Below are 144,179 nucleotides of genomic sequence, written 5' to 3' on the forward strand. Positions count from 1 at the left end.
GCCGTTCCTCATTTATCCGTGTTCCATTTATTGACCAAGTAACACAGTAGAGCAATGAAATTTGATTATCAAAATATTTTTTTACTTAAATCTCAACAGTTTTATATATATAGTACATCAAAAATATACATTGAACCATTAGAGGGTGGAGTGGGGGCAACGTACTGGCCAAGTCCCTACAATGGTTTGAATATCCTTTCTTTTTCTTTAAGGATCAAACATTGTTGCACGTCACTCCTTGGTTGTCATATTTACATTGTGGGGGCACACACACTACCAAGAGTTATGGCCTAGGTGCCCTACCTACTACCTGGAGTACATTATATGCTATGTTCAAAGGCATTAATGCTTTGGATACAAAGGAAAAGGGCGATTGAAGACAGCGTCCGCATTTGTGTTCCTAAAGCAGCTTCTTGCTATATTATTATTAGCAGAAGGAATGGCTTTCAAGGGGTTAAAGTGCCGAGTGTATCGAAACACCAGCGTGGCAAGAGTCTTATGGCTTCACACAGCGGTGAGACAGCAAAACAAAGCCGCAGGCGGCACCCTCAGGGTTCCAAAGGGCACCCAACGCTTTGCATATGACCCCCCAACATTCCCCACAGCCAACAAAGGGCGGAGGCAGGAGAGGGATATAGAGAGGGAGAGTGGTGGAAGGGTTTCCAGTGGGAGGGAAGGGAAACACCACAGTCCTAGGGACCTGTTGGCAAACCTAGAAATGTGCAGAATGGGAGGCACAGTGATGGGCCATTGGAGGAGAACCTGAAATCAGGAGGAATGGAAGCACAGTGATAGGCCAAGGATTGGAGAACCTCAAAAAGTACAGAAAGGCAAGCCCAGATGTCAGGCCTCTACCAGGGAACCGGGAACACTCCCAGAGAGAAAAGGGGGAAGAGCAACCATTTCAATTCCAGACCAGGGATTTCTGGCTCACAGCAACTGTATCTGCAATATCTTACTCAATTTTTATTACCAGTAGAGTAAAAAATGTGTGTGTGTGTTTTTTTTGGAAACTAGCATCACAAATGGCCCCTTATCAGCCATGCCAATTTTCCTTTCGTTTTATAAATAACTCTTTACAAGGGAGGCAAGTGTTTTAATTCATTGGTAAACCTGTATGCTTTTGCTGGTAACCTGCCTAGTGAGGAATTCTTTGAAAAACAAAAATGGCATATTCTTACGGCAAACTGAAGGACCTTCCTGTGGACGGCAGGACCAGATATGGTGAGAACCAAAAGGTAATTTGGGCTTCCGGCTCTAGGTACATCTAGCATGCAAACTTTCAGAACACATTTGTCATGTGTGTAATTTGGCTGTTTTAACGCCTGTAACGTGTTTAATGTGTGTACATTACAAATGTAAAGTGATGTGACCATATGTTGGTCCAGTACCATGTTGCCAACTTTTTCTCTTCAGAAGGGGAAGCACAGTGATGCGCCATTGGAGTCTTAAATGGCAAGCACAGTGAGTAGGCCAGAGAGCAAAATGGTAGAGATTTGCACAGGAAGGGAACCACACAAGATGACACACCCATCTTGGAAGAATGCTGAACTGAAAAGAAAATAGGAGGAAAGCACAATGACGAGTCGTACAGTTCCTAACACTGCCTAGGAGATTTGGGGGTCAGTGCTTGAAAGGATGGAGTTTGAAGAGGACATGATGTCACTTTCAAGTGACACTCTAGAAATTTCCCCTAATTTCTATGGTAATGTTCATAATGACTAGGAGAAATTCCTAGAGCATCATGGAGGCCACTCCCACTCCCCTCCCTCCCAGAGGGAGGGAGGCAGGCTGGAGCTGGGGGGGGGGCATTCTCTGCTGGGCCTGGACAATTAGGAAGCTTAACTGGCCAGTGGGTTGGCAAGCAACAGAACCATAAAGGAAAGGGGCTATCAGGTAAATCAAGATCCTTGGATTGCCCATTTAACTTCCTGGTGTACCACTGGTAGCCAGGAGCAAGCAGAACCAAGCCCCAGCTGGCCCTGCCACCAATCTGCAGAAGTCACTTGGCTCAGGCCCTTCAGTACCAACCATGACCCATATCGGCTTACCAGCTGCCTTGTCCTGCTCCATCCCAGAGGCACTAGGTAAGCTAACGTCCATTGGGATTGGGTGTGAGCGGAGTGGCATCTGTACACTGGCTTGCAGCACCGAATGGGCTGCTCAGCTTGGCTCGTTCCTGGGCCATCTGAGCTATGTAGTGTGTCCCGGTTCAGGAAACATACAAACAGGCCATCACAAGGGAATCCAGAGTTGCAGAAGAGAGGCTTCAACAGCATCTGCTAGAAAAATGAAGTTGGCAGGAAACCAAGACCAGCTGCAGTGCCTGGGGTGAGGAACCACAGCCAATCTTTTTTGAGAAGGGGATGCTAGTCGGCTCTTATTTACAAGCATCTTCCCACTTTAAGGAGGGAGACCCTCTTTTTTCACAGGTGAGCTTCCCTCTCCCAGATGAAGCCAGACCCCAAGGCAATGACAGCTCTCTTGGTGTTACACAAAAGAAGCAACAAACCAGAATGAAGGCAAACTTTCAGAGGCACAATTTTCTTGTAGGTTTTGCAATGTCTGCCCCCAATCTTTGCCAGGCGAGACGTTCCTTTTTCTGGAAATAAAAAATATTTTTCAAAACACAGAAATAAAGGGCTCTAGAAATGGCTGTGGAAAAAACAGACAAAGACCCAGGCAGCTTCTGGAGACCTTGCAGGTGAGGTGCACCTGTTCCTGTTTCTATGGGCAACTCCATCACTACCATGGTCACTTGACCACCAGCCCTCATTGTTCCCAATCTAATGGATCTGGTTCTTCTTGCAAAAAGGCCAACCAGAAGCAACAGTCCAGAATAACAAGCATAGAGTCTCAAACCGCCAACAAATACAGCCAATGTTGCAGCTTCCTGGATCTTGAGTCTCCCAGCCCTGAGAGTGTGGGGTTTGTTTGTCTGTTTGCTAAATTACAGAATCGCTTAGCTGTTTGTTTCCATCTGTGCCCCACTCCACTCCTCCTCCTCCTTCCTGCCCTGGTTTTATTCTCTTGAGCAGGATCTAGCACATTCCCAGTGGCATCTGAAGCAGAATTAGGCCCTCTAAGTCCATTGAAGTCAGTGGGCTTATTAGAAGGGTATAACTTGGCTTTGGATGGCATTATGGCTCAGCTACCAAATGGAAGCTCCCCTTGTTTCTGGGCAGGTGCTGCATAAGCAACCTGTTGTCCAATTTTACCCAGTTTAGCTGGGGGGAAATCCGGAAATCCTCTCTTGGTAGTTGTACTTTTCCCTCAGCTTGTATGCTGTAGAACCCTTTGCAGTGTCATGAGAGATGCTGGGCGGCACCTTCTGAAAATCATACCGCGCAGGGGGTGCCGGATGCAGCAGAGCTTCATGGAATGCCCCTTGGATTGCCCACTACTGTTGCGAATATGCAGAAGTCAACAGTTGCACCCCTGAGTTATCTTCATGTACCTTGCAAATAAGTCTGCAAAAGCGGGTAGTCCACAACAGAATTACCAGCTCACACACATGCATTTGTGCCCCACTCTGATGACACGGGGGGGGGGGGAACCTCAACAGATCTAATTTACAGACGTTTGCTTCCTAGTCACTTGGAGGCGATTCTTATTCTCTGTAGGTGAGCAGCTAGTTACCAAACTGCATCAAGCCTGGCATGAAAGTTTATTTCACCCGGAGTGTAGAGACAGGGCACAGATTTGCACAGCAGCTGCCTCATCCATTAAGTCATGTCAAAGTTAAATGTTCATATCATGCTTCATAAGAGACAATGCTTATGTTTTTATTCTAAACAGAGAAGACATCCCTGTATAAGGAAACATGACATGCATGTTCGGAACAGCCCCAAGGCTCCATGAAACTGGGGACCGCCTAGCCTGCAGCAACTTAAGATACTGCAGAATATTGGCCTGTTGGGTCTTGGAATGAATCCATCAAACACGCTACAGGGCTGTACATTTGGTTAAGCTTAGCACCCTGCTAGTGCTGGTTTTACTGCAATCTTCTAGAATGTCAAGGGTTCCTAACCAAACTCCAAGAAGTCTTAACTAAGTCTTCTTGAAACTAATAACAACACATTAACCATGACTAACTTAAGTCCTGTAACTTTCAGTGGTCCTTACAGCCTGATCCTACACATGTTCATTCAGAAGAACATCACAGTATATTCAATGGATCTTACTATCCAATGTATATTGGATAGCAGCCTTAATCACATGACTAACTTGGGTTGGATCGGGGCTACTGAGTCAAGAAAGATTTCATAGCAGACATGCATTGCAGAGAGCCTTTTAAACTGCTGCTGTAGATTCCTAAGAAGTGGAGTTTTCCTAAATTAAAAACCAAAAAGGTCCTATCCCTCATGGCCCTAATGGAAAAAAAAGAGCTTAGAAAGTCGCCAATGAAATTTGGATAATTCCATGCTTCTCTGCCCCCATCCTGCCAAGGTCTGCTGTTTTCCTTCCCCTCCATCTGTGACAAAATATCAATACCACAAAAACAAACTCCTACACTCTCCAAATTAAAAACTGACAGAAATTGTGCCACTCAAAACAAACAAGTTAAGAAAATGAGTGTGCTCTTGGCATAACTTGATTCTAGCAGCAGAACGGGGGTTGTGATTTGAGGATTTGGACTATTTCCACACAGAAAAGCAGGAATTCTTCTGCTCTTGTTTCCAAATGGGATCACTTGTGACATCATGCTTTGATGGTCCTCTCCCTATCCATAGCAATCTGTTTCCCAAACTTGGTTGCCATGATCTGTCTACACTGGCACTATTTACCTACTCTCAGCCCTTTCTGACAGCTATTTTCCTTACCATGCCACTAGAGACCTTTTAAAATTTAAAACAGATAATTGCTATAGCACCTTAAGGTGGTGTGGCAGAAAAACCAATCAATTAAAATGGTGGCCATGAAGTGCAGAAGGAGGGAAGGGCACAGAAAACTCCCATGTGGAAGCTTCACTGCCAATGTACATGCCTCTGCATTCACAGTAGCAATGAAGGGATTACAGAGAAATCTTACTGTATGGAAGCCACCTTTGTTGCAAGCAGGGCTTTTTTTCAGCTGGAACGCGGTGGAACGGAGTTCCGGCACCTCTTGAAAATGGTCACATGGCTGGTGGCCCCGCCCCCTGATCTCCAGACAGAGGGGAGTTGAGATCTAAACTTTCCCCTGTCTGGAGATCATGGGCGGGACCACCAGCCATGTGACCATTTTTGCTGAGGGTGATTCAAACTTTTAAAAACTTCCCCCTTGTTACAGCTTACCCAAAGTGACGTCATTGGCCCTGGGAGCATGCGTGTATTTTGCACGCGCACGTGGTACCAGGGGCACCACCTCCCGCCAAGAGTTGCCCCCTGTGCTGGCAACTCACTGAGTTCCACCACCTATTTTCCCAGGAAAAAAGCCCTGGTTGCAAGCAAAGAAAGGAAATTAGTTTTTTAAAAATTCCCCTCGTGATTCCAGCAATATCAAGAGCCTAATTCTGACCCACAGAAGACTGCTCCATGAGCAATACAAACAATTCAGCACAATGCGATGTGACATTCACGGCATCTTCTAGAAAGCACATCCAAGGGTCATCACGGAGGAATCAGCAAAGAAGTTCTAAGAGGCTGGAGGGCTGGTGTGGGAAGGGGCTATTGCTCTATTGCTATTTCGCAGGATCTCTATGGACCTCTGTTCTCCAGCCCTTCCACCTGAACACAAAGATAACGTGAACAAGCAGAGATTCACAAAAACACTCTTAAGAATTATGGTAGATGTTCAACTGAATACAGATGTTTTCAAAAGAGATCATGTTAGATCTCCTTACTTAGTGAATATCACATCCCAAAATCTCAGAAAATCATTTACCTCCCTGCGCTTTCAAACCATGCCGACAGCTTTACTTACAGGAAGATACCATCAAACCCCAATGGCTCTCCGTCTCTGCATATGCGGTGCCTCAGTTCCTGAGGATCTTCTACATTACACTTTATTTTGTCCCATGTGTGCAGAGGTTAGAGCTAAATTTCTTGCTAACTTGTTAGTGTTGTGTAACTTTACCTCTGATATTGACAAATTAGTTTTTTTGTTATCTGATACTGATTCATTTGTCACTAGCAGAGTATCCCTGTTTGCCTCAGCTGCAAAAAAGGTTAGGGCCAAGATTGTTTCCTCAGAAACCTAACTTTTTTCATAACTATCTGGTATTTATTAAGGTCCCATTTTAATTGTATTCTATTTTTTATTATTTTAATAACTGTATTTTATGCTTGTAAGATAGATTTCTATTTTTACTGTTCTTAACTTTGTATTGTGACGGCCTTTGGCCATATACAATTAAACCTACTACACTACACTACAGATGTTTTCTCAGCAATGATGTGAGCTTCTGCACGGTTTTGCAGTCTGTACAACATACATCCCATCAAATCGCACACTCTCCCATTGTCAGCATTGCTTGTCCCTTTACACATCTGCCTTAAATTTTTAAATTTAAAGCTCTCTCTGCATGTTTACTTTTGCACTTATTTACTTTTGCTTTATTTAAAAAAAATTAAAACAGGCTGCCGATCTGCTCTAAAGATTGGGGATGGGGGACGCCGTGCTGGTGTCAGAGGCGCTATCCACCCAGCAAGATCCATAGGTGGCTTTTGCTGCAGGTTCCTCACAGTTCAGCCCTGGAGAGGAAAACATCTTTTCTTCTTGAATGCCGTGTGTGTGTGTGTTTTTTTTAAATCAGACCCTTTGCTCTGCAAATGCCTCACAACAGCTCTTTCTCATTCTGGAAACTGGAGAGGCTTCCCTGAACTTCTCGTAACTCAGGACAAGGAGAAGCAAATTACAACAAATTGCTCATTCTTGCAAGACTGCAGCGTTGCCCTGTCAGCTTGAATAAATGCTGATTTGGGGCAGTACTAAAAGCCTAGATCTGATGAGCACGCAAACTATTCTGCATGCACCCTCTGAGGGGAAACACTCTGAGGTCTTCAATATGCTAGCCATAATTCTATTTGGATTCGCAAATGGAATTACATTTGGGAGAAATAGTCTCAAAATCCATTATTCCTTGAGCAGCTGGGCAGATTTAACATTTCTGACTGTGTGCATGATAAAAAGAGTCAGTGTCCTGGGACAGGAAGCAAGTGTCTCAGATCTGCAGCAAGAATATTGCCTTATATATACACATTTTCCTGCCTTGGCCTCGGCTTCTTGTCACCTGGGGCAAACAAACGTAGCACGGGGAATCAGAAACAGGCATGGGAATGAAGGAGGACAGAACCACTCCACCAGTATTTTGCATAGATTGGAACAGTTTGTCACTCCATCATGGCCAACAACCTTGCCTATCTGATTCCAGCTGCTGAGTTCAGGTATGCATCCTGGGATGCTCTGCTATGAGCCTGTAATTCTCAAAACACAGGACAGAAATCTATCATGGCCGAGCCCACAAAATTACCTTTGTGCTGAGTGACATAGTACAGTGGATTCCTACAAAATGCTTTTTGCTTTCTCCAGGGACCAGGTCAACTCTCTCTAATCTTTATGTTTAAGAGGAGAACATGAAGATCATGGCTATCCCGTTATTTGCCCAGTCTCCGGTGCCCTGGCAGTGATCTGGAGGATATTTGGAGCCTAAAGCACTTTCCAGAAGAGCAGCTAGACTGATCAATACTTGGGGAGCTTGTGAGCACTTGCCTGGGCACTGAGGCAGAAACTTAGGTGAGAGTGCTGGGTAACAAGGTTCTCATTGTCAGTCCTTGCTACCTCTAGAGATAGGAGCCGAAGTAAGAGTTGTAGGAAAGACATCTGCTCAACACTTTGGAGACAGCAGAAGTAATTGTGGCTGAGTCTGAATGGGGAAGAGGCTTGCTAAGGTTGCCAACACCAGATTGGGAAATCCTTGGAGACCTGGGGGTGGAGCCTGGGGTGGGTGGGGCTTGGGGAGGGGAGGGATCCCAGCGGGCTAGAATACCATAGAATCCACCCTCTAAAAGCAGCCATTTTTCTCAGGGCAACTGACGGTTGTAGTTTGGAGCTCAGTTGTGATTCCAGGAGATCACAAGGACACATCTGGAGGTTGTCAGATTTAAGGTTTGCTCACAGCAGGCGCAGGAGGTGATGAGTTGACTTTGCTTGGGGGTTCCAAAGGACCTTGAACCAGCTGGTTACTAAGGGGAACTTCCATATTCAGAAGTAGGGAAGCGCTGAATAACCATGCCAGGAGGCAACCTTGGGAGAATGCCTTGGTCTCTATGGCCTGGGGTTGGCCCTCCATGATAATTGGTTAGCCAGGATTGGTTTTAGTTTAGTCCAGGGTGCTTCTCATGTTCTTATGAGGGGATACAGAGGTCTACCAGGTCTACAGGACTGTGCCACAGGTAGGTGCCTGTGGGTCGAGTCTTGAAGCAGAACCTGTGCATGCACGCGCATGCACGCATGCACGCACACACGCATAACTGAATCACAGAAGCTGGGAAGATACAAGACTGCCCTTGGAACAGCAGTGCTGTTCACAGTGCACTACTGGATTCTTAGAGAGAGACAGCAGGACCTCTAGAGCCTGTCAGGGTGCAGAGTGCCTCTGCTCAGACTATGCATTTAAAATAAATAAAGGGAAAGAACCAAACATTTCTATTTGCTTGTTTGTACGCTTTCAGGGCACTTTCTCTTTCTCATGTGATTGTCTGGCTAATGGAAAGGGTGGCCTGCTCTAACTTTTCATAGGGGAAGCAGTGTGGTGACCATTTACCAAGGGGCAACTCACCATAATGCCCATGAAATCACTTGGTAAGCCAGTCAGCTGTATTGTCCTGCCAAATAGCAAGAAAATCTCCCAATTCCCCTCCTAATTCCCAGATTTTTTGATCAAGTGCAGAACTGCAGTAAGAGTCTCTTCTCCAGTTGGCAGTACAGTACAAACATCCAGTTTACCAAGCAGTCACATGCACAACAAGGGGTAGTCCCCACCAGGGGCAGATTGGGCCATTGAAATAAGCCAGGGGCAAGCCATGTCATAGGTACAGTGTCAGAAGTACGACACTCACCGTCTCCTCCTCCAATCCATCCCCTTTCACTACTTTGTAAACAGTTACCAGACATTCCAAAAGCATGTTTGGGAAGGACATTTTCCACCCCCAGAATATGTGAAAAGTCTTGAAAGCAAGCTTAGGAGAGGGGGAACCCCACATCATCTCTTCCAACCACAAAACTGTGTAGGCAGATAAGAACGAGCTAGGGCTGGTTGCAACATAATGTTTTGCTTCTTTTCGGAGCAAGGCATGCAGCCCAAAGGATTCCCCATGCAAATCTTCCCCATTCCCCCGCAGTGGTAAGGTATATTGCAGTTAGACATTGGCTGCCAAACCTTCCTTCAAGGACAACTCAGAAGACTCAGCAGCGGACTGGGTTTGCTCATGCTCTGCACTGTACTCGGCTGGCTGGCTGCCTGGTTTCATTCAAGCCCAATTAACCAACAAGCCTGTTGGGGTCTTTTCTTTGCTTTCCTGTTTTGCAGACACCTGATCTCCATTCACAGCATGCTGTGATATTGGGCACTGAAGTCCAGTCTTGGGAGGGGGACTTGAGATCTCATGATCCTCTCCTGCTCCAAGGCCAGTTTCTCCTGCCAAAGCCACCCAAGTGACTGCTTAGAGCAGCATAATGAGGATGGTGCCAATGCTCCCCAAGAGCATTGGCAGACCTCTATAGAGGTGGCGCCATACTTTCTTCTCCCTTTTGCTGTTGCTGCTAGTCCACAGTATAGTGTTTTGTGTGGTGAGCACTAATTATAAAGAGGAAAACAAGGTTGCCAATTTCCAGGTGGGACCTGAAGATCTTCTGGAATTACAACTGATTTCCAGACCACAGAGATCAGTTCCTCTGGAGAAAATGGCTGCTCTGGAGTGTGGACTCTATGACATTATACTCCACTGAGGCCCCTCCCTTCTACAGGCTCCACTGCCAAATCTCCAGGAATTTCCCAACCTAGGAAATCTGAATGTTCAAACCTTAAGAAAGCATGGTGGATCCACAACAATTGCCATCCCCTTCATACTCTATTACAGAAACAGTGCTGTATTTATGGCAAACCCAAAAGTCACCTAAAGTATAAAAAATCCTCAGACCCATATAAGCCCTAGGAGTGGGGACCCCCTCTTTGCATCCAAGCTCCAGTCTCTTTCCAAGACTAGAGATAAAAAGAATTTTTGAAAAAGACAACACTTTCTGAGTTCCACCTTCCCTTCATAAGCCATGCAGTATCTTTTCACACAGACAGGTAGACATGCACTCCTCATCCAGAAGGAGAACAGACTCTGGGCTTCCCAGTTTTTTAAACTGAAAATCAGTTGGTCATTTGGAAAATTAAAAGTTTTAGATTTCTGCCAATGGGCTTTCATTTTGGGATCAAACATTAAGGCTTGAGAGAACAGGGTGCAAATTATACTATTTTTCTGTGGGCATAATTTTGTTGGAACTAGAGAGATTCCCCTGCGTATCACGCTTAGTGGCAATTCTTCCCCCTTGTCTGGAAAAACAGTTCAGTTTCTTGGCTAGCACAGGGATATCATGGTGCCTTCTCTTAAAAGGGGGGAATCATTGAATCTTACAATACCACCCAGAGACGAGAACTTTGTTATTCATTTAACAATCTCACATATGATTCCTGGATCATGGCAACTCAGTATAAAATGGCACTTCCAGTTGTCCAGACTTCTAATTAACCAATATGTTCTGAAATCTGGAACATTCCTCCAGCTCCCCCCCACCCCACCCCTACCCCTGAATAAGTACAATTGTGCTTGTGTATTGCTGGCCAATGCCAAAAGATCGGTGCGTTATGGGATTGTCAGAATTTAATGGGGAGGAGTATTTGGGAAGGAGCCTAACTCCTTACTCCAAAGCATGAACCAACTGATGCAGGCAGAAACTCCTACAAGCAAAGCAATTCCTGATAAAAATCCAAGAAAGTTTCCAATTTGCCTTTGCCTGAAAAATAGCCTTGATCTACTGCCCCCCATTTTCTCTGCATTGGTTCCCCTTGCTTTCCCTAATGCCAGTTAACCTGACTGAACCAAAAAGGTGCTGAGGTTCTCTAGTAGGGGGCAAAGACAATGGGGCCCGTAGCTGCCCTCACAGGGCCTGGCGGGGTTCGGAAAAGCGCTGGTCCAAACAGGGGAGCTTGGAAGAGGGTAGCAGCAGCTGGTCGCAGCGTTAGCGGGCTGGGCAGAGTGCACACGGTGGCTGGAGCGAAGGGACTTGGCAGGAACCGTGCAGCCAGGGTCTTTGTGAGGTGCTTCTGCAGAGCCAGCTTGGACTGTGGAGGTAAGAAGGGGGTGGATGGGAAACACAGAGACACACACAACCATATGAGCCAATCAAATGCTGAAAGCCCCAGCTCCGTCCCAAATACACAAATTAACAAGACAAGGATGTCCTTGAGCATGTGTAGAGGATACTTCTGTTACAGTGAGAAACCATAGTCATACACTACCAGGTGTAGGGGTTTTTCGTCTGAAGTTTCAGCTTTCCTCTCTTTAGAGAGAAAGTACCTCAAGTCCCAGTAAGAAACCAACAACTGGGGCCTAGATTCACATTATAGTCAGTGTTCCTGTTGACATTTACTTATTCCACACACGTCTCAGCCCCATATCCCAGTACATATGGACAAAATCTGTCTTTTCTGAGTTTCAATTTGAAATTTAAAAGCCTATAGAACAGCAAAATCAGTGAATCTCAGGCTCTACCTACATGATTTCATGGAAATCACATGCCTAGAGCTCCCAATGTTTTTTAAAACTTACTCCTGAGGTGTGCACAGGCCCACTTCTTAACTTCTGTCCTGGTAATCCAGCACCATATACTTTTCCTTTCCCAGTGGGGCAAACAGCTGCTCCCCAAGGTGTTTCTAGTTCAAGAAAATGGTACAGGGGAAAGACCTAACACCCTCCCTCCATTCAAGCCATGCTCCCCCATCCGAACTGGGCTCCTGCATACCTGCTGTTTTTTTAAAAAAACAAAACAAAGCTAGACACACAACTCTAACTGTATCCTCGGCTTAAACCCTCAAACATCTGATGGTTGGCACAATTTTCTGGAATGAAAGTTGGAGACAGACTTCTCTTATACTTGAAAAGTTTTACTTTTGGGGTATTTAAGAGTAACTTCTTCCCCTGCCCCCATATTACTATATAAGCTAAAGTTTGGGGCTTGTGTCAAGACTGGAAAAGAGCAAGCACAGCATAGTGATGTATGCAGAGTTGCAAACAGATATCCTCCATTGAATGCAGATAATTTGGCTAAGTCTGGAATGATTGCATGATCCCTACACAGAAGCAGAAGAACCCTCAGTGCTGAGTACACACACCTGGTGGAGGTTCCCTGGAAGGAGACAACACTGCCAGAGCAGTGAATCTTCCTCTCTGGGTGCGTACTCTGGGCAGACGGGATCTGATTTCTTGCATATTATTGGTGTATGACTTCACCCACAACTTTGAGGTGCAGCGATCATAAGAACCTGATAAATTGTGTTGCTGAATCAGACTTAGGGCCTGTTAAGAGTGACCTTCCACCTCCCAAATCTGCATGGTCAGATGTGCTAGAGGGGATTTCAAGCAGGTGCAACTTTCCTCGCCCTTGGGGAAAAAGCTTGCTCTGGCTGGGATTTCATTCTTCTGCCTATCCAAGTCAATCTATCTAATCACACACCTGGCAAAGAAGGACTCAGTGGAGATACCCAGTGTGTGTGGTTGTTAGTGTATGCTCTCTGAACATGGGGGCCTGTTGGTGGTACCTATCACTGACAGAGTGATCCTTCACTAACGATCTGCATTCGCACCGGACACAACATCTCACGGCAATTAATGCCACTATGCTGATAACTCAGCGCACAATGATTGACACACAGAAAAAGGAGGCACCTGAATTTATAACCCTCTCATCCACTAGTGAAATGGTGGTGTCCCCAGACACATACCTATCACCCTCTCATTTCCACATTGCTGGCAACAACATCCACTACTCTGCTGTAGGAGAAAGCTGTGCAGCCTTCGTAATTCTCCATGGACTAGCAGGGCGATGGGAAATGGCCTTCCCCAGAATAAACCAGCATCCATGGGAAACACCCACCAACCCCTCCAAACGTTGCCTTGAGGCTGAGTAGTCAGTTTGTGCATTCAGTGACAAATACCTTCAAAATACTCACTGCCAGGGCTGCATTCTTCTGCAGCTTGCTATATGGGTTGTATTTGGGCTTTGGGGGCTTTCCTGCCAACCTGTCCTTGTGCCGCCTGCTGCTCATGTGCTGTGGGCAGAGAAACAAGAATGCTCTCAGAGCTGTGCATTGAAAGAGAAGGAGGACCTGCAAGATCTCCCCAAAGAAGCATTTAAGGTCATAGGTGGGCAGACAGATCCCGTAATAGGTGACTCATTGGCCAATAATTTAGCCATTAGCCAATAACCAGCAGACAGCTGAGGGCTTCTGTGTTTGTTTTAAACCATTTTATTTTAAACCATTTTTCCTTCCCTGCAAATGCAGCCCCCAGGACTGTTTTATCAAAGAGGAGATCATTGCATGTGTGTAAGTTTGAGGAGTGGGTGATAAAGAGGGAAGCTTTAACCCTTTCCTCCCCAGCTATTTTGTTGCTGAAAAGATCAAACCTCCCCAAAGCTGCATTTATACCTGTTGGGGAATATTTCTGTCCCCCAACCCTCAGAAATAAAAGCATCTGAGTGTGGCTTTTCTTTTGTGTGAGAGTGTAAGAAAGAAAGAAAGAAAGAAAGAAAGAAAGAAAGAAAGAAAGAAAGAAAGAAAGAAAGAAAGAAAGAAAGAAAGAAAGAAAGAAAGAAAGAAAGAAAGAAAGAAAGAAAGAAAGAAAGAGTACCAGCAAATGGAATCACAATGGATCCTGCCTCTCATCTTTCAGGAAGCCTGCACATTTTATCAATTTTTACAAGTGCTATATGGCTTGTTGTTGTTGTTCTTACACATTCATGGAGGGTGGAAGTAAGGTCAGGTACCCCAATGCCCCCAGCACTGCTTTTCAGCTTGCTCTTCTGGAAGCAGCTTTTTCTTGATGGCTACATGTTATCTGAGCACAGCTTGCTTTTAATTCAAATTCATATAATTTCTGCTTGTAGAGATATTTCAATTCATCATTAAACTCATAGCAACTTTGTAACTAGGACTAAACTGGAATAGGGAGAGGATTTCCCCCCCCCAAATGTTTTCTGCAGTGGCACCCTCCCCCATTCCCTTGGTGATTTTTCCAGGTCAGCTTGTAAAAGGAGCCAAAGCTCACACCCATTTAGAGCAAGGACCATCAAATCCAAAAAACAGTGCCCTCACTCTGAACTGGTATGATTTATTCTCAGTGACATCATCATCTGGCCAAATCTGATTGGGGAGGGGCTGTGGCTAAATGGCAGAGCACTTGCTTGGCATGCAGAATGTCCCAGGGTCAATCTCCAGCATCACCAGTTAAAAAAGATCAGGGAGTAGGTGATATGAAAGAACTGAAATGCCAGAGATCAGCTGCCAGTGAGAGCCAAACTAAAAGTGACGTCTTACACAGGTTGGACACTAGTCGGCTTCCCTCAAGTTTTGATGGGAAATGTAGGCATCCTGGTCTTGCAGCTATAATGGAGAGCCAAGCTGTAAAACCAGGGCGCCTACATTTCCCATCAAAACTTGAGGGAAGCCGACTAGTGTCCAACCTGTGTACGACGTCACTTGTAGTTTGGCTCTCAGTTTTTCCACAAGGATTATGTCCCCCAAGTTCAATGCTGTTGGAAGTGTTTTTTTTCCTGCTTCCCCAAAGCATCCTGGTGCATTCTTGCAACTCCTGGGGTTTCCCTAGCTTTTATACACTCTTTCTCAAACCTGCTTTACTCCAAAGTTTTGGGAAAGATCACAGCAAATGCTTGGGTGGCTGCCATGTAGATGGAAAAGTCTGTATTTTCCTGGTCTGCATACACAGCAGGGATTTTCCTCATGGCAGCCATTTCCTCTCCCTACTGCAGAGGGTTCTTAAAAATCAGCAATTGAATAGCACTATAATGATATACAATTAACCAAAATATGCATCAGGTTCTCTGAATTCCCAGCTTTCATTTTAAAAAAATCTCTAGCCCCTTTTCTTGCTGATATATATGGAGGAAAGCTATTTCCACAAAGCTAGTGATTTACATTTTTTTAAATGGACACTGGAAACTTGATGCAGAATTTAGTATAATACTATAATGCTGTTAAATTACCAATTTGAAAACAACCTCCAGGGAAGCCTGCCATGAGGAAGTTCCATGGCTACTGTGCTCTATTACCAGCCACAGAAGCAACAAGGAAACTACACAAGCTTGTCCCTGCGTGGAAAAGGTGAGTGACAGGAGACAAGACTAACCTGGATAGACCAAGGCTCTGACTTAATAGAAGACAGCTTCATGAGATTATATAGGACTGTGACATCAGTGGTCTCTGAATGGCTGGGATCTCTCCAAGGATAAGCCATAAAAATGGTACAAAGAGGGGCATTAAGAGCTGTGAACAGCTAAGAATCCCAATGAAGAAATATTTAAAGCTACCCCCCCCTGCAGGAAACCATTGGGCCCACCCTGTAAAATCAAGACAAGCGAACATTCAGCACCTTTCTAATCATAACACTGCAGCCCGCCTGAGTAGCCCTTTCCAGCCTAGACTGTTTACTGACCTGTTTGAGCTGGGTTTCCGAGTTGACATAAATCTCGCATGCCTGGCATTGGAAGGCCTTGTTTTGGATGCCTTTGCTGCCGATGCGCTTGGGCTTGTGCCCCACTCGCGAGAGGACCTTCGCCCTGCCTCGTCTTGGCAAAACTGCCTGCCCTTCCAGCATTGACTTGTGCTTTGCTCCTAGGAAACAAAGAGAAAACTCATTTGATAAAACAACTCAATTCTTCTTGCATGCCGTACAGTGGCAAAAAATCGAAAACAGAGTGAGGATCCAAAGATATCAAAATGAAGGTGACAAGAAAGCGATATAAAGTCCTCTTTCCCCTGAGTTGTTTTTCATTCTATTTCCACATGCAAAGGGTTTTGGGAAGGGGAAGAGACAGACAGAGAGACAGACAGCCCAACCAACCAACCAACCATGTGCATGAATCTGGTCTTTTTCTATTTCTATGAGAAGCTCTGCAGGATTCTCCAGGTCCCCCTCTGACCCCCGTTCAGTCAATCTCTGGCTAGAAGTTATTAACCAACAAGGAGGTTTCTTGCTCTCTCTACTGCAAAGTCCCTTCCAATCAGAGCAAAGGATGAGACCGACTGGAACTTGAGCCAGAGTCTTTCGAATTGTGACCCCATTGAATTAACAACCCTCTGAGACCCAACCTTGTCCACCATGGGCCAGACAGTACAAACATTCTACTTATGCTTGCTTTTCTAAAGCATTAAAGTGTCGCTTATTTGTTATACACATAAGAAGAGGGAAGATCAGTGGGGCATACACAGGTTGCCACATGAACTTTGAAAAGGGGGCAATTCAGCATGTGCCACTGAAGGAGGAGGAGAGGATGTGAAGGACCACATTTTAAACATCAAAACGGGCTTTGGATCAGTGGCATGCCAAGCTTAGAAGATGGTTTTTTACTTTTTTTTTTGGGAAGGTCTTGTTTTCTGTGCATATTACTAGTTTTCTTTCTTACAGTAAGATCCTTCTGTTTCACATTGGTGGTCCAATCTTGAATGAAAACTTTCTTTTTTAGGGCTTTCCATTCCTCCTGTCTATTGGGCCAAAGGGTGCTTAGACAGAGCACTGGCGGCATTAGACACCCTTTGTAGGGTTCAGAGTATATGATCTATGTTGGTTTTTTGGTGTTAGCTCCCCCCCTTTATTCTTCCATCTTATTTTCATCAGCTGACTGTGCCCAAACATCAGAGGGCTTTTCATTTGGCTAGGTGAAATGCTTTTCTCCCTCCACTCTTTTGGCAGGTAGAGTCCAAGGATTACTCTACTTGATAGACTGTGTGTTTGTGGGTCTGGGCGACTGAAACTTTACCTCATTTTTTCCTTTGATTGTGTGTTGGTCACCCTCTGAGAGATCTTTGAATGCAGCCAGTAATAGTTTCTGAGGTTTCTCTTGGTTCTATTATGTCTTCCCTGCTATCTGATACCAATCCTGGTATTACTTTGGCTGCGGCAGCAGGGGCTTTATGCGGGGGTGGAAATAGAGGGTGGCATTTGTGAGACTCATTCTGCTCAAACTGCTGGGGCATCTGATTGTTAACTATATATACATCCATACATAAAATTTTTAAAAATTGGGGTTCTTTGAGTTACTAATGTGTGAAACTGGGAAAAGCACAAGGGATTTGATCAACCTGAGAAACCCTCTGAGATTTCAAGCAACCTCTAGGGGTCACCCTTGCACTATCTTCCTTCGCTAATATTGAAATGGAAGAGAAGGATCCAGAAAGCAAAGCTAAACAAATTGGCTTTTGTTTATTCTATACACTCATTATTTTGATTTCTTCTCTTCTTCCAACACTTAAGACAGCAAAATGACAGTCCTAGGAATAAAGGGAGCCAGCGACATTATTTATTCATTTACTTCATTTAGACCACACCTTCCTCCCCAGCGAGAACTCAAAGCAGCTCACATTGTCCGCCTATCCTCCATTTGTCCTCACAACAATCCTGTGAGGTAGGTTAGGTGGAGGCGGTGTGACTGGCCCAACATAACCTAGAGAGGTTCTACAGCAGAGTGCAGATTGGAACCTGGGTCTCCTAGATCATAGTCCAACACTCTAACCATTCTCTCACACTGGTTTCTTTTATTTCACCAACAGTGAAATCTATACAAAATTTACAAGCAACTGTAGCATTATACTTTTAACAAGACAACAAAATTGGCTGTATTTCTTTACTTCATTTATACTCCCTCCTTTCTCCCCAAGGAGGACTCAAAGCGGCCTCCACTGTTCTCTCGTCCATTTTATCCTCACAACACCCCTGTGAAGAAAGTTAGGCTGAGAGCATGTGACTAGCCCAAGGTCACTCAGCAAACTTCCCTGGTGGACTAAGGATTTGAACCTGGGCCTCCCCAATCCTAATCTGACACTCTAACCACTACACTGGCTCTCTAATACATCAACCCCAAGGGAGCAAGCTTTCTTTCAAGTTCATCAGGACTCTGTATCAGGCTGAATAGTAGGGGGAGCTGTTTCGGCTGCCAGCTGGTTAGGGGAAAACATCCTGTCCCTTGAATGAAGGTTCAATATGCAGAAATGGGCAGCTGAAGTTTTTCATGGCATGGAGCTAAACAACATCACCTGGTAATTGCTACAGATGAAATGGATTATTACAGGGACCAGTCTGAAAAGCTGGTAACCTTAGCAGCCGTTGCCAGGCATGATACAAAACTGAAATCTGATACCTGTGGAAGCATGAGATGGAACAGGAGAGGGTGTGATGCAGACTTAGTTAGGTTACACCCTGATTTCTGCAAAGACTGAAACGCAGAGACGTGTTTCCTTTGAAGATATGGAAATAATAATATAATAATAATAACATTCGATTTATATACCACCCTTCAGGACAACTTAATGCCCACTCAGAGTGGTTTACAAAGTATGTTATTATTATCCCCACAACAATCACCCTGTAAGGTGGGTAGAGCTGAGAAAGCTCTGGAAGAGCTATGACTAACCCACAGGCACCCAGCTTGCTTCAAGTGGAGGAACGGGGAATCAAACCCCCAGATCAGAGTCCGGCTGCTCTTAACCACTACACCAAACTGGCTCTCCAACATATTGGACCAAGTAGAGTGCAATGTGCAGCATGAAAGACATAGCCCTTTTTCTGGTGCGATTTTGCACAAGAAGACACTGTCTTCCAGGTGTTTTGCGTGATGTTCCAGCGGCAGGTAAGACGTGTGAAAATGGTCATGGTCTCCTGGAAGCAATTCTTACTTTTCACTGATAATCAGGCAAATGTTTTTGGAAGGGACTGGCAGACAGCAGCATCCGCAAGACACTCCCGGGCTCAAGGCAGGGATTTTCTGTGTCCCATCCTATCCTCTTGGCTTCCCAGTTACGTCTTCCACTCCTTGTACAGCTTAATGCTCACTGACTTTCCTGCAGATCACCTCAGATTGGCTCCAAAATTCCAAACCAGTGGTTAAAACTTTTTAGGGACTAAATGGAACTCTGAAACAGTGCTGAAACTTAAATTCAGGTCCTGAACAGAGCTTGCATATCTATTCAATATGAGACATTAACTGGAAATCTTCAAGCCCAAAACTGGGGGCTGCTTTGGTACAATATGTGGCAGGTACATTTTTTAAAAGGAGAAAAAAAATCAGAAAAGACGAGGAGACAAAGGCTAAGTCTACAGCTCTGTCACAGCATTAGCTCTGATACAATATCATGAGTTGGATGATTCTACGGCTATAACAAGGAAAGAGAAAATCCCAGAGTTGGCAGCCCTACATGCAAGCCATGGGAATAATGACTTGGAATGGACAGCTTCTGGTCTAATCCAGTGGTCTTCACTTTAGATTTGGGTCCCTCAGGCTGGGTTGCCCATGGGCCTCCAGGTAGATCTGCACTATTTTTTGTGTGTGCTGATTTTTGGCAGGGACTGTTGTTAGAGTGCATGCTTAGAAGACCAACTTTTTAAAAAGTTGCCACCCTGTTTTAGTGAGTTATTCTTTATGTTATGGGCTATCTCCACTAGGCTCCAACCATCAGTCCCATCCCTTGCAACAATCACACTCATCTCTTGCAATGTCCACCCATCCCCGAACCAGTGAAGGGCTGCTTACCAGAGTTATGAGCTTCCAGCTGGGAGGCAGAGTTGACAGTCACCTTGCAAGTGGGACAGAACAAGTGTTGCTTGGTTTTCTTCCCTTCTTTCTCCCCCTCCGGCCCTGAGCTGATGGTGCTGCCTGATTCAGTGGCTGGAGTCTCTGCTCCAGGGGCCGCCGATGAGGAGGCCATGCTTGCAGTGTCCGGTGCTCCCTCTGAGGGCTCTGAAATGGGTGGGGAGACCAGGGGCAGGACGTTACTCGTGAGCTCGGCAGGGGACTCCTCTAGTGGGGGCATCAGCACCAGGCTGTACTGCTCTGCCGTCGGCTGCTTCAATCCCATCAGGCCATTGGGTTGTGCTAACAAAGGAGAAAAAAGACACATGCGGTTGAAAGATGCTTCAAGAAGGCCTTAAAGTATTTCCATTTCAGGTACATTCCAATGGAGAAGTGATTTACGCATGAACGTAAGAAGAGCCCTATTGGATCAGACCGTTGGTCCATGTAGTCCAGCATCTTCTCTCACACGCTGACCAACCACTTGCCTTCCCTTATTTTCCAGCGCCCTCAAGACAAAGTTCCCAAAGCTTGTTGGCTCCATAGGATGAACCCTGCTGGATCAGACCAGTGGTCCACCTGTTCCAGCACACTGTTTCACACAGAACCATCCACCACACGGCTGCTCTGCTGAATGTGAACTATTGATTGATGGGTAACAGCGACTGATTGTTTTGGTGCTGCCTTTTATAGATTTTTAAATACTTAAATATTGTATTATTGTTTTAAGTGATTTTAAATGTATCTAATGTAAATTATTATTGTGCATTTTAGATGTATGTGATCTGCCCTGAGCCTGCAGGCTGTGGGAAGGGCAGAATACAAATTGAATTAAACAAACAAACAAACAAGCAGCAGCCAACCAGTTGTCTTGGAAGGCTAAACAAATAAGTAAGGCATCAAGGCCAAGGCCTTGCCCTGACGTTGCCTCCTGGCACTGGTATTCAGAGGTTCACTGCTTCTGAACGAGGATGTTCCCTTTAGTTACCATGGCTAGTCGCCACTGACAGACCTATCCTCCGTGTATTTGTCTAATGCTGTCTATCCCTGTGGGACTACATTGAATTCTTATAGCGAATTCTTACACAACACTGGGGTGGGAAAGCTGTGTTTGGTCTGACCCAGGAATCCACAGAAGACCGTGCCTTGGTGAGTGTCCTTGCTTTTCCCCGGCAAATGCGGTTGAGGCGAGCTCTCTCTCTGAACAGGGAGCTAGGGACGGACTTGATGGATCATTCCAGCAGTTACATTGTGCTCTAGGAATCCACAACTCCTGCAAGGGATCCCTCAGTCTCCTCCCTGCTCCCAAGCTTGGGAAACCATTTGTGGTTTGTCTGTGCCACACTGCACTTCTGAAACACTTTAAGAACCTTGGAAACACAGTGTGGATCTGGAGGAGGTGTACAATCGCAAGTTCTGGAGCACAGCTGGAACTCACCTGTGCTGCACTGTGCTTCTAAGAGCAGAACCACAAGTGACAAAAGGCACAGATTGGACACTTGCCAGCTTCCCTCAAGTTTTGATGGGAAATGTAGGCAACTTGGCGGAATGTTGGACAAGTGACAGTTGAAAAGTCCATTGGACAGCAGTCAGAGAGCGAAGCTGCGAGACCAGGATGCCTACATTTCCCATCAAAACTTGAGGGAAGCTGACAAGTGTCCAATCTGTGCCTTTTGTCACTTGTGGTTCTGCTCTGAGACTCTTAAATATTGTCCAGTAGCACCTTTAAGACTAACCAACTTTTCTGTAGCATAAGCTTTCGAGAACCACAGTTCTTTTTGTCAGATGCATAAGCTTTTGAGAACTGCGGTTCTCGAAAGTTTATGCTACAATAAAGTTGGTTAGTCTTAAAGGTGTTACTGGACTCTTTACTATTTTGCGACTACAGACTAACATGGCTAACTCCTCTGGATCTTAAATACTGCGGAAGTGAAACGAATCCTTGTCCCCAGTGCCAGACTTGGAAGAAGGGCCAGGGCTTCTTCATGTTGGACTGTACCTCAGAGGAAGATTCTCTCAGATGAGCTCTAGCACTTCTATGGAGCTTGGAGCGGGGGGGGGGGGGTGGAGATCATCCTTAACCTTCTTCTCTCCTCTGGAGGAACTTGGCATACCTTCCCAATCACAGCGTGCTGTTAGACAAGGCGCTGACAATGGGCAGGGGCTTGATAACCTCATAATTTGGATGGCTGTCAAGCCCAGCTAGAACCTGTGGACCCTTGATATAGTGTTGCCAAGGACCCCCTCCTCCTCCTGTTATGAGGCTTGCCGTGAACTGTGTCAGTTTCCTGTGTTGCTGTTTAAAGATCTACTAAAGACTCTGTTTTAGGGCAGCATTGCCTGTGCCTATCTCCTGTTCTCCTTGCTGCAATGGACTGTGCCATCCATGTCTGTCTCCTGCCTCCTTGGGCACCTATCCCACCTGGGCCCAGAGCCACGCTGCCGGCAGCACAGTGCCAGCCGGAGGGAGTCCCCACAAGCCTGGCCAGGCACCCCCTGGTCAGTTCCCGCGGAGAGCCCCTTGCAGGCCGGCCACTGAGTCTGCCCTCGCCACTGGGCAGCCTGCTAGCAAGCCCAAGCCGTGCCAAGGAAGAAGCCATGATCCCAACCAGTAAAGAGCCAGCCTGGACAGTTTACTTTGAGGTTGCCATTTCGTGAAAGCGAGCTGGTCACGTCCACAGCGGCCGACCTCGCCCCGCTCTGCATATCTCAGAAGCCGCCCCGGAATGGAAGCTAAGTACCGACTGTCCAGAACAGCTAATGGACGCATCTCAATGCAGCCACCGCATTCCAGAGCTGATGCCGTCAAGACAACGCCAGCTTCCTGGCCGATCCAATCAACCTGCCCGGCACTCCCTTCCCCTCCTAACCCCAAGATAACTCCTCAATGAAGAGGGCTAGAGACTGGACTTCTTTTTTAAAACCAAAGCCTGGAATTCAGAGGAACGAATGGATCATGGCAATAGAAAATTATAACATTATTGGGCTGTAGAGCAATAGCAAGTCCTGATTTCTTTTTTAAAAGCCCTCCAGTGTGGGGGAAATAGCAACTGATAGAGGAAAGGATGCACAAAACTCCTGTGTGGATGCTTCATTGCCAGTGTGAATACCTCTGCACATTCAGTTAAAGGAATTTTACATTGAACATATGGGACAACGAAAATGGTTAAACAGATATATTAATGAGGTATACAGTGCGTAGTATATAGTATAAAACAATAAGGTAGCGTATCAGACATTATATTATAATATATTATGTGGCTGGGTTATATTGGGTTGTGTGCTGTGCTACATTGGTGGCATAGCATACAATCTAAGTTTCGTGATATATACTATATTGATAGTATATTTGATGGAATATATATTTAAAAGAAGAGAAATAGAAAATGTCTAAAGTAAGAGACACTGAGAATCTGGCTATATATTATACCATACTATTGTGTTATATTGTTATGATATATACTATATTGATAGTATGCTTGATAGAATTTATGTAAAAAAATAAGAATGTGCTTAGAGTAAGAGATATTATGATCTAGAAGCGGTAGGAAAATATAAATGAATTAGATTCAAGCAATAAGAAGGGTTAAGGGTTGAAAAGCTGTTGGAAGTCAATAGGGAGGGGGGAGGAAAAGGGTGGGGGGATAGAGCAAGGGGAATAATGAGATTATATGTATTAAATTTGGGGAAAAATTTCTTTTGTTTATTCGCTCACCAATAAATTTTTATTTTTTTTAAAAAAAACCTCTGCACATTCAGTGACAGAGAATGCCAGGAAAATGGAGAATCCTTGCCCTGTGGATGCAGCCGACATCACTTTCCAAATGCAGCCAGAGCCTGATCCCAGCCCAGTGTTCAAGGGGAGAATTCCCAAGACTTGCCAGTTATCCTGAGAATGCCTCCTCCCAGCCCAGATTATGGGGCCCTGCCCTGGCTGACCTGAGTGGCTGGCAGTGTCTTCAGTGAGGTCCAGTGTGGCATCCAAGTCAGCTGGTTTGTCTTGGCCGCTGCTGTGCCTCTCAGATGCCTTCTGCTTGCTTTTTGCTGCTTCGATGGCTTTGAGTCTCCGGGCATGCTTGTGGCCTCTGTAATGTGCTTCGGCTTGATTCTGAGAAAGACACAAATATTAGGATCGGTGAACCATGGGGGAAAGGGTGTGTGTGGGGTGTGTGTGTGTGTGAAGGCCATTCTGCTGTATAGTAGGTAGACTGAAGAAAAACTAGAGCAGGAGGGAACAATTCTGATGGCTGATTTACCTACCTTCCTGAAACTGCAAGCTGTCTCTTGGACGGGGGAGGGGGGCAGACTTTTGCTTCCTGCTTCCATTTATAAGGTAGCAGGAAACATTAGAGCAAAACAGAGTGAGAGATTCTGCCCTCCAGTTCCCTCCCATCCCTTGCTTACACACAGACTTGCCCCAACCAGAGTCAGATTCTTGTTCTTGTCTGCACTGAATAGCAGCAGCTCTCTATAGAGCCTCAGCTAGCTGTCTTTTACTCTGATTTCCTACTTGAGACCCTTGAAAACTACCGCCAGTTAGAGCAGACAAGACTGACCTTGAAAGCCAGTTTGGTGTAGTGGTTAAGAGCGGCAAGACTCTAATCAGGGCCCTTTTCACACTACGTACCTGCTTCCAGAACATAGTGAAACGCAGCGCAAAAACCGCGGAAGATAGCATCTTCTCACAAGAGTTTTGTGCGATGTCGCACAAAACTTGCACGACATTGAGCAAAACTCTCGCGAGAAGATGCTATCTTCCGCGTTTTTTGCATTGCGTTTTGCGATGTTCTGGAAGCAGGTATGGAGTGTGAAAAGGGCCCTGGAGAACCTCCACTTGAAACCAGCTGGCTGACCCGGGGTCAGTCACAGCTTCTCAGAGTTCTCTCAGCCCCACCTGCCTCACAGAGTGATTGTTGTTGTGAAGATAATAATGACATACTTTGTTAAACCGCTCTGAGTGGGCGTTAAGTTGTCCTGAAGGACCGTATATAAATCAAATGTTGTTATTATTATTATAGATCAGCAGTGACTCCAGAGAATGTAACTTCATTTGTTTGTGGCCCTCCTTAAACACCGGAAAGGCAGCAGACACAAAACAGACATGGTTTTAATGCTACAAAGCTGAAATTGGCCAGGATTTCAGGAATGTGGGAATAAAATGTGGCGATAAGAACTCTTCCAATGTGCTAAAAACATCCCCCAGAAAAAGCAGATGATGGAGGAGTGGTTGCCCATCCCATCAGCAAATCATTCCTCTCAAACAGTGCACAAAGTAAGTCAAAACACCAAGTTACTCTCATTTTAATTCAGGGTGGATGAGAGTTTCCATGAATTGCGTGCAGCGTCCTCATTCTTTCTAGTGACAATGGGGGGGGCATTGGCTCTGGCTGCTAAAAACACAAGCCTTCCAGGGGAGGGAGGCATTTTGTTGTTGTTAAAAAATCAGCACCAAAAAGGCTGGGGACATCAGGGCACTCATCATTTATTCATCCTTGTCAAGTGAAGAATAAAGGCAAGCAGAGGCACAATCCCCCCCTCTCTGGCACACATGCCTGTGAACGCACACCGCATGTCAGACATGCATCCTGGAACATGCCAATCGTTGACTTGTCCCTCTCCTCTCTACTCCTACCTACAGAGAAAATATTTAGCTATATTATTTTATTTTGTATGGCAAAGCTGTTCGCTGAACTTTTTTTTTTTTGAAGCTGTACATTTTTATTTCTGTTTTGCCTGAAAGCTCCTTTTGAAACAGTAATGGGTTGCATTTAATCAGGGGCGACATGCCTTATCTCTGCTTTGCCAGGCGGTGAGGGATGCCAGGAATTGAATTATATGGGTGCGCGGCATGGGGAGGGGGGAGGCAGAAATGACAGCATGAAATGAGAAGCTTATGGCAAAAAAGGAGAGGGAAGAGGGGAAAAAAGGGAGAAAGGAAAAAACCCAGAAAGGACACACTGCTTGGGTAGACGGGCAGCAATGTAGCAGAGAGCACATCACTGAAGGAGCCTAGCACAGGGCAGGAAAACACAGGAGAGAAGCAAAACAAAAGCTGATTTGTATGGTGTGGAAGCTGGAGGCCCGGTCACTCAGACTAGCAAGCGAGCCTGATCCAGAAACTGGTACAGGAACCAGGTAGCACCCTCTGTCTTGGCCTCTCCTACTGATGCGAAAAAACTTGCCTGGTGGTTCCCCTGCGGTTTCCTCCTTTGGACAATGCTGGGAATGGAGTCCAGCCTGGCACCCCTCAAGTTACCAGTACGACACCCACAGTGGGTCACAGCAGCACCGACACAGGGCTTTCTACTCAGGATTAAAGCACCCTCAGAAAACGCTTCCCCAGACTTTCTCCCCCTCCCCAATGTATAGTTGCTTTTTTCTGTTTGACTATTAAGCCATATGGGAAGTAACCAGGGGTGGGGTGGGGTGGTGGCTTGTGGGCCTTTTTCTGGTGCTGTCCTTTATACCTTCCCTGGTTGTTCTCTGTTGAGATCTAGGTCACTAGAGGTAATCATGTGATGCAAGTTCAGCCAGGTTTGGATCTGAACCAGTGTTTGTTTTCCCTTTTACCCAACTTTCCCTTTGATGGTCTGCCAATAAATAATGTGTTTTAGAGTACTTGCTGCCTCCTGGGCATTCCTTGCCAAGTCACCAATGGAGTGGGATGGAAGATGCCCCTGTTCCTTCCTTTTAATCCTCCTGGATTTCTACCATGGTGGTCAAGAGGGGTTTCCCAGTCCTTTACAGGAAACCGGCTTTGTGCAAGTTTGTTCAATACCTTCAACTAATTTTTAAGAGGGACTGACACCCAAACTAGGCATTGCAGAGGGTGCATGTCAGGTGCTGACCCAAATTTCTTGTCCTCTAGAGAAAGAAACATACATGCACAGTGAGGTCATCGTACTTAGCATTTCCCTGCGGCTTGCAAAGAGCAGCTAGATGATGAAACACTGAATGCAATGACATCACGTCAGGCGACTGCTTTCACTACAGCAATGGTACTCACTCAATGGCTTGGGAAGGCATGTGTAGCTCTTCAACACACCACTTGTGGCTCTTCTGAGCACCCTTCCCCTATGTGACATCTACCCTATATTCTAGGAAAGCAGGCAAGGCCATTACTTGGTGAAGCTTGCAAGTGGCAGGAGGTTCCCACCTTGAACCAGCTGCTGCCTGAGGGACTGGAGGGTAAGCTGTTAGCCTCACTGAACTGTGAGCCAGTGCTGGATGCAAAAGGTCCATCCTCTCCAACGACCCCCTATCCTTCTCCACAGCCTCCGTGCTCTCATCCTAGTCCCAGGAGTCTGTTGTGAAGACAGCAAGCTGACTACAGGGAAGAGAGGGTAAAACGACCACCGTGCAATTGTGCACCCACCAGAGACGCCATCCAGGAAATGAGCAAGCTGGCCACAGTGGGGAGGCTGAGGTTGCGATTTGATTCCCTTTCTTCACAATCAGCTTGCTCTCCTTCTGGAACCTTGGCAGTGTCTCACCTGAGCTGTAGCGCCTCACGATGAGGACAGAAAAGGAAGGCAGAGAAGGAAGTCCTTCCCCTCATTCCAGATACATAGGGGTTGCCTACGATTTCAGCACTGGTGGGGAGAGAGAACCCTATACATTCAGAGGTACTTTGGTAATTTTAAGAGGTTATCATAAATGTGGGAGGGCATCTCATTTTTGCTTGTATCCTCCTTACCCACTATTTCTTCTTTCCCTTCTCTGGCAGCCCTGTTGCCTTCTCTTCTTCCAACCCACCAGCCAACCTATCTTTATCTCTCTCCAACTCCAGTCCATCTTGAGCTTTTTTGCCGTTCGTCCCCCAGCAGACTCTCCTCAAGAAAAGTCTGTCCAAATTGCACACTGGTCACCAAACCAAGTTGCTGTGTGGCTGCCAGCACCAGGGCCAGTTGGATAAGTAGTGAGTTCTGGTGACCACCACCAGCCCTGTCCCTGGCAAATCCTCCTGTGTCAGGAGACATGACAGGGAAAGGAAAGAGGGCCTTTTCCAGGGCTGTTTGGGCCCTGCTTCTCTCCCCACAGCTTTGCTTTACAGAAACCAAGGCTTAGAAGGATCAACAATACAGTTATGGTTGCCTAGCAACCTCCAAGGTGGCCATTGAAAACTCAATGGGCATTCTTTTCTTAAAGCTAAAGGTGTTAATTTTACTATATTCAGGTTTGAATTCCCTTTGCCCACCCTTGGCTCAATCATCAACCAAAAGGGAGACTGCAATGAAGAAATCAGAAGAATAGCAGCTGTGAGGGAACTAGATAAGATCTTTAAAGATAAAGATGTCTCTCTGGGAACCAAGATCAAGTTAATCCAAACTATGGTATTCCCCATTACCATGTATGGATGTGAAAGTTGGACCATGAAGAAAGCTGACAGGAAGAAAATTGATTTATTTGAAATGTGGTGCTGGAGGAGAGTTTTGTGGATACCATGGACTGCCAAAAAGCCAAATAAGGGGGTACTAGAGCAAATCAAGCCTGAATTCTCCCTATAAGCTAAAAGGACAAAACTGAGGTTATTATACAAGATTCTCTGGAAACGTCAATAATGCTAGGAAAAGTGGAAGGCAGTAGGAAAAGAGGAAAACTTAAAAACAAGATGGTTAGACTCAATAAAAGAAGCCACGTCCTCCAGTTTGTAGGATCTGAGCAAGTCTGTTAATGATAGGACATTTTGGAGGGCTTTCCTTCATAGGGTTCTGGCGGTTGCCGTAAGTTGGAGGAGACTTGACGGCACATAACACACACACACACACACACACCACTATCTGTCCCTAGTTCCATTTTGCCCAATTAATGATCTACACTATATGGCCCAGTTTGGAATTATATATATGACAACTGAGGAACCCACAACAACTTGCGGGGGGCGGGATCTTGTTTTCCCTTATATCCCTCCTCCACTATTTTCCCCCTCCCTGGCAGCCCACATAACCTGTCCCCTTCCCTACTTCCTTTTCTCCTTCCCACTTACCAGCTAACTTATCTTTATCTACTCCTCTATCTTCAGCTTTCCCTTCTTCCCTACCCCTAGCAGCCTCTCCCAGGAACAGTCTGGCCAAGTTGTGCAGTCACTGCCAGTGCTGAGCCAGACCAGACTCAGTTGTGTGGTGGCTGCCACTGCCGTGCCCGTTTCCTTCCCACCCACCAGCCAACCTACCTCTGTGTCTTCAGCTTTCCATCCTTCCCTACCCTTGAGAACCTCTCCCTGGGAAAAGTCTGGCCAGGCTGTATGGTGGGGCCAGGATGGGCTGCAGTGGCCACCACCACATCATGCTAAGTTGTAGGTTGCCAGGTCCCCTGGTGAGGGCAGGGGATTCCCCCACTCCCACCCTCCGCCCCTCACCATCAGTCACCGGGCCAGTGGGGGAATAGGCCTCCTGGGCATGTTCCCAGTGCAGCATGACAAGGCCACTCTCAGGAGTGATGCCATCGCACAGGCCCCAGGAGAGCTCCTGCGCTTTACATTTTGCCAATTTGGGCCCCAAACGGCAAGGAGAAAAAAAGGTGTGTGTGTGTGGGGGGGGGGAACCTGACAACCCCACTAAGTTGTGTGAGTAGTGAGTTTATGGTGGTTGCTGCTGGGCCTGACTCCAGCAGACCCTCCTCCATCAGGGGACATCCCAGTGGCAGGAACTTGTCAAGGGCCGTTTCAGGCTCCCTATTGATAATAGAAAATGGGACAGCTAAGCCCCCTCCTTGCTTTCCTTCTCAGAGAAGAGATGCCAAAAGGACAAGCGGAGGAAGCTGCTTCATGGCCCTCAGAGGAAATATTTGCCAAAAATCATTAAGATGCAGAATGTTTCTATGTACTCTTTTCAAGAAGCTCATCCTTAAACCAAACAATCATGAATTGCTAAGATTATTTCAGATTCCAGTCACAAACAACCATCGGCGTTTGTGACAACAAAAGGCAACTATTAAAGAAGACTTAAGAGATTCCTGGAGAATGGTTCTTCACCCCACAATTTTCTTTCAAAGGTCTCTGGGCTTGGCCTTCTTGTAGGGCTGTTGTAAAAATCAATGTTCATCTCTCAGGGCTAGTTAGATACTAGGAACACATCGCAGGCTATAAGCTGACAGCCAACGAAGGGCAAGCAATCCTACGGGCATGCAAATGGGCTCCATCAGTGTAAGATTAAAGGATGGAGAAATCCCATATCTTGGGGTGGGGGGAATAACTAGGTCTCCTTCCCCTGCCAAACAAGAAGAGACAAGAAGTGTATATATTACAAATTCTCTGGATCTGAAAGGGAAGCTCTCTATTCCCAGGCAAGGGAAAAATCTTATTTCCTGAGTTCCAACACATCTGCAAGCAAATATTGAGCCACTGTTTTTGAGTTACCTGAAACTAGCAAATAAAAACAACCACAGGACAACTTCCTATCCCCACATAGGAATTAGGTATATAAGGTCTGGGATTAATAGGCAGGTCAGGTTTTTCCCTGTAAGCCTAGCTCCACCACTAAAGAGGCAACATGCACTCTTCAAGACGAGTACCTATGATCTAATTTCTTTTTTTCCTAATTGTTCCCTCTTTCTCTTACTATGGCTCATAGACCCCATGCTCTTCTTTCCTAGTGCTGATGATGTTCTTGCCATGGGCCTCCCTTTGTTTCTCCCAAAGCCCCTCTCCAGACCCCAAGGTTGGCATCAGTGCATGGCAGTGGGGAGGGCAGCTGCCAGGGACCATGGTTTCTGGTGGGGCCCAGTGTTGCTGACTCCTACTCATGCATCTCCTCTGAGGCTTGCACTAATACCCTTCCACTGCCTGTTTGTAAGTGCTTTTCTCACATCTGCTCCCAGCTGCATACGCTGCCTAATGCTGCTGGAGAAGGGCATGGGGGTGATGCACAAAACATCAGTATTCCTAATGGCCATGGCGGTGGAACTCCCACCTGTACCCACCACCAAGCACCATTGGGGAAGAGCATGCAGGCAGTGTGGGCAGCTGTGACTGCAGGTAGTGGGGGCACTTGTGAGTTGCCAAAGGATGTACATGCAAGCAGGGTAAGGTTGCCAGGTGCCCACTGATGGCAGGCAAACTCCCAGTGGTTTGCCCCTCTGCCCACTGATCACGAGCTGCTTTGTAACGATACCACCACCTCCCAAGTTGGCCCCTTGTTACCTTTTACAGCCCTATTGATATATCCTCAGTGGCAGGGTTTCCAAACTTTTTGTGCCTGCAGGCACCTTTGGAATTCTGATACATGGCGGTGGATGGAACCACAAAACAGTTGCCACAAGAGGAAGAACCAGCCACAAAGTGACAGGAAGAAAGGATAAGCACAGCTGTAATAGTAACTCTTCAGCATTTCAGGCAGAAGCTGGGTGTAACAGGATGCCTTTTAGAATGAACAGTTTGTTTAAAACCGTTTTCTTGCCCACACATCGCCTACCTTCCGTCATGTAGTGAAGATCTTTGTGCTGAGCTGGCAGCTGCTGCAGAAGCAGTGTTTTTAAAGACCTGCACAGCCAATCAGAACTCCAAGGGCCAATCAGAAGCCCTGTTGGGCAAAAGCCCCATCTTTCTAAAAGAATAAAGCCCCACTTTTCTAAAAATACTTGGCAAGATTCAGGAAAAGTGTTGATGTCAGCCATGGTGCCCACAGGCACCAATAAGGGAACCCTGCTCTATAGAGCACTTTGGAAATAAATTAAAAGAGTTATATGTGTTTGGAGAAACATATACCTTTTGGGAGTATGGTGGCAACAGAAAACAAGCTAATACATAAAACTACACAAGAAGCCATTCTTCTCACAGTGGTAGGAGTGAGATAAGTATAACGAAAGTTTTTTTTAAAAAAAGCTTACTCGCCCCCTCAGCTGCCAAATTGGGAGCTTGATCTAAATCTACCTTCTCATCATTTAAACCTATTATTTCAAGGCTTGTAGAGATGGCAACAATTACAGTGCTCTCTGCTTCCTTGCCTGTTTGACACCTGCCAAACATGTCTCTTTCTCAGAGCTAAACACATACAGTTCCCTTGGCCTTTCCTCACACTTTTTTCAATCCAGACTGTCAGAAAGCTGCTTTCCCCTAGTGAACTTGTTTGCTGCTCAGAGACCCCTTGCGAAAGCCAGTGCAATGTAGGAGTTAAAAAATGGAGAAATGAGGAAGGGCATCCCTGAATCTTGCTCTGAGGTAAACTTCCCTTGGGGAAGCCACAAGCGCACAGCTGCCTTATCTGCAATACTGACTGACTGGGGTTTGGTAAGATAAAGTAACATGTGAAGCACCTGCAGTGTTCAAAAGCACCCTATTAATTATCATTGGGAAGACTGATTAGGATGGCCAAACAGGGCCTTTTCAGTTGTGGTCCCCACCCACTGCATGCAGCCTCAGACTTCACTGAGACAAGTCACAATTCTATTGCATTCCATTTATTAACAGGAGCATATCCACAGCTCATATGCTTTTAGACCATATAAAGTTGTGTAAAATACTAAATTATATAAAATGCAGCACCTCGTTAAAAGTCTGACAAGAAAACGTGATGTGACGTCCCCCCATGGGTCAGTAATGACTCGGTGCTTGCACCTTTACCTTTTTAAGATAAAATGCAGAATGGATTCCCCAAGCTAAACATCCCTATACTCTCCGAAATATACAATAACTAGCAAGGCTAAAATTGTAAGCCATTCTCAAATGAAATAGAAGGCTGGAGTTCCAGAGTAATAATGAACCTGAGTATAAATAACTATCTCAAAACCTCAGTACCACAGATAAATAATTGACAACTGCTAAGGCCGCAAATTCAACCTCATTGGTATTCCACAGTTTATGCGAAAACGTTAGTTTTAAATATGCATTTATATCTGCACCTGTTTACTAAGAGCAGCTATTGTGAATCATTTATAGAGTTGATGTGCTCTTGTTTCTGATACACTTCAAAAATATTAGGAGAAAAGGCATTGTTCTTGAAATGGAGTCTCCAAATTACCTCAGTATCCTGCTCCTCAATATCCCTGCCCTCACCATGCGTGTCTTCCACATATCTTCTCTAGGGATCTACATTACCTGGGCTATTGGGCCCACCCCTGGCCCTAAGCCTGACCCTCCGGGATTCTACTTACCGCAGAGTTGAATCTGAGATGGCAAATATTACACGAGATGAACGGCTTCTTCTTGAGTGGGTTGGGTACGCCAAACGTGTGGTTGATCACTGCTTTTTGCACTGGATCCATCTGGAGAGGGCCAGAAAGAGGAGGGAACTCAGCGAGAGGCATCAGGGAGTCAGTAAACGAGAATCACAACAAGCATCCAAAAATTGGTATTTCTGCCTTCGACGAACCTTTCCACATTTATTTATCTGTTGATGAACCTCTGCACATTGCACAGGATGCTGGGCCCAGAGGAACGTTTTCAGGCATCCACAGTTCTTATAGGAGGTCAGCCTTGAAGAAGCCTGCTAGGCCTCACCTTTGCCCCGTATAAACTCAGGGCTAAACTACAAGATACACCTGGCATGTATCAGGTCATGGGTATGTGACCCAACTCACAGTAAGACATACATTGGGAGAACTCACCTTTAAAAGCACTTGTTCGTTGGACACTGTGATGGGAAACAAGGAGTTTCCATTTTCCCTTCTGTCCAATTTTTGCCAGTGGAATCAGTGGGGAGGAGATTGCCTTCTTTTTGTCCCTTTTTTCTGGCTTCATGTGTCCTTCCTACGGCACACGGAGCCAGAGAAAAGGAGATAAATCTCCCTCTGCCACACTTGAGACCCAACACGTGTCATGCATATCCTGTAGTTACACCCTCGAAGAATACTTTCCCAACACTTACTTCCCTGGCTGTATACTGTAGAGGAAGATACCAGTTAAGCTGAACTTCAGGGAAACACATCTACCATTATAGAACTTCTTTTCACTAAAGAATCCTGAATAAGCTCCTACGGAATCCCAGAAAACCATCTGAAAACAATTCATTTTCTTAAAAAACAGAACTTAGAATAATCCTGCCTGTAAATGGCTTCTCTAGCCTAAGACTCTCACTCCGATCTTCTTGGCTGTCTGTGAACAGAGGTCCTAGCATGTTTATTTACCTAAAAATCAGTACTCAGAGGCCTGATTGGGGTCTGGACTGCGGCATGAGGGGAGGGGGCTTTAATCCTCCCTTGTCATAATATTTTCCTGACTTGAGCCACTATTTGTCCCATTGGGGTAAATATAAAGGTATTTTTAACTTCCTTTATGATCTTCCAGTGGAGAAAATAGTAGCTCACCAGGGCCACTTCAGGCTGGGAAAATGGTGTAGCGTAGGGGAGACTCAGTCCCCTTCCCTCATACTAGGGTCCCAATTCAAAACAGGGTCCAATGTACATGATCATTAGAGAAATGAAAATGCTGAGAGATTTGTTCATGGTTCTCTTAGCATCACATGTTGTTGAGCATTAACAGGAGGGACAACAAAAAGCACAACTGATGTTGTCAACTAGATTCAGTAAACTGCATTACAAACCAGAACATGGGCTGCACAGACAGTAACCCCCACCCCACTGCAGCACATTTGCTCTGATTTTTGGTTTCATTTTGTTTCCTCAGTCTTTGCTCTTAGAAGATAATTGAAAATCCACAATAATTTCTAACAAAATGGTTGTATTAAGGAATGTGGAAAGAGATTAGAGCAGGGAGCATGCAGGTGAAGAGGGGGAAGAAATAAGGCAAATATAAGAATAAGGTGTTTGTCTGAGCACAACCATAATCTATAATACAAGTATTGTTCTCTTAGCCCTGTGGCTCTGGAAGATTATCTTATCCAAGGCTGGCTGTCAGGAAGAAGGGGGGTGGGGGGAAGCGACAGATTGAAGTTTAAAGGAGATCGCATTTCGCTGCAAAGCTATTTAGCTGTTCAGACAGGTGCATCTGTCTAGCAGGCAAACTATCTGAACAAGGGAATCATTATCCGAACCCCCAAATTCTATCCCCAAAGGGAGCAGAATTGCCAGCAGAGAGTGGTGCCTTCCCATGCTTCTGATGAAACATCTACTCACTCATCTGGAATAAATATGAAGAGGTCCAAAGCAAGGAGGAGTGATGGAATGGCTGAGAGGTTTTGAGTGATGAAAGAAACCTTCCATCCCACCCTTGCCAAGGAACCACGGCTGTGTGTTCAAGGCGACATCCACCTGCTGTGGAGATGCTGTACATGGAAGAAGGCTCAGCCCTGGATCACAGGAGGAAAACAGTGATGGGGCGGGTGTGGGGGAGAAGAATCTGTATAAATTGCTTTCTCATCCCCACTGGGCCACAAGGATGTACAGCTTATTCCATCCTCAACTGTCAGGGACACTTCTCTCCACTCAAAAAGCATTCAACACATTCAATCAGAGGAAAAGAATTGCCCGGCTGCATCAGAACAAAAGACCATCAAGCTAGCTGTCGGGTTGCAAAAGAAGACGCTGAGAAGCTCTCTCAGTAGAGCATGAAAGCAATGGCTTGCCCCTGCTGGTTTGTCCACAGCAATGGATATTTAAATGTATACTATCCCCATACATGGAGGTTCCATTTATCTACGACATCTAACATCTGTTGATAAACCTATGTTCCATAATTTGCCTATTCCCTTTTTTTAAAAGCATGTCCTATTTTTTTAAATGTACAGTGTCTACAATTTGGATAATTATCAATACCCATTATCATCATCTTAGCCAGTGGCTATCACCGTATCTTCAACTAATGAATTAAACTATTTGTATTTGTTTTGTTTACAAAATGCACCTGTCATCTTAACATGGAAGCATAGAAGGAGATGTACAATTACCACAGTCTAAAGAGGAACCCGTTATAACAGATTAAAACGCTAATACAAGGAACATCAGATTTGCAAACAAAAGCACCTGACAATAAACATTCCAGCAATTCCGCTTAAACATACCAGGGTTACTAAGGATTTTTTAAACATTATGCCTGAATTCTAAAGGATCTCACATGCCTGCGGTCTCACAAGCAAGGCCCTGCCCCTACCTCTACAGAATTTTCCAGCAGCAAGTTGAATATGCATTTTGAGAACGAGTGCATTTACTTTTTTGCCAGTTTTGAACTTGCTGTTGTATTCATTAGGGTGATGCTGAGTTCTAATATACAAACATCACAGGTTGGATCCAGACTAAATTTTACATCAGCAGAACAGAACTTTCCTGCCTCCCCCACCCCACCCCGCAGCCCACTAATACACAAAATGGTGCTCCTGGGGAAGAGGGGGACCCAGAGAAATGACATGAGAGGTGGGTTTGCAGCAGGAAAGGAGCATCCGTAGAAACTGCCAATTTAATCTGGATCCAATCCAAAGACACCTATGGAGCTCAACCGGAGATATCCAGTATGGTTATGTATATTCAGCATGCTCAATACCAAGTCACAGAGAGGCCAAGGCAAAACAGACCCTCCTCCTGTACACCGCTCCCCCAATGTTGTCAGATCAGAAGCATATCAAGTGGTGGCTGCATGCAGTGGGTGGGGACCACAACTGAGAAGGCCCTGCTTGGCATCCTAATCAGTATATGGAATACCAACATACCCTGACCTGAACAGCCCAGGCAAGCCCGATCTCATCAGAACTGGGAAGCTAAGCAAGATTGCCTTGGGTAGTAATTGGATGATGGGAGACCTCCAAAGAAGACCAAGGTTGCAGAGGCAGGCAATGGCAAACCATCTCTGTTAGTCTCTTCCCTTGAAAATCCCAGCAGGGGTCACCATAAGTCAGCTGTGACTTGACAGCACTTTCCACCAACAAAACTAACATGATCAATGTATTAGAGAGTTTACTATGTAATATTTCATGACAAATTTATTAACAACTGTGCATTCACTAGACTGACAAACTGGCTTCCAGTTCAAATTTATCAGCTATGGCCCTGAAGGCCAAAGGGCGAAAGTTGGATGGACACAACCTTATTTATCCTTTAATTTAGGCAATAGGAACCAATACTTTGGGTGGGGGGCTAAACCGATGTGGGCCCCTAGGGCAGCTTGTTGCCCCCTATAACTCTGTGCTCATCATAACTTTCCCCAAATGTGCCCAAATTCTATACTTGAACAGAACCTTTCCAGTTCTGACAGTCTATCTTAAGGACCACACTAACTCTTAATAGTATTCATTCTACTACATTTGCCAAAGCAAGGGTCCTCAAGTGGTAGCTTCTTGTCCCTCCTGGAGTATACAAAGTTCAGCCACTGAATCATGAGCACTTCTGGCACTTTGGTGTTGCTTGAGAACTCCAACGTTTCCATTTTTAAAATGTGTAGATGGCCGGTTCTTCTTTCCATTCACCCCATCCTTCTGATATTTGCAAAATCCTAATACAGACATGCAGGCACAGCCCAGTCAAAGCCTCACCGAAAAGCTCTGTAGAAACCTCTGTGCCAATCCAGCTTCCAGCCCTAAAATGATACTTACCTAGATCATTTTCTTCTGTTCTTGGTGTCCTATTCCAGAGAATTTGCTGAAATGCCTTAAGATGTCTCTGTGCCTCCCTTCTGGGAGAGAAAATCCAAGAGCGTATTTTAAGGATGGTATATTCCGAGAGGGAAAAAATATTCTCTGCTTTATAACCAATTTGCGTTGACTCAGATTACTTCTGTTTTATCCCCTGGATGTTCCCAGTGATATATAAATAGAGATTGTTGAGCTGAACTTCCTGTGAAGATTCTGGAGGTCAGAGATGGAAAAGCAAAGAGAGACACAGGAGGAGCTAAAACTGACTTTACACAAGATGCTGTTCAACTCCATGGGATCTGAGTGGGTCTGAAAAGACTTCAGGACAACTTCTAAGCACAGAATTGCTCCTCTGAACGGGAAGCATCTTCACAGAAGTGGAACAACCAGTGGACAGGGTCCCAAAGTTACAAACTGGCACCAGTTTCTGTTCTGTTCTCCCTCTGTATATGTGCGCGCGCACTCATGAATGTGTGTGTATATTCAAGAGGAGGGGAAACAGAAACAGTTGCAGAAAAGCAGTAGCGATGCAGCCAAAGTTTAGAATTGGGAAGTTCAGACTACAAACTTTCCCAGTTTATAACATTGAAGTGAGCAGAGCAGGACCCTTTCTGAAATTCAGAAAGTTATGCTTCTTAACTGTGTGAATCTGTTAGGTGAGGCCATCCAGAGGTATGTGTTGGGTTGTCCCCAAGAGGTGAATGATACTCAGCTCAATGCTGCACTTCCAGTGGATCCCAGGGAGGCTGTGGAAACCTTGAAGCAGCGCCTGGAGGCTGTTTTGGGTTAGATGAGGGCGAATAAACTGAAGCTTATTCCTGACACAACAGAGGTGCTACTGGTAGCACCTGCTGAGTTTTTGTGCATTATCTGCTGTTTTTTGTGCATTACTGTGAATGTTATTGCTGAGTTTTTGTGCACGGATTGCTATGTTTTCTGTGCATTACTGTCAATATCTTTCTACATTGTTTATTGTTTTTATGTCTCTATATAAAACTCTGCTTTCATGCACATGTGCAGCCATTAATCATGTTTTATAAACGTTTATAACCTCTGGTGCTCAGCACATGGTTTTTTCTTCTCTGTTCAGAGGTTTCTCCTTTTTCTGTGGAAACCTTGAAGCAGTGGCTAGAGGCTGTTTTGAGCTGGACCAATAAACTGAAGCTTATTCCTGACACAATGGAGGTGCTATGGTAGCTGGAAGGACTGACCACAGAAATTGAGATACCTCCTGTCCTGGATGGGGTTGCACTTCCCCCAAAAGAGCCAGTTTGTAGCCTGGAGGTGCTGCTGGACCTGAGCCTGCTGTTGGAGAAACAGGTGGCAATGGTGGCCAAGAGCAGCTTCAGCTGGTGAGCCAGCTGTGGCCTTTCTTGGGTAAAAAAGACCTTGCCACCTAGTAACACATAGATTATTTTACTTTCATACGCTCTATGTGGGACTGCCCTTGAAGACTGACCAGGAACTACAGTTGATGCAGCCAAAATGTTGACTGGAGTGGGTCACGGGGACCATATTGCTCCAGTCTTGTTCCCTCTACATTGGCTCACAATGTGTTTCCAGTTCAAAATGCTGCATTGACCTTTAAAGCCCTACACAGCCAGGGCCCAGCCTAATTTAAGGACCACCTTCTTCCATATAAACCTACCTGTTCACTCTGGTCATCTTCTTCAGAGGCCTTGCTTTGGGTGCTCCTGCCATCTGAGGTGAGATGGATGGCAACCTGACAAAGGGTCTTCGTGTTCACAGCATCAAAACTTTGGAACTCCCTCCTCAGGGAGATTTGTCCCATCATTGTCTTCTACCAGCAGCTGGAGACTTTTTTTTTGGCATTCCCTTATTATTATTCCCTTATTATATGTTTTACATATATGTATTGTTTTTCATATTGATTTATAACATCTGTTTTAACAGTTTGCTGCCTTGAGAACACTGATTGGGCAGAAACGGGGGATACAAATAAATTTCAACATATACATAATTTAAAATTATAAAATTATAAAAATTATAATCAGTTCAGTCCCATATCCAGCCTCCACCCTTCCCTTTTGTGTAAACAACAGCTGCTGCTGAAGGATCTAATACCATTAAGCTAACAGAGAAGTATGAATTACAACTGGCAGAAGGAATCTGCCATGCATCCTTGTAGCAAATTAGGTAGAGGAAGAAGAGAAAATGAACACTATTTCAGGTTTACCTTCCAGTCCTATTATCTTATTATGCAAAAGCCTCACTTTAGGCTGAGTAAGGTTCGAGTCTAATAGCACCTTAAAGAACAACAACGAGTTTCCAGGGTATAAGATTCCAAGAGTCTCAAAAGCTTATCCCCTGGAAACTCTTTGTTGGTCTTTAAGGTGCTACTCGACTTGAACATTTCTCATATACTACACAGCAACATGGCTACCCACCTGAAACTCACTTTACGCTGATTGTTTATGGGAGGCAGTAATCACACCTACCTACGCAGGTGGTATTTGAGACCAGTTTTACCTGGGAGAGAGGATGTCTCCGTTGAGCGGAAAAAGCAGCAGCAGTTTAGATTTGGGATGGATGGATAGCTCAGATTATCCCAATCTTATCAAAATTTATAAACTAAACAGGGTCAGCCTTGGCTTGTAATTGGATGGGAAACCACCAAGAAAGACCCGGGTCACTATGCAGAGGCTGGCAATGGCAAACCACCTCTGTTAGTTTTTTGCCTTGAAAACCCCAGTACGGGTTGCTATATGTCAGCTAGGACTTGACAGCACTTTCCACCATTACCACTGTGGGGTGATTAGGCTTTGGAGCTGCCAAGGACAGCATGTGTCCTTGCGCCCCTGCAAATGGGGTGGCGGGTTTGATACAGGGCTGCTGTCGGCAGCTAAATGGAACCTCCATGTTCAGAAGCAGTGTAATGCCTGAATTCTATGGGGAAGAACTGCTGCCTCCACACTCTGCTTCTGGTCTTCCTAAAAGCATCTATCTGGCTTCTGAGGCCACCTGAATGCTGAACTACGTGGCCCATTCCTCTGATTTAGTCAATCTTTTCTGTTTGTATGAAAGGAGCTCATATCTGTCTTCAGAGAACATTTGTTCCTAATTTTTAGACTCTCCAGCAACTGGAAATTTAGCAATTATTCCTGCATCCTGTAATGCAGGGGAAAAATGGAATTTGCAAAGGAAACAGAGCAGCTTTTCCGAGACTGAAACAGGGAGTCCATGGAAGATGAAAGTTAACCCCAGACACCTTTCTGGGAATCCATAGCTACCCCCTTAACCTCCCAAAGATCCTGTTTCTCAACAGCTACACACTTCTCGAATGACTGTCCCCATGGCACCACAACAACCCTTGGTGACCTTGTAGCTGGGGTGCTGAAGCTTTCCCTCAGTAGCAAAAAGGCCTGGCCAAACATGATGAGCAGGAGCGGGTGTTTGAAGGCAGCCTGCACTTGCAGTACTCCTAAAGATACCTCGCATAACTCTAGCCTTGCACATGTGACTCCTGAGTGACCTTGAAGTCAACAAACCAGCAAGAGAAATTACTCAATGAATGGGGTGGGGGGTGGGGAGAAAAGAAGAAGAAATGGTCTAGAGAGGCCGGAAGACACTCGTGGCATCAACACACCATCGATAACTTTGGGGGGAGGCAATGATGGTCCCACAATGGGCTGCAATTGCAGCAAAGAGGACCAGTCTTGGCATTAGCTGATTGCAGGTTCCAGCCTTGGGGTGAGGGGTGTGCACTTTGTCCCCTCTTGTCCAACAGTAAGTACCCTTTCCTCCATAATTTCTGGATCAGGTCCAAACCTCACCGTGTTGAAGTTAGGGAAGAGGTTGAGCGGGGACGTCCCATTGAGGCGAAAGGTCAGAAAGTGCTTGATGTCCAATGGCGAGTGTAGGGACCGTCCTGGGATGGGAAGCGAAGTTAAGAGGGAACTATTGTGGCCAGCTGGACCTAAGTGCCAAGAGAAGGAAAACAGAGAGGTAAGAACATACTGAAAGTTGACAGGAACACACTGGAAGGGAAAAGACTGGTGTCTCCCACCTCGAAGCAATCATTCCCAAATCATGAGCCGCAAAAGTGTTGCCTGCACACCATATGAAATAAAGGCTCCTGTAAACCGGAAACACCCATGCTTCAAAAGGGGCTGCCTGCTGCCTTTCTTCATGATTTTCTGCTCTGATCTCGCTTCCTTCCAATCAGTCTCTGCGGGTGTGAGCAATTCTACTGTGGGTTCAACTAAATCACTTAATTACATCCAGCGCAGAAATAGAGAAGAATTATCTGCTTTCCATGGAAGCTGTCTGTTGCATCCCTGCATGAATCATTGTTCTGGGCTTGCCTCCTTTGACTGTGAAGAACACCCAGATCAATGACCATGCAGAAAAGCAGCAGGTAAGCTCTTCTGAAGGGAAGTAACTCATACACACTAAAGCAAACACACTTACACAGTTTTCAGATGTAAAAATTAAGCATGCCTCTCATTTCAATCCATAAAGAAACATGAGTCTCAGGGGGCATCTACACAATATGTTGTTTATGTCCCCCCTCCCAATGTTCAAGGAGTTGCTGTCTGCACCATTAGGAAAACTGATGGACTACAATTAATTTCCCCCAATGGGGCAAGCAGCAACTCTCTACGTTGGGAAAATGGCATTGGGGGTCTTAAGCCTCTCCTCTCAATGCACTACAGTTCAGAACCAAATTGCCCTCCCCATGGAATTATTTCAATACAGAATTCCCAGTACATGTCTGGCCAACAAGTCATGGGACAGACCATCAACAATGCAGACAGGTCCTGAGTCAGCAGAAGTGTAGAAACATGCCATTAAACCAGTATTCACAAAGAAGCAGACTTTGCTTTGTCTTTGCCCAAGAAACAGCCATATTTTGAAGGCTGTGGTGGCTCAGTTGTATTGCTGCTAACTGGGACAAATACTGACCACAAATGCTACAGACTGGACCACTCGGCAGATTCCATAAGAAGAAAGCAATGGCATAGTTTGGCTCCCTTACCGTAGAAACACACATGCATACACCAGACGGTTGTGGCAGTAGCACCTGAACCCCACCTACTCTTTTATTTTAGGGTCATGAGAATTGCACTAACTCCAGGCCACCAGGTGCTTAGTGGCCAACTCCCCATTGGGGGTGGGAGATGCCCTGCCCCCACCTCTACTCACCTGGCCAGCAGGGTGAGGCACCTGCATCATGGTGGAATATTATGCCTCTTTCCAGCACAAAGAAGAAGCTATGGGGCATGCTATGGGGCATGCTGGGGGGTGGGGGGTGAGCTTCTGTATTGCGCTGGAAAACTGAGTTATTTTCCAGTGCGATGGGGGGATGCGGGAGATAAGATTCCGCTGGCTCCTGCTTTGGCCCCTGGGGGATCTGGCCATCCTACAGGTGCTACATGAAGGAACTCTCACCCTCTAACAAGGCAGAATGTCCCTTGGTCCAGAGGTCTCCCTGCAATGCTGCAAAGTCAAGGGAGTCTCTCATACGATATCCGAAGTTGGAGCAGGTAAAGGTTTCTATCTGCTCCAATGCTCTGTTTGATGTCTACCTATTACATTTCCATGTATCACTTTTTTATCCTGTCCTTTCTTAGAGTGGCATATGTGGTCATGTCATTCTCATTTTATCTTCACAACAACCCTGTGAGATAGGCTAGAGAGAGAGAGAGAGAGAGAGAGAGAGAGAGAGAGAGAGAGAGAGAGAGAGAGAGAGAGAGAGAGAGAATGACTAGCCCAAGATCACCCAGTAAGCTTCATGGTGGAGTGGGATTTGAATGCAGCTCCCCAGGTCCTAGTCTGACACTCTAAGCCAGGGTTCCCCAATGCAACACCAGTGAGCACCTTAGCATCCATCAAACTTTTCAGAAACTGGGTGGGGCCATTGTAAGGCAAGGCTTGTTATTGGCTACCCTTTTCTGCTAGAGGTTCAGGAGAACTGGTAAGTACCTGGCCTTTCCTTAGCCAGCATGTGGGTCCATTCCCCCTTCAGTCTTCTTCCCAGGAAATGTGAAGAGGGAGGTATTGCATTTGGCTCCACCTCCAGTGGCAGACATTTTGCATTGGCATGCACCATACCTTCTCAAAGTTACAAAGGGGCCTGCAGGCTCAAAAAGGCTGGGGACCAATGCTCTCAACAGTGCCCAACATGGTCTCTTCACCATTCCCTCTGCACAGCAGTGAGGACGTTCTCTCTTTTCTGCTGAGACTTGGAGCTGATAGAACCAAAGCAAGAGGCTTATGAAACCCAAGAGTCAGTTTGGAATAGTGCCTAGAGTGCCATTCCTAGGCCCAGGACCTTAGGCCAGTCATCTCATCAGCCTGATCACCTCACAGGGTTGTTGTAAGAATAAAACGGGGAAAGGAGAACAATGTATGTCACATTTTGAACTCCTTGGAGGAAAGGCAGGATAAAAAGTGTACTAGATAGACAAAAGTTGCTTCTGCCTGCTCCCAAATCCAGGGAAACATGGAAGATCCCCCTCTCCCACTCATTTCTGGGGTCTTTGGGAGATACAGAAGACAGAGGGCTTAGGGGGAAGGAGATGGGGTCTGCGCTGCTGACCACTGGAAGAAGCAGCATGCTCCTGGCTAGGACTCCAAACTCTGGGTTGGGAAATTCCTGGAGATTTGATGATGGAGCCTGGAGAAGGTGGGATTTAGGGAGCACAGGGAACTCAGATGGGCATAATGCCATGGAGTCTCTCCTCCAAAGCAGCCATTTTCCCCAGGGGAACTGAGCTCTGTCATCATCAGCAGATCAGTTGTAATGCTGGGGGATCTCTAGACCCAACCTGGAGGTTGGCATCCTTACTCCCAGCTGTTCCAAAGCCCAGCACAATCCCAGAGACTCTGAGGACAGAAATGCAAACACAGATAATGGCCAATTCCAGATGACTAACCTTAAGTCGCTTCATGCCGCCCTCTTCCGGATCGCGACGGGGAAAATGCGAAATATCGCATTTCCTCGTGCGAGTTTTGCGCGTCGTCGCGCAAAACTCGCATGAGGAAACGCAGTATTTCGCATTTTCCCCGTCGCGATCCGGAAGAGGGCGGCATGAAGCGACTTAAGGTTAGTCATCTGGAATCGGCCAATGTCTCGCTGCTGAACCAAGCTAAAATTCATGGATCCCTGATCCACAGGATGTATTTGGCTGGTGCAAACTTTATTTCCCCTCTGGATCCATATACATGTACATTCCTGCTGACTGAGAGTGGTGCTTGATGCTCTCTAGCTTATAGCACAGTCAACTTATTAGCCTTTGAGTTGTCTAATTTGATAGTATCTCACAAATCCATTACCAGCAGGGATGGTTTTGTGGTGGGCCATGAGGATGGAGTGGAAGTGGGACGGACTTACAACCCAAGTTTGGCCTGACTCAGTATGGTGCTAATATACCATCCATGCACAGTGTCTTTACATGTGGCTACAATGGCCTGTGAGACGGTAACGCTTCTCTTTACTCTATTTGCTCACTTCAAACTGCATACACGGCAGATTCCAAAAAAATTCCTTGAATGTGCAAAAACCTGCATGTTGGGGGGGGGGGAAGGCTAAGCATGTAATCTTTTCTCCAACAAGGAGTTTCCTGTGCTTAAGGAATTTTTCAGGTATGCAAGAACAGTCAGTCATGTGAGCCCCCACCTGCCGTTGGAAATGGTACAGCTCTGACACTTGTGTACCACCTCATCTGGAAGAGGAGCTTTAGCCCAACTCCAGCAGCTCCAGCAAAGGGACCAAAGATTCTAATGTGCTTGTGTCGTGACCCCATGTACTGCCAAAATTGTATATAAATAATAGGCTATTATTAGGGAATTTATTGGAGATACACATCTGGACCTATTCATCTGTCTGCTTGAAAAAAAGGCTATTCTCGAGAGATCTGTCACACTCTACTGTGACCAAGAAACAGAACCCTGCACTGTTTTATGCAGATAAGACTTAGATGACTCACATGACTTGTTTGCACAGCCTTGGATGCTGTTAGGAAGCAGGTTCCCCCCGCCCCCGCCCCCCATGCTTCCCCATAAAATCATGGAGCTTCCGTGCGCCACCTGGATTTTCTGCAATCTTCCCCAAGTCTACTTTGCTGTGATGTTTTGGGAAGGATCACAGCAAAGCTGGGGGGCGGGGGGCAGAGGGAGCATGCTGACAAATGGGTAGGATAATGATCTATCAATATGTCAATTTCTGTTTTTTTAAAAGAAGCCCTGGGGAAAGCCTCCTACCATAGTGATAGGGGAAAATGGCCACTACAGGACTGGGGCAGAGGAAATACAGAGAAAGCTGCCACCATTACCAGTGAGCTGAACAGCCACCACAGGTGCAACAGGGAAATCACACAAGCCTGTCCCTTTGTGGAAAACACCTTAATTTTTGAGGGCTCCCAATTTCCTGTGGGCCAAAATACAAATGTTGCAATACAGCTGGGATTGCCAAACATGGCCTGGCAACTGGCAGTAGATGGGGGATGTGGGGATTTACAGTTGAGGGGAGGGTGACTGGCAACCCCAGGAGCAATGGCGTCACTTTTCTGCACATGAGAAGCAACATCATTGTGTGATGGGTGGCCATAAAGTTTTGGGTTTAACCATCAAGAGTTGGGCAAATGCTAGAGCATCAGGTGATTTGATGACATCACTTCCAGTGGGGGATGCCAACCTGCACCGTTTTGCAGGGGAGTTTCCTCCTACCCTCTAGCTGAGTGGCGGCAGGCAATGGTAGTGGAAGGTGGGAGGTCTGTATTGGGAGATCTGGCAACCCTGGGCACAGCTAGAATGGGGATAATTCTGCCTACAGAATTAGACATGAGGAGGGTCTCCAGGGACAAGGTGTAGCTGTTTATTCCATAGACAACTGCTTAAGAGGGCGATGCAACAGAAAATTTCTCTATTGTATTATGGCTGAAAAACAAGAATATGGGATCTATTGTTCCTTAAGAGAAAGTGAGGAGTTGGATACAGAGTATGGAAAAAAAATACAGCGCATGTCACAGTGATGGATATTTTTTGCTTGTTAAAAAACAGTAAAGCATTCACTCCCAATCAGCTGGTGGCTGGGTGCTCTTCTCTTTAATTTTATACTATCCTACACTAAGTTTTCATCATTATTATTATTATTAAACTTTATTCGCCAGTATAAAAGAAGAGGGATAGGAAAAGAAGGAATCAAAGACCATCAAAAAGCCTTTTAAAAACCCTCTCGTTTGCATATTCTCCTACAGATTGTGGTAGAACAGGCCTCCTTGCCTGGAAGGAAAAAGTGACCTCTTTCTAGCAGATTGGACAAATTTGTTCCCTTCCTCATGGAGGGAGCTGCTCCCCGAACCAGCTCTGACTCCAGGGGGATAAACCATGGTCGCTTCATCAGCCATGTGCTGATCAAATTAATGGCAAAGTCACCCAGAAGGGAAATCTAGGGAAGAGCAGGGCGAAGGGAGGACGGTTCCTCATTTATTCATTTTCAAAGCAATACACAAGCACACAAAAACTGTGTGTACGTAAATATGTATAAAGATCATAAATAATCACGTATGGTTCAAAAGGATGCTTCTGTCTCATATTACCAATGGCAGAAGGTCTGCAATTGCATCCTTATCATGTAGAATTTATTTTGAAAAGCCAGCTTCTAAACATCAGGGCTGTGTGTGTTACGTGCTGTCAAGTCTCTTCAGACCTATAGCGACCCTATGAATTAAGGACCTCCAGAACGTCCTGTCATTAGCAGCTTGCTCTGATCTTGCAAACTGAAGGCTGTGACTTCCTTTACTTAGTCAATCCATCTCATTTTGGGTTGTCTTCTTTTCTTACTGTCTTCAGCTTTTCCTAGCACTATTGGCTTTTCTCATTATGTGACCAAAGGACAATGGCCTCAGTTTTGTCATTTTAGCTTCTAGGGAGAATTATGGGTTGATTTGATTTAGAACCCACTTATTTGTCTTTTTGGCGGTCCATGGTACCAGTAAAACTCTCTTCCAGCACTACATTTCAGGGGGCTAAAGCAATGCGTAGAAGAATTGAGTGTTTCCGTGGGGCATTCAGGGGTCCAGTGGGTGGGAAGTCAACAGATTGCCCAGCTACCAGTTGTTCCATGGGCCCAGTTACTTTCCCTCTTCTCTTTAAAGCACACACTTAATGAAGATTAGTTGCCATTCCTTAGTACATTTTAGTTCCCCATTCTACATGCATCTGGTGCTTATAGCATGCTAATCCTGAATATATAATTATAAGCATTTTCCAAACTTTGGAAAGCTAAGGCACAGCTTTTCTGAATTAAAACTGGAGGCATTCTTCATACCTCTCTCTACATCTACATATTTTCTTTTGGAGTACGCAAAAGGAAAAATTCTCCATCCTCAGAGGAATACAGTCCTGTGGTTCAGGTTGGAAAGAGGCCAGCCCAGAACAGTGACTCATGCAGGGACACAATAATTACCCTCCTCAAAGACTGCATAATCTTGCTGTTTCTCTGTATGAGAAACATACCCAGCACATAGATGCAGTAGAATTATTTGCTTGTAGCAAAGGCTGATTCCAAGAAGGCAAGAACCAGAACAGTAAATCATGCAAAGATGCAACAGGCAACCTCCTGTGGGTACAATGGAGTCTTTAATCAAGTCATGTCTCCAGGCATGTTAGCACTGCAGTTCTCTCACAGAATGTTATTTGCCAACTTTGAACTCAGTTTTTAATAATACATAAGGAACTAGAATACACTATGACCTAAAAAGGCAGGATCTTTAGGTAAATTACCTTTTTACAACAAATTAAAGAATACACATGAACTCCATGCAAATGTAACAAGATTCACAAAATTTAGCATCCTAACAATCACTTAATTTTTAAAAGTTTCTTGTGTTTGTAAAGAACAGCTTGAAGGGGCAGATGTCCTGTTGAAGTTCCCAGGTCCCTCCACTGGTCTACTCAGCCTAGGAGGTGCAGCAGCCTCCAAATGCATTGGAACGAAAGGAGACCCCCCCCCCCCGCCTCTCTCAGAGAAGCAGAGAATGTACTGCCAGTTCTGGCACTGGTCTGGCAGCTCAGTGCTTTCAACAGAAGATTTCACTCTGAATCAATCCATCAACCATTCAACACTATCATTTCTAGAAGCCCTTGCTGGCAAGGGGCACATTTCACCCTACCAGAGTATATAGCTCCAAGCTAGATCAACAACATTTCCATCAGAGGGACCATGTTTCAGCAATCATCCAGTCGTGTTTCGGAATATACAAGCTCAGCTGAGCTTCGGCATTTTTGAAATGACACCTGCATATCTGTGAAGCTCTCTAAAAATCCTGGTGAATGCTAGACAGAGGTTGCAGTTAGTCACAGGGGACCAAAGCAAAATCCCCCAACAAAGGCACAATTTAAAGCTTCTTAGTTTGGCAAACCTCCAGTCACACTCCCAGGTGCTATGGCATCCAAATGCCAGAACCTGACTAACTGGATATCCGCCCCCCCCCATCTCCATAACAAGGATTCTGTCTGAACCATCCTAGTTTAGAATCTTGCTTTGTGGAGAGGAAACAAACTTGTGACCAGGCACTGGCATTCAGATGTTCCAGCAACCAAAAGAATGCTCAATGAGAAAACTTTCAATTGTGTTCTGTGTGCACGGGGAGGAGGGAAGGAGGGAGGGAGTGTGCAGGCATCACCTAGGAGCAAAATTCATGGCCCATCCTCAACAGACACGGATCTACTGTGATGCCTGGATGCTGCCAATGTCTGATGCGGCCACAGACAGATCTTCCAGCAATTGAGGGCTTAAGTGCTCTCCAAGACTCCTTGCCCCTCTCCGGGATTAGGAAAAGCAAAATTATGTAAGTAAATTTTTTAAAAACTTGCTCAGTTTGCATAATTTATGCAAGTAAGACATCAGCTCCACTCCGCAAAGAATTCTTTAAGACAACGTTGGCACAGTGTGTTTTCTCCCCAGAATGCAGAGCATACATTGGCCAACCTGACCCTGCCATTTAGCATATCTTCTTGTCTCCCAGAGGAAGGCAAAGCCACATCGATGCCCCAAAGATGCAAATCAAGTCATTTACTGGAAAAAATGTACCTCATTGGTGTCTTGTACCTACAGCAGTGGCATGAATTAGAAATGTTCTTCATGCACCATACCTGGATCACACGGAGAGCCAGATCGCCCACTTCCCAGCTTACCTTAAAAGATTTGCTTTTTCTTTCATACACAAACATTAGCACAATCAACACTGATGTGAAACAGAGTCTGTCCTACAGAGTGGGCTGACCTTTTAAAGATGTCCTCATCTGCCTTTTCTCCCCCTCATAGCTACCAGCTCAGTCCCATTCTCCAGGAACCCAGATCTCTGCCCACCATTCTCCTGGGCAATACCAGGGCCTCACGGATGGTTTCCTTTAATCTTGCGGGGAGGAATGCTCTCAAGAGCGCCCCCTTTGCCTTGACACCTTCTAATGCTACCCACAGAAGCATCCCTATGGGAAAGTGACCACAGCCCCACTGGTTGGTTCCTCTGCAGTTTTCACTAGGACCCCTCAATTACCCTTCTGACTTCCTCTGCCTCCCTCCTTCCGCGTCACTTTTGCTCTGGTTGTGTTTCTTTCCTGCCAAACAGGTCTCACCCTGGAGCTGTTGAGGACACACAAGGGGTATATGGCAAGCAAGGTGATTTCCATGAGCAATATTGCTATGCTGCTCATGGGGGTGGTGGTGGTGGTAAGCCAGCCCATAGAATCAGACCTTGGGCTCTTCAGGGTATCACACATACCATATCCCAGTTTGGTCCCTGTGTGCACCTTTAATTTTCTCCCCAATGTTGGATTTATTTACCTATTTATTTATTTATTTACTTTGTTTACACCCTGCCTTTCTATTTCTCCTTAGACTCTAGTCACCTCTCCTCCATTTTATCTTCACAACAACCCTGTGAGGTAAGTTCAGCTGAGAGTGCGCATGACTGGCCCAAGGTCACCCAGCAGGCTTCCATGGCAGAATGGAGATTAGAACCTGGGTCTCCCAAGAACCTAATCCAACAGTCTAACTGCTATACCACATTGACTGTCACTGGATGCCACTCACTGCTATGGGGAAGATTCATGCTTGGTTCCTGGGAATCCTACTGTGGTGAAGACAAAAATTACACAGCCCCAGAGGAAGGGGCCGTGCAGAGGGTATGATGCAAAAATATTAACCCTATAGCACATCCAGGTGTGACGACTGTATTTTTTTAAAATGACAATTGCATGAATTTTCTTCCCCCAAACCCTTCCAGATTTTTCACTACAGCAAAGGTTAACAAGTTTTACAGGATCTTGTTCAAGCAAATCAGATAAATATTGTATCAGAGAGCAAGCAGAAACCAACTATAGTCGGCAATTTGGGAGGCAAGCACAATTTCTTTGGTGTTGCATCAATGCGTAACCTCACTTCCAGCACAAAACTGGAAGTGTTGTAATTGTGTCAGCATGATGCTCTAGGATTCACCCCAAACTTTAGGGTTAAATGCTGTAAGATTCATCCAGAACTCTATGGTTAAACCATAGTTTGGGGTGAATCCTAGAGCACCACCGTAACTCTATTTCTCGTTTTACATTGGAAGTGACATCAAGAGTTTGGTGCAACACCACAAAGCCCCCCTCCCCCCTCCTGTCAAGCAGTGGTGGGGAACATTGGGCCCGGGCTGAATGGTATCTCATTACAGCAGATCTCCCTCTCCCATCCTGATCCAATACTTTCTAGGTCACTCTATTGTTATCTTATACATATTTGAGCTTTGGATAAAAATACAACAGGCTTACTGTATCTTTTGCAATTAGGGCTGGCAACCCTAGTTTGGGAAATTCCTCAAGATTTGGGGTTGAAGATGGGAAGGGCAGGATTTGGGAAAGGAGCTCAGCATGGACGATGTTATTCTGAGACTTCTATTTCTCCTAGACTCTATGGTATATCAGAGAGTGCACCCTCCAGAACTGCCATTTTCACCAGGGGAACTGATTTTTGCAGTCTAAAGATCAGTTGTAATTCCAGGAGAACTCCAGGCTATAGATTGAAGTTGGTAACTGGTTTGCAATTTATGGCCTTACACTACACAAGCCTCTCCCACCTCCGTATGAACATGTTTGCGTGAGCATATGCACAGGCTGCTGGGGATAACACGTCATGCATTTGATAAAATGGGCTCTTTGTCCATTTTGTGCCACAATGAATGTGTCAGTTGTGAAGGTGTCATAGGATTTGGTTGTTAGTATTTCAGAGGGTGGTTGTAAAACTACAGCACTCATCTCCCTCGCAGAAAGATCTAGATATAGCTTAATAAATAAACAAACAATTTTGCCTTTGGGCTCAGCCACTGGATTTGGAGGGATTCTCTCACTCCCATGTCTAGGCCTGAAAACAAGGCTAACCTTTCAAGCTATTGCTCTGCTTCTTTAGCTCACCTCCCCCCCCCACTGCCCCCACTGGCTGAAATTTCTTGTCAATGATATTCCAACAGAGCAGCTGTAGGGTGTATTTTTAGCAGTTAATTTAGACACTCAATTAAAAGGATTTGCCTCAACAAGAACGGTAAGGCCTCCAGAGCCCTGGACAGAACGATGCCACTTCAGGAGAGATCAGCCACGTGGCCCAAGGAGGAAGAGATTTGCCTGGTGAGAAAGTTTAGGTCAGGAGAGGGATGCCCGATGCCCATGTTGGAAGAAACACCCTTTTCTCTATTAGCTGTACTCTAAGCAAATCTCCAGTGGAATAAGGCAGCACAAGTCTTCAGATGAATATCATACACATTATTCCAGTTCAGCTTGCAGCATTAACACACATGGCTGATAAACATGGCAATCCCAACCTTCTTGGCTCAAAATGGCCATGCCCTGATACACACTAAAGTCAACCCCACACACCCTTTCCACATGAACAGAGAGCTTGCATGGTGTAGTGTTTTGAGTGTCAGATGAGGATCAGGGAGACCCAAGTTTGAACCCTTGCTCTGCCATGGATGCTCACTGGGCAACCTTGGGACTGTCACACTCTCTCAGCCTTACCTACCTCAAAAGGTTGTTGTACGGATGAGGTAAAAGAGAGAACAATGTGATCAGCTACTTTGGGTTGCCACTGGGGAAGAAAGTGGCCTATAAGTAAAATAAAGTTTACTTTTATCCCACTCTTCTCCCAGCTCAGAGAAGTATATGTACATTTTTCCCCTTCATGCTGTTCTTACAAGCACCCTGTGAGATGGGTTAAGCCACCACAGCAAGTTTCATGGCAGAGTAGGGATTGAATCGAGCTCTCAGATTCTAATCTGATTCTCAGAATCGAGCTCTCCCAGATTCTAACCTGAAACTCTAACCAGTGTACCACACTGGCTACCTACAAAAAACAGAAAAATGGAGGGAGGGGTGTCTTAAGAAGAATGGTATTGCTTTCTAGCACTGCCGCCTCCAGCTGTCCCTAACTTATTTCACTTACACCTGCAAGCCATATAGGGACACAGGCAATATGCCACTAATTAATTTATTAAGAGTGTAAGAAAAGTCCTGCTAGATCCCACCACACGTTCATCTAGCCCAAAAGCCTCGAGAGGCCAACGATCTCCAGCCAGATGCTCCTAGGTAGGGTATGAAGAAATGTTTGGGAACAGGTCAAGAGCAGGACCGATATGATGCTGGGCATTCTTGAATGGAGCTCCCTCCTTGTTTTAAACATAGCAGGCCTCTGTGTGACCAACTGGAATGGGGAGTTCACTGCAAAGAAACTGGGGCGGGTTAGTATTAAGCTTCCACCAGTTGTCTTCCGGACCTGGAGCTTTTGCCTCATTGGAGGAAATATGCATTCCTGCGTCTTGCCAAAATTTCTAGCATTAGAGACAATTTGCTAGTTGACAAGTAAACTGTATTTCTTCATACATCACGCACACTGGGTCAGCATTTCCTGTATCAAACGAACACAACCACATGTCAGATGAACAGAATTATACCTGAGCGCTCCTTAGTTCCTGTGACCGTGGTGCATGTGGAAATGGGACTTCAGCCTTGTTTTTGCTGCCATTTTCCCAACCTGAATCAGTCCCAACAAGAGGGAAGCTATTTGGGGAAACTGACACATTCCCTGGATACACAACCGCTGCTCCAACAACACCCCCAGCACCTTTCATTTCAGAAAATGAGGTGCTATTCTGCGGTAAGAGAGAGGAAGGGGTGTGTAGTAAGGAAACAAACCAAACAGAATACCTTCTCGGTTTTTAAAAATTATTATGCAAGACAATGGACAGAAAGGAATGAAATATTTGGGAGGAAGATGATAGCTCCTTCCCCCTTGATGCCTAATGCAGGTCCTAAAATGGAAGATACCAACACCTCTTAGTGTGGCCAATTTGTAACTTATAAAGTACTTGGTTACTGGTATAGGGTGGCCAACTCTGAGTTGGGAAGTTCCTGGAGATTTGATGGCAGAACTGGGGGAGAACAGAGTTTGGGGAGGGGAGGGAGCTCAGTAGAGAGCTCCAAAATTGCCATTTCTCTGGGGGAACCAATCTCTGTAGTTTGGATATCAGTTGTAATTGCAAGAGAACTCCAGGTGTCACATGGAGGCTGGCAACTTTACTACTGGATGAACCCAAAGGGTGGTTTTACCTAGTCAAGGGGGACAGCCTGGTAGATTAAGGGCCTTTGCAAACTTTGATGGTTCACAAGGCAAAGCATAGCTGATCTGTGTAGGGTCAACAGGAAAAAAAAATTAAACCTCTTAGCTTATTCAACAAAATATCCAGTTCAAAATAGGAAATATAAAATACTGAAAAAGCCAGTCAAATATCTGATGGTTGGCAACACTACCCAGCATCCTTCTCTCTCATGCAGAAAGGAAAAGTAGCATTTACACTTTCTCAGCTCTAGGACCATGCCTTCCTTCTGCTCACAGAGACCCTCCTCTTCTACTAGACCTGAGGCCAGGAAACTTTTTTCCTCTCAGAGCCAAGCTACAAGAGATGAATGACACTTGCCTAGCAAGTGAACAGACTCACGTGTTTTCTTCCCTATTCACTTGCGCTCCACTTGCCCTCCACTTGATCAAGTGGAGTGCAAGTGAATGGCAAGTGAACAGGGAGGAATACACGTGAGTCTGTTCACTTGCCAGGCAAGTGTCATTTGTCACTTGTAGCTTGGCTCTACGTTTTAAAAGTTAGGACAGTACTTTTCTGCAATCCCACCCTCAAACTGAAAACGAATAGTGGAAAAAGCAAATTAATTTCTGCCCCCAAAATGAAGTAAAAACAAACAATGATGGGCTTTTATTCCTTGGATCCTGTGTGTAACACATTCCACAATTATATAAAAAGAAACATTGTAGCTAGCTTGATTTTTTTTCTTAAGATACTAAGAAAAAATTAACACAAATGTATATCATATAGTTTATATTAGCTATATATGTGACATACATACATACAATGAAGTATTTTCTATGTTTGCTTAATTTTCTGAGAGAAAATCCAGTTCATTGCTTGGGCAACTGCAAGTTTATTTCAAACATTTAAGAAGTGTGTGTGTGAGAGAGAGTATCCATGAAGAATGTTCAAATATTAAACCTTCCTAGAGCATCACTCAGAAGCGATGTTACATCCTCTTGAAACTCCACCCTCCCCAGGTACCATTCCAAAAAACATCAGGCATTTGCCCGTGCAGGGCTGAGAACCCGAGTTGCCTTAATTTTTATGCTTCCAGTTCAGAAGGTGATTTGATGGAGGCCATTTCTCTGTTTGAAATGGTGCCCTGAGCTGCTTTCCCACCAATGCGGCAGGGATGTACAGGGTCTGTGTATCTCCTCCTCATTGAAAGACAAAAGTAGATGGGGATGAACAGATACTTGAGCAGACCAATGACTAACAAGGAAAGAGGTTAACAGTATCTGCAGTATCCCACCAGCAGACTGGTTCTTCACTCAACTTGAAGCCATCCACCAGAGCTTTCATTCAAAAAGTCACAGGGAAATAATGGATCTCTACATAATGCATAATTTGGCTCTGAACAAACAAGAAATATTTTATGATTCACTTTGGGAATCTCCAACTCAATGTTAACCATAAACCAAGATAACTGTTTGATCGGGGGGGGGGGGGAGGAACTAGCTCACTTTTTCAATACTTTTGTTAAAATGCATATGTCAACCTCCTCCTCCCTTCACTTCCCCCCACCCAGATCATCTGGGTAACCTTGACAAAATTTAACACTTCCATGCTCTTTCCTGCAAGATTACAGCTTGATTAAAGAGATTTTTTACGCCCCTCTCTCAAGTTTATTTGACCTGCATCACGACACTCATTGCTTTCATAATATTCAACAGCCAAGGCAAAATCAAACTCCTTGAGAGTTGGTCCATCGATGGCAATTTTCATGATGCTGGGCAAGCCTTGGTCTTCTTTTGAGCAGCTCCACCGGTGCTGCTTCAGGAACTCCCTTCCTTGGCTGATTTTCTCTCTGATCACAGAGCCAAAAGGCATCACAAGAGCAACTGCAGCCAGGATGGCAAAGTCTGGGAACAATTCATGCATCTCAGAATTCTCACAGACAAGCTTAGCACATAGATCCTTGTAGGAGAGCTGTTGGAGGTTGGACACTATCTGTTTGAAAAGGGGGAAGTGGTCCAATGCCCGCTCACGTACCACCATGCTGGAATATATCTGCAAAAGGAAAGTCAATTCATTCGTGCCATAGCTTCCAATCCCTTCTAAAGACTGGGGATAGCATTTGGGATTAAAGATGGCAGAGAAAGAGCTGACCACTTCCAAAGAACGGCTAGGAAATCTATCCTGCAGATGGCACTGGATACTCTCCAGGTAAGTCTCCTTGAAACGCTCAAACTTCTTCACATGCATCTTGGAGCAGTCAGCTAATTCCACCCCTTTGTAAAAGAACTGACTCTCTGAATCCTGGTGGTCCTCACAGGGATGCTCAACAAGGTCATTAAGGAACTTTCGGAATTTCTGGCCATTGGCATTCTTCTGGATTTGAAGGTTGACAATGGTGGCAGAGATGATGGGTTTCAAGATGGAAAGATCAGTGTCCTCCAAGAGGAATAATCGGTTGAGTTTCTGGAAGACAGGCAGGGTATCCAGAAGTACTTTAGTGAAGGCTACAAAATAGTATTTCTTGAGTTCTTCACAGACACTCACCGCCAATGGAGATCTCTCTGACTCACTCTCCAGATGAAACAACAAGGTTGGCCATGAGGAATCAACAGCCTCGACAGCTGGTAAGAGGAAGCTCCAGTGGATGGCACTCGGCCTTTCCGTATTGATTTCACAGAACTGAAAGACACTTTGCAAGTCTCTGAGGTGATTGTCCTTTGCGCTGAAGTTGAGAGTGAGCCGGTAAATGGCATCCATTACAGCCTCATACTTCTGTATGCACTCTTCATCAAAGATTCCCTTCACTGCTTGCAGTGAACTACTCCAGTGGTGAGAAAGGCAGTGCACTTCAGTGAGCAGGGGGCAGATGGCTTTTACCTTAGCCCCTATATCACTGAGCCTGCGGATCACTGCGGGGGATCCTACAGAGTTCAGCCATGCAACCTTCATGTTCGGTAGTTCAAAGGTGAGCATTGCCTTGATGGTTTTGTCTGCCACTGTGCAGTCCTCGCTGTCTGGAAGTGGAATGGTGCCTAGGAACATGATGGAGGTCTGGCCCTCGTGTGGGGAGATGGCAGTGCTAAATATCACCAGGCTCCTTCTGTCCAGGGCATCTACAGTCTCATCCACCACCAGACCAATGAAAGGGGAGGACTCCATCCTGAGCTTGTCTTTAGCGTACAGGACTTTGGCGATGGCTGCCTAGTGTTGGTGAGTGAGGGGGAAACAAACACACAAAAAAAGACATTTAAAGGGTCCTTTAAAAACCAGGTTCTCAAAACAGCAAGTGTGAGACCCTAAAGAGCCCCAGGAAAAGCACCAAAGCACCCTTCTTTCACTCAGCAGGTTTTCCCATGGCCATCGTTTTCAGCATACAGGTTGCATCGACTAGATTGAAGCTTCTGACACTGAAAATGTGGGGGCCGTTTTTGCTCACCAAGAGTCTTCACAAGCTATTTATTTCTCCCTCTGCTGGCAACAAATGATCTTCCCAATGTTCTGTACCAGAAAACACGCATGCTTACGCTATGGAGAACCATTCCCCCAGATTTTGCCCTAACCCTCAAATCAAGCATGCAGTGTAAACAAAAATTTATGAAAATGTACTCATTCTTGCCAAATGTGGGAACTTTTAGAACAAGAACATGGAGCCCCGTGGTGCAGAGTGGTAAGCTGCAGTACTGCAGCCCAAGCTCTGCTCACGACCAGAGTTCAATCCTGGCGGAAGCTGCGTTCAAGTAACCGGCTCAAGGTTGACTCAGCCTTCCATCCTTCCGAGGTCGGTAAAATGAGTACCCAGTTTCCTGAAAGCAAAGTGTAGATGACTGGGGAAGGCAATGGCAAACCACCCCGTAACAAAAAGTCTGCCAAGAAAACGTCGTGATGTGATGTCCCCCCATGGGTCAGTAATGACTCAGTGCTTGCACAGGGGACTACTTTTACCGTACGGAGAAGCCTTTAGTGCCTCTTCTGCCCCAGTCAAGATCACAGAAATGCAGGTATTGCAAGGGGATCCTACCACTCCACTGAGCAAAGTTTATTTATTTATGAAAATCTTTACAATCCACCTTTCCTTCTGGCTCGTTTGAAGCCTTCCTCCAAATTAAGCAGCTTGTCTATTATAGGATGGCTCCTTATACTGGAGAAAGGCTAATTGGAGGACGGTAAGATCCACCCCATTCTGACCTCACAAGGTCAGAAAATCCAGGTGCAATACAGACACACAGTACAAAAAAAAGCAGTTGCTTTGATGAGACATTCCTGCCTTTTTCATCTGTCTACAAAACCAAAGCAGGACTGCCCCATTTTACATAAATGTGCCTCAGTTTGCATACCAAAGCCACGCTGTTTTTGCTAGCTTATAATTTCCTCAGTTCCTTCCAGTCAACTCTGCTACAAGGCACGGGTGCCTTGAATTCCACGTTGCTAAATTATTTTAATAGCTGAACGCTCCCCACAATCTTCTTTCTTTAAAAGGAAAATTCTACAAGATCCACTGGGGGGTGAGAAATCTAATTAGCATGTTTATCTGCCGTAAAACAGAGGCCTTTATTTATGCAAAGCAACTGGCACCCACCCAAGATGGGGCAAACAAATTAATTTGATTTTAACAGGCATGAAACGCTGTAACATTAAAGGAAATGGATTATCTCCTTCGTCTTCTCCCCCTGAGCTTAGTGTTCATAGACTAGCCGAGAGCAGGAGACAAAATTCGTTCTGAAAAGGAAGGCCCCATAACAGAATTGTCTATTACGCTAACTGATCTTCAACGCTTTTCTCATTAAAGGACGCCACCAGCGCCCAGCCTGTCAGGGGCCTGCCATTTAATAAGATCTTATTCTTTTTAAAGACTCTTCTGATCAATTATTTCTCTACGCAACCATTAAAAGCACACAGAAGAGGTAGGAGTGTGCGTGCCTATTGTGTCCATCGATATTTATCCTTAACCACCAATAATTAAAGTAGACTATTTAAGTTGCGAGGGGAGTATGTACCTGAGCAACTCATAATCTACTCTCAAAATCAGATACAGCTGGGAATTGTAGTTTTTGAATGCAAATCTGCACCCGCTCCTCTTTCACAGACACACAATTCCTAGGATTCCTTGTTTGGGAACCATGACAGCTAAAGCATGTCTGAAACAGGCTGGAAATCTATAGAGTGGACAAAAATAAATTCTGTTTCAGCCCGCACAGGTAACTGAATTTCCCCAGTCCTGTCAGTGAAAGCTTATATAGCAGAGTAGCTAAGAACAGAGCTGTGAATTTGGGGATAATAATACCTTAAAGGCTTGTGAAATAATACTAAAATAATATATTGAAATAAAACACTGAAAAAATATATGCAAAGCTCTTTGAACATTCTTAAAAAGCGCTACATAAATGCTGAATATTTCTTACCACCAGTCTATTTTGGGGGAGGAGGGGGGTCCTAAATTATTTGGAAACCATGATAAATAGAGTGGAATAATAATTTGAAAACCATTGATGCAAATATGTTTCAGTGGCATATTTTATTCTGACCATAAAATCTGGATTCTCTAGACACAAGCATGCATGCACTCACACTCGTACAGTGCACATGGGGGAACAGATACGCACCTGCATTGCCTGGATGCTGCCTGGCTGGTAGTGGTAGTACCCTCCGTGGTGAGAGGAGAGCAGAGCTTGGCAGAGGTTGAACTTCTGCAACTCAAGCAAGGAGGCGTATTTCTCATCTGGGACCTCCTCCTTGGCCATCCAGTAGACGGTGGTGAGGGTGGCTACCTTGATGGGGTTGACTTCCTCTTTAATGATTGCTGGGCTCAGCTCTTGGTGGCTTTGCGCCTGTACCTCAAAGGCCATCTGCTCCTTGTTGACTGCCAGGGCCTGCCGGTGGGCCCCTGAAGTGACGTGTCGCAGAAGAGCATGGCGCTGGAAGTTATCTGTGCCCACAGTAAAAGCATTTTCAGCCTTGCCATGTTTATTTCTCACAAGGGCTTGGCGGCACTCAATGCAAAACATGATTTTCTGTTTGTAGTCAAACTCCAGCCAGGCAAACTCTTCCTTCCAGTGCTCATTGAAATACCGCTTGCATTTCTTATTTGAATTGGAAGTTTCTCCAGCGGGCTTCTTCCCTGGTGGTACCATAGCTTGCTCCTGGGCTGCGGAACCAAGCACTACGGAAGCCGAATTGAATTTTCCCCCCTTTCTGGAGGACAAGCAGCCTTTTACATTTAATTTAGAAAGGAGGATCTATTTACAACTTCCCTGGTTCGACTGGAGATGAAAGAGACAAGGGGAAAGGGATTAGGGAACGGGCTGATCTTGCCTGGCTTTGCTAGTGAGCGATTCGATTCGGTGGTCAGACACACTGCTATGCCATGTGAGCAAGATGAAAGACTCCCCGGTGCAGAAGCTTTGGACAAAGATCTATGCCAGTGAGTTCCTCTCCACTTAAGCCACATCCTAATCATAATGAAGATCCCAGATGCATAGCCATGGCAGTCTAGCAGCAAAACAAAGGCCAGAGGCATCTACCTTTTTTTTTTACAGCATAAGCATTCAAGAATCAGAGCTCACTTTAACAGAAGCGTGTAAATCCACCAGACCTGATTTATATATACAACAAAAAGGTGTGTGTGTGCACTTTTGGATGGGGATATTATGTAGACAGGCTGGTTCAAAACCATATCCAATATACCTAGGAAACATTGTGTTGTATCTGCCTACCCCTCTTCATCCTACTCTAGATTGTACACTTTGCCTATCTAACAGTGGTTGGGAGTTATGAGACCTAAACTAAGCAAAGTGATTACACCTTGATTTTGTTTTGAACCAGCCTCTTTGTAAAACCACCCCCTTCCCCACCATGCGCAAACACCTTGCTGTGGTGTATATAATGGATTTACATTCCTGCATATCTGATGAAATGAGCTCTGATTCACAAAACCTTAAACTGGAATAAATTGTTAGTCTATAAGACATTATTAGACTCCTGTGTTATAATAATCTCCTAGTTTTTTGGCTACCAGGCTTGATGGTCCCTACTTTGAAACATGCAACACCAAATGCATAGATCAGAGGAAGGGGGCCATTAGGCAGGCTGAGACACCATGGCCAGAACCCAGCAAGACGGCCTCTTGGGCAAACCCAATGAAATTAATGGAAGCGTGAGAGCACAATGGGGTGTGTATGTACGTGTTCATACAGGGGTTCAAGTAGAGTGGCAATGTTGGGGAATTGTATTATCAAAACTGTAGTTGGCAGGGGGCAGGAGGAGAATGAAGAACCTCAGCTAGACTTTATTTCAGCCTGGGGCTACTGCAGTCAAATCTGCTGTCTCAAGAGCTCAAAAGCTGCCCCACCCGTCCCCAGACATCCAGCATGCATTTCAGCCAGGGTGTCCCTCAGCCAGTGCAATCAAGAGCACCTTTGGGAGGGCTGGGGGGGCTCCCACCAACATTCAAAAGTTGAAAAGATGTTGGTTAGGCTGCTTCTGGATGATGCTTTTCTCTGCTTAGGGCAAAAGGTGCGTGGGTGGGTGTGGGGGGGGGGGTTACTGCTGCTGCGCATAAACATAGGCAAAGGCTAACAGGAACTATTCTGATAAAGGCTCGTCTCTTGACTTCAAAATGCCTACACTTCCCCCACCAAGTCATCAATCAAACCCTGACACACCAATTGTGAGTGACTTCCGGTTTGCTCAGAGCACATTCCTTTTGTTTAAAATCCAGAACCATCTTATTCAGTTTGGGGCATAAAATCAGAAGTGCAGAGTTTCAAGTCTGCTTTTAAGTGTTATCTTGTTTAGCCATTCATATATCACCTTAAAGTAAAGGTGGTTCAGCTTCCAGCAAAGTTTTAAAGTGCTCACCATTGCTAGACGGGTTCAGGCAAGTAGCTTAGCTTTAAGGCGATAGCTCAGCTCTTGCAAAGCTTTTCTGAACAGCCATGTTGTGAATAAAAATCTGCGTGATAAAAACATTAATGAAACTGACCCCACCCCCTAAAGGAAAGTTGAATCTAACAGGAAGCAGATTCCAAAGGAAAGAAACCATCAATCCATGTATCTTGGTTTTCTTCTCTCCTCAAAGAGTTATAGAGGAGCCCTGTGGCGCAGAGTGGTAAGCTGCAGTACTGTAGCCCAAGCTCTGCCCACGACCTGGGTTCGATCCTGGTGGAAGCAGGGTTCTGATAGCCGGCTCAAGGTTGACTCAGCCTTCCATCCTTCTGAGGTCGGTAAAATGAGTACCCAGTTTCCTGGGGGTAAAGTGTAGATGACTGGGAAAGGCAATGGCAAACCACCCCATAACAAAAGTCTGTCAAGAACTTGTCGTGATGCGATGTCCCCCGATGGGTAAGTAATGACTCGGTGCTTGCACAGGGGACTACCTTTACCTTTACCTACCAAAGAGTTATAAGCTCTTCAACAGAATCTGAATCCCTTGCCCCACATGCTCACTCACAAATAAATGAGAATTTGTTACTCAGTAGGAAAGGAAATGCCACCTTTCAGCAAACCTAACAGGTACATAAAAGAAAATAAGATTTACTAAAGCATGGCACGGAAGACTCGGGTTCAGAACTTTTGAGGGCCATTTTCTATTACTAAGCTGCACACATTGAGGTGTTTTAAGAATGTACCTCTTTGTGTAATGCATGAATGTCACCAATGAGTATTTGCAAACACATGTTTTATATATGTACACCTGTCAGGGAACCAGGGTTGGTTGCAATACATCTTCTAGAGCACACATTCAGTGGCAAACCGGGGCTTGCTTCTGAGTAAACGATGACACAGCCCAGATGATCTCTGGCACAGTACAGCTGACAACCAGATGAAATTTTGTTCCAGTACTAGTTCTCAAACATGACTTGGCCACACCAACTTAACAAGGTTGAGACTCTCTGTTCCCTAACCAACAAACAGGACGGTGGATGCTGTAAAGATACTGTGTAGGTACAGAATTCAGCACTGGGCACAGAATCCAGATACCTGAGACTCTGAGCCTTCATTTTTCTTTTTTAAAAGCTAAGATCCCAGCCCTCAAGGCTGAAAAGACTAAAGTGTGTAGGCCAGACCTGAGTTCAGAGTGGTGGGGTTTGTGAACTAGAGTTCCAGAGATAGCCTCTTCCCATAACTTGCTAAATTTCGTTTTTTTCAAATGAGGCATGTTTTAGCTAAATTCTCTGCCACATACACAGCACCTTTATCAGTGTATAATTTAAAACAAATTTAAAGCAGTGAAGAAAAAAATATACAAAAATTGGTCATCAGGAAGGCATCACTGATCATTGGTGATAGCAGAAAGAGAATATAAGTATACAAACGAAGCAAGGTGAGTACACGTTTGCCAACAATACACAGTCTGCAGATTACCGCTTTTCATAAGGTGCAGGATTTGATTTTTGTTTCCTTAGGATGAAGCACATGGAATCCTTAACTTAAGATAGCTGGATTCTCTTCTAGTGGTCAAGAGGGTTCGGAAAAGGCCCGAAAAGGGGTTGTAAAGGGTGAATCTTCTTTCCTATGGAGGTACTGATCCACAGAAAGGCATTCTTATTCATGCCAGTCAATCCTCCCAGGTAAGCCCGGGCATGAGAGGGAAAGGTCTGGGGCTGAGTCCCTTCAATGAGTCTTCCTGACTGCAAAAGGGGTCATGAATCTCAGTAAAGAAAACTGAGCATAAAAATGATATTCCTAGCTGTGAACTAAAGGAAGACTGAAGGAGGTGGGGAAGCATCGTAACTTAAGCAGGCACAAAAGTATCAGGTATCACTTGAGCATGAAGCAACGGTCTGCCTGTGGAACCCTATGATACATCCTATAACTACCACCACTTTTTTCTTTAAGTTGTAGATGAGTTGTGCCACCCCCACCAAATTGTGGGCATTTCCCAACAAAACAGTAAAACTGTGAGCAAAGTCTCCTGTCCTCTCTTCCCAATAAAAACCTAGTAATAACATATTTTAAAATGGTTACAAAATGAAGGTTTCCCTGACTAAGATGTCAGCAATTCCCAAATCTCTCACTCTTTCCCCCGACATTTGACTATTCTTATAAGTCGTTTGACAAAATGCAAAACAGCAAAAAACCCGAAAACAAAACAGCATTTCTGTTCAACTGGCAGAAGAACTGGATTGTTAATAGGGCTCAAACTAAAAGCCTAGAAGCAATTGCCAAGTTTATGATTATTTTGTGCCTCTAAAACAGAAAGTAATTCATTTGATTGGCTAAAGAGGAAGAAAATTTTCCTTTCTCATAGTCAGGAACAACAAGATACTGATACAGCGGCATCGTAAATAGAACCTGCCAAAGCATACCACAAGTTGTTCTAGGCAAAAACATTTTGTTGACTTCCTCCTCCCAAACAATCTTCCCCTTCTTGTGTATGCTTTTTTAAAAATACACAAGGTAGTGGTAGGGGTGTGTGTGTGTGTGTGGGGGGGGAGAACATGCAACAACCTGCATGCCTGTGCCCTCTCCCATTCTGGACCACCTTGCTCCTTCTCAAAAGAAATCTCAAACTCCCCCCCTCCCCCCACACATCATTAAGAATACGTACCATGTTTGCAAAACTGCCATTGGAAACCTTCACTGGATAAAAAAAACAGAAGGGGGGAAAGCAAAGCACGAAATTACACACAAACACATTCGTTCACCCTTCTCCTGTCATTAGAAGCACATTTCCAGTGTATAAGATTTGGGGATGTCAGCTATCCTGTCACCTTCGTTCCCGCTGCTGAAAATATCAAAGGAATTAAAGAGAGAGACGCTGAGATCTTCATAGACAAAGCCCCTAAAAGCACCACTTTCCTTCTCTTAACACACTCATACACACACACACACTGATCAGACGATGGAAGCAGCCATTTTTACACTCTGGGCTCTCCCTTTTCAAACATCACTGGCTGCTGCAGTGGCCACTAGCGGAGAACAGACAAGTTCAGAGAAGGGGCGGGGGAGAGGTTACAAAGCAGATCACTCTGAAAGATGCTGCTCGCTGCACAGGGTGCCCAGAAGAACTTGAAGAGGGGTATTGTTTCCAAGAAGTAAAAGCAGCCCCACTCTATTCTTTTGGAATTCAGTGTCCATTTCTGGACACCCAAACACAAAAACCATGAAATAACCTTTTTGTCAGGACTAACTACAGTGTGGAAGTTTTCACGGTCTCCAGAACTCATCCTTAGTCAGGATATAGGTTGTGTGTGTGTGTGTGTGTGTGTGTGAGAGAGAGAGAGAGAGAGAGAGAGAGAGAGGGAAAGAGAGGGTGTGTGTGTTAAGGTTCTAGGTTGCAGCTTCGTTAAGATGCAACAGCAGATCTAATTAGATTCAGTGGTGGTGGGTATACTACTTTAAAATTGTACCAAGGCCTTCTGAGAAGGGTGGGGTGGGGTGGGCAGTCTTCATTTTAGACTGTAAAAACCAGTGGTTAAACCATCTATCAAGCTGAAAGCAATACACAGAAGAGCCATGAGGGCATTAAAGCACAGGAGAAAATACCCAGAGTCCAGAGTGGAAGGAAATGGGAGAAAAGATTAAAGTGGCAATCCTATGCATACTTAGTTGGGATTCGGTCCCATCTTAGAGACAGCCCAAGACATTTTGGTGGCCAAGGGGCCCAAGGAAAGACTTAAAAGTCCTGCATCAAACTTCTAGGTACCCTGGTAGGGTTGCCAGCCTCCAGGCAGTGGCTGGAGATCTCCCGGAATTACAACCAGTCTCCAGGCCACAGAGATCAGTTCACCTGGAGAAAATGGCTACTTTGGGGAGTGGACTCTATGGAATTATGCCATGCCAAGGTCCTTTCCCTCCCCAAACCCCACTTTCTCCAGGTTTCTCTGGGTTTCACCCCACAGATCTCCAGGAATTTCCCAACCTGGAGCTGGCAACCCTATACCCTGGTGACCTTGCATCTGGGATTGTCCTCAAACTGCTTGAATCTAAAATGGCTGGCTCAGAGTGATCTAGTAACACTGCTTTGTTAAGGCCCAGCAAGATGTTCTGTGCTAAAGTGTTCAATGGTATACTGATGGCCCTCCTTATAGAAGAAAAACTGCTTTCAGGGAAGGCATCAAAGAGTAGAGAAATGCCATGTGTGTGTGAACCTTTTCCCCATCATTAATCTCACCCCTCCAAGCAGCTTTTCCAAATTTATGCTTCTGGGGGATTCAGAAAAACAGTTTTTCCAGATCTTCCCTCCAATGCCCCAGCACTGCTTATTCACAAGAAGATAGATGCCCTTCATCATGTCCTTAGCTTTAGGCTGAGAGCTATGGAAACAGTTGGGAGATCTTCTAGCATTCAGACACCCTCCAGACTAGAGGTTACCTCTGACAAAAGTTGGATTGGGATTACACTGAACAAGCTTTAGGGGTGTTTTTAAGGAAAAAAACAGACAGACAGACATGAAGTAAGGTAACTAATGTTCCTAGGTGTGCCAGGGTCCAATTCTGCTCAGGAGCACAGCGTGGAGGGAGGGAGGGCTTTAGCTTCCCCTCTGATGCCTTTGTCCAATGCAGAAATGGCCACATGACGAGGTCCCTATTTGCTCTACTGTGGGGCTGGCTGTACATGCACTGACACAGGGAAGAGGCCCCTACATTATCTTTACCTGAAGTGAGAAGGGAGAGCCTGTATTCACCTGGACCACAAAGGGGAATTTAAAAAAATCCTGGAGGGCAGGAAAAAGAAAATGGGCAGAGAGAGCCAGGGATTAGGATAAAACAAAGGAAGGCCTCTGAGGCTTGGAAACAAACAGGAACAGACAGGAATCAGCCCTGGAGGTAAAGAAAGCTGAGACCCTGAACCAGAAGCAGATAGGAAAAATAGTGGAATAATGAAAACAGATGATTTTTCAGGGACTCCAATCTGGAAGGGGCCTCCTCCCAAGTGAGGTATTCTGTGCCTGGTTTCTTACATCCATTGAGTTAAATCCAACTCCTCCCTGGTTGCCAACCTCCAAAAATCAGTTCTGTTAGCTCATGGTGAATGCATTTTCCATACCGAATTTGGTAACTAACTTGTGAAAGACAATGCAGAACCATAAGCATTAGTGGGAGGGGAGACCTGGGTTGAATCCACATTCACCCATTACCCGCATGTTTATCGGATATCTTCCGTTTGCCTCCAATCCGCGATTTTTTCCTCTTCGTTCACATTCCTGCTTCCAATCCATCTTTCTTGTGCGTCCCTCCGGTCACATGGCTGCTCGAAAACTGCTTTTTTGGGTGGGACCTTTTTCCCCCGCCCATTTTTTAAAAAAATGTTTGAGCGCACTTTTCTGTTATTTCGATCTTGCCTTATAAAGAAACATCATTGAAGATAATGATGCCTCTCTTTCCCCCACTGACAGCACTGATGGCTCTCTCCCGTTTCTTTTTTGGAAATTTGGAAGCATGTGGGAAGCTTTCGTGGGCATTTCCTATGCAGGACAGTTCAGTGCCTGAATTTTACTGAAGTTTCACTTCCTTGGAGTGTCATTATTTCGATATTTCGTAAATTCGATATTACAGTAATATAAAATTAAAAAAAACCGTTAAAAAGGAAGTTTCGCGAGTCCGTTCTGAGGATGGATTCACCCCAAAATGATTTTTCAAACTACCATATTTGATTCAGAAACAGCATAATCAATAAATCCAATGCTATGAAGTCAAAAACAGTCTTTTGCAGACTACGGAGCACTTGCAAGTTGAATCAGCCAATAGGAATTCTCGGAATGGCCGGAGAGACAGGAAGGGGGTGGTTTTTAAAAAAATTGCGTAAATTGCGCATTGGCCCGTTCACGACCACTGTGAAACTCCCATTGAAAACCTGTGACCACATATTCGGGAGAAATGCGAATGAAATGCGTCTGTTTAATGAGGTAATGTGACCGGCGCTCGGGATTGCGTGGGGAATGCAGGGAACATGCGACTTAGAATGAGTAATGTGGATTTGACCCAACTTGTGGAGGTCTATCAATGGCTGCTAGCTATGAATGGCTTGTTCAGAGGCAGTATGCCCCAGATTACCAAATGCCACTGGTAAATCTCAGGGATAGCTACTCTCCATCACACCCTACTTACTTGCTTCCCATGGACATCAGGTTGGCCAATGCTAGAACTGCTAGCTGGGAGTGTCCAGGGTATTTTGCCACAGTACTCCCATCACCTCGTGCACTTGCATTGCAACCAACTGAATCCAAGTCAAGCCCCTGGGATATTGTTGCAGGATCATGGCTAGGAACCGGATGGCATCACCATGGAAGCAGTGCCAACCACCTCCTACATTGCTGATTGAAGCACACGAAGATCCTGTGGTGTAGAAGCCAGTTTGATGTAGTGATTAAGAGCGGCAGGACTCTAATCTGGAGAACCGGGTTTGATTCCCCATTCCTCCGCTTGAAGCCAGCTGGGTGACCTTGGGTCAGCCACAGCTTCTCAGAGCTTTCTCAGCCCCACCCATTTCACAGGGTGATTGTGGTGGGGATAATAATAACACACTTTGTAAACTACTCTGAGTGGGTGTTAAGTTGTCCTGGAGGGCAGTATATAAATCGAATGTTGTTATGTTGTTATCGGCTCCACTGAGTGGCTGCTGGTGATGGTGGGTTGGCCCCAGAAATAGATGGATTTGTGTTCAGGCCCAGCAAGACATCTACAGAGCCCTGAATCAAAAGGGAATTGCCCAGAGTGTTTACAGCCAATGCTAGACGCATGCAGACATACAGTAATGTGTGTCTCACTCTTTCTCTCTTACACACACATCATACAGAGGGTTGTTTTTGCACAGTGAAAACAGGTGCATCTCATGTCTGACTTTCAGTCTTATAAGCGGCACATAACTGGTGCTAGAATTCTTCTTTCCAGAAGATAATCAAACATTTTATACACGGATATATCAACAATAGGCAAACTCTTCAACATTCAAAGACAAAAAAGCAAAGAGGAAGTCTCCCACCCTCTTTTCCCTTCCTGTCCTTTGCCACTTGTCACAATAGATTTTCATGGGAATAAACTCAGTGGGATCAACGAAGGAACCGATGCAATGCAGAGCGAGGGGCACGTGCTCGCATCATTTCTGGGTCAAGGGCAAGTTGGGAGTCCCCCCCTTCAAACAAAGAAGACACACTCCCCCCAAATCAGATCCCTCCCATCTCATGCACCACAAGCACTGAGGGAACTGAGTTCTGGGGAGCCCTAGGTTATGTGTGCTCCAAACATGGGATCCTTCACAGCTGGGTCACATAGTTCCACGTGAAAGACTTGGAGCAACAAACTCAGTGATCCGTGTGGGTGAGAGCAACTCCAGGGTAGCTACAGGGGCTGCTGGCCACGATCTGTCTTGCCTGAGTAGGAGAGATGCTGCTGTGGAAAGAAGAACGCTTCTGACAGGAACGCGCCACTCTAAGCTGTCTCCCCAGCCCCTCAATGCAATCTGGGTGATTCCTTTTTCTCCAGCAGAAAGGACCACAAAGGAAGAGAAAATTACAAGTACCAGTAAATTGTGCAGGAATACATGGCACGCGCTCTTTCTCTTTCCACACAAATACACACGTGCACGCATATATTTATACAGAGTTCTAGAACAGTGCCTCCACTTTCAGCACTGAGATAATCTTCTATAATATTCCTGTAGTATTACTTTGTTTTTTGTATCCTGCTTTTCTCTCAGAGTGCCTTACAACATCATTCCCTCCTGCTCCTCCATTTGTCTCCACCACCACCACCACTCTGAGACAGGACAGCTCATATTGGCCTGAATCCCAAGGGATGCCAAGAACAGATGCGGAAGAAGTGGATTCTGTATCATAAATTTGGGATTAGGGGTCGCTTCCTCTTCTGAGGAAACTCTGGAACTGAAGTCCTGCAATGGAGGCAAGGATCTCTTGAGACAGAATTCTTGTCAAACGTAACACATAAAGAATGCTTGGAGGAAGCCAATAGGGCTGAACTGGTATGAAACCAATACAAAGTCCACAGCGCAGGAATGTTGCATTCCAGGAGAAGAGACTGGCTAACCCAGCAATGGGTGTATCCCAAATTAGTTTGCCCTTCGGGGGGTTAAAACATAACTAAAGCAAAGCCCCTTTAGAGAAAAAGGCATACACAAATAAACCCCCTGGGGTTCCTGCAAGGTAAAGATCACACGTTTACGAACATGGAAGGAATGGTTTTAATTAGCTAAAAAGTATTATTAAGCAGTACATTCCATTGGCTATTTTCATAAAACACAGAAGGCAGACAAATCTTGGAAATTCTAGCAGCACCTGGTGGTGCCCTAGGATTCAAAGAGGATTTGTGTCCTTTGACAGACCCAAAACGTTGCACTGCTAAGAATTTCAGTATTTGAAGGGATCAGCAGACCAAAGGTCTGACTTTTATCTGTGCTGAAGAATGCAAATCTGTGACAGGTACATAATATGGAACTCAAGATCTTGTCCTAGGGGCAGAAGAGTTAGGAAGCTCAGGGGAAAAAACAACAAAACAGGAGGAGGTAATTGCCCGATCCTGGTTCCATCTCATCCAACGCCTGCAGCACTGGCTTCTGTTTCCACCAGTTTGTTTTGGTGAGGAAAGAAAAGAGGTTATTTCATGAGAAAATGGAAGAAAATTACACTTCTTCCATGCCATGGCCACGGTGCAAAGACACAGCTCCTATGTCAGAAGGCATTTGATCTGTAAATTATAATCTTCTCTATTTTTGTCACAGCCCAAAGGGATAGTGGATGCAGTTAAGAAGACAGGGTATAACAATTCTACCAGCAACAAATGGAAATGTCAGCCATTTGGCACAGCCACAACAAGGAAATACATGGAACAAAGCCAGCAAGCCTCAAGTTTTTGGAAATCCAGGAATGCCAATAATAAGCAATCAAGTATTACAGGACTTAGGAAGAGAGAGATTTCCTACAGCCCTTGCTTTTGCAAGTATTTTTTAAAAGACCAAATATTATTTATTAGAAAAGAGATTGCTAGGAGGTTAGGCACTCATTCAACAGATTCATGAAGCACTTTTTTCAAAAAGCCTCTTTAGTGGCTCAAATTTATACTGAAGCCATTGAATTTTAACAAGGAGGGATTAACCTCATCAAAATAGGTCTTGCACACAGTTTCTCACTTAAAATTAGCAAAGGGATTTCCTAACGTACAGTTTGTTAAAATATGAAATATGTGTTCCAAATGAGGCAATTACTTTGGGACTGCTAATTTGGGATAGAAAAGAAATTTATTTGAGAGACAAGTTGCAACACCTTTTAAAAAGATTCTTCGGCTGTAGCAACCCTTCAAATGTCCTGGCCTTCCTGCTGGCCTTTCCTGCACAGTACGTGGTACTGTCAACTCCGGATTTGGACATTCCTGGAGATTTAGGGTTGGAACTTGGGGAGGCTGGAAGGCAGAGACCTCAACAGGGACAGATGCTCTTGGAAGCTGCTACAGTCTTCAGGAGAACTGATGCTGTCGTCTGGAGAACTATTATAAATCTGGGAGCTCTCCAGGCCCCACCTGGATGTTGGCAACCCTAAGAATATGGCTTTTGTTATCCAGGTGTGAGGACAGCAGCACAGTCTGCATACATGTTCAGGGGTACTTTCTGACTGGTAAACTTCCGGAGAACTTTAATGTGCCTACTGATTTGTGAACCGGTGATAAGGACAGTTGTGGTTATTCACTCACTGGGTGGATGTATGTGGTGGTGGAGAGTGCCCTCAAATCATAGCTCACTTATGGCAACCCCTGTTGTGGTTTTCATGGCAAGAGACTAACAGAGGTGGTTTGCCATTACCTGCCTCTGCAACCCTGGTCTTTGTTGGAGGTGTCCCATCCAATTACTAACCATGGCGGACCCTGATTAGCTTTTAAGATCCAGCGAGATCAGGCTTACCTGGGCTATCCAGGTCAGGGTAGGAGGATGCATGTAGACAGAAGGAAAAGGTCCAAGCGTGATACAGCAGTTCCCATTATCCATGCAAACATAACACCACCAATTCCCAACTCACCAACCACCCTCAGGCAGTTCTCAATTTCTCCCATTACAAAAGAATAAAATGTTAATCAGACTACAGTGAAACTCACCAGTTCTCCTGCCCCCCCCCATCTAATAATTATCTCTGACCACGCCTTCCTATCTCTCTCATTTGCTGGAACCCACACAGTAACGTTTCTCTAATCTTCTGGGCACTCCTGCAATTCTAAGATCCCAAGAAGAAGAGATTTCTTTGATCTAATGACTGGCAAGTTTTAGATGTTCTTCTGGGCTTGGATAACAGGCTACTACACCATATCTTTAGACAAAGTTATTTGATGCTCAGCAGCCAGCACAGTGGAACTCTTAATTCATTTCTGCCAATGGAATACCGGGCATGCTGTCAGCAACTGCACCTCCACCACTGTGGACCCTACTCCAAAATTTCAGAGAATGCTGGCATGCAAAAACCTGGAAGAACATGCAACACTACATTTCCCAGAGCAGGATATCAGGCAGTCAAAACAAATGCCAGTCCTGGAGGAACCTTGAAGACTGACATAATATGCAGCATCAGCTTTTGAGAGCTCGACTGGAGTCACACAGGGAGGATTCTCCATTCATTGCTGCTGCAAATGCGGAGGTATTTGCGGCAGCGACTGAACCTCCCTGTAGGAACATTGATCATATTTCTCACTTGCATCCAACATTTCCCTCTCCCCAGATATGCAGCAATAGAGTAGGTTGCCTAATTCTCAGGGCAGTGCCTGGAGAAGATGCAGCTTGGGGAGAACATGATGTCATTTTCAATTGAAGCTCTAGGTAGTCCCCCAATATCTCTAAGCAAAGATCATAGAGATATGGGGAAATTCCTAGAGCATCGCTATGGAGGTCATTTTTTTCTCCCACTGCTCAATTTTTTGAGGGTGGGGGACTGAGGCCACAAATGGCAAGCCTATAGTAGATACAACACTATGTTGTTAAGCACAGCCTCTTTCTGTGTGAGTTCTATGGGGCTAAATCAAAAACAGGACTTGCAAGACAAGTTAATGTGAAATAAATTTTTCTTTAACTCATGCTTTTCACAGTATAGAACAATGCAACGAAAATAGATATAGCAAACACAGAGGCAAAATAGTGAACAGGAAATTGTAAGAGATAAATTAAGTCCAAGTTCTGAACAGCACCAAGGTGCTGGATTCTTCTCATTCACTTCACTTTCAGAAGGATTAAGTTAACAATAACAACAACATTCAATTTATCTACCGCCCTTCAGGACAACTTAATACTCACTCAGAGCGGTTTACAAAGTATATTATTATTATCCCCACAACAATCGCCGTGTGTGGTGGGTGGGGCTGAGAGAGCTCTGGAGAGCTGTGACTGACCCCAGGTCACCCAGCTGGATTCAAGCAGAGGAGTGGGGAATCAAACCCAGTTCTCCGAGTCCCAGTACTCTTACCACTACACCAAATTGGCTCTCCAACACATTGGACCACACAGTGCAATGGGCAGCCTGAAAGGCATAGCCCTTTTACAAGATGGTAAGATCCCAGAAAATCTTACCCTGCTGTGCAGCAACCTGACTTGCCAACCTCCATACCCTGACTCCGCCCCTACTGGGCTAAAATAACTCATTTTAGCAGGGGATGGGACAATATAATGATATATTTACAACTGATTTTTAAAAATCTGGCAAAAGCCCTCTGGTGGCTGAAGAAGGGAATAGTGATCATGAGGAGAAATGAGGGAGAAATTACACTGGAAGTAGTGTAGAAAGCTACACCTGCCCATACACACTTTGCCCAACCCCACCATCGGGTTGCTATAGAGCAAATTTATTCTTTATTATTGATTAGGTTGCTTGCCACCTTGAAGAAGGTAAGTCAGAAAGCAGGGACCCCAAATGGAAAAACAGATTCAGAACATTTTAAATAAGTAACAAACTTCCACATGGAAGCAACACTAGAACCTACTTCCATCAGGTGTGTGGGATCTGATTTTCAAAAAGCTTATACATTTAACATAAGTTCAGTGTCAACATGCACTGGTTTCAGAGGTACATTAGTGAATGTTCATTTCCTATATCTGCCATTGTATGGAGGAAGCCTGCCCAGATTCTCTAATATGTCTTCCCAATTCAGTGGGAGATAAGTGGAGGATTGGTGGTAGGGTACTGTAGAGATTTGTTGAGAACTTCTGTAAATTTCTTCTTCCCAAGTCCAAGAACTGCCCTCAGAGACTTCCCAAATGGTGGAGAAACTGGAATTTCAACATGCATTCACACAACCAGTTCAGGTCAGGCCATCAATATAAAAGAATCATAATCTCTGAACATTCTCACCATGACCAAAATGATCAGGTGTAAACAGCAGGCTGGAATCCAAGCAGGGAGGAACTAGCAGGAGCTTTGGGGGCAGGGACATGGGTGGGGGGGGGCACAGTGTCATGTGTACAATGATGTCACTTCCAAAGAAAATGATGTAGCTCTAAGAATGGCCAGAAACTCAATGGTAAAGCCCTACATCACTTCCAGGTTTTCCCCAGAAGTAACATCATGATGACACACAATAGTAGCTTTAAAAAAAATCTCCCATGGTGAATGAGGGCTGCTGGCAGGAGGCCCGGCAGCCTTAAATCCAAGACTTCTGGATCTTAACATTCAGTTCCCTGTCATCTTAACTAAAAGGCATTTGCTTTTCACAGCCCAGGCAGGCTTTCAAAGGGCTCAGGACTTCTCAAAAATTACACATCACACAGAGGACATTAAAACAAGACACAAGCTGGGTAAAACTTAGCTGTTCATCTGATCTACTTAAATCAATCTAAGGAGCGTGCAAGCTTTTACGTTTCACTGAACTCTTTGCCAGGCAGAATGGGAAAAACTCTACACTTCAGTATACACAGAGGGCAAGGGATATTATAATGGACTGAAAACATATGTTTAGCCACTGATAACTTAACCTTGCACATAGCCCATTGCCTACAATACATAGGGGGTTGGCATCCCATGGAAGATTTCCACATTCACAACAGTGCTTGCAGAATCGCAAAAATTACTCCTCACTGTCAGTATGCGCAAAGTGATAATTTCCCCATTATCCTTTCCATGGCAGCAAGGCAAAGCAAAAGTTGTTTCTTCTGATGCAATTTCAAAAGCAAATTAAATAAAACCATGCAAACCATCTATTGTACATTCCATTCATCTCGGTTATTTTGCTAACAATTATGTTATTTTGCTTACTTTTTCTCTCTGTTATTTTGCTAACAATTATGCTGAAGTGCTCTGTGTTGCTGCAGCCCTTGTGCTATTGCTTGCGCAAGCGGATCTGTGCTAAACACATTTTCCTTTCCGCTCACGCATCGCTGGATCCAACCCATAGGTTTGTAGTTAGACCTTCATTCTGCACTGCAGATCCAGAAGGTTTAGAAAGTAATCTTCCTACTTCTAGGAACACTCAGCCCATATGAATAGTGAAAACAAAAAACAACAGAACCAACATTTATTAATCTGAATAGGACTGTATTGTTTGCTAAAGCTAAGGAGCTAGATAATATATTTATTAAAATGCTTCAGTGGAGGAACAAAAGACAACCAATAACCTTCTTGGAGAAGCAGACGGGTTAGTTAATTATTAGACTTGGAAGATGAAAGAACCGACGTTGCTTTTAATTACAAATGAAATAGGAAGGCAAAGAGACATGATTTAGGCTGCAATCCTAGGCACACTTAAATGGAAATAATTCCTGCAGAGTCCAGCCAGACATTTCTGAATACACTTTGCTTACTAACAGCAAGCTACAGCCCAATAGGATTATTGGCAAAAAATGTGAAGCATCTATCAATCAGGCAAGATCCAAGTCCTCTCAAATCTTTCAGATTAAAGGAACCAGAATTGTAACTCTGCCACTACCGTGTTATCACCAACTCCTTTATAAATGGGAGTTTCCATTTACATTTTAAAAAATCATGCAGGTCAAACCATAAGTATTTGTGTTCCAAAAGAAGGTAAACTATTTTTGGAACAAATTAAGAAATCTGATGGGGGTGGGTGGAACAGGGCTAAACTGACAACTATGATGTATAACTGGTCTGTTAACACAGAGGCATGAGAAAAATTTGATCCCAGTTACATTTATATTTGTTGTAGTGATGAACTGTAGAGAAGTCATGCAATTTGGTATTATGTACATATGCACAGGAGTGTTTTCCTTATAAACCTGCTGACCTGACTGTATCTAATTGCAGTATCTTAATTGTTGATGGAGGGTTTTCCCTACAGTTTACAATTACCCCCTTTAATAAATTGCATAAGTAAAAACTGCATAAATAATTTTGAAAAAAAACTCCCAGCAATACAGATCTTTCAGTTATGTGAGTCTCCCTCCACACATGCTTACACAAATATTTGCAGATGCACACACCTAAGATTCTGCTACTACCTTGCCTTTGGATATGAAAGGTTCCATCAGAATCAGAAGCTTTCACATCATTATACCAATCTCATTAAAGATATTATTTTAACCAATTATCCAATCTACATTTTATATTAATTTTTAAAATCACATTACATTTTATATAATAATTTTTCCCAGAGAAGTGCCGTCTTTATCCTTTCTGAGACAAGCAGACCAGAATACCAGGATATATTCTTATTGCGGACGGACCATCTACTCAAGGACGTCAGGGTAGACTGCCACATCATACTCCATTCCTTTCTGAACAATCGCCTTAACCTTCCATTGCCCTTTTAGATCAGCACATGACAAGGTGATTTCAGATGTGCCGCAACAGTGCAGTTTTGATCCAAAGGACACACAGCTGTGCCCACAAATAGACAGTGCTTGGTACAGTAATACCTATGGGCAAGAAATGGATTTTTCACACTACTGCTAGGTTGCAGTCAGTCCCTTCACCCCATCTTAATACAGGTTCTGAATACTCAGCACAGCAAAATAAAGTGAAATCTGCACACAGATTACATAAATTGGACCGGAGAGAAGGACTCCAAAAACTCTTTTTCACACTAAAGTTACAAATCATAAAGAAAATTACATTGTTTTTGTGATTTCGTGGCACAAATTTATTATAATGCAGGAACTTCTTTTTTTTAAAGACAACAATTGATCTTGCTTAAACAAAGGTGGGTTTAATACTACTTTGTGGTTTTCAAAAAGGATCTAATATGAAATAGGGATAATCCCTTGTTCTTGCTGTTGTATTTTCAACAGAGAGAAACATATAGGTTTTATCAGCTCTCTCTCCATTTGGTGGGTTCTCTCTCTCTCTCTCTCAGATCTGGGATGGCTGTTTTTCTGATGTGCTTCTCTCTGCAATGAAAGACGAGAGAAACCCAAAGCAAACAGAACCCAGCAAATATTTCCAGGTATATTATCTCTGTATGGGTTACATGTTCCAGAAATACAAGGAAAGGCACTTGGATGTGTGTGTGTGCATATTACATTAAAGCAATCCAAGTGAGATAGCCATGCGGGTCACATGCAAGGCTGCCAGTGAAAAATAGCCCTGTCGAAAGGGCCCATATAAAGAAGCCAGTTGACTTTCTTAGACTAGATGGTCTTTGCGAAAAGGACACAGACACAGAACTGGGCAGAAGGCATTAACAGCAGTCCAAAATGAGCACATGCCAAAAGAGAGAGGGAGACAAATCAATATTTATATTGCTCTGAATATAACACAGAGACGCACTCACAAGACAGGACCTGACTCTCAGGACTAGCTGATCTTCACTACAGCAAGGAGATGAACTTAAACTCACATCTTGTCAAGCCATATTGACTGCTGGAGAAAGTTAATGATAGTGCTAAGCCCCATGAACAACTGCACTGACACCTATATGGGGGGCGGCGGGAGAAGCTAGTGTATCTAATTTGCTTGGATATTGCTACTTGAATTTGACTTACATAGCTGTGGAAAGAAAGAGGAATCCTAATCTCTTGTGCCATTCCATCATGTTTTCATCACACATGCTTTCTGCACACTTCAGCATCCTTGCAGATTTTTGTTGTGTTCCATTCAAGGACAAATAATCAATAAATAATTGCCAACCATCACCACCCCATATGCAAGACATACATGCTGCCAAAAGAAAAAAAAAGATCCTCAAAGAAACTCAGGGGCTGCTGCAGAATTCTCCAAATATGTATTTTAAAAGCATAAATAAATAAATAGCCAGGGTTTTCAGCTTCTGCTCTGTAGTCCTGCTGAAGAATCAATCTATGATAGCCAAACAAAAAACCCTCTCAAACCCTCCTTGAAACTGAAATGTGAAAAAGACTGGAACATATGGATGAGTTTTTCTACAAAAGAAGATTCTAGAATGGGGTTCATCAATAACATAATCTAATTTGTTCTGTTTCATAAAAAAGAGGCATACAGTTAAGAGAACTGGGAAGGGAAACACACTAGGGGATTGCAATTCCTTCCTCCGTTTCTCCCCTCTGCCATAAATCCCCAATTTATTTTTGCCTACAGTATACAAGAGATATAGTCCAGATTATTTCCCCCACTCGCCTGCCACAAAAATATTTTAAAACTGAATTCATTCTGGCTGAGATAGAATAGTACATTTCTAAATCTGACCAGGATGGTTAAATTAATATTTGATCTTGTTTAAATTTAGAAAAATATTAAAGTTTGTTATTGAAACGGCAATTATTTTTCAAAGGACACTGCCTGAATTTTGGAATGTCAATTTCCCTTCGCCTCCATCTCCACCGCTCTTATCTTGCAGTTTGTCTCCGCCATGCTGATGTTTTCGCTCAAGGCCTGAAAAAAGGGGGGAATTGATGACGGGTAGAAAAGGAAAGAGCAGCTATCCTAGTTTAGGGGGGTAGGAATAGAGAGCAGATATGAAAATGGTGGCGGGAGACCATGTCCAAAGCATTAACACACACACACACACACTCATTAGTCAGTTAACACACCTGCAATCTTGTGTGTCAAAAAATCCACTTTTCCCATGGATTCTGGCATGCTGAATTGCTCTTCAGAATGTTCCCATCCGTACTTGGATTGCGTTTCTCGGCATCACAAAATCAACTGACTGTGTGGCAACTTGCCACTAAAAAAGATACTGCAACCCTTAAGACAGCAGCATCCCACAGAAAAGGAAATCAATCTGGGACGCCCTCACCATGAAAACACGGCTGTGCGAATTAGAAAAAGGAAGATCCAAGGCTTAGCAGTGGAGAACCCCCTTGGTGTTTGCTAAAGGGATCACCATACCTTCTCATTCCTCTGCTTGGGATGTTCAATGGTGACACACACCTTGATTTTAAAAGCAGCTTAAGTGTCCAGCCAATTGTCCTGCCTTTGGAAAGTCTATGAAAGCATGCTCTCTTTCTCTGCAGGTGGCCAAATTAAAACCTATGAAACCCTGCTCTCTGCCTGCAGGACCTTTCTGGTGGTCACTCCGGGACTCTTCTTGAGCGTTTGCGAGTATTAAGCCCCACAGGCTCAACCACTCTATCAGCAGCATGGCAACAGCGATCTCGATCAATGCCTTCTTGTGCCGATGATGCCTCTACATCACAGCCCAAAGGAAGGGGGGAAAAAAGAGTCCTCTTTGCAATCAAAGCCGATGCTGCTTCCCAAGCGCTAGAATAACCCTGCCCATGTTGTTTTCCCCAAGCCACATAAAAGCACAAGGCAAGGGAAGAAAGTTGCACGGCACTCACCTAAAAGCATTGCGACAGAGCTGGCGTCCCTCCAGAGCTGGCCACTTCTTGGCATTTGCCAGCACGCTACTGCGTGCAAAAGAGCTTGTCCCTTCTCCTGAAAAGCCAGGCAAGTGGCGTGCCAGCCCCCAGCCCAACACCGACCACGGCCTCCCCCTTGTGCCGACACACTTACACCTCAATTAAAAGCTTAACGCTCCGCTGAGCAGTGCCCTGAAGGAGGTAACAGCAGCCGTGTGGCTCCCAGTCACTGGCCCGAGCAGGACAGATGGAAAAATTAGCCTCCGTAACTGCTCACAGCAGAGGTCCGCGCACACAAAGATGAGGTATTAACATCAAAATTGGATGGGGAGGGGAGGAAGGGAGGGGGCAGAAGAGAAAGAATCCCCCAACCCCTTTTTGCTTTGCAACGTCTGAAGAATACACAGGCAATGCTCTGCCACCAAACCAAGCCATGATGGCTAAGACACCCTGCCTAAAGCAAAGAAACTTTCAACCTGGCGTGCTTCAAAATATCTCATACCTCCCTGTGATTCTCTGACATTTTGATATTTGAACATTTCAGCTAAGCCCCAGCTCACAGCAGGCAACAGCTTCCCTTTCACTCTATAAACTAGCATCACGTTTGTTTTAATCTCTGAGGGGTGAGGGTGGGGAGTCATGGGGCAATGAGTTCCTTGCACAATCCACAGCAGTGCCTTTCAGCCAATGCTCCAACGGAAGCAACACCAGAGTAACCTGGGGCCAAATTTCTGTTCAGCCATCCACTTGGAGGGAGGCCCTTGGCAAATAACATGTTTTCTCTCTCTGCCTCAAATGTACTCACCCTCCACCACCCTTCTTACATATCTCCAGGGCTTTTTTTCAGGGGGAACGCGGGGGAATGGAGTTCCGGAACCTCTTGAAAATGGTCACATGGCTGGTGGCCCCGCCCCCTGATCTCCAGACAGAGGGGAGTTTAGATTGACCTCTGCACCGCTCAGCAATCTAAACTCCCCTCTGTCTGGAGATCAGGGGGCGGGTCCACCAGCCATGTGACCATTTTCTCCGAGGGCAACCCAATGAGTTCCACCACCTCTTTTCCCAGAAAAAAAGCTCTGCATATCTCACAAAGTTATTCCCAGGCTGACAAAGAGAAAATCCCCCAAAGCACCTTGAATGTCCAAATACTAGAAGTCTGACAACTGCAAAGTATTAGGGGAAGACAGGCACTAGTTAATTGTGTGCCTGTTATTTGAAATATACAACCAAGCTGTGAAATTCCTGGAGATGTGGGAATAGAGCCTGAGGGTGGGGAGGGTTTGGGGGGGAGAGGGACCTCAGCAGGGAGAATGCTATACAGTCCCCTCTCCAAATAAGCCACTTTCTACAGGGGAACTGATCTCTGTTGTCTGGAGGTTAGTTGTATTTCCAGGAGATCTCCAGGCCTGGAGGCTGGCAATCCTAGTCATAGATCTGGACTGGGGAACCTTGGGTTCAATTTCTGCCCAGCTGGTGAGTTGCTGTCTCCCACCTAAGAAGGATATTTAAGATGATAGGGAACTCCCCTCTGTACAAGTTCCTCAGAGGAAATGGGAAGATGGGAAGTCAAAAACAAACACACCAAGAGTATGAGAATGTTGCTTGTGCCCTGCAACAACTATAAGCTCTGAAAAAAACCCTCATTTTTATCCAAAAAACTAGAATGGTTCTCTGTTCTCCATTTTTACCTCACAATAACCCTGTGAGATATGTGAAGTGCTGAGGGAGAATGACTGCCTCAAGGTCACCCAGTGAACTTCAAAGCAGAATAATAATAATATTATAATAACATTCAATTTAAACAACAACAACAACAACAACAATATAACATTCGATTTATATACCGCCCTTCAGGATGACTTAACACCCCCTCAGAGCGGTTTACAAAGTATGTTATTATTATTGTTACAACAAACAAACTCTGTGAGGTGGGTGGGGCTGAGAGTGCTCCAGAGAACTGTGACAGACCCAAGGTCACCCAGCCGGCTTCAAGTGGAGGAGTGGGGAATCAAACCCAGTTCTCCAGATCAGAGTCCTGCCACTCTTAACCACTACACCAAACTGGCCTCCCAAATCCTAGTCTGACCGTCGAAGCACTGGTACAATGCCTCCCCCGAGAACCTTCCAACTGTGAGTTCAACAGTGTTACAAAAGAGAATGGCAGCTTCCTTTCATCCTCACCACGTCCTTCCTCCAACTTGGCAGTCCAGAAACAAATTACTTTATTCTAAAGGAGGAAAGAGAAAATTGGGGATAAAGCTGACAACAGATGCTCAAGATTTGGTGCATGCTGGCATCCCTCAACATTCCCTTCTTTCCTGCAACATTCTGTTACAGCCTGAAGGCTTAGATTGCAAATGGTGGTGGAATCTTAAGATGCCAGGGTAGATTTGTACCACCAGGTTGGAAGTTGGGGGTGCTGTTTCTGAATGTTATCCCAAATTAAAAGAATCTCATTAAAGATTTTTTTTTTAAAGAGGATGGGGTTGTACTCAATTCAATTCTTTATTACAGCACTTAGCCAGTACATTTACCATAGAAATTTAAGTGCACATTTTACAACCATTTGAACATGGAACATATGAATATATACAATTTAAAACCATAAAGGATGGGGTTGTAGTTCATCCTGTTCCCTGTTGTGCTAGTTTTCTGCTTGCAGGGAGATTTTTAAAAAAGGATCTCTGGTTTAGAAAAGTCATTCCTTCCCTTTTATAGTCTAGAATGGTACTCAGTTCATTCTTTCAGCCCAGGAATCTCCCACCTCAATCCCATCTCATTTGGCTGCATGTGTAGAGGAGGCCTAATTAAAACAAGGCTCAGGATGGGGCTATGTAGAAAAGTTCTAGGGGGCAAAATTAGATTGCAGTCTGGGTGAGACACTGATGTTCCACACCCCAGACAACAGGTTCAGCAGAAGGTGGTTTTAGCACCACTGTAAAAGGGTCCCCAAGAATACAACCATCTTCCCTCCTTTCCCTGCCATTCTTTCCTCCCCTTGAGTAAAAAATCTGTCCACCCCACCCTAATGGATGGGGCAGCCTCTGCTGACAACAGAGGCCAATATATTTCTATGTGTAGGCCACACTCAGGACCTACACATGGGGAGGGGGAAAGCAAAATCCCAGGAGTGTCATTTGTCGGGGGGGGGGGCAGGGACAGGGAGCTTCTGGCAAAGATGCCACTGATGTGTACATTTAGTAGAAGGGAAGGGGGGGGGATGTGACCTACCCTCCTCACAGAGTGGTCATAAGTTTAAAACAGGGAGGAAATGTTCACTGCCCTGAGACAGTTGAAGAAAGGTAGGGACAGAAATGTGAATGAATGAATGAATGAATGAATGAATGAATGAATGAATGAATGAATGGCCTGAGGCACACACAGAAAACCAATTAACCAACTATCCATGCTAACAGCAAGCCAAGGGATTTGCTTGCATGTGAGCTTTGGGTGGGAGTCTTTGTGCGGGGGCCCATGGTGGCTCACAGCCTCCCTGACCACATAGGGCTACCACAAACCTCACCACCAAGCCAGTAACAGATTCACATACAAAAAACAAAACCATGTAATTCCTTTTACAAAGACCCACAAAACAACACAGCACATCACATTGCTGGAGGTTAGTGCATATCAAGCTACTGTTTAAGGCACAGGAGAACGGTATGAATGTTGGGTTGGTTGGATTTGTTGATCCACATTTAGAAGGGGTGAAAAAGGGTAGAAGCCCTGGAAACAGATCAAGAAACTTAACAGACCAAGAAACTTAAAGGAGACTCAAATTTATCTGAAAACTTGAAGTCCACTTTTATTTTCTGCTGAGGGTGCTTAAGTGTGTGCAGAAACATCATTCTTACAGGGTTTTTTTAATAAAAAAACACGCGGCTTTGAAATTTCTGCTATTAAGTCCCTGCTGTGGAAAGAGAAAATAGTTGCTATTTCTTGAAGCCTCTTTAGCAAATCCATGGCGAAGAAGACGACTAGCTGTCTGATCTATTTGGGTGGAGGGAAAGTAAAAACGTTTCTCTGAATCTTCAAGTCAACCAAGCTCCCCTATAACTCCAAAGCAAATTTTCTTCCTGGAGTAATTTTGAGGGCCGGAAGGGGAAAGATTAGGATCCAAATTAATAAAGCTGAGAGAAATGTTGCCCCACCACCCCCAGGCCAAACTCCCAGCAACTTCTTTTGTAGCTTCTGTGACTGAAGTATCTATAATCAGAATAAAGCCTTAATTAGGATGGAGCAAGGGGAAGAGATTCAGGTTTTCACCAAGGAAAGTCCAAGGAACCAGGTTGTATTTCTTTTTAAAAAAGATAAAATGTTTAACGGCTACTACTCACTTTAAAAATACTTGAATTCAGCAACATTTCCTCATGCCTAGACATGTATTAGACCTGTCACACAACTGAAGTAATCTAAATCAATTAATTATACAAATTCAATTAATTAACTCTGTACAAATTTGTACATAAACAAAGCATTTGCATTGAAGGAAAAGGCTATTTTTGTTTGTTTTTAGAGGATGGGGGGGGGTCACAGGCACCTTCTTAGAGGACATAAATTTCTGCACAAAAATCTGCAGCAGTAGGTACTGAAAAGACTTCTGGACAGCACCAATGAGAAGAACAGCCAAGCTTGTCTGATGAGAGAGAGAGCAGGAACTGCCAAGGGGTTTCCATCATCTTAAAAACTTAAAAAAGCAGCCGGTGCAAAGTTTTTGAATACTGGGGCAATGGACAAGAGTAAACCAAATTTCTCTCAATTTGAAATTTGCATTGAGACTTTTTTTTTTTTTTGCTGAGCAGCTGAAAGCAAAACCATGGTAATGTCCGCTTTTAAGATATTTAATAAGCTTTTTGACTGGATTTGGAGGTGGGGGTTGTTTTTAAATAGAAGCATTCATTTCTCTGTTATCAGATAAAGGCTGCCGATCCAGCCAGCTCTCTAGCCATGCAGCTGTCCAGCCAGCGAACGGATGTGGGGCAGTTTGCTGAAAGGAAAACATTCCTTAGCTATGAATGAACTGCCTGTGCAGTTAAGATGGGGTTACAAGAAGAGCTCCACCTCAGTGAGAATGGCAGGTCTCGCTATTTTTTAATCGACACCACGAATTTCTCTCCCACTAGAGGCATTAAATTAGTACAGCAAAGAGCACGCTATCACCAATTATGACTGTCGGGAATAAGTTACTCTGTTCTTATCATGTATGTATTTGAGCTTTACACAGAAATGTCACTGACTCATTCTCTTCTGACCCTGGTGTTTACATCCTCTGCTCCTTCTTTCTCACTATGTATTTCTTGCATATTTTTATGTATATGCATGCATCCGCCACTCGAGGAGAACGTTCATGTTTTTAATGAAGTAAGGTTCTATAGACAAAAGTTTGCCTTTCTCTACTCCCCTCCTCCCCCTGTCCTGTGGATATTCCTCCATCCCGGGAGCTGATCTACTACTTTCCCACTTTGGGGTCTCTTGTCCATTTTACTGATTAAGTGAAAAAATGTGTCATTTCTAAATGCCCATCATGATACTTGTGTGTGGGACGAGTGGATGGATTAGCTGATTATTTCCCAACAGCCCCACTTGTTCCATTTCACAGGGTAGGAGCTCTCCCACCTCCAGCACAGAAACAACCCAAGAGGACGGCTGGCAGGCATTTTTCATAGTCAGATGCTATGCAAATGATAAAGCAGTAATACAAATCCACAGAAATCTCCATTTAGGTTTGTGTGAGCACAGAGATTAACCACAGCCTGCTGTCATAATGGAGGGATAGACAACAGCTAATAATTCAAGTCCAGGGTAAGAGCCACTGAACTGGACACGTACGCAAACAACCTCCAGAAAAATCTATCGCTTGCTGAGAAATCAAGCCGAGACACGTCATGCCTTTACAACCACAGTGAAGACAAAGGGCCGTGATCTAAGTGTGTGTAATTAGCACTCATTATAATCACGCCGGCCCTTAACAGGTATCAAGGGTCAGTTAAGCAAGGCGCTTTTTAATCCATCGTTTTTCAGTAGTATCTGCTCTGCTGAACAGGTTGGCATGGAAACGGCTCAGGATGATAACCAATTTCCATTCCATTAGCCAGAGAAGGGGTGGGCTGCTCCCCACAAAGCACTTCTCTCTAGCCTGTAGGCTCTTTTTAGATATTCAAGCATCTGAGGTCCAATTTTGAATAGAAAGGTTTCCAGTCCTCATGGTTAGAGAGAGAAGCAAATGATTCCCTCCTTCACAAAAAGTGGCTTTAAAAAACTAACCACCATTCTATTCAGGCGATTACATCTATAGTGTGGCATTTTTAAAAACATTTGATGCTTCAGTGGGGGCAGACTGGGTATACTCCCCTGAAAGTAATCTTGGGGCTTCCACCTCTCCCTTCCTCTGGTCCAAATACAGAAGGTTTGAGCAGCCTGGAGTTTTGCCTCACGGACACTTCCTTTGGAATGGCTCTTTGACATATTATGACTCTTTGACATATTATGAACTAAGCATGCCAACTGATGTAGTGACGTGTGTTTATTCCACTGGGCATATGCTCATTATTTACCAGAGTGATGCGAGTTGCAGCCTGCCTGGTAGCATCCAATGTCAGTTTTGAGGGCTACCTTTTCATCAGTAAAGCTATTTGGCTAATCTGGATGCTGCAGAAATATAGCTAGAAAAATAGGAGAGTTGTTGCTGGATTTGTTCAAGAAGATCATAGAAGATGTCTTTGCACACAGAAACAGGGCTAGCCCAGCCCCTCAGCTAGACATGCCAAGAAAGGATTCTGAAGGCTTAGAATAGAGCAACCTTAGAGAGGGGCATGAAACAGAGGAATGTGGTCGTGTGTAGATTAGAAGAGTCACCTCACCTGTATCAACAGATACTATGTGTTGAGGGCCAGGTGCAGAGAGTGCCTGAGAACGGCAGGAACGTTCAACTTCACAGACATTGGCAATATAATTCAAGGATGGATATATTGGCTGAGGGCCGAAAGATACTGATATGTATGAGAAAGTTGTAATCACTCATTTTACATAGACTTTGTTAAGGTAACATGAAAAAAAAGAACTAACAATTTTTATATATGGTTGTTGTGGGTTTTCTGGGCTGTATTGCCGTGGTCTTGGCATTGTAGTTCCTGATGTTTCGCCAGCAGCTGTGGCTGGCATCTTCAGAGGTGTAGCACCAAAAGACAGAGATCTCTCAGTGTCACAGTGTGGAAAAGATGTTGGCAGGTCATTTGTATCTACTCAGGAGGGGTGGGGTTGAGCTGAGTCATCCTGTAAGAGTTTCCCAGGGTGTGGAATGCTAATGGCGGGAGGCTTCACTGTATCCTGAGGAGGTTCTTTTGCATATGGATTGGTACTTGATGTGCTAATCTTCTCTGCAGGGCTATTGTCGAGTATAGAGTGTTTTGTTAGCCTGGTGTTTTTCAGAACTGGAAACCATGCTCTGTTCATTCTTAAGGTTTCTTCTTTCCTGTTGAAGTTTTGCTTATGCTTGTGAATTTCAATGGCTTCCCTGTGCAGTCTGACAGCCACAGCTGCTGGCGAAACGTCAGGAACTACAATGCCAAGACCACGGCAATACAGCCCGGAAAACCCACAACAACCATCGTTCTCCGGCCGTGAAAGCCTTCGACAATACAATTTTTATATACTTTAAGAAGATGTTTCAAATATAGATAACCTTGTCTGGCCGTTGAAGTTAGAAGATAATTAGTTAACCAAGAATTTGAACGCTTTTGAAGTAGGACAGTTGATGATTTTAAACCCCTAAAAATATGATAAGCTGAATTGATTGGAAGCTCAATCCTAGAAGGGGCTCCTTGCTAGTGACCTGCTTAATTTTAAGGAAGATACTTTCTTGGACTCATGTAATTGCCCTCCTTTAATGATCTATGCAATTATAATGGATGGTATGATTTTCTGTTGATCAAGCTAATATTAAGAATGCTGAATAAGTATGTTTTAATAATAAAAGATAGAATACAGAAATTCTGTAATTGTATTACTTGAGTACAATACCTGGTAACGAGCCTAAATCATTCTCTGTGGTATACCTCTTGCTAGGAGTTAAATGATTTGATACAGGAAAGGTAACTGGGTGCTATATCTGAATATAGCACCCAATATCTGAATCAAGCCAGGCCAGAGTTATCCAGAACAGCAGCCTACAGAAATGGGGGTCAACTAAACAGGAAACAGGAGTATGTTAAGGGATTTCCACTAGTATCATGAAAACAAGGCAACCCCGTTTTATTTTCATCTCTGTACCCTCTAACCTGCTGCCACAATCCTGGAAACATCCTTGCCTGCTTCAGCTCCACCTTAAGGACCAGGGCAGTATGTACCCCGTGCTGAAGAAGTGACTTAAAGTGTGTACGTCCAGACAATAAAAACACTATGAAAATCAAAGCAGCAAACGGCACATTGGGAAAAAAGAGCAAATTTGCATAAGAACATAATGCCGAATAAGACCAGTGGTCCATCTAATGTCTCTTATTTTGTACCATTTATTCTAGTTTGCTAGCCATCACAAAAATGTTAAAAGAATGCCAAACTTACATCATAGATCCAGAGGAGTTAGCCGTGTTAGACTGTAATAGCAAAATAATAAAGAGTCCAGTAGCACCTTTAAGACTAACCAACTGTACCATAGCATAAGCTTTCGAGAACCACAGTTCTCTTTGTCAGAGGCATCTGACGAAGAGAACTGTGGTTCTCGAAAGCTTATGCTACAGTAAACTTACATCAGTGTTTCATGTGTACAAAAAGCACCAAGGGGTTTCTCCTCTTGAAATACAACCCATGATGGTTTTCTCCCTCCTCGTACCCTTGATGGGGAGTTGCCCCTCACTCATTTAGTGTCCTGCTCCCTGACCTTCACCCAGTACCCCATCAGGCATGCCTGCCCTCACACACACCACTCCGTCCTGAGTGTCAGGATTTCAGTATCAAGAGGCCTGGCAACCCTTACTATATCAGGGAAACGGGGGACTGCACAATCACGCTATCCTGAAGTTTAAAGCAACGCTGTTGTGATCAGGGGCAGGGAAGTGGAAAAAAATATTTCATTATTCCTACCCCGGAGCATAAGCTGCCTACTTCCTGCCAGGGGAGGGGTAGAGAAGGAGAGTGGTCTTAGAGTTGATGGCAGAGTTGCTTAAGAATGCAAAGAATCTTACGTGGTGCAAAGTGCAGGGGAACTTATAGATCCATCCCTCCACTTATTGTTCTATGACGGGATTTCAACAAGCCACTGGGAGTGCTTTGGTGTGTAGTTAAGTGCCTTCCTAATCCAGCTGGGGCTAGGCAAGACAAAGATCAAAAGCAGCAAAGATTGTCTTACAGCTGTCACAAGATGCAGAAAATCCTAATTGTTCAGATCAATGACCCCAGAAGGCTCTGTGGGGTCAGGGATTACCCCAGACCTTCTTTGACCAACTGGGGCAAAAAGATTTCCTTAATAATACAAATAATAACAACAGCATTCTTATATACCATTCTTCTAGACAGATTAGTGCCCACTAAAAGCAGTGAGCAAAGTCAGAGTTGGAGCTGGGGCTGAGAGGAGTGGCTTACCTAAGGTCACCTGTGGAGCTCAAGGCAGTAGAGGGATTCAAACCAGCAGAGTGCTGACTCACAACCCAACCACTATGCTACAGCAACTCTCCTTGGCTGGTCTCCCTGGAGTTCTTTCCTTTGGATTGAACTAGGTGGAGGTACACAGGCTTGTTATGGAGTAATATCCCTACTGCAGAGGGAGAATTACTTTTAAAACAGACACTTGGAAACAAAAGAGTCTCTTTGTCTGTTTCAGAGTAATTCTCTAGCCACTAAACCACAAAGCTGTATTTAAGATAGTTGCTTTTCCTCCCCACATCTTATCTCTTACAGGTTAACAGCCTTTTGATTAGGAGTGGTCACCATTTATTATTCCAGGTATAAAGTGAAAACCATGTTTCCAGCCAATAATCACTTATTATTGCCTTTAAGACTTCTATTAAATATTAATCTAACCAATATTGAAACAGTAAAATAGTCACAGATCACAAATATAGCCATTATACTTTCACACGTGAAAGAAAACAGAAGATATGCATACACATCATAACCCCTAATCCTATATGTTTTAGATCTAGTAGATAAAACGAAAATTTAAGAATCTCACCAAAGCACTTTCTGAAAGCTTAGATAGCCATACCCAAAATATCTCTCTTACTTGAGCTGCGTAAAACTATCTAAACTAGGCTCAATGACATGACATTTATATGACCATACTAACATAATCTGATTTGTCACTTCTGATGCCAGAGATGAGTTTCTTTCTGAGTTTAAGCAAACCTTTCTCATGGAATACATGCACTGATGAGATTAATCTGGGCATCATTTCAACCATTGTGTCTTATCTTCTTCAAAGATATACAGCAAAAACTTGAGCAGAGAAAACCATGCTTTGCAAATGTGAAAATGGAGCCATTGTCAAATATGCTTCCATTTTGTTCAACCAATATTTTGTTCCAGACAAGAGTCTACACAAGCTGAATCCCTTCCATATGACATGCCAACATTCAGGATCCACTGAGAGCTCAGGTCTGAACAGGCAGCTACGACATGAAATATTTAACCCCCCAAATTGCCAATGCAAAAATAAAAACGAGAAATTTCTCTCTCCCCCCATTTTCTCTTCTCCCACTACCCTCCTCATGTCGTATCAGTGTCAACTATGCCTTCATTTTTTTCAGTCACAGAAGAAATGACAAGAAGTGAGCGTGACTTGAACAGATTACCAGATTGCATATTGCAGGCGACTTTCCATCTGGGCTCGTAAAATGGCGCAGTTCTCTGAGGCTGAATGGAAAGGACAGCTTTCGCTTTATCTACACGTCTCTGCCGCTGAGGGTTAGCCAATGACTCAGGCACATTCTATCTTATAGGGCCACCTGAACTACTATTCTGGGTGTACACCAATTTTCTGGGGGTGTCAGTGAGTGAAGAAAGTGAAGAATCCAAGCCCTGATACTTCTTGTTCACTGTGAACATGGATCCTGCCATGTACAAAGAAGGCATAAATGAAAACCCCCAAACAACTAACAGAGATTCTTTCAAACCACAACCAACCAACACTTGCACTGAATGCTTCATAGGCAGGGCTGGTTCTCTGGCAAAGCCTTCCAAACAACTGTTTGAAGTTGGCTCAATGAGGAGACCAATGAGACATCTCAGAGGCTCAAGTTCACTCCCAGCCATCTCTTCTCCTCCATTCGAGAATTTTCTGTGTAAATGAGTTTCTTTCTTCCCATTGTATCTGAAGAAGTTAGCTCTGTCTCACAAAAGCTCACTTGTACTTAAAAAATACACTGAACCAGCCTGGCTAGGAGGTGATGGATTGACGCAGATGCAAGGTTAAAAACCAACAAAGACCACTTTCTGAGATGCTTTCTAAGTTTACCCCATCTCTTCAGTCTTTAGATTTAAGGAACACCACTCACAGGCCATTTCCACACACGCTGAATAATGCACTTTCAATGCACGTTTGTAATCCTTTAGAAGTGGGTTTTTTGTTCCACACATGGAAAATCAGTTTCAAATCTTCACTAAAGAGTATTGAAAGTGAATTATCCGACGTGTGTGGAAACAGCCACAGTCTCTTACTTAGTTGGTAGCTATCATATATGTTCCATACGTGCCATTAGGCCCTTAGGAAAAAATCCACACACCATTGTATGTGAAAGACAACACTGTTGTCTTCCTGACTGAACACATTAAAAGGAAATTCCTACAGAAAGAGGGCTGACACAGCAAGCATCAGAATAAGAAGAGTCATCATTAATAAACCTGGTCGTAAACACAGGAGAAGGAAGTATTTGTGACATTTGTTTGCCACTGGACTGTGTGATGGCCACTGGGTTCAATGGCTTTTCAAGAGGATTACTTCAGTATTCAGCAATTTCCAATAGCAGAGGCATGCTTATTAAGTGTTACACTCTAAATGGTTTCCTTTTCAAGTGATTGAAAGTGAGAATGACCTGCCCTCTCAAAAGTCCTTCACAACCACCAGCATTTCTGCACAAGTCATTCAGATGGCACTGCCTCATGAAACCATTCAAACGTCTAGCCTGGAATGGTCTGTTCTAATTGGGAATAGCTCTTTCTGGCAGATATTAATTGAGACCCTTTTGTGGTGATAGGGATAGAAATTAGGACTTTCTGCACGCAAAATAGGTGCTCCATCACTGACCCATGGGTAGGGTTTCCAGCCAGGCTCTTCACACCGACAGGAGCAAAAATGAGGCGTGCAGCAACATCGTATAACATCACTTTCAATTGAAGTACCATTGCAATGCCCTAAGAATCCCCATTTCTATGGTAAAAACCATAGAGATTTCAGGAATTCATAGAGTATCATGATGTCACTTCCAGGAATAGCTTCAAGTGGCATTACTCTGGGTGCAGTGAAGAATAGTGGTGGAGGGCTGGAGTTGGAGGTGGGTGATTACTCGCCATGGCAGTTACTCTGGTAATCCTCACTATGGGGCCACCTCGGAACTGGAACAAGGCTAGCTCAGAACAGTTTATCATACAGAGACACAACAGGCAGCACTCCCAGAGGATGGGTAGTTCTGATGTTATCTTTATATTTGTCTTCAGGGACAATTCAAGGTGCTGGGGTTGACCTTTAAAGTCCTGTATGGATGGGGACCGACATACTTGAAGAAGTGAACTGAAGAACTCCCTTATGAATCTACCCAACCACTATGGTCATTTGTGGAGGCCCTGCTTCAGATGCCCCCACCTTTAGATTGGTGTGTGTGTGTGTGTGTGGCAACCCAGGAGAGGACCTTTTTGGTCATGGCACCTAAACTCTGGAACTCTCTCCCCAAGGGAATCTATCTGTCCTCTCGGGTTGCCATTTTCTGCCAGTGGTTGAAGACCTTTTTGTTTGATTTGGTCTTCCCTCAGTGGTCACTCTTTCTTTCCCAATATTTTCATTGTTGTTTTTATGTCTTTGTATGTACATCTGTCCTGTCATCCCCAGCAGCACAAAGTACAGTGTTATTTTGGGTGGTGGCCAGTTTATAAAATACGTTTTGTCCTGTAAAATGTTTGTCACATATGACACCAAAGATTGCATATCTCATGTTCTGTCCTAAACAGAAGACGCAAAGTTTCAAATCAAACAGACGGTGTAGTTAGATATTAGTTAAACAAGTGAATTTGCAGTTGTGATCTGAGCTCAAGAGATTTAAAAAATCTGATTTATCACTGTCCTTACATCAGAGTTCTTTTGTCTGTAAAAGTATTTAATGTGTGCTGAAAATGTATATGGGATCCTTACAACTCACCAGCCCGCTGTGGGTCCACAGCTGTGAAAACTCTGTGTATGTGGGTATTTCTGTGTATCGTTCTGTGCATCTGTCTCTTTGTGAATGTTTTTCGTTTATTCTGAGATTGCTCCTGTACTGAAATAAAAAGGTCTTTCACAGATTACTGATTTCAGGTTCCTGGGTTAAAACTGCCATTACAGTGGTTAGCAGGTTAGGGATACTTCCAAAACCCAAACGGAAGAGTCATTGCACCTTAAAGACTTAAAGACTCTAGACCAAGCTATACCAAACACGTACCTGACTGGACTCACAGTGAGACATACATTGGGAGAACTCAGCTTAAAAAGTGCTTGGTTGCTCAGTTTCCACTTTCCCTCCCACCCTACTTTCTCCAGATGAAAGGGTGATGGGGGGGGTTAGCTCCTTTTCTCTGGCTCCACATGTCCTAGGAAGGAACACACGGAGCCAGAGAAAAGTGCTGGACCACCCCCTCTCCCAGACCCCCTTTCTCCTGTTAAAAGTTGGATGAAAGGGAAACAGAAAGTTCCTTCTTCCCTCTCAGAGCACTCCCCCACAATGCCAAGTGAACAAGTGCTTTTTAAAGTGAGTTCTTCCCAAGTAAATTTAGGGTTGCCAAATGGGGTCTGGACCCCACCAGACCCTGGGGAGGGGTGGGGGGGGGAAACTGGCGTGCTCCTAGAATGGTGTGATGATGTCACTGCAGAAAGTGATGTCATCATGCCAACCCCGCTACTGGGTACCACTCTGGGTGGCACCACACAGCCCCAGGAGGCTGCCTAGGCTCTTGGGCTGCTGGCTGCTCTCTGGGCCATGCCGCACAGTCGCAGGAGGCTGCCCTGGCATCCGGGCTGCTGGCTGCTCTCCTGGGCAGTGCTGTGCAGCTGGAGGAGACTGCCTGGGCTGACTGGCTGCTTTTCCAGGCTGGTGGAGGTACCGCACAGTTGGAGGGGAGAGGGGAGGGGGAAAGGGGAGACCACTTCCATTGGGAGCCCTGGGTTTCTTTTGCCCTTAAAAGCACCTCTATGTCTCATTGTTCTTCCTCAAGTTACAGTTGCTTTTAAGTACAAAACGCACTCACATCATGCAAATGTACCTAAAGGATTGCTCAAGGTAAGGCTGTCCTTGATCCAACAGGCTGTCTAGGCATCAGAATTCACGAGCACTGCAAACGGTGTGAAGTCCTCAGCTTCCAGGGCAAGGAACACAAAAGCTCCATTTGCCCCCAAAGAGCTTAGGAGAGGGAGAATGTATGTCCCAGGCCTCGCAATGTTCTCAACTGCACCCTCTTCCCCTTATGGAGCAGAAGAAGAAAATATAAATGAATGAAACCCTGCTGGGGGTGCAAGTAGGGGTGCCAGACCCCCAGTGGGGGCAGGGGATCCCCTGCCCTCGCCACCCCACACCCCATCCCCACTTACCTGGCCAGCGGGGGGGGCACCCTCTGTGCACGCTCCTGTGGATTGGGCCCATTTTGAGGCACTGTGGAGCACGAGACGCTCCTGTGCACCGCAGCACCCCAAAACGGGCCTGATCCGTGCCAAAACGGGCCCATTTTGAGGCGCTGCAGAGCACTCCTGCGCTCCACAGAGCCTCAAAACAGGTCCGATCCGCGGGTGCGTTTTGGGTTGCTGTGGAGAGCAGGAGCGTTCCTGCGCTCCACAGCAGCCCCCAACACAAGCTCCTGCAGAAAAGAGGTAAGAGCTAGGCCCCAATCCCCCGCTGGGAGATTGAGAGTGCCTGGGAACCTTAGGTGCAAGAGGAGCAGAGGAACAGAGGGCAAAGTTAAGTTTTGCTTCAAGACCAATATAACTTGAATAGGTCTGGACTCAAGTCTCAACAGGAGACCAAATACCCCTTTCCCAAGATACCAGAATGCTTCTTGCAACTGCCAGAGTGGTTCTCCATTTCTTCCTTTCTTTGAGAAACTTCATGCCTTGAGCAGCCGACCTCCAGGTAGGGCCTGGCGATCTTCCAGGGTTACAACTGATGGGCAGACTACAGAGATCAGTTCCCTCGAGGAAATGGCAGCTTTGGAGAAGAGACTGTATGGAATCACATACCTGCCGAGGTCCATCCCCTTCCCAAACCCCACCCTCCCCAGGCTCCACCTCCAAATATCTAGGAATTTCCCAACCTGGAGTTGGCAATCCTCTTCATGCCTCACCCCTGCAAAACCATGCCGGTCCACTTCCAGAAGGTGGGAGACCCAGTCCCTTTTCCGGAGTCTTATGTTCACCCTTTCTGTATTCCATCACTCCCCTCATACAACTATGCCGTTTTTGTTGCTTTTTCTGCATTTTTTTGGGGGTAATTTTTTTTTTGTCTCTAACGAAACCTATCAGCTGGCGTTATAATCATGAGCTCGCTCAGCCATCACAGACAAACAAGCCCTCCCAGCGTCTCACAGGCCAGCTGTACCCTTTGCAGTTCCTGCCAAAAATCCCCCTCTGTCACAAAACAAAATGAAAATTGCTTCAATTTTACACATACACACCAACCTTACCCCAAAATAAAAGCAGGAAATCAGAAGACGATTTTGGAAATTCAAAGGGAGGCAAAGTAGGGAACAAGCAGTATAATTTAGTAGCTTTAAAATCTTCCCTCGGTTCTGCTCTAGAGTTACCAGCTTTCCAAAAGGGAAACCATTAACAAAAACTTTTTTAAAAAAGTAGTTCCTCTCAGCCGCCACGTGACTTCACATAGCACCTTAAAATGAGCACAAGTCTCTACAAAAATGTATTGTCTAAACCTGCGGTGTATGATTCAAGATGCAGTCCTCCTAACCATAATTAGGCCCAAACTAGATTGAGGAAGATGCACAGGGCTACTGCTGATAAGTGCGTCTCCCAGTAAAAGATGATGTGTGACATGACACCACCAGCAGCTAATGAGATGGAGCAAGGAATCTCTCAGAAGTCACAAGTGGGGACCTGCAAGGTCTTGGGTGGTGGTGGGGGAATCTGCTCCCTCCCCCTGCCTTTTATTGATAGAAACCGAGCCTGGATACTGGCTAAACTGTTATGGTTGCCTAACAACAGCCACTGAGGGCATCTGGTAGTTACAAGCACTTATTTTATCATTTTGGATTTTTTTAAAAAAATGTATTTTTTTATTTCAGATTTTTCTGCAAACCTGGGACATTTTTTGAGTGTGTAAGAAGTTCTGTCTTGTCATTGCTCCAATCTCTGGATTTAAGTATCTTTAGATCAGGACTATTTTTGTATTAGTATATTAGATTAGGGAGATGCAGGTCTGGGATGTGGTGTAAGGATGGCTCTTATAGCAGTTGCTAGTTTGGGCTGAAATCAGACATTACAGAGATAACATGGGCTAATACTAACAGAACTCTTCTCTCGCTGATAATTATCATTAAACTAAAGAAATGCCACCATTGTGTGCAGTGTCATGTCATATCACACATTTTATTAGGTGCTTATGATAGGGGAGCAGGAAGAAACATGGCTCTTCAGAACATCTGGAGAGGGAATAAGTCATGTAGGAATAACCCAGTGCTCTGGCAATCAAACGCCTTCTTGATTCAACAACACTTTTGAAAGCAGATGGTAAAAATGCAAAAGGTGGTTCAGGCTTTGCAAAGAAATACTGCAATAGGCTGGGGTACAGACAAGCCCTAAGGAGAATCTCTCCTCACCCCTCCACTCCCCAGTGTTACACTGATGATTCGATCAGCGAGATGCAAAATGACAGGGCCTAAGGCAGGCTTGCTTGGAGAACTCAAGCCGTGAATGTTCAGTGACTTTTTGGGGCCACATAATAGGGAGGGGGAGGGCAGACAGACACTCAGCTGCGATTGAGAGATGGAAGAATCACAAGCAGATGACATTCAGTCACACCCGAACAGGCAAATCACAGAAAGGGTGTTGGTAAATTAGAACAATCACCCTTACATCTAATAACCAAGGATGTATAGCAAAACATCTACACAATAGAGCTAGCCACAACTGAGGAATAGCCAGGTTTGCAAAAAATCTGTTTTAAAAATGGGGGATTAACCCTCTCCCTAAAACTCTAGAAGTTTTGGGAGGTATTTTGGTTTTCTGTAGCAAGCCAGAATGGCACCCAGCATTGAGTCATTGATACTGGCCACCAGCAATGAGAAGGGAGAGGAGTGGAACTAGTAGGGGTAGGAGGGAATGGACTCAGAAGGGAAGGGCTTTCCATTCTGCCATGATTCCTTGCAGGTCCCTAAATGTTATCTATAGTACAAAAGCCGTTTTGCTGTTTTCTATCATGCTCTAGCATAACCAAGAGATGGAATCTATTTCAAGCAACATGTAAAGGATAGAAATCCTCTCTTCCCTCAGAGTAAATGCTCCACAGCCCACTGACTTGAATCTACTGCCAAGGAACATGAAACAGACTCTACTTTAGTATTATCCCATAACAACAGGAATGCAGAATACATTGCTAGAAAGCACATATTCTTTACTTTAGAAAGTATGCTGAGGAAAAAAAAGCAAAAGGAAGCCAGTTATGCACAATCAAGATTTGCAATCATCCAATTGACCAGAGTGGGCTGAAGAATCTTGCAGGTGCATAGTGGGGGATTTAGATGCCAAAAACAGAGCTCGCTGTGATCCCCTTAATAATATCCACATGCAAGTGCTGGGGGTGGGGGTGGGGAACATGAACACACTGCTCTGCTGCCCCCTCCAGACTCTGCATAAACTCTGGAAAACTGAGCAAGGAGAAGGGAAAGCAAGATATGGCTCATCTTGAGGGACCCTCATACTTGAGGGACCGCCTCTCCCTGTATATTCCCCAGAGGACCCTCCAATCGGGAGAAAAACAACTGTTATTGGTCCCTGGTCCCAAGGAGGCCCACCTCGCCTCAACTAGAGCCAGGGCTTTCTCAATCCTGGCTCCTACCTGGTGGAACGCTCTGTCAACTGAGACCAGGGCCCGGCAGGATTTATTATCTTTCTGCCGGGCCTGTAAGACAGAGTTGTTTTGCCAGGCTCATGGCTGAGGTTGGGCCTCCACTGGCCAGAGGATGCAACATCTACCCCCCTCCCTGTGAAAGTTGCCCACCACTGTTTGTTTTTCAGCTGCTGTTGCTGTGCTGCTATATCCAGTTGTATTGCTGTATCATTGGTTATTAGTTGTTTTGTTGCCGCCAGGCAAAAAAGTGATGCTATTTTTATATGATGTTTTAATCTTTTAACATGGAATGTTTTTAAATGATTTTAAGGTTGTTATCTGCCTTGAGCCCGCTTGCGGGGAGGGCGGAATACAAATATGATATAAATAAAATAAATCTCTGATTGTACTGTCTCACACGTTCTTTCTGCAGGCCATGTACACATATCATGAACAGGGCTGAAAGCATCAACTTTTAAAGTGTACCCTTTAAAAAAAAATGTAACAATTGAGCTAGCTCTCAGGGTGGAAGAGGGAGGAATGGGCACGCATTTCTGATGGCACCCATGTACATTTATTACTTGATGGTTTAGCAGATGACTTGCATTGTTGAAACAAGAACTTCCATGGGTGGCGATAAAATGAAAGGTAGAACATGACAGTTGGGAGTTGCACTGATTTCTTCTGAATGATTGGAGGAATGCAGCGATTGAAGGACCATCCAACATTCCTACCACCCCAACACAATGCTTTTCAAGCATGTCTGTTCACTCATTCAAGCTTTCTTAAAAAGTGATTATCATGCGTTCATCTACAGTATATGCTGTGACAGCCTGCATTTAATAGGAGGTTTCCGAAGTGCAGCAAAATCAGAGAACTGGGAGGGGAAGTGTTAACTATTCCCTAGACTGGAGAGCTTAAGGGCAAATCCACGCTCATTCATCTTCCGCTTACCTTGCGCTGTTGTGGCAATTGCCTTTATTCCGCTACCAGGCTGTGCATCCTCAAATCCACCCTTCCGGTGCGTCTTCATGGCGCAATCAGTTCTCCACACGCCACCAAGTACAGCGTTACCGTGGGCGGTTCCATCCTCTGCCGTCAGAATTGACGGCGCACGTCACTCCCCCCCCTTTTTTTAAAAAGGGGTCAATTATCCGGTATACCAATATCTTGAATTTGTTTCCCGCACCTGCCGTTCACTGGAGATGACCATTGCTGGAAATACAGGATTGCTCAGCTTAGCACCTTGCACTCTTGAAAATTGGGGAACTCAATAGAGAAACGGTCCCCGTGCGACATGCGCATGCTCCGGTGACCGTTTCTTTTCCCGCGCAAACCGCTGCTCACTAGGGTTGGTTTACCGGTATACTGACCATTATGCACTGTTTAAAAAAAAGGGAAGAAAACGGATTTCTGCAAATATCACGTGATTTGGAGGGAAGGCGCAATAGTGGAGCGGTGATGGCGGGGAACACGCGGAACGGGAAAGCGTGTGAGTATCTGCGTGAATAGCGCGCCACTTGCGAAAAAGCCGCGGAATCAAATAGGTAGTGTGGATTTGGCCTAAGTGATAGGATGCTCCCTCTTTTCTGATTGGTCAGTTAGAACCAGTTTGAAGGCAGTCAGTTTCTGACAGAATTTGGAGTCAGGGATTCTGACAAGAAAAGTCAGTTTCACCTTTAGAGTGAGCAGAGAAGACTCCTTTGCCTTAACTGTCCTGAGAAAGACTTCTATTTAAGAATTCAAAGTGTCAGCATAAGCTGAAGTACGCTTTACACAGACACCAGAGAACTAGGAGTGTGTTTTGGGTGAGAGTAATTGGATAGTGGGTTGAGATTCCCTTTCAAGCCAAAACCAAGAGGGGTTATATCTTCTGAGGAGAAGATTAATTCCTGCCCAATTTCTAAGGATGTTTGGCTCTGAGGAGGACCCCAGGTCTGTTGTGAAGGGAAAATAGTTTTAGACTACTCAGGAGATAGAAATGCCCTCTAGTTTCAAGAAAACAGTGAGTTAGGTGCACAAAGAAAGTGACTAACTCCAGAAAACCTGAACTGACATAGGAAACTTTCTGAAGAAACATTGTTGCCATAACTAAATTACTAAATAAAACACCTCTTGTTCTTAAGAACCAAGAATATATGAAAAAAAGCTTCAAGGATACTATTTTGCCTGTTACAAGAAGTGTATTCGGTAATATCAACAATATTTTACCTCTGCATTTCCATTCCCCGACTACACTTACTCAATCCCTGCCTGTTAAATATGTTATTTCATTTTGAATGTCCTACAGTCTCTAGAGCCATTTCCAGGAAAAACGAAGACGGCACCTGCTTTTCCCCATTGCGTTCCTGGGCTGGGATAAAAGCCAGAATTATATTTGCATATCAGTATGGGACAAACAGACTTTCAAAACCACAAATATTAACACACTACTTGGAGCTGCTCAGTCAAAGCAGGTAAAATGAATTTGGGCAGGAAAATCTGCTTCACATTGGGGAGGGGTTCTGTCATACCTGCTTACACAAATACGGTCTTATTTGTTATTCTGTTCACCAACTTCTGTAAGCCAACAGGGACGGGATGTGGGTTAATAGCTAAGCATCTGGTCAGCCTACAGAAGGGTCCCAGGTTTGATCCCTGGTCTCCAGTTAAAAGGATCAGGTAAAATTTGGGTCTTTTTTGTAAGTTTCTTCTACTACAGACCAACATGGCTACCCACCTGAAACTAAGGATCAGGTAGTAGGTGATGTGAAAGTCATCTACCTGAGACCCTGGAGAGCCACTGCCAGTCTGAGTAGATAAGAGGGGCTATGGCTCAGTACTGGGCTGCTTTATGTGTTCATTTAGATGAAACATCTTGCAACTTTCCCATTGATCCAGAAGGGATGAGAGGAGGCACCAGCAGACAAAAGAGCAGACGAAAAGAAGGGTGATCCTAGCAGCTAAGTCTAAACCTCAAGCCTGAAGAGCTTCTGTTAGCGGTTGCACATCAATTAGATATAAGTTTGCAGAGTTGCAAAGTTTGATAATAGCGCAGTGGAAATAAGTAGACAGACTTCTGTGATTCTAGCTCTATAAAAATACTTTACTACATAATAGGGTAAAAAGGGTACATTTGGTATGAAAAACAACAAACAGTTTCTGACTACCTCTTGATAGTCTCAGCTAGGTCCTAGAGAGAGAAAGGCTTAGTCTGCGTGGTCTAGTGAAGTAGTAGTAGCGTAGTGGCAGCAGACGACGACTGAACAAAGAGCAATAAAACCTTAGTATACGTTGCTAGCTAATTGCCCCCCAATAAACTGGCTCATCCAATAGACATTCCTGGATTCTCTCATTAAGACTAAAGACTCCCACTTTCTCTGGCGGGAACTTCTCTTGAATCCTACTGTGGTCCTATGCTAACTAGCTATCTGACTAAACAGACAACAATTTAACTCTTTCATGACTGAGCGTAGGACACTTGCACAAAGTCCAACACTTTCTTTTCCTATCAGAGCCTCTTATAGAAATTTCATTCAATTAAGGAAATGATGTTTATCCAAGCTTTTTAAAAAGGGGAAGGGGAGAGGCGTGCCAGGGCTGGTTCTCTGGCCATGCCTTTCAAGTGACTACTAGAAAAGGCACAGTGAGGAGGGCACCAATACACTTTAGGGGGTCCGCTCACACCCAGGCATCAGTTGGCCGGCATCCCCACCTGGGCCTACCCTGCGACTGGCTGGACCCAAGCAAAGCCAGCATGGCGAATTGCTGCCGGGGATCAGCACGGCCATAGCAGGCAGCAGTGTGGGCCAAGGAGGGAACAGGCAACCTGAAATGACCTTGAAGCAGCCATCAGGGGTTAAAGTTAAACAATACATGGATGACACAGCCTCTGTGGATGGGATGGGACAGTACCCAGTCCATTAAAACAGCAAACCTCCAAACTCTCTTTCCAGCCCTATTTCCACTATGTAATCTGCCTTGAGTCTCAGTGAGAAAGGCAGACAATAACTCATCCCAACATATTACACAGTGCAACAGGCGCAGGACTGTAAAAGCTATTTGGTCAGTTACTCCCTCCCTCCCTCATTTAAAAAAAAAAAGATACCAGCCAGGCAAAAACAATCTAGCACATTGCCCCAAGCTCAGAGTGCCTTTCTGAGTTTATGCCCCAAGAAGCTAGCAAAAACTTACTGGTGGTGAGGCTCGCAGTGGCATTTCTAGGCCTGTGTCAAGAAACATGGGGGGAGGGTACAGGTGATAGCAGGGCCATAATGCAGGAAACGGCAACCACTTAAATACACACGCATGCACACACAATGTGGGTATGTCCCTGAACTAGCATTAGATGGACACCTGCTCTTAAAAAGGGAATACAATGAAGTTTATTCCACTTAGAATGTTAGTAATTAAAATGGGCCAGAGATCTGGTGGTGTTGTGGTTAGAACTACGACTCTGATTCAGAGGTCCACTCAGCACTGACTTGCTGGATGACTCTGGGCCAGTCATTCCATCCTCTACTTCATAGGTTTCTTGAAAGGATGAAGTGCAGAAATGGAAAAACACATGAATTGTTTTGAGCTCCATGGAGAGAGGGTGAGATAGAGAAGTGATAAACTATAGGAGAGTAACCAACACTGAGCATGCCCTTTTCTCCAGCAACACTTAAATCAGATTTTGTGTTTCCCCTGTGTGAAATCTCTAGGTATAAAAGCTACATTGGCTAGAACATACATTCAATTTTAAAATAACTCTCTTCCGCCATCTCCACTTTTTCACATTCACGGAATAAAAGACATGCCTAGGGCTGGAGCAGGTGTGACATAACGCAACATGATGTGACCTCCCAACTACGACTAAGAGATCAGGTTACTGCCCTGCTCCCTTTGGGGAGCTGACCATGGTGTGTATGCCACTTGCATAAAAGTCAACGCATTACTGAAAGTGGGGTTGGATTTTTTTGCAGTATGCTGTTCTGCACTGCATTTCTGCTTGTGCAGGCACAGTGCTAGCACCTGAAAGCTGATTTAAATGTCTTAATTTTTAATAATGCAGATAAAAAATATTTCAAAACAGTAAATGTTAATTGCTTGCCATTGCACATAGATCATGCCTTGTCCAGTGCTAACGCTTGTGCAATGATTCTTACATTAACTGAACACTGGTTAGTTGGATATGAAGTTTTCTGATGTATCACTGATACTCAGTGTTTCAATTAACCACAGGGACAAACTAGATATTATGGCATCCACAGGTCTGACACACTGGCACCAGCATGCCTACTTTGGCTCACAGTTCATTGCAAATCACAGTCTGCAATAAGATTAGAAGAGGTTTGCAAAAACTGTAGTTTGAGCTATATAAGGGTTGCTCAAAATGGCAATGCTCAAATTAAGCAATCAGCTCTAACGGAGAAAGAAGTGAGACAGAAAGGTGCTTTCAATCTTCTAGCCATGGTTAGAAGACTAGCTTGTATTTTTATGCACTAGCTTGTATTCTTCCTTTGCATTCCTCCTTAAACACACTCATGGTATATACCTAGTTATACCTAGTTAAAGTGGATTGAGGTGGACTGGGACGCAAAAACAGCCCAGGAAATGCCTCAATCAGCCATTTGCTCTTTGATCAATGTATCTATTTGAATAACATTTTAGATTATAAAAATTGAGATGTTAAGCTAGTGTGTGATAATTTACAATTTTACAAACAAAACAATTTTACAAAGGCCATCTTTGCCATAATTATCCCAGAACCCAAATAGCCTCAAAAACAAACAAGTGTGCTGTCAAATCAATCGATGAATCAGCTATACCTGCAGATTAATGTATGCCCTGGCCCTTCTGAAGTGCTCATCTTTGAGACCTATGTCAGAGCCGAGGTTCAGATTAATCACCTTTAGTAGGAGCTCCCTTACTAAAGAAAAGAAGAAAATAAAAACTCTCCCAGCAGGGCAAAACAAGTTGAAAACTGCTGTTATGAATAATTATTATGCCTATTGTGCAAAGAGCTAGACAGATTAACAAGACGGATTTCTCTCTTCTGAAGGGCCCACCAGCTAAAACTTTGCCATGAGGGAAGGAGATGGAGGGAAGGACAAAGAGTGTGCCTTTCAGATCACTTACACACAGTAAGTTTCAAATAGGGAGAAGGTGAATTTAGAGGTTCATCCTGAGACTTCACAGGGAAGGTGGGTTTTGAGGAAAGATCTGAAGGAAATGGGACAGAATTAACACCATCTTGGTGATCTGGGAGCAAATCCAAGCTATGAGAACAACAAACAAGAAAGAGGGAAGGAAGCCATTTAAGAAAGCAGGAGACATTTGGATAGCCAAGGGCAGTGATTACTGTTACACAAAAAAGTAACACCATATCCATGTTGCCCCCAGGGCTTGTTGTGAACCTGGTGCTGTTAGAGACCATTTCACAAGTTCCCTTGGAGGTGGCCTAGGGCTTACCTTGGCTGGTCAGAATTTTGCCTTTGTTGAGCTGTTTGAGGCGCTTCTGGTGGGATTTCCCATTGTAGTGGATCTGAGCCTGGACAGCTGAGTTGAGCTGGATATTACACACCTCACACAGCGTGAATGATGGGTGCTTCTTCTCCCTCTTGGTGCGCTGTTCTGGTGGGCATCCGAGGCCAGTGCCCTCTGCCAGGTTCCCACAGCAGCTGCTCCCAGGGGATTGGGTTGGGCTCAGGGGCCGCTTCATCCCTACCAAGAAGAAGAGGAGAAGAAAAACAGGTAATGGAATCTGCCTATTAACTTGTCCCCCCCTTCCCCACAGCTTCCTGCTCTCCTTGACTCACAATGAAACTCACAGACAATTCATTCCACAACCTCTAGATGGAGTGAATTGCCTTTGCTTTCATCTACATTGCAGTTTAATTCAGCTGAAAACCTCAAGGAACCACTTCACAAGAATGACAGCATCTTGATTTGACCACCGACTCTTATGTCCTCTTTGTTGTACCGCAAAACTTTTAAGGCAACCTTTACAAGGAAGGCGGATGTGGGTGAGGGAAGGGTTGGAGAAAGCATGGAAGATTAGGCCTACATTCACAGTACCAGCTACTGCAGGGTTAGCCAGTTAAAACAGACTTCTATTTTTCATTTATTGACAAGTTCAAGGGGCAAATTGGAGGTTCTAGAGAAATAAAAGAGAAAAATCAGCCGCCTCTATTATTATCAGGATCTCTCTGATACGGATGATACAAAAATTTGCCAAGCAGCTTCCTCTAGGTGAGTAGAGTTTACACCTCCCTGGAGAAATGCTTGCAACTGACAATGAAAGTCAACAAGGGAACTGTGCTGAAACACCCTGAAATTCCAATGGCTTGCACACGCAGGAGTTGAGAATTGGTATCACACAGTAGCTAAGAACATGAAGCAAGTGCTGATTCTAATCTCCCTTGAGCCCTTAGGTGGCATTTGCCAAGCACTGCATGCCCATGCCAGCAATATGAAGATATCAGCAGCATACCTCACAGGGGTGTTGTAAGGATCACAACAATGGTGTGAAGTGCATTGACCATTTGAAATATCCTACATTGTGCCGAGTGTTATTTTACTTATGCCAAGATAACCACTTTTATAACAACAACATTCGATTTATATACTGCCCTTCAGGACAACTTAATGCTCACTCAGAGCGGTTTACAAAGTGTGTTATTATTAACCTCATGACAATCACCCTGAGAGGTGGGTGGGGCTGAGAGAGCTCTGAGAAGCTGTGGCTGACCCAAGGTCACCCAGCTGGCTTCAAACGGAGGATTGGGGAATCAAACCTAGTTCTCCAGATTAGAGTCCTGCCCCTCTTAACACTACACCAAACTGGCTCTTGGATCCTGATTATTCATCCAAAGCATGTAATGCCTAGGCTGGTCCTGCCTCTGAATCCCCTTCAAGCTGACAGCTATTTCATACATTACATGGCTGTCAAACAGACTAAGGAAGTGCAGAACTGTACATTCTATTCCAGAGCATATTCCACACTGTCAGAACTCTGGAGTGGATCTCAGAAGCTGGACTGGCTCCTCCTGCAGGCATGCCCAAAGAAATTAATCACGGCTGACCTTCTCTGTTGACCCCAAGAGATCTAAAGGGGGTAGTTTGTTTTTTAACCAGGTGACACTGTGTCTCTGGTAGTAAGACACAGCCCTCCACTTTCTATTCGCAAAAGCATGCTGGGTGGAAGCAGGGACCAATAAGGCCTCTCCTGCTCTGCTCAGGTGCTTGGGAACTCATTTCCTCTACCAGGACACACACACAATTTTGAAGGTGAGCGCGGTCACATGTTAAGTGCTAGTTGAGTTGGGGTTTCCCTCAACCCAAACTAAGTTTAGCATCTTGTGTAATCAGCCCCTAAGAGCTGTTAACAATCAAAAATTCAGGCTGGGCATAAAACCAAAATAAATCATTGAGCAGTTTCAAAAGAATCTCAATAAATATTTCTTGGGCTCAAAGCAGATTATAAAAATGTTTACAAGACCTGGGTCTAGCACAGCCAAGGGAAGGAGCTGCAAGGGCTTGGGTCTAGCCGTGTATAATCCAAAACATAAATGACTTAGCACAGTTCCATTTGCACAAGATCTTGTGCAACATCTAGTGCTTTCCTACTTATATATTATAGTGCTCTGAAACTGGTTGCATGAAACCTTGCACAAGTGGAAATGGAAGTGGGGATACAATACGTTTGACTTAAAGCAAGTGGCTATTGGGGACTTTTTCTTGCATTTCCACTTGCACATGGGGAAGTTTTGTACTGGATCCAGTCTATGGTCTGCATCCTATGACTGGAGGTCACAAGTTCAGCAAAGGACAAATGAAAAACATCCTCCCTGTTGCTGAGTCAAATCTTTGGGGTGCCAGGGACTGTACTGGACCCCAACTGAAATGCTGCAATTCCTTCCAACTGCACCAGGATCGCAAAATGTCAGATCAGGTGATGTGCTGGCAACTGATCAGCCCACAAGCAACAGAACATCTGCTCCAGGCAGTACTGGCCAAGACAGCCCTATTGATGCATCTGTCCTGTTCAGTCCAGGGTGTGTGAAGGGAGTATCCAGGTGAAATGAGTTGGACCACCCCCCGCCCCTGTTGCTTCCCAGCTTGCCTCCATACCAGAAGTGTGCCGCACTGGAATAACAATACTTGAAGACATGGAATGTAAGGTAGGAAAGCTCGGGATGATTTTGCCTGCCCCCACTTTGAATATCCAAACCTGACACTGCCTCCACCCCACCCCTCACTTTCTACAGGAAGGAGAAAGGCATGCAAGGAAAGGCAAGCTCACAATACAAGTGCCCAAGAGAAGAGCCACACTGTCAGGTCATACAAAGCCCACACTTCATCACCTGTTGTGATGGGACGAGGCAGTGCATGGGGCAAAAGGGGAAAATTACATTAAATTCTTGACGAGCCACTAACAACATGGGCTACATTTAACACTGGTGAAAACTGCGACAAACAGGTTTAAAGTGTACCAGTGTCCTCCCAGATCCAAGGCTCATCAGCTTTCTTTTCCACCCTGCCAAGAGCTTGGAAGACCTCTGACCCCATGTCTGCTACTGAGTTTCCGGTACATATAATGGTTTTCCCACGAGTGACTGGGTTATTTTTAATATTAGCAGAAATTAAAATTGGAAAGTTATCTGGACAATATACCTCCAAAATGCTAGCACTCTCTAAAAAAAAGACCTGCAGCCACCCAAATTAGCTTGGTCCATAGCCACGGCTCCGGTTACTGCCTTTTAAATAACTGTTCTCTGTCGTGGATGCTGTCGTCTCATTCACTTAATCCTCTCTGGTGCCCATGAGACCCTCCAGGAATACAAGAGGCTGCAATTGAACAATCTGTCATTCTCCCCAAACAGGTCAGTAGCTGCTTTCCGCCCTGCTGGGAGACAGCTCCTCCACCCACTGCCTTCTGTACTCAGAGGAGAACTACATCTTGGCCAATAAAACTTTCCTATGAGACAACTGAGCTATGACAAATTCTGCTTGCAACATAGACCTGGCCAATTACTTCAGAAGGAAGAGGAGAAAAATTTCTCGGCACTGCAAGCTATTTTAAGGGCCAGTCTGCAGGTCCACAAACTGTGAAGTCAAAGAAAAGGCAAAAAACAGCTGATGCCTGCTTGGCTTCAGACATACCTGCAGAGCGAGCAATCTAACAGAACTGAGATGCCGCAGCAAGCTGCTCCAGGATCAATTTCTTGGAAGCAGCTATCTGACCTATCCTGTGTATGTTAGATCATTTTAGTCAGTAGTGATTATAAGTCACTCTAAACATGCTCAGAGGCACCCTTTTCTTTATCACTACTTTATTGGGAGGCCTGGGCAGCTATGATGCTTTGAACAGGTGTTTTTGCTTCATGCCTCCACCAAGACCTTAAGTGGCCTGTGCTTTAAGAGAGGGGAGATCTTCCAGGAGCAGCTGTTAGAACAAGCAAAAAAATAGAATGGGGTGGGGGAATGGAGAGGAGGCACAGAAGGAGTGGATGATGGATGGGAAGAGATCCTTGACAGATGTCTAAATCTCTTTGAAATAAAAGAAGGTCAGAAGTCACATTGAGGGTCAACTCCAAAGACACTTCTCAGCGATGCCTTACAAGCACCCCCACTTTCAATCCGTCCTGTTTTGACTGCTACAGCAAAAGATAGCCCCCCATCACTCTTCACATTTATATGCAACATGATGCCAAGCCAGTAACTCTCATTTTGCTCTTTCATTGGATTTCCCTAAGGCCAATGTAAGAATATAGAAACAGCAACCCTATTATCCAAACTTTCAATTATCCAAGAATGTCTGGCTCTTCGTCCCACTCCCCCCACTCCATCAGCAGAGCCTCAGAATCTGTACTGGGGACAACATGGCAGAGAAGGGAAAATTGCTGCCCCTCTTTCAAAAACTGGAGTGTCCTCAAGCCTTCAGAATGCATAGCTGGATACAGGAAGTAAACTATCAAGGAGAGGAACCATCCAAATTAGTTGAAGGCCTGCTTAATTTTTTTTTTTAAGCCTTGGCCTGATACCAACTGAAGCGGAAATAAATAAGCAGCAAAAATGATTTTAAAGCTCAGAATTTATATGCTGTCTGAAGCCCACCCCAGGTAGCGACCATTCTGCTGTACTCCAGACTAAAAGCCAAACTGCACGTCTGAGTTTTTAACAAGCTGGTTCTCCAAACCCAACTCCGGTTCCCTAGAACCACATAGCAGCTGTGGAGAATGTTTAAAAAAAAAATAAAGGAGAGTTCAAACAGGATTGGCATGATATTGGGGAGGAGGGGCTCCTGCCTTCCCCCAAGCTATTTTCCCGAATGGAAACAATGCTTGGGACAGGGAGTTATTTTCCCATTTTTGCTGATTCTCATACACAGAATACCCCATGTAGAGCAGCAGAAATGGGGAAATAACTCCACCCCCAGTACTGTTTGAAGAAAAATATCCCAGGAAACTTCTCAATTTGCACAGCCTATAAAGATGGCTAGGTCTAGGCCTGAAATGTTCAGTCCACGGCTTGAAGGGCTAGAATAAGTAAAATTTCAAGCAGTTCCTCTGAGCATGTGCCTTTTCTTCACTACTGAGCGACTGTAATCAATCCCCGCTCCTTCCGAGATGGCAGCGTTCTCCATGGTAGAGTAGGGGAGTGTTTCTGTATACGTGCATACGTTTTGAGTCATGACATTTCTCTTTTTAGAAACGAAGAACTGACATAAAGGACCTGTGCATACACTCTGAAATGAAATCACACTGCTGGATAAATTACACCCTTGATGAAGTTGCTTTTTTCTTTTCTTCCACGCTCTCCAATACTATGAGGAGTTCTATTCCCTCCTTCTCCCCACTATCTCTTCTCTCTCTCTCTCTCTCTCTCTCACACACACACACACACACACACAGAGAGAGAGAGAGAGAGAGAGAGAGAGAGAGAGAGAGAGAGAGAGAGAGAGAGAGAGAGAGAGAGAGAGAGTTTCTCTTGGAATAACAGAACGTCAGTAGGAATTACAACCCCCTAACCACGCTGGCTGGCAGTAAATCTGAAAACAGTAAGTGAGCTGTCAGGAAAGGTTCAGCCCCACCACCTCATTTATAATCCTTTAAGGTCAGTTTTATAGCTCTCGTAATACAGTCCATAACCTGAGGTCTTTTTTCCTATTTTAATCTTAATAATGTCATAAAACACAACACTGCTGAAATTTTAAACAAAAAATAGGGGGGGCGTAGATGCAAGTGGACAGCACAGACAAGTGCTAGCAAGAATTTGGAGCGGCAGAAATAAATGGGAAAGGGGGTCTAGTTTACTGAAGAGGCACAAGTGGGTGAGGGGGCGGGGAGGCAGCTCCCTCAGGGTGCCAGTCCACACTATTAAGAGGAGAGTGATTCTTGGTGCCTCAAAAAGGCTGTATTTTTAGAACCTTGGACAACTCCTTAACCATTAAGGGTATGCCTGAAAGGTTTTATTTACTGGGGGGTGAAGAGTGAAGGACCATTTACTCAAACTTTTCTCTGTTCTCCTTGCAATGCAAGCTAGTGTGTGTAATCCAGCAATTCTATTATCATACCTCACAAGCACAGACGGTGGCTTTTGGAACAAAAATCTCTGACGATTGCAGCGTGCTTGCTTTTGAAGAAGAAAGGTTTAAGCTTTCAAGGGTACAAAGATTTAAAGTACACAGGCAAACACCAGTTGAAATAATCGCTCCCATCTACATTAAGATTTCCAGTTGTCAAAGGACTAGGTTTCTATGACCTGTGCAGCTCTTTGCCCATCAAGCAGTTAAAGCAGAATAGTTCTCTCCATCATTTTTCCCCATGGCAACTAATAACAGCAACTCCATATTCAGAAGCAGGGTACTTCCATCTCCCATTTGCCAAGGGGTAGACAGCAGGGGATGCCAGTCTTTGCTTGGGAGTTTCTCGAGGGCATTTGACTGACCACTGTTGGGGCTTTGGAGACAAAGGCAAGGAAAGCTCCCCACCTCCCCAAGTGCAATGATATTTTAAGAGGCAAAATACTCTTAAAGTAATTTTGCCATTTGCAACATTGTGCTGTTGGGACTTTCATGATAACAGCTCATTCTTTGGTAGATATACATGGAGAACAGTGGAGGAAGAGCTGTTACAGAAACCCATTTTGGCCAAGGTGAGTCTAGTTGGGGCAACCACGTGTAGGCCTTTTCGGCCGCTACCTCATGACTCTGGAACTCTGTTCTCGCAATTTGTGTTGAGCTCCCTCAGTGCTGTGCACAGAGTGGTAAGCTGCAGTACTGCAGCCCAAGCTCTGCTCACGACCTGAGTTCGATCCCAGCGGAAGCCGGGTTCAGGTAGCCAGCTCAAGGTTGACTCAGCCTTCCATCCTTCTGAGGTCAGTAAAAAGAGTACCCAATTTCCTTGGGGTAAAGTGTAGATGACTGGTGAAGGCAATGGCAAACCACCCCGTAAAAAGTCTGCCAAGAAAACGTCGTGGTGCGACGTCCCCCCATGGGTCAGTAATGACTCGGTGCTTGCCCAGGGGACTACTTTTACCTTACCTTACCCTCAGTGCAAGACTTCCAACATCAAACACATAGGGAGCGATCCTAAGCAGGATTACCCATTTTATTCAGTAAGTCGCATTCCTTTATTCCAGGTAAGTTTCTTAGGACTACAGCCTTAATGTTCTAAATTTCAAAAGGGCATATTAACTGAACTTCCTTCCATGTTTTAGTTCCTGTTTTAATGTTCTGTTTGGTTTGTATTTGATATTTTTATTGAGAGACACCTTGGGCCTGTTTTAATAGAGAGACAGCATATAAATGTCCTAAATAAATAAACAAACATAAATAAATAAATAAATAAATTTTTAAAGGTACATTTTCTAAACTGTTATTATGCCGTGTAAGCTTGTTGTTCCTTTTAAGATTTTAAGCGTATTTATTCTTACATTATGCAATTTTAATGGGGTTTTTTTCTTAAAGGAATTTTTTTACCAGATTGCTCCTGAGGAAGATTGCTAAAAGTCATTGGGAATTTTTTTCATAAGCTATTGTTTGCGGCCAGGGGAGGAATTCCACACTAGACAAAGTTTTGCATCACATCCTCTGGGCCTTGCCTTTTTTATTCATCTTTGCTGTTCATCGCAGCTTCCTCTCCCTTTGTTGCCTGACAGACCTTGGCTGAATGCAGTAGGGCAATTCTTAGATTCCCCTACCAAGAGCTGCTAAATGTGGTTCACTGGAACATGCCAGGGCATGGAAACAAAACTTGACATTCCCACCTCACCCCAATTCAAAAGCAATATTTGATTTTTTTTTCTTGAGAGAGGGAAAAAAATTAAGCAAATCTTCTTTACAGGCACAGGTGGCCTTCTGAGTGAATAGCTGGTCTGCCCAAATTCCAGCATGGCTATCCTGAATAGTTAAACTGAGCATCTCCACGCTTAATATTATTTTCATCCATTCCCACTGACTATTATTTTCCAAAAATGACAAGAAGATAACTCCGACCTGGATGGCCCAGTATAGTCTGACCTTATCCAATCTCAGAAGCTAAGCAGGGCTGGCCCCAGTTAGTATTTGAACTGGAGACCATCAAGTAAGTCCAAGGTTTCTATGTAGAGACAAGCAATAGCAAATCACCTCTGTTCATCTCTTGCCTTGAAAACTCTATGGAGTCTTTGCCCTCATCTCAATGACCCCATGATAGCCCAATCTTTTCAGCTCTCATAAGCTAAGCAGGGTCAGCTCTGGTTAATACTTGGATGGGAGACCACCAAGGAAGTCCAAGACAGGCAAGGGCACACCAATTCTGTTCAACTCTTGCCTCAAAACCCTACAGGGTCACCATAAGTCAGCTACAACTTGATGTCTCTTTAGACATGCGCATACAAACACGCACACACTCACACACATGAGATGATAGACCTGTTCCTTTGCTCCTTTCTGAGTAGGGTTGCCAGCTCCAAGTTGGGAAATTCCTGGAGATCTAGGGGGTGAAACCTGGAGAAAGTGGGGTTTGGGGAAGGAAAGGACCTTGGCATGGCATAATTCCATTGAGTCCAGCCCCCAAAGTAGCCATTTTCCCCAGGTGAACTGATCTCTGTGGCCTGGAGACCAGTTGTAATTCCGGGAGATCTCCAGCCACTGCCTGGAGGCTGACAACCCTATTTCTGAGGGGAATTTTTCTGGGCTTCCTAGATGCTAAATCATCCTTATAGCTCTTCTCATAAGCACTGCCTTGCTGAGCAGTGATCCATTTGCCTTTGGGAGTTTACAAGCAAGGCGATGGCAATGGTGACTCTCCCATATGTACACACCATGGGAACTACAGTGAACCTCCTGAACTGCTTTTTCAGTCCCTGAAGAACTACTGGCTCTCTGTAGCCATTCAAGCAGCTCTATTATTTCTTCTTTAGCAGGCCACCAGTGGTTAAATGAGATGCTGTAGGTAGTCCAAAGAACTGTAGCGCAAACAAGAAAGTGCTGAAAGCTTTTCTGAGAATAAACGGTGACAAATGCCAAATTAAAAATTCAGTCCTTGCACTCAGATGCAGCTGCACTGAACTATGGGATGAGGGGGAACGGAATCTGTTGCTAGTTTTGCACACGCTTTGTGTTGCTCACACACATGAGTGGAGGCACTTGCCAGGGCTGCACAGAGCATGCACAAACCTAGCAACACCTGCCTGCTACTGAGCAGCACTCTTTTCATCCCACAGGGTCAGTGCAGCTGCACTGGAATGCTGAAGGAACTGGATTTTAATTCAGAAGCTTTCCAATCCAACCCCTTAAACAAGTGCCTTCAGAGAGCTTCACTGGCAGAGAATGAACCGCATCCTGAACTTTGATTACTTCTTGCCCCAGAACTCTGCCCACTCTCAAAGTCAAGTTGCTCCCAGATGCAGGGTTTAGGCGTATCAAGCTGAGGCTTTCTGTCCAACACTCAAGAACCATGCATGGACTTGTGCTGACCACTGCCGCATGTTTCAAACTCATTCACCAGATCAGCACAGGTAGGAGAGTGTTGGTAATGCCAAGGCAGCTATCTGACAGTCCCTCCCAACTAAGAAGTACTTTTTTCCTTCTGAGGGACTTTCCTGTACAATTTCCTATGCTAGTGGTACCTGTGGCTGTCAGCTGGAAATACTTAAGGAAGTCGTACCACAGAACTTACCCTGCCCAAGAAACCTGTAAATGGCTTCCTGGAGGCTTGCTTGGAGCTGGTTCTGAAGTGACATAGCCAAGAGAGAATACACAGAGGAGGAGCCCACTCAAAGCAGCCGCCTTTTGATATATATATACTGGTACAACTTGGTACTTTATGGGTGGAAACTCTCCAAATCTGACTGTCACAATCCCTCTGACCAGCCCTCTGACCAGCTTTCTAACCAGGCTAGTGACTCTGACCTGGGGAGCTCAGACAGAGAGACTGAGGAACCGGAGCTAGGTAATCCAGAGGACCCATGGGGTCAAAGAGGGCCTGATGCTGCAGAGGCACCTGCTGATCATACCCCAGCACCACTCGAGACCATCCTGCTAGAGTCTGCAAGTAAGCCCCCACTAAGATGGCACAGAGAAGGCAAAGTGTCAGGCTGGCTGTGCATCACCTCCCTGTAGGTCCAGAGCAGAACATGGAAGAGTGGTAATTCCTCACAGGATCCTGTCCAAAACCCAGCACAGCCTCCAGAACCTCAACACCTGCCAACAGATGCACTCAGCCAGATCACTACACAGCCTATTTAGGCTGAGGCTTGAGAAGGCTGCATCGCTGGATCAACTGGTCAACTAGGCACATGCCCTGTGCTCCAAGTGGCCAGTTCCCAGGATAGGCCCTACTCCTGAGGAGTCCAGGCCAGTCTAACTTGTAGGGTGCAGGACACTGTCTAGATGCAGAGATAGCTTGTTTTTCAAACTTCACTGCGGGTTCCCTGACAGAACAGTTTTATTGATCGAACTACTAAGATCCAGTCTACTTGCAAACCTGTCTCAGCACCACACAATATTCTGTCCCTTGTTGTAGCTGTTGGTAAAGCCTCACAGAAGGGGTAGAACAGCAGAGAAAATGCCCAAGTCCTACGTAAGCCGGGGGAGGGGAAATTTTTTAAAATGTAAACATGTGTCTAATTTCTGCAGCTGTGGCATTAATAAGAAATCATACAAATTCCTCCATAAACATTTTTCAGTTTTGTCTTTTATCAATGAAGTTATTTGCACCATGGAAGATATTTCAGAATTGAACACCCTAAAAAGCAAAAATATTTAGGTAAAATGGGTGATTTTGGGAAGGGCCTCAAAATCGAAAACTGCCTCAAAACTAAGCCCTGCATGTGGCCCAGGGAAATCCAACCCCTTAGAAGGTACCCCTGGTTCTATCTTGGAGGATGACATTCACTGTTTGTATCAAAAACAGTGGCAAAGGATCACATGTTACCGACAGTGCTGGCAACATAAAACTCCCCTTCCTTTCTTGGATTTTATAAGCTCCCAGCATCCCCTTGCAGTAGAAACATGTTCGGACTCCGTAGGCTGGAGATAAATGCAGCTTCAAGTCAAGTATGTCATCCCACTCAATAAAGACCAAGTTACAGTGACCATGCGCGGCCTGGCACTTTCCACTGCCTCCCCGCTGGGTGACAGATTTACCTCCAGCTTTCAAACCGTCATGTGCTAAGTGAGCAAATTAAAAGTCCCAGTGAAAGCTGCAGGATGAAATACAAGCACGCTCCTTTCTAATACTGTCCAAAGCCTACACAGACCAGTTCTCAATTTAAGTCAATCAGATATGGGCTGTTATCCAAATATAAGAGTAGAGATGTTTTACTAATGGTTACAGTAAGATCATCACTGGTGTGAGCTTGACTTCAGCCCAGTTCTGCAAATTGCTTTGCGAATACACAGGCACATACATAACAACAAAGTCAAACACTGGTTCGCCCATCAATCTTACTCCTCCTGTTATTTTCAGGGCTGCTGCCCATCTTTTAACTTCGATAGTAAGATATTGTATGTGATTTCTATTAAGAAATTATTAAGAAACCTATTAAGAAATCCTGGGGCATCATCAGATGCTGCTGTTCATTCACTGACCTCCAATGGGCAGGCTTTTGACCCCAAACTGGATCACACCCAAAACCAAAATGGGACTCACAGAGACCTGATAGGGTTGCCAGCCTCCAGGTAGTGGCTGGAGATCTCCTGGAATTACAACTGGTCTCCAGGCCACAGCGATCACCTGATCGCTGTGGCTACTTTTGGGGGTGGACTCTATGGAATGAAAATGGCTACTTTGGGGGGTGGACTCTATGGAATTATGCCATGCCAAGGTCCTTTCTCTTCCCAAACCCCATTTTCTCCAGGTTTCTCCAGGTTTCACTGCCCAAATCTCCAGGAATTTCCCAACTTGGGAGCTGGCAACCCTAAGACCTGACAAGTCTACAACAAGTAGCAGGCATCATAAATCAAAGCCTATGAATCTTCCCTCTTACATATTAAACAGGGATATTTTCAGACTCGATTCAAATTAAGTAAAGGTGCCCATTTGGAATGGAGACACATATAAAGGGCCCTGTATTAAGTAGCTTTATTTACATGGTATACTAACTGTAAAGGTATAAAGGTAACTCTACAAAAATTGCCAGTTTGGTGTAGTGGTTAAGAGCAGTGGGACTCTAATCTGGAGAGCTGGGTTTGATTCCCCTCCACTTGAAGCCAGCTGGGTGACCTTGGGCTAGTCACAGCTCTCTGGAGCTCTCTCAGCCCTACCCACCTCACAGGGTGATTATTGTTGTGGGGATAATAATGACATACTTTGTAAACCGCTCTGAGTGGGCATTAAGTTGTCCTGAAGGGCGGTGTATAAATCAAATGTTGTTGTTGTTATTATTATTCTTTGTCCTTTTGGGGAATCATCTCTTTGTCCTTTTCAGATCATCCTTTTTCAATCTACGTCCTTTTGGGGCTCTTCCTTCTTGAGTTTTTCCCTTTGTGCTTACACTCTCTGAGTCCTGCTGGGCTCACTCTGCTCTTCTTCTGTGCTTCTTCATAAAATTTCCTTTTGTGCCTTTTGCACTGATTTTCTTTCATTTGGAAGCTTTTGCTCCTTTTTCCTGAACTTACTTTTCCAACTTGACTCAGGCTTCACTTTCTATTGGTCATATTTAGCGGCTCTATATGCTTTGGTCAGTGTGAGTGTGTATGTGGCTCTCCAGCACCACTGTTCAAGTGTCCAGTGCTACCCTTTCTTATCCCAGCATCTGTGATGCTTAACTTTTGGTCTGTCCCTAAGATGCTACAGGACCCAAATCTTGCTCATTTACTACAGACCAACATGGCTACCCACCTGAAACCACATAATTTAAGTACACCCAAACAACTGTGCATGTTATTTGGTAGACATAGCTACCGAAAAAACTGTGTAATCTCAGTTTTACTGTCATTCTCCACAGCATCACTTGCTTTACTGGTTAATTCCATACAATATCCCTTCCACCATGTGAGAGGAGATGTATAATGAAGAATTTTAGCTTTGGTTTTGATTTAACCTGCTCAGCCGATCAGGTGGATTCATAGCCTGATTTTTTAAAAAATGTGAATTATTGTTTGCCTTTGTTTAATCAATAAAACATATGTGCTGTCTGATACATAATACCTAGAGCTAATACCTAGAGATAATCACTGGCAAAATATTGGTTAAAATTCTCAAACTGCCAAGCTTCCTTAATATTGAACTGGCAATGGCATCCAATCATTGTTATTAATTTTATGAAACACAGTACATGGAGTAGAAATGGAAAATTCCAGCATCCCACATCTATGTTCATGGGTAGCCCACAGTTTATTAATGTGTGTCAGATTTCACAGGAATAGCTCTAATACATGTTCGCAGATTGCACAGCCAGCAGTGAACATGGCTTTTCCATCTCCATCAGAATCCCAGTGAGAAGGAATTAGCCACGTAACTGGCCACAAAGGTGACCTGTTGCTCTCTACAAAGCAAAAACCCTGAACTTGCAAATGTTTAGGAGATGGAGTCAGCAGAAGCAGAAACAGATTCCCCCCCTCTTTTCTAACATTCATATCAGTTGGATTCCATTTATTTCCCTCATAAAACACCCACTGAAACCATTTAGCTGTTTTCAGATTTCTGCCATCCATGCCCTATTGTATCATTGACTGAATTTTCCAGCCCTAGATTTTATTGACTTGCATCGTATACTCTACCTTGAGAAACAGCAAGAAATGAGGACTATAACGTAAAAAAACAAAACAAAACCCCTTATGGAACCTGCCTCAACAAGATGGGAGAGCGACAGCCACTTGGCCAAAAGGGCTTTTCAGTACAGGACAAAAATAAAAAGCAGCCAGATTTCTCTGTGCTTCTCAGCCATGCTGGCTCAATGGCATCTTCATATTGAGAGGCAGGGCTTTTTTTCAGCAGGAACGCGGTGGAACGGAGTTCCGGAACCTCTTGAAAATGGTCACATGGCTGGTGGCCCCGCCCCCTGATCTCCAGACAGAGGGGAGTTTAGATTGCCCTACGCACCGCTCAGCGGCACGTAGGGTAATCTCAACTCCCCTCTGTCGGGTGATCAGGGGGCGGGGCCACCAGCCATGTAACCATTTTCTCTGAGGGCAACCCACTGAGTTCTACCACCTCTTTTCCCAGAAAAAAAGCCCTGTTCAGAGGTATGATATTTCTGTGGAAAACAAGCAAAGGACAGCCTTTACAATATGATAACCTTCCCAGAGTAATCAGGATGGCACTGTTAGAAATCAGATCCTGAGCTAGGCAGATTGCTCTTTATGCCTTTAAAAAAGCTGAAGGCAGACTACAGACTGGGAGATCTGAATTCAAATCCCCATTAAGCCATCAAGTTCACTGACTGATCTTGGGGCAGGTATTCTCTCTCAGCCTAACCTAGCTCATCAGGTTGTTGTAAGGATAAAGTTGAGAATGATGTACCCTGAGGAGGGAAGAATGGTGCACTCTGAGCTGGGCCGTTTCCAGATGGCTTACCTTCTGCCGCTCCATGCCGCAACGTCGCGGCTCGTCCTGGGGCGAATGCAAAATATTGTGCGACTTTTGTGCGACGTTGCGCAAAACTCGCGCGAGAAAACACGATATTTCGCATTTTCCCCAGCACGAGCCGCGACGTTGCGGCATGGAGCGGCAGAAGGTAAGCCATCTGGAAACGGCCCTGCTCTTGGAGGAAGGGTAGGACAAAAAAAAAGTACTAAGTAATATAAAAGGAGTTTTTGTAAGACTGCAAAACACTGTTTTCCACCTTAGAACACACACAGCATATAACTACAGAAGATCCATGCTTGTAAATCAACAGAAAGAACACCCAAAGCCCTTATAATGCTAGAGCCCAGATGAAAACTCATTGTAAACCCTATTTTTAGCACCCCTCCTAACTGACAATATTCTTGATAATTTTGTTTGCAGGGTGGGAAGACCTCTAGGCTCGGACATGAGCTTTCAAGAGTTATTACAACCAGACTTCCCAGCCAAGATATGAAAACGGGGACAACCTCAGTGCCCCACGTGCCATAAGTTTGCCTTACCGTCAACGTTGCCAAAAGCGACTGTTCCCACCTCTCGATTGGGGCTGGCAGCTCCACCTTGTCTGAGCAAGAGGCAACCAGGAAAGGGGGGAATATGCCCTTAACACAAAGATCCCACCAAGATTTCCTGATCTTTTATCTCTTGTAGACGGCAATCCTTTCAGTACAAATTATAATATTGCAAACTAAAAATCAAAGGCCAAGTTTTTCGCCAGCCAGGTTTCCCAAAAGCGATCGTTGACCAGTAGGCTCCTGGAAGAAGAAAAAAGCCCTTAGACCAGTTACGAGGCAGAACAGGTGCCAATTGGTGCCGCTCGTTTGTAACCGTAGCACTCACCCCCCTGCTAAGAGCTCAGGGCAAGCACTTGACATCAGACCTAAGAGAGAGGGGGAGAGAGAGAGAAGGGTGGGAAATAATCTCATGCTGTGCCTGAAGGCTGCGGACCCTAAGATCACACTCGGATATCCCTTGCTTCTGCAAAAACCCCTTGCCTCTGGAGCTTCTTGCAAATGCATTCAAACACTTCAGACTTCGTACTGGCAAAAGGGCTCCTTTAATTCAGAGGTGGTACACCAGCAATGAGGGATGGACTTTCTCAGAGCAGCCTTTCTTACTGTACAAATTCCAGATAGCCATGGCATATATTTAAAAAAACATACCATTGCCATTGAATATCGAACTTACAGACTGCATTTACAAGAAAAAATATTAAATTCCAGGTTTTCTTCATAAGTAACATAATAGCACATGCGACATCACATCCTGCCCCATGTCCCTGCCTCAATCATCTTGCTAGAAGGTTGAAGAGAACTGGGGAAGATGTGAGTAGGCACATCTGCAAGCAAGGGTGAGTACGAGCACTTGGGGGGGGGGTCTTCCCCAAATGCTGAGGGAGGAACTGTTGGGAATTGGTGCAACCTTTCCAGCACTAATTTTTTTAACAAAAAAAAGAAGCACTGGGTAGCACCATTTCTTTATGTGGCTGGTGAAGCAATAAGGAAGACATTTAACACACTAAAGTTTAAGATAAGTTGCCGTGTTAGTATGTCTGTAGCAGGAGAAAAGAGCCAGAGTCCAGTAGCACCAATAAGACCAGGGCTTTTTTTCAGCTGGAACGTGATGGAACGGAGTTCCGGAACCTCTTGAAAATGGTCACATGGCTGGAGGCCCCGCCCCCTGATCTCCAGACAGAGGGGAGTTTAGATTGCCCTCCGAGCGGGGCAGAAAGCAATCTAAACTCTCCTCTGTCTGGAGATCAGGGGGCGGGTCCACTAGCCATGTAACCATTTTCTCCAAAGGCAACGCATTGAGTTCCACCACCTCTTTTCCCAGAAAAAAGCCCTGAATAAGACTAACAAAATTTATGGTAGGGTATGAGCTTTCATGACTCACAAAAGCTCATACCCTACCACGAATTTTGTTAGTCTTATTGGTGCTACTGGGCTCTTGCTCTTTTCTACACTTAAGTTTGTTAACCGCGTAGATGAGGAAGAAATCAGAATTTGATAAATAAATCTGAAACATACTACGAACCTGGGAAACATAGGAAAAACACAAGTTCTTCACCAAATCATATGATCACTCAAATTTACAGCATTTAACCGCCACAGAATCTTGTGGCAAACATCTTTGCCACAAAATTATGTGGCTGCTCGCAGCTATGGAAACATTTGCTCACAGAATAAGAAAAAGAAAACCGCAAAACAATCAAAACATGACTGTGCCAGCTTTTGTTTGGTGAGCAACATAATCATCTTTAATACTTAGAGAGAGAAAGCGCAGACTTTCTTAGAGAGATGTTTGGCCTCCATTCACCACAACAGGTTTTATTGGCAAACACATTATGTTCTGTACCACATTTCCAAGTGAATGCGGAATCTGGTTCATAAGGAAGATTCTCCGGCTGCCGTCACCACATTTCACAAGCTCATCTAATAAATTGGAAGCAGCAAGTGCTCTGTTGCTTAACAAATGTGATTACGCTCCCGTTTCACTAAAAGGAGTCAAAATAAACAAACCCTGCAGAGTTTTAAGAAAAAACAAAACAGAACAATGTCCTCACAGAGGCACTTCTCTGCCATTCTGGGATGTGCTAATGTCAAAGAATCCATTACAGTCAAAGGTTTTTTTTACATGTAATCATGTGATCATTACAGTTTACAGTCTATGAACTGAGCAAAATGAATTCAAATGCTTGAGAAAATTCAAGACCAAGGTTCTGGTGCAAAGGGGGAGGTCAAGTTTAAAAGAAAAGCATTACAAGAAGGAAACTGATGTTCAGTTTGTGAATTTGAAAAAAATGGTGTTTACATAAGTACATGAAAGGGTGCAACACTATCACCCTGATTCTTCCTAGAAAGAAGAAAGCAGAAACCATCCTTTCTTCTCCATCTCTCAGAAAATTCTCATACTGCTCCTCATCAATGTGTAAATGGCATCCATGAATAACAGGAAACAAAGAATCGCTCTCTATCATACGAAACAGCAAGCTGGTGGTAGTGCAAAGAAGGGTTCAGCATCCCACCACTTTGAACCTTTTGAGCTTTCAGGTGGAGCAGACTGGGAAGTGTAAAAGGCCCTGGAGCAAATGACACTGAGTGGCACCTGCGGTGTTAGAAGCCAGCCCTACTGTGCCACTCATATCAGTTGTGTCAACAGCAGGTATTGACTTCCCCATTGTCTTGTTCTGCAAACTGGTGGCAGCACAGAAGGGTGCAGCTGGTGAGTTGACACTGGCCATCACTGCTGTCCCTTGATTCCGTGACGGAGTTGCTGGGCTTGGCTCCATTTGCTCGTTGCTACCTGTTGCCTTCTGGGGTGGCAGCCCACTGGAAAATTTAAATGGCTGGTACACCTCTGCTTGCAGATGTGCTCCAAAGAATGGGCAAAGCTTTGGTGGATGGGTAGCCATAGCCTGGTAGCCATAGCCTTTAGTGCAAAATGGAGCATGAAGGCTATGCAGAGCTGGGTCTCCGGCCTAATTACTTAAATGACTGCACAAGGTGGCATAGTAAGAAGGGCACCCAGGCACCACAGTGGCTCGGCTGGTCCCCAGCCATCAGCAACACAAGAGGAGACTGGCCTTACCGCCCATGTTTACACCGCCACAAGCCGTATCTAAGTCAAGCCCCTGTGGCAATGTTGCAGGCCTTGGCTCAATGCTAGCTGGCAGCAGCACAGCCCCAAGAACTGGTGGGAGGACTTTGTTTGGGGCAACAAAAGACCAGTCCTGAAGCAACAGGCAATGTGGCAGGCCCAAGATCCCAAAGTCTGGCAACCACAATGGTGAGATCAAGGCATCTGTGTTCACATGTCTTCTCTCACGGGGCCAAGCTACAAGTGACGAATGACACTTGAACGGCAAGTGTATTTCTGCCTGTTTACTTGCCCTCCACTCAATCCACTTGCTGTTCAAGTGTCATTTGTCACTTGTAGCTTGGCCCTGAGAAGCAGAATAATGAGTGGATTCCTTAAAAAAGAGGCTGTGACTTTTCCTTCCTTCGCACAACCACCAACACCATCTCCATTGGTAAATGGAATTTAACCAGCTGGGAAAGCAAAGGCCAGTTTGGGGGTCTCTCATTAAGAACTGCCTCTTATCAGAACTCCGCACCAATTTTCACTCACCCTCAGATCCCCAGATCTGTAAAATAGGCATAACAGTGATCACTCTCTTGCATGCACACCAGAGTCATCATGGGTACAAGCAAGGATTCCTCTGCAATTTAGAGGCACTCTATAATAACCAACTCATTCAAAGGGCTTGAATAGCATAGCATCATACAGTATCAATAAAACCAAGAGATTTTACTGCGAAAGTGGTAGAAGGAGGAAATGCAGAAATGTAACTGCACAGCCCAGATTCACAAGCATGTGCAAGTTTTCATGAGACAACCACAAGCGAAAAGATTCTCCCTTAGAAAACTTGCTGAAGGAAAAGTAAATTTTCATTGCAAATTTTGAAATTTGGTGACAAATCTCTGGCTCAATTTGTTTTTGTTTTTCCTCTTTTTTGGAGATGTGATTGTGTGAGCTCTTCGCAGCAATATTATCCTTCATCTGTAAAGACAAATGAAATGATAACCCACATTCCTTTCTATTTGATTAGGGAGAGGAACGGAAGAAGCTGTTGTGCTGGAGCCGGCTTCCCCCTGCCAGGAGCCAGGTCAATTGCAGGCCTTTCTGTTGACAGAACCTTTTGATTGCTACAGTATTCTCACAATTGATGGGCCTGGCGCGTTCCCCAACATCCACACCACTTGCTGCTCAAAATAGACAGGGAGCATGCAACCTGATGCAGCTGACTGTGTGGGCCAAGGGCTGAGCTCCTCCAAGCCCTCAGCTCAGCCACTGTGACACTGTGAGACTGTTCTTCTCTCCACCACTCAACTCCCGAAATTAAATCCCTCAGACCTCTTGTGAGATGGCAGTCAGATCTCTTGGAAACTACTGCAGTTGGCTGGCTCCCCTCAGCGTAATAAAGATGTGTGACCTTCAATGGTGACCAATGCATAAATCCAGAAATGATTAGATGGGTGTGAAAATGTATGACTCAGGGCTTTTAAAGTTTGAGGAAATCTCCACCTTGCCCTCACTGCTGCCCACTGTGGTATCTCTCCGTGCTGCTCTCTGACAGAAAAGTCTCTGACAGAAAAGTCAGAACTAGGATGGGCCTCACACACAGAAAGTGGGATCCACTCAGGAAAGTGGACTTGAGAGGTGACGGCAGAGGAGTTTTATTTATGGTTGTTGTGGGTTTTCCGGGCTGTATTGCCGTGGTCTTGGCATTGTAGTTCCTGACGTTTCGCCAGCAGCTGTGGCTGGCATCTCCAGAGGTGTAGCACCAAAAGACAGAGATCTCTCAGTGTCACAGTGTGGAAAAGATGTAGGTCATTTGTATCTACTCAGGAGGGGTGGGGTTGAGCTGAGTCATCCTGTAAGAGTTTCCCAGGGTGTGGAATGCTAATGGCGGGAGGCTTCACTGTATCCTGAGGAGGTTCTTTTGCATATGGATTGGTGCTTGATGAGCTAATCTTCTCTGCAGGGCTATTGTCGGGTGTAGAGTGTTTTGTTAGCCTGGTGTTTTTCAGAACTGGAAACCATGCTCTGTTCATTCTTAAAGTTTCTTCTTTCCTGTTGAAGTTTTGCTTATGCTTGTGAATTTCAATGGCTTCCCTGTGCAGTCTGACAAAGTAGTTGGAAGTGTTGTCCAGTATTTTGGTGTCCTGGATTAAGATACTGTGCCCTGTTTGCGTTAGGCTATGTTCAGCCACTGCTGATTTTTCAGGTTGTCCAAGTCTGCAGTGTCTTTCATGTTCTTTTATTCTTGTCTGGATGCTACGCTTTGTGGTCCCGATCTAAACTTGTCCACAGCTGCAGGGTATACGGTATACTCCTGCAGAGATGAGGGGGTCTCTACTGTCCTTTGCTGATCGTAGCATCTGTTGTATTTTTCGGGTGGGTCTGAATACTGCTTGAAGGTTATGCTTTTTCATAAGCTTTCCCATCTGATCAGTAATTCCTTTGATACATGGCAAAAACACTTTTCCTGTAGGAGACTGTTTTTCCTTGGTTGTTTGATTCATCCTGGGTTTGATTGCTCTTTGGATTTCATTTCTGGAGTAGCCATTTGCCTGAAGTGCGTGGTTTAGATGATTAATTTCCTCATTGAGAAAGTGCGGCTCACATATCCGTCTTGCACGATCCACTAATGTTTTCATTAGATGCCAGCCACAGCTGCTGGCGAAATGTCAGGAACTACAATGCCAAGACCACGGCAATACAGCCCGGAAAACCCATAACAACCATCGTTCTCTGGCCGTGAAAGCCTTCGACAATATATCGAGTTTTATTTAGTTATTTGAAATATATATATAACCTGCTTTTCTCCCAACACATTGAAAATTCAACAACAATAGGGCCAAGTCAGCCACTGCTAGTCAGAGGAAGTAGGCAGCAATACTGAACTTGACAGACCAATGGCCTGGCTTGATATAAGGCAGCTTAATGCATTCAGGGTTTTGAAGCAAATATGCCATAGTCCAAAGTAGCAGTCTGAGGGCCAAATTAGACAATATTGCATCCCGAGTCTGCCACAGAGCTACGGTGCCATTTTAGAGCTTGCTTTTTTTACTTTCAAAACTCCATGGGGGCCTGATTCTACAGAGAACCACAGTCTGAGCTGCTTCAGCTCTTGAAAATTTTACAGGAGGGAGACATCCCCCCCATCCCAATGCTGTAATGCCCAGCCAGATTGGGCTCCCATATTGTTTCGAAAGGTTAAAAAACAAGGTCTAAAATGGTGCCAACGTTCCCATGGCAGACTCAGGGTATCATCTAGTTTGGGCTTGAATCTGGGGGCAGACAACTGTTACACAGCCAAATGCTTGCTAGGGGGTGATTAATTGAACACCCGTGAGTGCCTAGACGTTCTGGCCCCTGCCTTTGGAAGGAGAGTCTCTTTGCCTGGTGGGAGGGGACCAAAATGGCACTGAGGCAGTCTGAACTGGAAAGATGCGGAAATTTTGGAGCTGGAGTTTGGTTGTGGGTAATCTAAAGCAGCTGCTTTGGTTGCTTAAGCAAGACCCCAGAATGTGGTTAGAGGGCTGATGAGACAGCCAGATCAGCTGGGATCGATCTTGTTAGTGCCTGAATGAATCCTACGCAAAGTCACCTTGAGACTCATGAAGAAAGATGAGATAAATACAATTATAATAAAGATTTATCTCCATTATGCTTGCTCAACTTGCATGTTTGTAAATAAAATAGCAATTATAGATACTGTGGGTATAATTTAGAGGAAGTCTGTTGACAGAAGAGGATGATTTTCGCTTATTCTCAACAGCATTTAGAGGGGGGAAAGGTGGGAAGTCCTGCTCTGCCAATAGAAATCCTTTCCACCAGCAGAGATTTTGTGTGGGATCCGCCCTGTTAAGTACCCAGCCCAGTCCCATGTAGGCTTTCAATCTATGAGCACCCCCATTTGAAGGTCGTGGCTAAAGGCCAGCCCTACAGCTGACATACCCCAGAGGCAAGCTGCTACAGTGGGATCAAACCAAGGAGACAGAATAAGATTTCCTAGGCTACCCGCCAGTTTGAGATCTCCTCAGCCGAAGTGACTGATGGACAGAAAAGGGAAATTCATCGGCAGCTGGCCCAAGTGGATCAGTCCTCCTAAGTCCAAGAAAATGTACTCCCAGCTAAAGGCCTGTTGAATTGCAATTCAGACTTAGATGCCCATCACTGCCGCTCAAGAACTAATGCAGGAACAGTGGGAAGAGGAGGGACCCTTTCCAGACCTGGCAGTAGATTTCAAGAGGTTTGCAAGCCTAGCACACCTAGATGGCTGCACGGAGAAGTGGGAGACTCAAGGAAAGGGAATTTGATCAGGAGTTCATAGAGCTGCCTGCTTCATGGTCAAGAACATTAACAGCTCGAATGCTCACCTTCAGTACAAAGGCAAGCATTACAACCTTTAGTTGGCTCAAACTGTAAATCCAAGAGATTAACCATTCCTCCTCTTCTCCTGATCGCTTCGGCAGGCCAGCCAGGCAGAGGAATAAAGGAAGAACCTTTCTTTGCCCACACAGCAATTCAGCTGGAAGCAGCATCTTGGATGCCCCTGAAGTCACATTCAAGACAACTGGGGAGGAAGGTGGGAGACCCTTCCTTTCTCCCACCAGCTGGTTGGCCAGTCAGCACTGCTTGCTGAAGGAGTAACAGCAAGACCACGTGGGTATGTATATGTTAGTGGTGTTCTGGGACACCGTGAGCTTCCCAAGCCTCTGAGGCTGCTCCCGCACAATAAGGATTCTCTGCATTGTTTTTTATTGCCACTATGAATGAAGAGGTCTGCACACTGGCAGCAGTTGCCACATACAGCGTTTTCTGCACACTTCTTCAGCCTCTTCCCCTACTTTCCCCTTCCACATGTGCTCTGCAGGAACTCCTGGAAAGTACAGAGAACCTAAACAGTTTCTAGGAAAATCAACAGCAGTTTGAGGTAGGGATGTAAAACAGTAAATGTTTAATATATAAACGGTAAATGAATTAACATTGTTTGTTAAAAATATCTCAACATTTTCCAAAGCCTGGGAAATTAGCAAACAGTTACCTCTGCCTTCAAGGATCATCCGTACTTGTGGAAAATACACTTTCCAGTGCTGGCCTTACTGTGCACAAGATTGACACCAGAGCATGTCAACATGTTAATTTTTCTTAACAAAAACCAGCAACGGAGCTGATAATACATAAGAATATGGATGTGGGCTAGTCAGACTGTGACATTGTTAATGTTTAAAAGAAAGCAATTTTTCACAGTTTAAATGACATCTTCATTAAATGATGTTTTCATCTCTCTATTTTGAGAAGTTTTGCCCCCTATGTATATTCTTTTTGTTCAAAAAGTTTTGCAGGCTTTGAAACAGAAAAACTTGCTGAACCTGTTTATCAGAAGCAAACAGTAATATGACTATACCTGGCACAGAGACCCCTTTTTCAAACCACCTTTACACAAGTAATAGGGCTATACTATAATGAAATGATTCAGAAAGATGCAAACTATACAAGTGGATACTCTCTGTTGCTGTAAGTATGCTTCTATTATGTTTCTATTATGTAATTTCTGCATTGTTTAATATGTCATGTTTAAATGCTTATGCTTTGTTTCAGATCTGTTTCAGCTCTTTTTCAGATTTCTACAATCTACCCCATTGTATGGCTTATTGGATGCCCCATCCTGTTGACTGCATTTGATATACAGTGAGAAAGGCAGACTATAATGTATATAAATAAATAACACAATTTGTTGCAAGCCTAACTAAACCATTTCAACAACATCCCCCTTAGCTTCCTTTATAAGAAATTATCTTAATTTTCCACTGTTTCCTAACTGGAAAAGAGCTGAGAAGGGGGGGGCAAGCATTGTTGGGGTCCAGGTAGGGTTGCCAGATCCAAGTTGGGAAATTCCTGGAAATCTGGGGGGTGAAACCTGAAGAAACCTGGAGGAAGTGGGATTGGGGAGGGGAAAAGGCATGGCATATCCATAGAGTCCACCCCTCAAAGTAGCCATTTTCTCCAGGTGAACTGATCTCTGTGGCCTGGAGACCAGTTGTAATTCCAGGAGATCTCCAGGCACCATCTAGAGGCTGGCAACCCTAGGGTGGGGGGAACACTGTTGTTAAAAACCAGGAGCTGAGGCTCACACAGATATCGCCACATTCCCCTGGTAAAGCCACTGGGTAAGAATGTCATTTTCATTCATTCATTCATTCATTCGCCTAGGTGATCTTTGAACTGTTAGCAAAGCCATCAGCAGACAGACAAGGGACATTAGATCAGGCAGGCGATAATGAATGGCTTGGGTCTTTGAATATCTCTCACAGATAGACTAATATCATTATATGTACTCCCTGACAGAAAAAAGGAAAAGGCTGTAGGGCATGAGGAAAGCCCTGGTTCTTCTCGAACATAACACAAGCATGGAATTGATCAGCTGCTGCACCAAGTCTGCTGTCCCAATTTATTTCCAGATACCGATGACTAAGTGCCTACAGGGACTGTCTGTAAAAATATTTTTGGTTTGATTGCCAAAAAGAGACAACCATAACTAAAATAAGGAATGCCACACTACACACAGACATGCTTGTGGGAACACACATGTTAAGTAAATAGCAGAGGTGGCCCTCGGCTGACATTGCACAAATGCCCCTCCTCTTTCCTCCTCAGTCTTCTCTTCCGCAGGCTGGTATCTCCTCCCAGCCCCATGCATTTGACTAGTTTTTTCCCTAAATGCATAATTCTTGCCTTTGTCTCTGCTGAATTTCATTTTGCTCGGTTGGAAAATGGGGCTGAAACTATCTGGACTGTTCTGAATTTTATTTCTGTCTTCTAAAGTGCTTGCTATCCCTCCTAGTTTTGTGTCATTCTGCAAAGCACGACTGGCTACACCAGGGGTCTGCAACCTTTTATAGCTGAAGCAACACATTACATCAAATTTCAGAACAAGAGATCAACAAAAAGCCCGTGCAGAAAAGCCAATTTACATTAACTGAAAATATACAGCTTAACATTACAGATCACTGACATGTTGATTAATAATCCATAAAGTGTCTGCATTCAAAACACTGGTTGTTGCAACTTTTTATTGAGAAGCGGCATGGATGAGGTCTCATACTAAGTCACAAGAAGTATATCCAGGAGCACCTAGCAAGATCGTTTTAGCTCATCGGCATAAATTTGTGCCTGATTTGCACTTGGATTATTGGCAACTGTTCACCTCTATCATTTCCCGTTCTAGAAAGCATTTCCAAGAAGCTCTTGAATGTTATCTCTGCCTGCTATTCCCTTCACAGATTGCTTACTCTAGCATCATACCTACCCTTCCAATATACCTTAACATAGATTTCATTTTCTTTTTGAAAGAACTGTATTTAGTTCTATCTGGAGCCACAGGTTGTTGACCCCTGCTCTAGATGTTATCAATGCAAAGGGGGCCCCAGCAATGTGTCAACAGTGTTTTTCCATAAACCCAACACAGGACATAAGCCCAGTCCAGCCCACTTAACGACTGGGCTCCAAGCAGGACCAGTTCTAAGTGAGAAAGAGCCATTCTCCCCAACCTCTCTCATTTGCCAAGAAGCCCATGTCAAACCTCTATGAGAACAGTTCGATTGCACACCCTATCTTTTCCAGGTTCACTAGGCTGCTGGCGTTAGGTTGCTGTATTAATAAAGTTTTGGCAGTTGCTGTATTTTTATGGTTTATGTTGTATATGCATTTTAACTGATTTTTAAGACTGAAGGCTGCCTTGAGTATTTTCTATAGAAAGAGGGGGTAAAAACCATCTAAATAAGAATTAAAATAATAAATAGGGGGGCATTCAGGATGGAGTTACACTTAACATGTATTCCCTGCGATCCTTTTCACCATTTGGAGGGCATTTTTACAGTGTGCTACTGGGGCTGCAGTTTTAAAAGGGAAGACAAGACAAGAGAAGCAAAACTCTCTGCTCTTGGGCATTCTACTACATTGAATTCTCCACTGGGCAAAAACGTAGAGCCATGTGTGAGTTTTTCCACCACCAGGGATAAAAGAAACTTGGGAGTGGCAATTTACAGGATTAAATGTCCTTTCTCCCCAGTCTTCCCCTTTGAATTACAGCTCCAGCTGCTGTATTGCATAAAATAAAACAGGTTAACAATTGGTTAAAAGCACTATGGATTTACATGGGTGTGCAGTACCACTCACAGCCAGCCAGCCTTGCCTAGGAGCACCCCAAATCCTGAAGCCTTGTATTTCTAGCCAAAAGGATTTGACCTTGGGGAGAGTTTTGGCTTCAGGATTTACCAGGGGAATGTGGCGGTATCTGCGTGTGCCTCAGCTCCTGGTTTTTAACAACAGGTGCTCAAACTCCAAACTTCTCACACATTCCAGACATGCACCAGTTCTTTCCTGCTTGCAAGTACTGCAGGTAAGAAGAGGTGGCTACAGCCTTCCCACATCCTGCTGTTTTTGTGTCTCCAAATCAGTAGCAGTGGGGAGGCTACAGTAGGGTTGTCAGCCTCCAGGTGGTGACTGGAGATCTCCCGGAATTACAAGTGATCTCCAGGTGACAGAGATCAGTTCACCTGGAGAAAATGGCTGATTTGGAGGGGTAGACTCTGGTATTATACCATTCTGAGGCCCCTCCCCTCAACAAACCCCACCCTCTCCAGGCTCCACCCCCAACATCTCCAGGAATTTTTCAGCCTGGACCTGGCAACCTTAGGCTACAGCTACCTCTCCCTGCATGCTGTGCTTGCAAACAGGAAAGAGCTGGTACACGTCTGAGAAGCACAAAACTCCCATGGTGCCTGTGATATGGAGTCCGTGTGTTGTTCCCCAACAAACCTCTCTACACCGGAGGGCAAGAATGCAGCTATTTAGAAGCCTGGCCCCAGCAAAGGCAAAGCTATAGGATAGCCTCTGGCCCAAGACTAGCGACAAATCCCAGAACTCATTGGTGTTGCCAGGTCTCGCCTCTCTGCTTGGCCCAAGGCAGGCAGTGAGGATCAAAACCGATACCCTCCAAGGGACCATTGCTGGGTATCTCCTGGCTGGTGCCAGATTTGGAGGGCAGCTGGAAAGCAAATTACACCTGTCCTGCTAGGCCCCCATTAACATTTCCAGCTGGCCCAGGCTGTTGACACTGATAATCTTGCATGAGAGTGGCAGGCAGAATCACAGTTCTGGCAGGAGAGGCGCCCCACTCATCCTCAACCCCCATTTTCTCTCTGGCCTCAACCATATAGCCATTTGGGGTGGCAGTTAGATAGGTGGTGGCCTGTGACAGGGGCAGCCCAGGAAAAGCAGGTGAGAAATAGGAGGCCAAAGAAGAAAAGGAAAGTAAAGGTGCCCCGCTTTGCCTGGGCCTCTGCAGAAGTAGCACAGCGGCTGCAAGCACACAGACAGAATCGGCCTTGCACGGAGCGCAGGACCGCTCATGCGGCCAGCACAACGACATCACAGTTCTGGCAGAAGAGGAGTGGCATCATCATGCAGGTGTCATGGCGCGCACACACATGAAGGAGCACCACGCTGCTGGCACAAGGTGTCAGGTCCTTCCCGCCCCCAGGGGGAGAGTATAGAGGCCTGGCAACCAGACCCATACAGGAGAATTTTTAATTATTTATATGTAATAGATGTAGATGAGATTATTGTGTTTTTTAAGGTGTTTTTAATGATGTGTATATTTGTATTCTGTTATCCGCCCTGAGCCTGCGAAAGCGGGGAGGGCGGAATATAAATACAATAAATTAAATTAAAAGTGGTTTCACTATTCTTAATTGTGGTGTGGACTTTGGACACCTTGACAAAGGTCTTGCATTGACTCCCTGGGGATAGAGGCATTTAGAAAACCTGGCTTAAAGAACACAGCCTAGAAAGAAGAGTGCCTCCATGTTTAGTCTTATATAGTAAGAGAGAGCAGGGGAGGAGAGATGATGACAATGAAGCCCTCCTCAAAAATTAGCACGTAATTTCACCAGCCTTTGCCAAATGCTGGTACTGATTAGCAGGGCTCATTTCGAGGGGGAACGCACAGGAACGCAGTCCTGGCAGGTCCATTTTGTGGACCTAACAAAATTATGATCAGCATCAAGCCTTGATAAGAATAGGATGAATCCACCTACAGCTGATGACCTTTTCCACAAATAAAACAGCCTGATTACAGCACCTCATGTAATCAATCTCACACGCTTTGAGTGTGCCCTAACCTGGATAGCCCAGGTAAGCCTGATCTCATCAGATCTCAGAAGCTATGCAGGGTCAGCCTTGGTTAGTAAGTGGATGGGAGACCTCCAATGAAGACTAGGGTGGCAGAGCCATGCAATGGCAAGCCACCTCTGTTAGTCTCTTGCCATGAAAACCCCACCAGGGGTCACCATAAGTCAATTATGACTTGAAGGCACTCTCTACCACCACCACGCTTTGAGCGTATGTGCTGTTTTTGTGCTTGCACAGTCAATGGCATTAACCACGTTGGCGCATACTCAGCACATGGGATCAAACCACAGTTTCCAGGAGGCGGTGCAAGAGTACACAAAGCATTTGTGATCTAATTTGGAGCCCTGGATTAACACTGGCATGCTGGGCTTTGGGAGCCCAGAAGGGAAACTGGACAAGGCTGCAGTGCCATAGAACTCCTCTCTTCCCTGGCCTAGTCCAAGACTCGTGAAAGAAAGTTTCCTGAGTTAAGGCCCCCCCACTTTCTCTCATCTCTGTGAGTAGTTCAGGCTGACAGAGAATGACTGGTTCAAGGTCAGCCAGTGAATTTCACTACAAGTAAAGCTTTGAAGTATGGATCTCAGGTCCCCTGATGGGAACAGGGGATACCCTGCTCCCACCCTCCACACACCCCATCCCCACTCACCTGGCCAGCGGGGGGAGGCGGGGGAATAGACCTCCTGGGCATGCTCATGGATGGCGTGATGACGTCACTCCTGGGAGTGACGTTGTCACACTGCCCTGAGAGCGCTCTCGAGCTTTGCAGTGAGCTGATTTGGGGCCCAAATCGGTCAGCTGTGAACTGTGGGAGAGCTCCCAGCCCCAGTGGGATGATGTCGCTTCCCGGAACCCAGAAGTGAGTACCAAGACATATAAAAATGTGAGTGCCAGATCCTCACCCCCGCCAGGAGGGTAAGGGGGCCTAGCAACCCTAATTTGAACCCAGGCCCAAGACAACACTATCAGCAACCAGGTGGCGGGGCCCAGAGTTCTCCCAGAATTACAACTGATCTCAGAGATTAATTTCCCTGGAGAAAACGGCAACTTTGGAGGGTGGAATCTTTGGCATCACATCCCTGCTGAGATCCTTGCCCTCCTCAAACACTGCACTCGCTGGTCTTCACCCCCAAATTGCCAAGATTTTTCCAAACCAGAGTTGGCAACCCTAGCCCAAGGTCTAGTCCTGTTTTATAATTGCTACCGCACACCAGGGCCGATTCCAGACGGGCACAAATAAAGCGAGTGCTTTCGCTTTTCCAGCGACCTCACTCGTAAAAACCCGTAATGTCCCGTCCCTGCTTACCTCCGGTTCATGGCGCTGTGTTGCGCTCCAGAAGCGGACGGTGTGAACGCCGTATTGCGGGTTTGCACACTTCTGGACGCTTCGTTGCCGTGGAGAGGCCCTCCCCTTTCCCTCCTTCCTTTGCCGGCTGGCCGGCAACAATATTCCCTTAATTTTTTTTTTAAACCGAGTGCCATTTGCGCAGTTGCACATTTGCGCACATCAAACTGCGCAAATGCGCACAAATGCACAAATGCACAAAAGTTGACGCTGCGTATTCGCATACCTGCACATTTGCGCATTTGCGCATTTGCGCAAAACTCGTAAAAATTTTTTTTAAAAAAAACTGAAATGTGAACCAATGAAGGCCCCCGACGTCAACTGTGACGGGGAGGAAACAACCAATCCCGGGTACCTCAGTTGGCCGTGCGAACATCCGGAAGCGGGATGGCACGGCATGCTGCGAGACAAAGCGGATGGAGACGAAAGTGAACGCGTGGCCGGTAAGCGATTATTTCCGCAGAAAAACCGCAATTTCTGGCCATCTGGAATCGGCCCAGATATTGAGGTTATAAAGACAGTGAATGGTAAATGCTTAGTACCATCTTAGGGTTAGGCGCTAGTGCCACTCCATATTAGCAGCAGTTTTAAACCTATTCCTTCTTGTTCTGAAGTGGATTTGGGAAGTAGAAAAGGGCCAGCTGTTCCGCCTCCTTTTCCCTACAAACTGCTCAGAACAGATCTCATTTTCCTTTACTATCTACTCACCCTGAATCCAGGCCAAGTTAACAATCCAGCCAACACTGTGTGGGCTGGTTCCCTGACAGTTCAGAGGGGCTGTTTTCACATATCTTACCGGCCACGCAAAATCGCGCAAAACTTCCAGAACGACGGTGTCTTCCCGGCACGATTTGCTGTCATAACGCGAATCGCGCCACAAACCAGAGTCATTACGGGAAATTGAGCCAGGAAGACACTGTCGTTCTGGGAGTTTTGTGTGGCCGGTAAGACGTGAAAATGGCCAGGAGTCCCACATCATCTCTCTGTCTTAACCACATCTTTTTACTGGTTTCTCACTTCTTATCCTGAATGCTGCCTGCAATAATTTGTGGTAAGAAACTGTAAACAGAATGTTTTTAACGGCTCGAGTTTAGGGTGTTGGTTTTATTATTTGACTCTATTGTTTTTACCTTGTGAGCAGCCTTAAGCAGGTCTCTGAAGGGGAAATGTATAAAACTTCTAATAGATAGAGGATTCAGTGTTCAGAATAAGAAGCAGAAACAAACAAAAGCTATGCGGACAAGAAAGCCAGATGCAGTGGGTCTCAAACAGCAAGGAACTGGGAGATTGGCGCAAAATGCAGCATTTGCAAAACTGCAAGATGCCAACACCACCCTTCCGAGGGATCTCAAAAGCCTCCTCAGGCAGCATAACTCATCAGCACTCCTGATTACAAGAAGCAGCCACTAACTGAGCATCTCTCAACAGCCGCAGCTTGCACTTTTCAAGCCATCTGGAGTTGTGTGAGCTTTCCTTCCCCTCTTCACTCCTCCCTTACCAGTCATGCCGTTTCAACATGATTAGCATTCCACTGGTGCTCTCCCTGAACAGCACACTTAATACCCCTTTAGACTCTGCCAGAGAGACAAGAGTGGCAGGCGCATTAGCGGTGGTGACTCAGTTGATAATTTTGCTCAGCGCTCTTTGCAATTTCTCTCTTGCTCGTGCTTTTTCTTTCCCAAAGAACACAGAATGGAGATGACAATCTTCCCCTTGCACTGCGTTTGCCACTCTGGAGCTCATCTTATACTTTTTTTTTATAAGGGTGAGCAGCTGGCAAAGCCTCAGATGCCTCCTCTTCCTCAGCTCCTCTAAGATCCATGTGTGGCAAATGAGTCTACAGGGCTTGTGGAAGCTTCTGGTGGTGCAAAGGGAGTGCACTCAGTAGCATAAGCACTATAAGCCAAGGAAATTCTAGGTTAAAATGCCAGCAAGACTGACATGTGATGGTATACAAGAAACTTCAACTCTTCTTGTGAAAACCCAGAAAGAAATTCTATACTGATGCCATTGCTAGTTCCAAGCAGAACGGGCTATCACTTCAGAGCAGTGAGTACTTAAAAGATTTGGAGGTCATTCCACCCAAACAGAAAGGTTTTTTTTCTGCAAACAAACAAACATTTTTCAAAACACCACCAAAGTTCACTTATAGAACTCACTGCCGCAAGACATTTTGCTGCCCGCCAGCACAAATGCGTCTTTCAAAGCAATTAGATAAACAGGTTAATCATGGGCTATTCGGCCCCAGCAGCCGGAAACAGAGCCCTACATGTCTAGAGACAGAGTATGTCTGTCAGCGGGGGAGGAATTACGCAGTCATGCTTTGACTAGGGAACACATGGATGGGTCAGAAGAAGAGGACCTCTAGGGAAAGAGAACCAAAATGATGGTAATATGTGGCACGGCATTACATTGGCCAAATAAGAGGACACAATCTGTTATCAATGGTAACCATTGGATCAGTCTCATAGTTCAAGGGTCCCCAGTAGGACTGACAGATACCCTGGGGTCCAAACTGGGATACAGGGGAGGTATGCAAGAGGGAACTTACCATGCACGTGTCATTCCCAATGCAGCTGTGAAGGCTCCGGAGCACACAGGAGAAAGTTCCAGAGCTCTTGTTCCCTGCACCTTTCTCTGGACCGCCCCCCCCCCCTCCACCGGCCAAGTCAGAGGCGGCAGGGCGCAGAGGCTGGGAGCTGGGAATCCCCCACAGGACAACTGGGAACCCTAGTCCCCAATGCGGCATTTAAGGGCACAACGACTTTTGCAACACCTTTCGTGGTGCCCAAGTGTTTTTAGAGAGTGGATGGGGCCAGGTGGGACTTTTGCCCAGCAGGGCTTCTGATTGGCTATTGGAGATCTGTTGGTATTTCAGCATGTGTCCTACATTCAGTCATGAAAGAGTTAAATTGTTGTTCTGTTTCTTTAGGCAGATAGCTAGTTAGCATAGAACCACTTAGACCTCGAGTAAAAGTTCCCGCCATAGAAAGGGGAGCGTTTAGTCTTAATGAAGGGATCTAGGATTGTCTATTGGATGAACCAGTTTATTGGGGGCAATTAACTAGCAACAAATACTAAGGTTTTATTGCTCTTTGTTCTTTCTCCCTTTCACTCTCTCAGTCCGTCTCCTAGTCTGATCACCACGATGTAGGAGTTAGTTAGCTATTCTTTATTTTCTCACCAATGTACCCTTTTCCCTGATATGTAGTAAAAGTATTTTTCTAGAGCTAAAACCACAGAAGTCTGTCTACTTATTTCTACTGCGCTAATATTAAACTCAGCAACTTTAAACACCAAACAAGATCTGATCAGCTGTGCAGATTTTGAAAAAGTTGCTTCACCGGGTAACTGAAGGTAAGCTGTGTGTATGCAAGAAAATATTTTTAAATACTATGTTCACTTTAAAAGAGCAACATGTTAAATCGACTTCTGTCTGAAATGCTGAAGAGTTACTATTAGAATTGTGCACGACTTCACTCCCTGACATTTTGTGTTTGGGTCTGCCTCCTGTGGCGCTCATTTTGTGGTTGCTCCCACCATTCCAAAGTTGCCCGAATGCGCAAAAAGGTTGGGGCCCCCTGCTATAACTCACCCTCAGTGTTTCCCTATTTTCTGCCCCCTAGTAAATAAGTGGGCCTGTTTTACCCTATGAGAATGTCTTGTTAAAGTTTTGTCACTATGAGTTGCAGTCAAATTGTCATCCTTTAGAATTCAGCACACACACACACACACACACACACACACACACAGAGTCTTTGGAAGTGACATCTCCAGGGAATTTATGCATTTTCCCCCAATGCGCATGTATATTATAATAATACATGCGCATGAGCTCTAAGGCATCAGGCACAGCCTCCCATTCCATTTGCTCTGTAACTGTTGAAGTAAGTCTTGAAGGGCAGATAAATGTATTGTGAGGCTGCTTTCACGTGGGATGGGAAGAACTGCCCTGCTATGGAAGCAGGAGCCAGCAGGATACAAGCGTGCATGAAAGGTGTCCGCATGGTTCCATTCTCACACAGCTTGCTGCTGGTGCTGCCCCCTCCCTTGATTCATCATATCGGTTCAAAAGCACCACTGGGAGAAGAATCTTCCCCCAACACCCATGTTCTAGCCATTTTACCTCCCGCCCTTCCTACTTATACCTGTCAATTTTAAAAGCCCTTAAAAGGGAGGGGTCTGGACAGGGAGAGAAAAGTAGAGCTTAGCTCCACTCCCTCCCAGACTGGCTATGTGCAGAGCGGACTATCCCCAGAGAGCCACCCAGCCATTTCCCCTATGGACTGAAACAAAGGAATCGTTTTAGCCGCTCTTACTCATAGGGGAAAGACTCAGAAGCCACATGTGTCACTCTGGGAATGAGCACGACATTGTAGGAAGGTGCAAAATCTTGCTGCGCAAGGGGAGAGAAGGTAGAGCAAAATCTTCATGTAAAAGACACCTAAATGCTGCATGTAGCAAATGGGGGAGAGGTAGAGCCTTTCACAGGATATAATTAGGGATCCCCCCCCAAACAATTCTCCCCATTTTGAAAACAGGGGCATTACAAGCACATCCCTATTTTTACCTGAGAAACATTGGAACATATTCTATAGCACTGCCACTGGAGCTGAAGCTTGATTTACACATGAAGGAAAATGAGATGGTAACCGACAAAGTTGAGGTTCATAGAATGGATTATCTCACTGCAGAGAGTGGAGTCCAGCTTTGAAGGAGCCTTTATATTAAGATTAAGAAATGCTCCATGCACACAGAAAACTAGCACAGCAGGAATCTTGTAACTACTGGTTTTCTATTGCAGGGAATTTTCCAAAATGGGATCCTCCAACTGTGGTCTGACATTTTCCCACCATGATATTTTTACTACCTCATTTTCTTACATGTGGGAATCAGGCCTAAATCAGGAAGATTCCGTTTTCACATTTTGCCTGCCTCCTCCCCACTCCATAGTGCTTCAGGAAATTCAGTCTCAGCCCCCTCCTCTATCAAAAGAATAATAAAAGGGCTGATGGACCTGGTTTTGCTGTTTGAAAAGAAGGTTGGCAAGGTAGCCATGAGTTGAATCCATCAGCTGCATTTGGTTTGCCAACTCTGTCCTTTGTTAGGGTGCCTCTAGTCAATATTTTATTGTGTGGCATAGGGTTGCCATCCTCCAGGTGGTGTCAGGAGATCTTCCAGAATTACAGTTGATCTCTAGGCCATAGAGATCAGTCCCTCCTGGAGGATATGGCTGTTTTGGAAGGTGGACTCTATGATATTATATACTGCTGAGATCCCTCCCCAAACGCCAGCCTCCCCATCCTTCACCTCCCAAATCTCCAGGAATTTCTCAACCTGGAGCTGGCCACCCCTACATGCACTCATTTTAACATGCCCCCTGTAAAGTTGCCAGGTCTGGGTTGGGAAATACCTAGAGATTTGCGGGGGGGGGGGGTGAAGCCTGGAGAAGGCAGGGTTTGGGAAGGGAGAGTCTTCAGTGGGGTATGGTGCCATAGATTTCACCCTTCGAAGCAGCCATTTTCTCCAAGGGAACTGACCCGTTGCCTGGAGATCAGTTGTAATTACGGGAGATCTCCAGCCACCACCTGGAGGCTGGCAACTGTACCCCACAGTCACATGGCTGGCTGCAGGGAACTGCTTCTAGAGAGCTCCAATGTGCTGAGAATGGCACCATGGGGGAAGGAAAGGCTCCTGGACCACTGAATGCGGTTTTCTCATGTGAAAACTACGCAGGGAGAGTTATTTTGCCAATTTTGCTGTTCCATGTGGAGCAGATATTCCATGCTGAGCAGCAAAATTGGTGAAATAACTGCCTCCACATGGTTTTTAAGTGAGAAAACTGCACTGGGAGGGAGGCAGGAGCCTTTCTTCCTCCTGTGGCGCCATTCCAAACCCATTTTAAAAGTAGGCATTCCCTGCAGCAGCTGTGTGACTGAGGGAGCATGTTAAAATGACTACACGCCTGTGCAGAAAAATATCTGGAGGCACCCTTAAATTTAGCCTACCTGCCCACACTAATCTTTGATTTCTTAGTATCTGGACTATTGTTACATGTTCTATGGGGAGGCTGTCCTTGAGGACAACCCAAAAACTGCAGCAGGTTAAAAATGCAGCAGCTTGACTACTGTCAGGTACTAGCGGAAGGAAACACATCCTGCCTTTTAAAAACAGCTACATTGACTGCCATTTTGTTTTCTGAATTCAGCTCAATGAGCTGGTTTGACCATTCAATCCCTTCATGGCCTACAGCTCTCATACTCATTTCTCCCATATATGCCCATGAGCCTGTTACAGCCCTCTGGCTGCCACCTAACTTGAGGTTCCCCCATCTGGCATGTACGGCACCAGATGTACCACAGCCTGTTCCTTTATAACAGAGGCTCTCATTTCGCAGAACATCCTCCCTGAGAAGGTAAAGAGGGCATCGGATTAGCAGGTCTAGGTTGGGAAATTCCTCAAAATTTGGGGGGTGGATCCTGGAGAGGGCAGGGTTTGGGGAAGGGAGGAACCTCAGAATGGTATAATACCATAGAGACCACCCTCCAAAGCAGCCATTTTCTCCAGAGGAACTGATCTCTGTCACCTGGAGATCACTTGTAATTCCAGGAGATCTCCAGCCACCACCTGGAGGCTCAACTAAACCCAAAGTTGGGGGAGGTCTCCCAATCAATAAGTGTCTAACTCAGGAGAGATCTCCCAGGGAGACCAAAAACAATACAAAAATTAATTCAATTATAATTGTGTTATGTGCCGTCAAGTCGTTTCCGACCTATGGTGAGCCTATGAATGAAAAACCTCCAAAACATTCTATCTCTAACAGACCTACTCAGATCCTGCAAACTGGAGGACGTGGCTTCTTTTATTGAGTCAAGCCACTTCATTTTAGGTCTTCCTCTTTTCCTGCTGCCTTCCACTTTTCCTGGCATTGACTTTTCCAGAGAATCTTGTCTTCTCATGATGTGACCAAAGTACGATAGCTTTAGTCTTGTCATTTTAGCTTCTAAGGAGAATTCCAGCTTGATTTGATCTAGTACCCACATATTTGTCTTTTTGGCTGTCCATGGTATCTGCAAAACTCTCCTCCAGCACCACATTTCAAATGAATCAATTTTTTTCCTGTCAGCTTTCTTTACCATCCAACTTTCACATCCATATGTGGCAATGGGGAATACCATAGTTTGGATTATCTTGATCTTGGTTCCCAGAGAGACATCTTTATCTTTAAGGATCTTATCTAGCTCCCTCGCAGCTGCTCTTCCAAGTCTCAATCTTCTTCTGATTTCTTTCAATTATAATTATTCTTTCTAATTAAAGTGCAAGTGTTCAAATGTGAAGTAATAAAGTGCAGTCACAATATCAATAATTACATTCAATCAGGATAACCAGTTATATACATTCACGATGGTAATAGACCAATGCAAGGTAAGTAAGTCCATATACAGAATAAATACCAAAGTCCAAGCTACTGCCAACAGTTTGAATACTTTGTTCTTTTCTTTTTACTAGGTTGAGATGAGTGGATGTCGGGAGTCTCAACAGCAGAACAGCTACACTCCAGGTGGTTGGCAACGAGCCTGCCAGCTTATAATTTATCTTACAATTTATAATTTAGCTCTGATCTTTATTGGTATAGAAAGTGGACAGCTTTTTCATAATTTTGCTTTGTAGATAATGGTTGGGATGAAGAATTTCGAAACGAGCTAAATTACAATCTGGCAGGCTCGTTGCCAACTGTCTGGAGTTTAGCTGTTCCACTGCTGAGATACCCGACAGAGTTCCCCGTGGCATTCCACTCATCCCTACCTAGTAAAAAGAAAAGAACAAACCACCTGGAGGCTGGTAAGCCTAAGAGGGCAGTATTCATAGAAATTTTTAGAGAGCAACATAAGGTCTGTTTTGTCAGGACTTTTAATGGGATTTGACCACAGGCATTGGGGGGGGGGATTCAGAAAGGATTAATGATTTATGCTTTTTTAAAAAAAGAAATTAGAATTTTAAGCTAACTTGAACCACAAGGGAAAAGGAGGATTTAAAATATTTTAATAAAGAATATTGACTTACCTTAATGAACTGTTTTAAACCAGTGGTTTTCAAGGTTTCTCTCTTGAGGGAATAGTTTCTGCATCAGAACATCTGGGGCACGAGGTCAAGTGCAGGGGTGGAGAGGCCATCATGGCCTTCAGTACTTTTCCGAGTAGGCTGGTGGCTTGCCCCCACCCTCCAAAGCAGCCATTTACTCCAGGGAAAATGATCTCTGTCCTCTGGAGATCAGTTGTAATTCCAGGAGATCTCCAGCCACCACCAGGAAGCTGACGATCATAGCAGGGGCAGCTCAGTGGTGAAAAGAGCAGGACTTGGAAAATCTGCAAGCAACACGGGAATGGCGGCACTGGGCGAATCACGGCGGAGTGGGCCTGGCTGGGCTGGGGCCCTTATCCAGGGCCATTTTTCACTCACAATCTGCCCTGGTCAAGTATACGCTCAGTTCCCAAGGTCTTGGCCAAACCTGCACAGCCTCCCTCTCGCTTGGCTTGAACTATGATTCTGCCCCCAAATGCAGCCAACACCCTTGTAGGCAGGGTTGCCAACCTCCAGGTGGTAAAAAGGAGAGTCTATCCTTCTCAAGTATACCAAAACAATGGAGCGGAAACCGCAGGAGGAAGTACAAGAAAAGTCACACAAAGGAAAACTTTTAATCAAGTGAAATTGTGTCTTTAAAGGGCAATAAGTCAAAGCAATTCTATAGAGTAGTACGTCTAATAACAAATTTTCTAAGAAATAGCTGCCAACAATAAACCAGTACAATTAATATATGTTGAACATTCAGTAAGTAGTCAATATCCAATGCCCAAGGATCAAAACAAAAGTATCCTGTGCAACTTGTCTGCCAGTTGTTCAACAGGTACAGTGCAGATCCAAACTGGACAGAAAGTTAATGTTCTTCAAATAAATATCCAATTGTCACAGAAACTTGTATGAAGAGAATTCTTAATAAAAAATGTCCTTAAAGTGTGCTGTTTTCTTTGCAGGTGGTGTGAAATATAATGGGTCACCCAAAGATATCACCCATCAGCCCTCCTCTGTGCTGCCATTTGACTGTTCTCATGATTAATTGTGGTGCGTTTGAACTGATTAACATTATATATTTGGGGTTGAAGCCGCCCCCAAGGAGAGCGGATGGGTGATATCTTTGGGCGCCCCATTGTTGGCCCAACAACCCTTTCTGTACCATCGGCTCTTTCTGTACTGTCTGCTTGTCTTTCTTGGCTCACACACATATTGTGAAATCAAAAAGAGTCCAGTAGCACCTTCAAGACTAATCAATTTTATTGTAGCATAAGCTTTAGAGAATCAAGTTCTCTTTGTCAGATGCATGATCCAAACTGATCAAATACAGAAGAGGAGGGGAGATAGGGGAGAGAAGGAAACATATATCAGAAGGGGACAGGATGCAATTAGCGGGGAGGCAACCAAAACATTCCTTTGCTAGTAAATGTAAACATCTCCTTTTGGTGTGGAGTCAGTTTGCCGTGTTAGTTTGCAGCAGTAAAAGCGTCCAATTCCTATGGGCAGCTATTTCTTAGAAAATTTGTTATTAGACTTACTACTCTATAGAATAATTGCTTTGACGTATTGCCCTTTAAAGACACAATTTCATGTGATTAAATGTTTTCCTTTGTGTAACTTTTCTTGTACTTCCTCCTGCGGTTTCCGCTCCATTGTTTTGGTAACCCCCAGGTGATGGCTGGATACCTTCTTGAATTAGAACTGATCTCCATGTGACAGAGATCATTTCCCCTGGAGAAAAGGGCTGCTTTGGACAGTGGACTTTACCGGATTGTAATCGGCTGAGCTCCAGCCCCTCCCCAAACCCCATTCTCTCCAAGCTCCACCCCCCAAATCTCCAAGTATTTCCCTACCTGGAGTTAGCAACCCTATCTGTAGGGGAAGACCAAAAAGCACTGGGCATAGTATATATTAGGAAACTAAGCCATTATTAGCCTTCTTACTGAGAAACCTTTAAGATGTTCCTTTAGAAACCCACAGATCCATAGAACACATTTTCAGAACCACAATTCCAAGAAGTACTATGTATCTACAAATTTTCACCCCACCCTTCTTCAAAGGAACTCAAGGGAGCATATGAGGCTTTGCTACGGTTGCCAGTTCCAAGTTGGGAAATTCCTGGAGATCTGGGGTGTGAAACCTGGAGAAAGTGGGGTTTGGGGAGGGAAAGGACCTTGGCATGGCAGCATAATTCCATAAAGTCCACCCCCCAAAAGTAGCCATTTTCTCCA

General features: G+C 44.9%; 1 protein-coding gene across 1 annotated transcript; it reads right to left on the bottom strand.

Moving 5' to 3' along the window:
* Window positions 1-11,089: 11,089 nt before the first annotated feature.
* Window positions 11,090-104,434, bottom strand: ZNF385C (zinc finger protein 385C). The gene is made up of 8 exons (XM_054994891.1): window positions 104,185-104,434; window positions 41,075-41,217; window positions 32,917-33,027; window positions 23,767-23,935; window positions 19,789-20,130; window positions 15,699-15,877; window positions 13,199-13,297; window positions 11,090-11,311 (listed from the first exon to the last, which is right to left on the bottom strand). Exons 1-8 carry the CDS (start codon window positions 104,432-104,434, stop codon window positions 11,090-11,092), a joined length of 1,515 nt encoding a protein of 504 aa, XP_054850866.1.
* Window positions 104,435-144,179: the final 39,745 nt, after the last annotated feature.

This window comes from Eublepharis macularius, chromosome 12, assembly GCF_028583425.1.
Source record: "Eublepharis macularius isolate TG4126 chromosome 12, MPM_Emac_v1.0, whole genome shotgun sequence".
NCBI lineage: Eukaryota > Metazoa > Chordata > Lepidosauria > Squamata > Eublepharidae > Eublepharis > Eublepharis macularius.

Coding starts and splice junctions, on each gene's coding strand:
- ZNF385C (XM_054994891.1), bottom strand. CDS start 104,434: ATGAAGCGGCCCCTGAGCCCAACCCAATCCCCTGGGAGCAGCTGCTGT. Junction 33,028..41,074: donor TCTTCCCTAACTTCAACACG/GTGAGGTTTGGA, acceptor GGCCCTCTCCAG/ATGGATCCAGTGCAAAAAGC. Junction 23,936..32,916: donor ATCTCAGATTCAACTCTGCG/GTAAGTAGAATC, acceptor TGTCTTTCTCAG/AATCAAGCCGAAGCACATTA.